The sequence below is a fragment of the Pseudorasbora parva genome, chromosome 12 (assembly GCF_024679245.1).
Source record: "Pseudorasbora parva isolate DD20220531a chromosome 12, ASM2467924v1, whole genome shotgun sequence".
Classification (NCBI taxonomy): Eukaryota; Metazoa; Chordata; class Actinopteri; order Cypriniformes; family Gobionidae; genus Pseudorasbora; species Pseudorasbora parva.
In genome coordinates, this window is record NC_090183.1 from 35,782,870 (window position 1) to 35,921,193 (window position 138,324).

General features: G+C 38.3%; 3 protein-coding genes and 1 non-coding gene across 4 annotated transcripts; all 4 read right to left on the reverse strand.

Moving 5' to 3' along the window:
• Positions 1-32,803: 32,803 nt before the first annotated feature.
• On the reverse strand, positions 32,804-32,876 carry trnaf-gaa (transfer RNA phenylalanine (anticodon GAA)). The gene has a single exon. It is a non-coding gene; the product is annotated as a tRNA-Phe (tRNA).
• A 5,757-nt stretch (positions 32,877-38,633) lies between these two features.
• Positions 38,634-47,110, reverse strand: LOC137093647 (G-protein coupled receptor 22). The gene is made up of 2 exons (XM_067458477.1): positions 46,796-47,110; positions 38,634-40,525 (listed from the first exon to the last, which is right to left on the reverse strand). The coding sequence occupies exon 2, from the start codon at positions 40,424-40,426 to the stop codon at positions 38,837-38,839; it is 1,590 nt and encodes a 529-aa protein (XP_067314578.1). The 5' UTR covers positions 40,427-40,525; positions 46,796-47,110; the 3' UTR covers positions 38,634-38,836.
• Positions 47,111-47,414: 304 nt separating this feature from the next.
• si:dkey-117n7.5 (uncharacterized protein LOC559444 homolog) lies at positions 47,415-53,657 on the reverse strand. Its single transcript, XM_067460060.1, has 5 exons — positions 53,443-53,657; positions 52,199-52,330; positions 52,057-52,119; positions 49,167-49,340; positions 47,415-49,016 (listed from the first exon to the last, which is right to left on the reverse strand). The coding sequence occupies exons 2-4, from the start codon at positions 52,308-52,310 to the stop codon at positions 49,171-49,173; spliced, it is 345 nt and encodes a 114-aa protein (XP_067316161.1). The 5' UTR covers positions 52,311-52,330; positions 53,443-53,657; the 3' UTR covers positions 47,415-49,016; positions 49,167-49,170.
• Positions 53,033-121,009, reverse strand: col7a1 (collagen, type VII, alpha 1). Its single transcript, XM_067458184.1, has 117 exons — positions 120,699-121,009; positions 114,055-114,136; positions 112,253-112,433; positions 111,503-111,659; positions 110,833-110,926; positions 110,516-110,674; positions 110,200-110,357; positions 109,478-109,607; positions 109,255-109,374; positions 107,741-107,893; positions 106,554-106,673; positions 106,207-106,356; positions 105,485-105,601; positions 105,072-105,218; positions 104,241-104,366; positions 103,949-104,095; positions 102,643-102,762; positions 102,259-102,525; positions 102,033-102,176; positions 99,502-99,627; positions 96,214-96,360; positions 95,837-95,962; positions 95,614-95,760; positions 95,378-95,506; positions 95,149-95,298; positions 92,518-92,654; positions 92,240-92,366; positions 91,858-92,001; positions 91,119-91,294; positions 90,126-90,155; positions 89,954-89,980; positions 89,799-89,843; positions 89,557-89,658; positions 89,387-89,449; positions 89,116-89,151; positions 88,974-89,027; positions 88,824-88,895; positions 88,591-88,704; positions 87,549-87,575; positions 86,882-86,935; positions 86,652-86,723; positions 86,485-86,544; positions 86,365-86,400; positions 86,208-86,252; positions 85,963-85,998; positions 85,826-85,870; positions 85,699-85,734; positions 85,485-85,520; positions 85,350-85,385; positions 85,123-85,194; positions 84,706-84,765; positions 83,781-83,816; positions 83,583-83,663; positions 83,043-83,078; positions 82,904-82,948; positions 82,752-82,823; positions 82,126-82,170; positions 81,989-82,024; positions 81,845-81,886; positions 81,680-81,760; positions 81,564-81,599; positions 81,306-81,341; positions 77,102-77,182; positions 76,977-77,012; positions 76,762-76,833; positions 76,618-76,662; positions 75,117-75,152; positions 74,999-75,034; positions 74,184-74,288; positions 73,993-74,058; positions 73,773-73,808; positions 73,477-73,512; positions 73,342-73,380; positions 73,223-73,258; positions 73,006-73,128; positions 72,534-72,743; positions 72,374-72,409; positions 71,724-71,768; positions 71,460-71,573; positions 71,299-71,370; positions 71,142-71,186; positions 70,160-70,195; positions 69,358-69,393; positions 69,236-69,280; positions 69,060-69,092; positions 68,864-68,926; positions 68,486-68,521; positions 66,728-66,808; positions 66,496-66,564; positions 66,336-66,371; positions 65,116-65,175; positions 64,872-64,916; positions 64,756-64,791; positions 64,567-64,662; positions 64,237-64,362; positions 63,979-64,050; positions 63,861-63,896; positions 61,771-61,830; positions 61,638-61,682; positions 61,229-61,264; positions 61,028-61,063; positions 60,713-60,769; positions 60,367-60,438; positions 59,890-59,961; positions 59,727-59,762; positions 59,532-59,612; positions 58,860-58,913; positions 58,724-58,777; positions 58,581-58,643; positions 57,115-57,177; positions 56,883-56,999; positions 55,688-55,765; positions 55,545-55,598; positions 55,354-55,402; positions 53,839-53,847; positions 53,443-53,538; positions 53,033-53,049 (listed from the first exon to the last, which is right to left on the reverse strand). Exons 2-117 carry the CDS (start codon positions 114,125-114,127, stop codon positions 53,033-53,035), a joined length of 9,000 nt encoding a protein of 2,999 aa, XP_067314285.1. The 5' UTR covers positions 114,128-114,136; positions 120,699-121,009.
• Between the last annotated feature and the right edge of the window lie 17,315 nt (positions 121,010-138,324).

Genomic DNA, 138,324 nt, shown 5'->3' on the forward strand with positions numbered 1-138,324 from the left:
GAACTGAACCGTGAGTTTTGTGAACCGTGCCATCCCTAATACTCACCTAAAACACAATCATCCATTGCAGTTTTCCTCCATTTTATGTTTTGTTCATTTATTGTGGATATTTAAAATGCTTTCCGTTTTCAGTGTTAAATAGTCTTTAGAAATAAAAGTTTATCATTATTTCAGATGAATATGGTCTCAGAACAACAATATAATCGTTTATTGCAATCATTTCTTGACCAATTTATCATCCAGCAAAATGTGTCATCGTGACAAGCCATAAAAGATTTAAAAATAATTATCACATGGCAAAAGTCTGTTCCAGATAGTTGAGGTGTACTGTCCCACACAAAACTGCAGATTAAAATCTAAATATTAAATGGCACCATATGCATCATTAAATAAAAAACACTACATACACTTAAATCCATTTCAAAATAGGAATTAACGACACCACTTTGCCTTCACTTTGTGTCTGCATGTCTATGAGTTGACTCTTTGTACATGCACTCTGTCTTAAAGTTCAAGTTCTCAAACTGTTTTCTGGCATTTACCCTGTAACATTTTCAAGCTTACGCGAACTGTCCATTTAATTCCCCTCAGACTCAAAATCTCAGCTTCTGGCCATCCCACTTTCCCACTCTCTCTGTCGAACTGTACTTTGATTGAATCCATACAGCCTGAAGGTACCAAAGCAAAACAAGCACGTGGATCAGATAGGCTCACGTGGACCCTCTACAGAGGATCTAGCCAGCCAAAAACATGATCACATTCACAGACACTAGCACACACACTACACAGTCACACTCCCAATAATAACAGATGGAGATATATAAAAATAACATGCAAAAGAATATGAGGTAGCACTTTACTTAAAACCTATATATATAATGCATTATAACGGCATTCATAAATGTACATTATAATGCATCATACATTTTCATAAATAATTGTAACCAAAATTAAACTGCATTATAATATATGTAGACTCCTTGTTACATCTGAAATACTATATTATAATCATCTATTTTTTTAATATTATACCATCCATACAATGCATTTGAGTGCATTAAAAGACAATTAAATGCATTAAAAATAGTATTTATATGCATTATATACACAGTAAATGCTTTAAGTTAAGTGTTCCTGAATATGATTTTACCTTTAGTAAATTACCTTATCCTAAACATCATTTAAAAAAAAAAAAAAAAATTGACATCAATTCATTTTTTTAATCTTGGTTAATTTTCCCCCCTGTATTTGAGAACTCTAATAGGTTTGCTTAGTGCACATGCACGTACCATAAGGTGCCACATGGACTACAAAATACAAAATACAAATGTTTAAAAAACCCAAATCGAAAAATTCGAAGCAGCACACAATGAATTCAAATACATATTGAAACCAAGCAAGATTTTCTTATAAACAAAGTGAAAAGGGAAAAATAAACTCTGTCAAACACAATATATCAATTCTAGAGAACATTAAGAGGTGAGCCAAAGTTTACAACGCACACTCACACAGACACCCTTTGATTGGCTGCAAGTTCAGCGAGTACATTTTCAGCAGATGTTTAAAGTTCTCAATGTTCCTGGACTTCTAGGAGTTCCCAAAGATAAAGGCATGTCTACACTTGTGGCTTTGTGTGTACATGTTAGTGCTATCTTGCAGCTGTAAAATGCCAAAATGTGAGTGTTCCCATGCTCTGCAAGTTTGCGTGAAAAAAAAAGAAAAAATAAAGATGTTGTTCACATTCAACCACAAGAGTTCAGGGAGTACAAAACATTTGGGGCAAAGGTCAGTGACCACATTCAAAACAGCAAAGAAGATAAATGCAGGACAAATACAGTTCATCTTAAAGTCTAGTAGCCAACTAGGTGAACCTGAAAATGTTGAGTACCTCATAGTTTTATCGCAGAAAAATTTGAGGGTTCCCGGTAGTATTGGTACCCAGCAAACAGAAACTGCTGGATCCTAATTTGCATATGTTGATAAATGTGCATAATTAGCATTATAAGCTCATCGTAATAATTTTCGTTCATTTTGACCACATATTTTGCACTGTATTGGCCGATTTCTAAAATACGAGTGGTTTTAGAGGAAACTGATTTCATTTCTGGCACTTTCAGACTTGGATCAATTTAGATTTTTTTTAATTAATTTCGGTTTTGGACAAAATCTTCAGATAAGCTCTTTGATGTTAATGTTGATAACCTAAATTTGTCTGGTCTGGTCATGTTTTTATGCAAAAGTTGTAGTTGAAATAAGTATGTTTTAAAGTAAGGGAGCTAAAGATAGTCTAGTTAAAAGTAAAAAATGTTTTAATTCTTTTAAAGTCGAAATTTACCTTGCAAATATTTTATGGTTTATTGGTGTTGGAAGGCGGGTATCCCAACAACAAAAAAAAATGGCATGGCACTGTTCTCAGCATAAATGCAACTGCAGGTGACCAATGCGGTTCCATTCTGGCCATTCATGCTCTTTGGGGAAGTGATCCCAACTCATATCCTGTCTGAAAGAGGAAGGTATTCAGGTTTGAAGACGGAAAAAATGGTTGGCACGCCCGGCACATGGTATAAAAGGATTGTCGTCCCTATTCTCTTGATGTATAATGGTTGTGTTTTGGCCGTAACATGCAATAAACCAAATCAGTCTCATCTCCCTTTCCCTTTAAAAGCCAATTGCGGGTGCACTATTTACATGGCAGAATTTGCGAGCGGAAAGACTGAACGCTTCTCCAGAGATGACTCCTTTTATTTTTAATATTTAAAAATGTTTGTGTGCTGCTGTGCGTCCCTGTGTGTAATAGGCAAAGTGTACAAGTGTTGTGGACCCACCTATAGGTGCATATTACTAACAAGATCTTAGTTGGTCAATGGCACAGTCGTTTTCAATTTTTTGCCCCGGGTGTGTGATAGGCCCTGTTATCTTCAACATTTTAATCAAAATGTACAAATTTTAAACAATTTAATTGGGAAGAACTTTTAACTTTCATTTAATTTCATAATCAAAATAATTCAATAATTATATTTATCATTGTAATGATTATTATTTTAATTATTTAGATGCAGACATAGCTTAGGTATTTTTGTTTGCAGTACATTTGAGATAACCAATAAAAATAACAAATGCCGAATGTATAGAGAGCATTTTGAAAAATAGAATACATTAAACATGGTCATAATAACCACATGAGCCAAACTTCTGCTGAGTCATTTAGCAGCACTGACAGTTTTGGCATTTCAGATCACAGAATATATGTAATGACCTGCAGCTATAGGCCTTTATTATTACTCATAGTGACATATACGAGTTGTAAACTATATAGAGTACATTTTGAACCAGAAGCCATTTACATAAGAAAGCAGTCATGACCATATTTGGAGAGTCCGGTTTGAGCCCACTGGAGCAAAGATAGCCTGACTGACTGGGGCTTTGGATTACAGTACAAAGCAAGAGAGTTCAAATCAGGAAAGTCTCCAACTAACAACTCCAGCTGCTCTATATGTAATCAAAGCAGACAAAAACACAAAAGTCCCAAATCTCAAAAGAGTTTAAAAAAAATGCGGCAACCTCAATGTAAGAGGAAGCCATGTGTGATAGCATCTCATGAGCCAAATAAACAGTTGCTATACATAGTACCTTATGAATGAGGATCAAGTACAGCAAAGCTCTGTGACAATGCACATCTACCGTAGAATGAGGAACCAGCTTAGGAAAACAGGAGACAACTCTCTAAACAGATTTGGTGATTGTGGGCTTTCTTGATTGTATTTAATAGAAAGGAGCACTACAAGTCATTATATCATTAATCCTTTTTCATAAATGTGTCTTACCCTGATTTACTATGGTAAGCCAATTATACATGTTTATATTTTAGACCTATTGGAATGTATGTTTTTATTGCATACATCCATCACTCATCTATGCCACTCTTGTAATTTCTTACTGCTTAGATGCCTGCATGGTGCACAAGTTTACAATGAGCCAGAAAGGTTCACATGGAGCAAAAAGGCACAGAAACCCCCAGACAGAACTCGTAATAAAACAAGAATAAACATTGGCATGACTTTTTGGAGACAGCGAGAACTGGGGGATTTAAATGTTGTAAAATTGACATGGAGATGGTGTTTTTATTACTAAATGATTAAGTGAGTTAGGTATTTATTGAACAGATAAATTGCTATATGTCTCTCTAACAGAGTTCATTGTAAAACATTATGTGTCATATAAGGTAATGTTTATTTCGCACAGTTACAGAGTCGAAGCACAGGGGCGCATCATGAAATAGAAGTGCTGGGAGGGTTCACAGGATCATAAATAAAACACAAATGTTTGTTAATTTACTTTAAATAGTTTTTAGCATTTAGTCATAATAAAGACTTTAAGTGGGCTATTTTTAAAAAAAAGTGTTACTTATATGTTGCATTGTGTGTAGAAAGAATGTCCGCTCTACTCCAAAGCACAAGTCCACATTCGGTATCGTGTAGGCAAGTTCATTTTTATTTCCTGTTTCTGAACAGGCCCTTTCATTGTATATGACCGTGTAAACAGCTCAATAACCCTTTAATTTATTTATGCCCTATATATTTATTTATGTCCTGTAGACCGGTTCATTGTATTATATTGGATTACAATTGCAAACAATGCCGTTTAAACGAGTGTTCTCACGATACGCTTGCCATGCTTTGTGTTGATGCGTTTTATACTTGATATTGTTTCTTCTTTAAATTAAGTGAATATGAACACCCCCCAACAAACAAGCACACAGGATAAAAGCTGTCTGAAACAGCATAGACTACCATTTAAAAGTTTGGGGTCGGAAAGGTTTGAATGTTTTTGGGGAAAGAAAACCCATGGGATAAAAAAAGAAAGTAAAATTGCTAGTAACACTACAATAGAGTCACGTAAGTTAACGCATTAAGTAACCTTATGAGAAATACATTTGTTACAGTATATTTATTGTTACATTAGTTATGAGTTTTTAAATTCAACTGTTTATTGTTACACTGTAAAAAAAAAAAAAAAAAATCAGGTCTCCAATTGAACATTTTCAAGTGACACCTAAATTTTTCAGTTGGCCGAATTGAATCTGTTAATTAAATTGCATCAATTCACAGAAATTCAATTCGGCCAACTGAAAAATTTATTAATTCACATAACTTCAAAACGGCAAACTGAAAAATGTAGATGTCATCAGTCACTAGAACATTTTCAATTGGAGCCATTTTTTTTTTACAGTGTAGTTCATGTTAGATTATTACATAATATTAACAGATACAATTTTTGATTTTAAAAATGTATTTGTAAACATAGAAATGACCATGAATTGAAGTTAATATGCGCGTTTTAAATACTATTTTTAAATATATGTATTAGTGTACTAGTGTTAACAAATGGAACCTTATTTTTAATTGTTGCCAAATTTAGAAACAAAGGTCTGGCAATCCGAACTGAATAGGACATTAAAGACTGGGTGGAGTTTCATCAGAGTTTATCATTAACATATTATAGTTGACCATTATCAAAGAGCCGTTGAAATTAAGGTGTTGTTTAAACCACATAGCAATGCTTTTAAGGAACAGTATTTTAAAGATAGACTATAAGGAAAGCTGAGAGCCTCTGAAACCCAACATAAGTTTTCAGACCATCTGAGCCAGAAGTTCTTTGCACACACCATTTCCATTCTCCTGATTCCACCACTCAGAACCACCCAATCACAACAGTAATGTCAAGGAGAAAGCAGTGATGATGACTAAGCAAACACATGCTCAGACAAGTGCACACACACCCTTCAAACGGGTGCACAGAGGGTAAATGGGAACCCAAAAACAACTTCCGTAAACTTTAGTCACCCCATAGCTTTACCGCGCTCACCCAGTATCTCTCAAGCCTTCCTGGTTTTTGGATTTTTCCATCTTCACTATCTCTTACAATCAAACTATCAGACACCTGGAAAAATTAACAACTAGTTTACAAAGGGACTAATGCCAGAAAAGTAAACAATCAATGAGTATATGCTCAAAGAATACAAAATAATGATCCACTGAGAAATATGCAGTGAGCAGCAGTTCTGTGAGCGAAACAGTTCTGTGCTTTGTTGATGCCAGAGGTCAGAGGAGAATGTCAGGGTTGTTTGAGATGATAGAAAGGCAACAGTAACTCAAATAACCACTCATTACAACTGAGGTCTGCAGAAAATCCTCTCTGAACACACAACACGTCGAATCTTGAAGCAGATGGGCTAAAACAGCAGAAGACCACATCGATGCCACTCATGTCAGCTGAGAACAGGAAACTGATGTTACAATTTAAACAGGCACCTACAAGGGTCTAGTGGAGTCCGCGCCTCGACGGATCAGGGCTGTTTTGGCAGCAAAATGGGGACCAACACAATATTCATAATGTTATGCCTGATCGGTATATTGGACGTGACATCACATTTTCTTGATAAAAATATGGTAGGCCTAACAGGTTTAATATTTTTCCAACAAAAAGAACTCTGAACATTTAAATACAATAAAACAATTTACAAAAATATATAAAGCAAACAAATGTTTCAAACAGATTAAAGTGCAAAATTACTATAAAGAACAATTGGTAACACTTTACAATAAGGTCCCATTAGTTAACGTTAGTTCATTCATCCCAAAAATGAAAATGATCCCATGATTTGCTCACTGTAAAGTCTTCCTATGTGTATATGACATTCTTTTTTCAGACAAATAAAATCAGAGTTAAATTAAAATTGTCCTGGCTCTTCCAAGCTTTATAATGGAAGTGACTGTTTTTGCAGTCCATAAAAGTGCATCTGTCCATCATAAAAGTGCTCCACACGCCTCCAGGGGGTTAATAATAGTGTGAATGATGTGTTTGTGTTAGGAAAATATCCATATTTAAAACTTAAAGTAAATTATCTAGCTTACGGCAAATCGCCTTCTGTATTCAATTTACAGAAAAAGTGTAGCGCCTCTCGCAGATCAAAATGCTTACACCAGGTCTGACGTAACTGGTGCGTAACTGGTGTTCAGTGTTGTCTGTTGTAGCGCAAGCATTTTATGAACTTCAAAAATGACCCAACAGTCGCTGCCATTATAAAGCTTGGAAGAGCCTGGACATTTTTAATATAACTGATTGTTTTCCTCTGAATGAAGAATGTCATATACCGAGGATGGCTTGAGGATGACTAAATAATGGGCTGATTTTCATTTTGGGGTTAACTAACCCTTTAAGTAATTAACTAACAAATTAGCAACCGCTACATTTGTTACAGTATATATTAATCTTCTTGGTTAACGCAGATTAATAAAAATACAACTTTTCATTGTTAGTTCATGTGATCTCAAGCCAGCACATGCACACTGTACAGTAAGCAAACACATAATTGGTTCTTTCATTTGAAAGGTGGGACTTTACGATTTCCATATTTCTGACAAACCTGTTAGTCAATTTGAAAGGCAATCCCAAACACTGTGTGAGACACTGTAGAGTCCCTGCAGTGGCTGGTAATAAGTGAAAGACTCAAAAACAATTGAGCAAGACTGTTAGTAACATTATCTGCTTTTCTAGAAGAGTCCTGTCTCGCAGTCTACCCTTACTTACATTCTCGTCCCTCTCATTTAATTTGAGCAACACTTTACAATAAGTCCCCATTTGTTAAGGGTAGTTAATGCATTAACTAACAATAAGCAATACATTTGTTACAGAAGGCCTACTTATTAATTTTTAAGTCAATAAAAATACAAATATTCATTCATTGTTAGTTCATGTTAGCTCATGTTGCTTAAATAATATTAACAAAGACTTTTAATTTTAATATTAGTAAATGTTGTATTGTATTAGTAAATGTTGAAATTAACATGACAAATGCTTTAAAATATATATTTTTTATTGTTAGATCATGTCTTTCTCTCACTTTATAATTCCTTAAAGCCTCTTTTGTTGTGTACAGAAAAAGAGAAGACAGCAATGATGAACTATTTTTCAGTACAGCTGCTGGCTTTGACATGTGTTTCTCATGCACATGGACACCGACATCCACCCAACCAACTGTGATGTACTGGGACAGTGTGGAAATATCCTGTGCTGTGTATAGTGCTGTGATGGGTTAATCAATTTCATTTTCTAATTAACTGCATCCTTAGAAGTGTGAGGGGGAGTACTGGGTGTGTATGAGCAAAGCACTACAGTACAGTTTTGTGTGTGCAGCTATTTTAAAGGTGTCATGAACTGTCTTTTTTCTTTTTTTATACTGTTGTCTGAGGTCAACTAATGACATTTGTGTGGTTTTTACATTCAAAAACATCATAACTAATAAGTAATAGGATTTTTCTACACTGGATTTGAGGCTGTCTTCTGAACGCTGGGTTTTGATGGGCGTGCCACACTGGAGACTTGGAAGTAAACGCCCACGGCTAGGATTGGATAAGACTTGCATATTTAATGAGCTTCAGCTCCTGTCATATCTATGCCCCTGTCAGTTCAGTTCACATGAGGGAGTTGTTGTTTTGAAAGCGGCAACTGCAAGGATTCTCTCGATCACAGTCAAGTGGTCACTGATATGGGCTTTTTAATATTAGTGTCAATATATTTGCAATTGGACTCTATATAATGTCTGAAACTAAATGCACTTATTTTAATCACTTTATATTTAAAATTTACAAAACTGAGTGATATTGTACTGGTAAATGAACTGACACGTGGGGAGGTATAATTTAATCAGCCAAGCAGACTAAAATAATCTTAATATTGACAAATTGGCACTAATCAACCAAAAGTATTCTTAAATAACTCCTTTAAATTGATTGTATACTTTCAACAACATCTGAATCAGATTTTTCCTAATGCCAACCAATGTTTGTTAATGTAATGTTGGTCACTAGATGGATATGAAGTTTCTCTCAGATACTCTGACCGGGTTGAAGCTTCAACATGCCAGACCACACTAACAAAACGAAAACTCCTTAAACCTCCTAAAATTAATTGAAAGTACATAACTCTTTATAATACACTCCATATGGGTAAATGTTACTACTGATATGAAACAAAGTCTCAGATTTCTAATTACGGCCATTTTATTATGAAATTCAAAAGCTTAATGTTTTGGCACTGTGGTGTAAGATCTCTCTGGCAAAGCTCAGTTCACATGAATTGAAGACCTTCTCTTCTGCCTTAATACCAGTTACAGCATGAAATAAACATGAATGAGCATCTGAAAGATGAATACATCTGGTAGGTTTTTTATGATAGCCACCATTGAAATGTTTATATTTCAAAAAACGAACTGGAGTAGATATATGTGTATGTATATGTAATAGTAAATTAACTTTATTATAAAAATAAAATAAAAGACATTGAGTGTAAAATATATTTGTTTGTATACAAATCAGTTAATTTTTACCTTTAATATTATAGTAGGCTAAGGTAAGGTAGCCACCTACAACAGATTCGACATTAATTGAGAGATTTGTGTTCCTTGAGAACAATTGCCATGCATTGTACCTGATATATATTCAAAATAATCAATATTGAACTGAATCAAAATCAAATCGAACTGCACGCTTGTGAATCGAAATCGAATTATGAAATGTGTCAACACCCAGCCCTACTATAGTCCTAGCAAGTCGTAGCCCAATGATTCGTGTGTCAGACTTGTAACCCAAAAGTTGCGGGTTTGATACTCAATATACTGGCAGACAAATGTAGATAGGGGAATGAATGAACAGCGCAGTTTTCCACCCTCATTACCCACGACTCAGATGACCTTGAGCAAGGCACCTAACACCCAAATCACTCCCAAGGCACCGCAGTAAAGGGCAGCCTACTGCTCCTGGAGTGTGTGTCCAAGGTTTGTGTGTGCGTGTTCACTATTCACTGCTCCTAATGTGCGTGCTAGCTTGGGTTACATGCAGAGGACAAATTATGTACGGGTTACATACTTGGCCTTCAGGTCACATCACTGTCACTTTATAAATCATTTCGTAAATTTTCTAAAATTGTTTTGTCAATGTATGATTCAATTTAATGCAAAATATATGTAAAAAATATTGTGATATTTACCTGGTAAACGGTTAACTTAAAGATACAATATGAATTGTTTTTGGTAAAATTAACAACATTCCATTATTGAGCTACGTTGTTTAAATGTATACATTTAAAAATGAGTGACGGGGATGTTGTACATTTGTTAACGACCCAGTTCTGTACTAAACCCTATAGGATATATTTTGTATTTATTCTATTTTGGGGCCGTTACAGCAGTTTACAACCAAAAATCTATATTTTTCTCCTCCACCCAAACACTTAACAATCAGACATTAGTGACTGGCAGCAAAAAAACATGAACCATGCACCTCATCCTTTATGCATGTTAATGTTGTTGATATGACAGATAACAAGTTGAAACTAGTATGAATGGAACCTCTGACTGGGGTTTCATTCATAAAGCACCAATAAACCAAAGTCACTCTCAAAATTTGTTTTAAGTCCAAAAAAACAAAGAAAACCTCTTTGCTTATAGAATGAGATAGAATGTCATTCTCTTTCAAAACTGATTTTTGTATGAGCAAAAACCAGACCGAGTGCTCCAAACGTGACTGATAACAGCATTCCCATTGGCAAAATTCTCTGGAGAAATGCTGATAAAACTGTGCAGAAAACGACAGTCCTGCAGGGACTCTATGTATCTTCAAGAATACAGTTTGAAATGGGTTGGTACCAGAGGGATGAGTGAGTCAGTATTGGTATTGGAGGGGTACTGCAGAATTTTTGCAATCACTGCTGCATGTGAGCAGAGCAGCACGTGTTTCTGCAGAGACCACACACACACACACATTTACTTCTGGTACAGAAAGTAGCAGTTCCCCTCCATCCTATTATTATGTACTCAATCTATCTGCTATTCTCACATCTGCCTCCTCCATCTCACATCTCTCCATCCAGTAACTACCTCTCGTCAGGGCTAAACACATCCATCTCCTTAACATGTTCAATCTCCTGTTCCTCTCTGCAAAAAACATCCACGGTTATACAACGTAACATCTCCAATGACCAAACTGTCAAGTGGTCACTGATATGGGCTTTTTAATATTAGTGTCAATATATTTGCAATTGGACTCTATATAATGTCCGAAACTAAATGCACTTATTTTACTCACTTTATATTTAAAATTCACAAAACTGAGTGATATTGTACTGGTATATGAACTGACACGTGGGGAGGTATAATTTAATCAGCCAAGCAGACTAAAATTATCTAAATATTGACAAATTTGCACTAATCAACCAAAAGTATTCTTAAATAACTGTCCTTTAAATTGATTGTATACTTTCAACAACATCTGAATCAGATTTTTCACAATGCCAACCATCTACTTTTTATCAGCAAAATTATCAAGAACAAAAATACACTAAAGCATATTGAGTGCAATAATCACAAATTTAATTTAAAAACTTTGCCACTTAATATTTCGTTAAACAGATTCACCTAGTAGATTTTATGAGGTAAGAAAAATTCCTGGATCTAATCTTTGGACAGTAAATCAAAGGGCAATGTGTGGTCAACCTGGCACAGATATAGATTATAACAAAAGCCAACAACTGGCCAAAACTTTTCAAAAGATTTTTAATGAGAATGCTGTAGAAACAGATGAACATATATATGGGGGACCAGAATTTCATAACTATGATCTAACACAGCATGTCTATTACTGCCTGGAGGTTTAACAAATTTTCTTTGACTGCTATGGCAAGGCAGAAGGAAAATGGCCTAAAAACGGTTAAGCAATGAGAAGAGATTCTGTGGAATTTGACACGGGCCAAGTTATGAAGATGAAGGGAAACTTGAAAATTAATTTAACTTTTTTTAGGCTACCCATTTACATTCAACCTATAATTGGATCATTTTTAACAACATACCAGAAATTCATGATTAAGAAGTAAGGATTTTCATCATCATTTTATAGAGATACAATGTACAAATCCCACAAGAATTTTGACTGTTCTATAAAGTAATAAATCAATTCTAATATTTTCAGGCTTCCACGCATGTAGGAACATTATTCTGTAAGTCTACAGCAAAGCAAAAAAAGAATGCTTTTAAAGCTAAGCTCTGCTAGAGAATGGTTTGAAGAGACACTTTCCCTGTGACATTCATTCTCTGTGTGGTTGCTCTTGTTTCCAGAGCTTTCTATTCACATTATGTGCATTAGATTAGATACTAGGGTCGATATGGTCCTCTTCACACTAAAGCATGATCTAATCTAATCTCATCTCATTACACTTCCCCTGTCCTTCTCACACTTTTTCTCGAACACTCTCTCCATCACATCTTACCTCTTCACTCACTCACTCTCTCCCTCCCTATTGCCCTCTCCTCTTCAAGGATGCAGCACGGAATTTTCCAAGCAGAAAGCAGCAATATATGTGACCGGTTATCTGATAAAAGAGCTCAGGACACAAAGAGGAGTGGAAAAATACCAGGTGACACAGACACACACACACACAAACTTCAACATTGTCAATAAAACAAGAGGCACATTTCACACAAACAACACGTAACCGTTTGCCCGCATTTACCGTCACGCCATTTCATTTCATACACAGTTCTCCTTTATATCACAACATGTTTATCCAAAGCAGACTCGCACAAGCATGACACAATAATAACAGAACATATAAAATCTGACCCCATCTGCCCCTAACATGAAATCAGATGCTTGGTGTTTTGTTGAGATGAAAGAATAGTCTCCTATGCCAGTTTAATATGCAGAGACAACTAAGCTGCTCATTTGTTATATAAAGATGCAGATGCTTAACCTTGAAATTCACTCACTTGCAAGCTTTACTGATCATTCTATTCAAAATACTATAAGTGGACCATCATGGTCTTTGCGGCTATATTTGGTGGTATAGCATCAAGGCCCTGTTTACATATTAAAGAGGTAGTTCCGTGTTTTTTTTTTCTGCTTGGTTGCATTTATGGGGCGCAGTATAACGTCTTAATACTTCTTCTTTTTTCGCAGTATTTTTCTTATATTTTACCTTTATTCCACACTGCTGTCTCCACTGTCCTTTGAACAGCTCGTTTGCTTCCTGCTTCTATGAAGCCGATCCCTCCGAAAAACGCAATGGTCTTAGATTGGTTAGATGGCCAAATGTAGTTTCATGTATTTTTATTGGCTGAAGTGCCAAGCACAGGTTGTCCGGAAACGCCACGCCCCTTACCATTACGGGCATAAGTCACATCTGTGGTGAGTAGCAAGGGTTTATGATGTCACCAACCCGGGAAGAAGCTTGTTGTAGTCCAAACCGGCTGTTTTTGTACACTGTAAAAAAATTTGGTTGGTTTTTGTTGGTTTAACTTAAAAAAGTAAGTAACCTGGTTGCCTTAAAATTGTGAGTTTATTGAAATTAAAACTTTGAGTTGATACAATGAAAGAAATTAGTTTAATATATAGAAACTCAAAATATTATTGTATCTGAACCACATAAAAAAATTGATAAATCATGAAAATAGCACTATTTGGCATGTTTCACTGCATCATCAGAAATAAAACACAATTACCCAATATACTTACAAAATCTTTTAATAATATTTTAATAAAGGTTGTCGAATCTCAAAAAATGTTCATTATATTAACTAAAAATTTTAATTTCAATGAACTCAAAATTTTAAGGCAACCAGGTAACTTTTTTTCTAAATAATTTTTTACTTTATTGTAAAAAATGTGTAGGTAATAAACTGCCATAACTTTAAAAGACAATATCTCAGTTTGCAATGAACTTTCAGCGATGTAACTTTGCAGATACTGTTTATGATCAAGAAGCAACATTACACACTAACTAAAGTAAAAATTAAAAAGTGAAATCGCATGCAACCACCCCTTTAAGATGCGTTTTGGTTGATTGGATCACAAAAGGCAGACATTCAAGTGTTTTAATGCGTCACTTTTGTCCACTTTCAACCACTTCTGTCCTGATTTCTTTAAGGGGCAAAACTAGTTGCTGGGGTCTATGCGCCGATAAATGTATGTCACAAAAGTTCAGATCTTTCGATCTAATGGACAAAATGAGCTTGCACGATTTACATATGAATGAGCCCGGAGTTGACATAAAAACATGGCGAGCATCAGCTTTCGTTTCAGCTCTGACCACGTCGAATGCTGTGAATGCTTGTTAGAAATCAGGAATGTTGAGAGAATATTATGCTTGATGTTTTTTCTTCTTCAAATCAAACGTGGATCTTCAGCAAACACAGTTTAAATCCTGTCTGTCTAATGGCTAATGTACTTGCCATAATGTTTATGCATTACATCAGTAAGCGGACAGTTCACTTCACATTCAACCACATGAGATTTTACACTATATAAGAACAATCTGGTCAAATGAGTTTTGAATACCTCTGGAAGTGGTTCAAAGTAGACAAGCTCAAAATGCTTTAGACCCTGATTATACCTGTATTTGGCGGCATCTACTTGTGCTTAGATCGACCAAAATCTTAATACCAGGTTTAAACAGAGCCTAAGAGCCACGTCTCTGACAGCAGTTAGAGTGTGAGAATGTTAAGAGGTCAAACTAGATATGAATGAGTGAATGATTTACTTACGCTGACATGGATGGATGGATGGTTGGATGTTGAAACTTTTTGGGTAACAAAGTAGCTAATACACTGGACTTAAAAATGCTTAAAATAACTGCTTATCAAGATCTTGAGTCAGCATCTTCTAAATGGCCTCAAATGGACGAGTCATATTCTGAAAAGCATTCAGCAGTCTCCTGCCAACATTATCATGAAGTATGTGTGCCAGTGTGGTCCCTCAGTGCTGACGCTGCCGTTGTCACAGTTTATTGCTCAGTGGACACAGTGTAATTGTGCGGGCGTGCCTGTGATTGGACTGTCATTGCACCTGAAGGGCGACTGGTGTTTGTGACGTCCGTGCAAATGCGAGAAGTGACGCAGTTTCAGCTGAGAGTGTGTAGGCATGATTCAGACTGCAGGCTTTCAGGAACAGCAATGAGGAGAATAGGAATTTAAGATAGAAGTGTGATAACACAGAACTGCAGTCCAACAGAAAAACTGAGCTCTCACACAGACGCCTGCTATTATATGGACTATATTTCTTAACTGGACATATATGCTTGTGTGTTGTTATAAAGACGACAGCTGGTTGAGCAAAGTGATGATATTAAAGGTATAGTTCACCCAAAAATGAAAATTAACCCATGGTTTACTCACCCTCAAATCATTCTAATTAACACAATCAGAGCAGTGACAGTTTCTATTTTAAGGTCCATTAAAGTGAATTTATCCATCATATAACTGCTCCACACGGCCTCGGGGGTGTTAATAAAGCGATGTGTGACTTTTCTCCCTGATATGATGTCAAGACGTGCAAATGTTTTTTTTCGTTATAGATATAGCTGTATGAAATCGTAAACTGTCATATGTACACCTATCAATATCGTTTTGATTGTTTTATAGTAATACAAAATTATTTCATTCAGTTAGAGAACAGACGCTACAATTAAAAACAACACAGTGGCAGGAGTCAGATTTCATTTATCACAAGTGAGAAGCTGACAATAGCAGAAGATTCCGTTTCAAAGCTAAATGTAAAAGCACCCATTTAAGCAAGCAGGTCATTGTACTATTCTTTTGTTATGTTTTTCATTAAGAATAGTATTGATATTAATATTAAAACACACCATTCAATCAGTTTGCTCCCAAATTGCTGCTCATTCTAAAGTGAAAGTAATCCATACAGCCGCACGGGAATTCAACGGTGCACATTATGAATGCAGCCTCCATTCTTCGTGAAAGAAAGATAGAAATGCGCGCAGGAAATAAAAACCTTGCAAAAATTATATACGAACCTTTTCCATTTTGGTCTAATCATGGCCAAATCAAAGATGTCGATTCATATGGACTACTATTATGATCTCGGTGTTCACCGAAATATGGTAGGTAATTGGCGGGGGAATTTTTACTTTACAAATTAGACAGGACCGTTTCGCACGGGATTAAGATCACCGATGTTCTCTGCAATTATTACAAATCACAAGAGGTCCCCAGATAATACTAGTCCAGTGTGAATAGGCTGGGCTTTTGCTTTAAAAAAATTTTTTTGCTGGGCTTTTTACTCTATCCTCTGTGCTTCCACGTTCGTCACCGGAACTTGCGTAGCAATATCGAAGCATACGCTGGAAACACCAGTCTAACGCCAGTCTGTCATGAATGCGCATACAACAGTTAGTGGAAGTTAGAGAATACAGTCTGTAAAGTTTTAAATATGGATATTTATCGACTATGGAAGACCCCCCCCGGAGCATGTGAATTACTTTTATGATGGATAGATGCACTTGTATGGACTTCAATACAAAAACAACCTTTCACTGCCATTACAAAGCTGGGAAGAGCCAGGGCTTTTTTATATATATAACTCCGATTGTATTCGTCTGAAAGAAGATTGTCATATAGGCCTACATAGGATGGCTTGAGGGTGAGTAAATCAATTTGAATTTTTGGGTGAACTATCACTCTACTCCTCTACTTTGCTATTCTTTCATGTCTAATGGCCAGGCAAATACAAAAACAAATTATGAAACAATTATTATTTTTTTATCATACACAATAAAATGACTCCAAACCCAAGGCACCACACTTTACACACACAAAACATTCAGTTCCACCCTATATAACCCTCCGGCAGTGTGTCCAGGCGTTATGTCCAGAGTGCATGCTATTGAGTGACCTTTTTGTATGGGTCACAGTCTGTTGCATAACGTTTAGCATTGACCCACTAAGACCAGAGATTAAAGAGAAAGAACAACAAAAGAAGGGCAGAAGTCACAGATAGCAAGGTTGAGAATGAAAGACAGCAAAAAATAGAATAGAAGCCGAGAGTTGCCATTACATTACAATGCTAAATAATGACACAAAATGTTTACATTTTCTGTAGAAAAAAACAAGAGTGTCACTACTAATAATAGTCAACACTACTTGCCCTCACAATGCCAGGGTGCTGTGGGTTGTTTCCTGGGTGTTGCTATGTGGTTTCTAGGGCATTTCTTTGGTGGCTAACTGGCAGAGTTCTTGGGGATTGGGATGTGAAATACAGGTCCTTCTCAAAAAATTAGCATATTGTAATAAAAGTTCCATATTTTCCATAATGTAATTATAAAAATTAAACTTTCATATATTTTAGATTCATTACACACCAACTGAAATATTCCAGGTCTTTTATTGTTTTAATACTGATGATTTTGGCATACAGCTCATGAAAACCCAAAATTCCTATCTAAAAAAAATTGCATATTTCATCCGACCAATAAAAGAAAAGTGTTTTTAATACAAAAAAAGTCAACCTTCAAATAATTATGTTCAGTTATGCACTCAATACTTGTCCAGCATGCTAAAGGTATGATCTGTTAGACATGAACACATAAGCAAAACGATCTATAACAATGCAATACTATTACATAATAAAAACACGTTTTACTCACATAAGTGTGTTGCACAATTCCTCCTGTTGGATCCAATATAGAAGAATTGCATTGTGAGATTTGTTTACAAATGCTCCCGCAGTGAAATTAAGTGAACACCTTGTCTTCCCCACGTCAGCTGTAACTTCATTAAAAATAAAGTTCAACCACACATTCCTAATATTATGATCTGAAGGAAGCTTATGCAGTTACTGTTCTTCCACTAGACTGTAGGTTCTTCCACAACCAGGAAAAGTGCAATATCTTGCTATATTCTTCAGTATGTTTATTGCTGCTGGCTAACGCGATCGGATGAGTCGGTGGGCGGGGCTACTGAATTACATGTGCTTATTATTCAGTAGAGGCGATGTTTCGTCAGATTACCCCAGTCATCACAAATACAATCGCAGTTTATGCGCAGTTACACCTCAAGTTTCTTTAATAAAGTAGATAAATTCAAAGGAAACCATTCAAATCGCTTATAAAAATATCAGCCAGAAAAAACAAAACAATGATTAGATTTGCTATTATAGCTCTGAAGGCAGATTGTGTAACTAGCAGAGTGAGTGCATCATGTTGTGTCAGACCAGGGGTTTAATAGTCCTCACTATTCTGTCTGGCATCATTCAAGTCTCCCCATAGACCGCCTGTGTGTACCAAGTGTGTATAAATGAGTGTATGTGTGTGTGGAGAAACTGGAAATGGTATCTGAAACAGGATGACGTTCCTCAAAGGTTAATGGATCTAATTCCTGCATGTGAATCAAAATTAATTGAGACGCGATAAGTCCCTCAGCCAACACTTTCCAATGCATGCAGAAAAACACATACATCAGCAATTAAGTAAGATGTATGCTTATGTGTAATGAAGCTGCTGATCTCCATCAGCATGTTTGTCATGACAGTGGAGTTGAGCTGCCTCCATTCCTGCTGCCGAGAGACAGAGGAACCTCACTTATATAACTCAAAACCACAAACTTGGGTCAGAGAAACTGTAGCTAATGGGTCTCCTCTCCCTACATGGTAGGTTCACACACAGTGTACAAAGATCAGATGACACTCTATCCATGTCCTCTGGGTCTAGATGACAACATGAGGATGACGAACATAATTAATGACAATTTTTGGGTTAACCAAGGACATTTATGAGGCTCCTTTTGAAAGGATCAAGGTCATATACCCCGATGAACACAATATAATGTAAATCAGGATTTTAATGTTGTCATGATATTTTAGTTACAGAAGGCAATCATGCGGCTGACAAAGTGAGCAGCGCATTCCCGGGTTCGTAGAATCACAAAACTAGCTCCTCCACCGCGTGAATAAATCGCCATCTGAATGCATGAGTTTAATCACTGAGGTGGCATGAAAATATATTTTTACAGAAGTCCACATGAGAAAAAATTATCGTCCATATAGGGCTTTAGACGTTTAATATTTACTTGAAGTTTAAAATTATTTACATATAGGGCTACACAACTTTTCCTAAAACATATTGCAATTATTTTGTCATGCATGACGATTTTAACAGCAATAGGGCATTGCATCTGCTGCTGAAACCAAAGACCTCTTCAAGGTCTTTATTATTATATTAGTAGTAGTAGTTTTAACTCTAATAAATATATATATATATATATATATATATATATATATATATATATATATATATATATATATATATATCACTGCTGTAATTTACAGTTGTACTGTGAAATACATTAATATTTGATCATTGTAAAAAATTTTTTTAAAAAAGTTACCAATATTTATGTATACTTTTTTTTAACTTTCAAACCCTTGAGCTTTTATCATTTCAAATGAAATGTTGGAAATTATGCAAATGTATAAATAAAGTGAAGCAAGTGAAAAATGCATGTTAAACTCAAGAGTGTTTGAGAGAAGCAGTATTTACTGTGATTTAGAATGCTGAAATAATGGAGAGCACTATAATCTAAAATTAACCAGGCAAAGATCCAATCATGCAGACGTCCCGTGGAAAGTCCACGACTCACAATCATTCTTTACACATTACGCTAAGCTAAAAGGGAAAACACCCGATACTCCATTTGCCGTATGTAACAAGTCGTGTCCATGACAACAGTTGCATTCTAGTAACATAATCTATGAAAAAGAAGACGTCAAAAACTTGCAGATGGCAGTTCTAAGTCATTTTTTCCCCTGAAAAACAAAACCTAATATTGACTTTACCAAAGACACTTAGGTTCATAACCAATGCAATTTTTGCCCTGATTGTATGTTTTGCCAAATGCCAACAGATGATCTTCTGATTTTATGACAAAATCTTATATTGTATCAAGCTAAAATAGCATTTAATACCAGGAAATGCAGGTCTAAATAGGTCAGTTGAGGAGTGTCACCTGTTTAGAATGGTGCCTAATAAGGAGCACATTTTAAAAGTCATGTGAACAACCTCTAACAGACACAGGATAGTGTCAGGTCATGGAGAACAACATGTATACAGTAGTAGGACATCTCTCTATATTCAGACTCCGGCAAAGACCAGAGTTGCGCAAACAAACTTGACTTTGTTTTGGTGACACGTGCAGTCAGATGTTCAAATACTTCTAGCAAACTCACACAATGGTCAGGTCGGACCACTGACAGTCGATCTGCATCATCTACTGTAGCTTTAAAACAATAAATCTAGCCCAGAGCATCACATTACTGAAGTAGAACTAAGAAGACCAGACAGAACCGAGCTGCAAACACATCCACAGATTGAAAGAAAGAGTAAGAGAGACCTGTTATTATTAGCTGTATTATTTTTTGTTATTCCCAATATTTTAAATAGTAGAAGTATAAAATCATATGGACACTAATCATCTCCTCACTTGTTAAATTGGAAACTATAATGAAAAAAAAAATTGACACTCATTAAAATATGTATAAATAAAGCATAATAAGCAATGGCTTCAGCCTACACCTTTTTTGTTTATTATGTAGATTTTTTTTCTTATGAAAAATTGTCTATAAGGACCTGAATAAAATAATAATAAATGAACATTGAATAATGATTAAACAAGGCTTCAGTCCAGTGTAACTAAAAGTAGCAAATACTGAATTTAATGTGGCATGCAAAATGTGCAGCATTGCTCCCAATAATAATTAAACAATCTTTATGCCCTCTCTCATGTCTATCGGATGATTCGATATAGCACATTGATGCATGCAGATGGTTAATTTCAACAAACATGTTGAAAAATAACAATGTCCCTGCATGGCATTTTATGTAAAATAAGTTTAAAAAGTCTCTTGTAGCAGTTTTTAAAGGTGTCATGAACTGGCTTTTAAAAAAAATGTACACTGTTGTCCGAGGTCAACTAATGACGTTTGTGTGGTTTTTACATTCAAAAACATCATAACTAATAAGTAATAAGCTATTTTCTACACTGGATTTGAGGCTCTCTCCAAAACGCTGGGTTTTTGATGGGCAATAACGAAAACGAAAGAACAAAAAGAACAATAATGATAACGAAAGATAACTGTATATTAGCGGATAAACTGAGCCAGGATGACCAAGATATCCCGGCTATTAAGTAGCAGGTAATACTACAAGATGCAGTATCTAGGCCCTTATCCTAGTTTTGTGCAATAGGTCCCATGTCTTCCCCACGTCAGCTTGAACTTAAGCTTTTGTAGTGACTGTGTTCTTCAACAATATCTTGCCATCTTCTTCTGTATGGGTTATCGCTGCTGGCTAGAGCAATCCGATAACCTTCATGAGTCGGTGGGCGGGGCTACTGAATTACATGTGCTTATTATTCAGTAGAGGCGATGTTTTATCAATCGATGACGTCAAGATGTGAACACGATTGTTTGCTGAGCCTGGTGTCTATAAGCTTTTCTTTGACTAAGAAGGTTGATAATATGTTTTGCGTTTCATGTTTTTAAAAAGAAGCCTTTTATGTAATTAATTATTACTGTAATGGAAAAGCTGGCATTTCATTACTCATGTAGTGTCACAGGATCCTTCAGAAATATGCTGATTTGGTGCTTAGAAAACATTATTATTATTATTATTATTATTATTATTATTATTATTATTGATCAATGTTACACTTTTTTCAGGATTTTCTGATGAATAGACAGTTGTAAAAAGCAGTATTCTAAATGTATTATAGCAATAATACTACCTAAAATAATAATATAGTTTGCAATTTTTTGTTAATAGCTTGCCATGTATAGCTAAACAACTTTAGCTTTACTAATTTAAATTTAGAGCTTGTAGCTTGAAAAGCTTCAAAAGCTTCAGATTCAAAGTAACTTCTCCAGCACCGCAACAAAACAATCAGAAAGACCAAGTTGCTGAAACACACTTGGCTTACTTCATTACTGGAACAGGGCTCGATGATCCATCAAGTATGCGTAAAACAAACCTTCAAAGAGTTCATTTTCCGTAATGTCTGTGCTTGCGTGAGCGCTGTGGCATCCATCCAAAAGCTTTTGTTTGTTTGAATTACCAAAAAACGGATCTAATTGGATAAAAGGGCTGTCATTTAGTTGAATGTTTTGCCGTAATAGCTGACTCATTCAACACTGTCAGGAAAAGGGATTAAAAGTCTTCAATACCGGAGAACTACCGGAAACCACTCTCTTTTTTGCAGTTAAAATATTTATGCCAGCTCTTATTGAGTCAACAATCATGTCTGGCATCCAGTGGTGTTCTCATTATTGCCCGAGAGCAACATTAAAAAGAGTGATGTTGAGCTTATGCCACCGCACTGTGGTTTTATGCATGCAGCTCAGTGAACAGCATTCAAATAAATTGAGTTTGGCAGCCTTCAGTGAAAGCTAAATATAGGGAAGCAGGATCCCTCTCAATGCCTGTAAAGGGTTTAAAATATATATAAAAAACAAGATTTCTTAAAAACATTCCTAAAGGTAAAGTGTAGGCTGTATATTTTTGAAGTTTAAGTCTTGCCAGTTTAATATGCAGACAAAACTCTGTAAGCCATTCACTGGTAGAGTGGGACTTTTTGGCCAAGAAAATGGAGGCAGCATTTAGGAAACCTGTTTGGAAACTATTCATTTGTTTGGTGTTGCTATAGTGACGGGATCTGCCCACTTCACCTTTAAAAGGATAGCTAATTGAAAATTATAAATAAATCGGTCTCACTCACTCACCCTCATGTTTTCTTTTCTTTCTTCCATGAAATGCAAAAAGGTTTGAGAACATTTCGTTTTCTTCTGTTTAAAGGGGGAATAATTGGGGTTGGGAATCGAAAATCAATTCTAATTCTGGAATCAGATACTTGTTATAAAAATAAGATTTGCAGACAAAAAGTATTCTTATCTGTTTATAAAATTAATGATGAACCACTGTAGTCACATGGGCTATTTTAACGATGTCTTTACTACCTTCCTGGGCCTTGAAAGTTGCAATGACTTTGCTGTATATGGGTGGTTCAGAGAGCTCTCAGATTTAATCAAAAATATCTTAATTTGGAGCAACATGAGGGTGAGTAATTAATGACAGAATTTTCATTTATTTTTGAGTGAACTAACCCTTTAAAGTGACACTAGCCTAATATTCTTGCTGCTGTCAGTTTTTTATGTTAAAAACATACAACAAAAAATCCCTCACTGCTCTTTTACATTTGTTTTCAATTTCTTAACTCTGTTCAGTGTATGTATTTATGCGACTGCTAATTGTTCTTTTTGTATAACTTACTGAAGTTTATATGAGTTAAAGGGATAGTTCACTTTGAAATTAAATTTTGATATGTTTTAGCTTACCTCATGGGCATCCGAGATGTAGGAGTATTTGTTTCCCCAGTAGTTTCAATTTTGATCATTTTAGGTCAAACTGTTCTTGTCTGTGCCTCACATAATGCAGGTCTATGGTCACCACCTCAAAGAGCATACACAGAGATGTCCAAATTAAACAATCCCCCTTCATAAGTACACATTGATGGCCTAAGACACGAAACGAGTGGTTTGTGTGAAAAAACGAACAGTATTTATATCGTTTTTACCTCTTGTACACCACTACGTCTGACTGATCCGAGGGTGCTCGTGCGTGTTTCCTGTTGTGACATTCGCGCGTTCTGGCTTTAGTCTGCGCAAGCGTGGAAAGCGCCGGAATTGGTATCACATTCTTGATTAGTGTATTGTGGTTCAAATAAATATAGTTGTGAAAAAAATTCAACGTTGTCTGTTAATATATCGAAATCTTCTTCCATTGCGATGTCCTGTACGTCTAAATATGTTTAGATCTTCACAGTGAAAGGTAACACTTCCCAAATTTCTGTGTAAACAATGAGACGTACACGCGCAAGAGATCCACTTCCGGCGCTTTCCGCGCTTGTGCAGACTAAAGCCAGAACACGCGAATGTCACAACAGGAAACACGCACGCGCGCCCTCGGATCAGTCGGACCTAGTGGTGTACAAGAGGTAAAAAATATATAAATACTGTTCGTTTTCTCACACAAACCGCTCGTTTCATGTCTTAGGCCATCGGTGTGTACTTACGATGGGGGATTGTTTAATTTTGGACTTCTCTGTGTGCTCTTTGTGGTGGTGACCATAGACCTGCATTATGTGAGGCACAGACAAGAACGGTTTGACCTAAAATGATCAAAATTGAAACTACTGGGGAAACAAATACTCCTACATCTCGGATGCCCATGAGGTAAGCAAAAACATATCAAAATTTAATTTCAAAGTGAACTATCCCTTTAGGTCTAGTTTATAAGTTAGCTGTTCTTAATGCTGTTGATTTTTACTCATGGTATTCAGCTCCAACGTTTTCCAAGTGTTTGCATTGCCAGCACTTTACACTGACAGTCTATCTTTGTATAAAAAACAACAACAATGTTTATTCTTCTATGCATTGGGGTGAGAGCAGCAGCCTGCAGAGATTTACTTTAAGTGATCTCATGTGTACAAAACTGAAAGCCCAAATCTCAGAGCACATCTCTCCCTCACAGTGCCAAACACATGCAAGCGGCATCTCAGGATCCCTTGAAAGGCAACCAGACCGAGAAAGAGCTAGAAGAAAAGAACAGGAGGAATGACAAAAACAAACACTATTCCTTCTGTAACCTGCGCTTCTTGAGGCAAAGTCTATGCAAAGAAATCAGTTAAAAGTCTGCACACAAGGGTATAGCCTTTATTAATTTGAAATAGGGCCCTCAAGCTATGGCAGTTGCTATGGTAATTTGCCAAATCCGGCTATTCTTAGGTCAGCGATCAGTGCTGAAAACATTTGTTTAGTTGTATGTAGAGCATGCTAAGACAGATGGCCCTACAGTCAATCTGGATGACTGCCAGTGAAGCCATTATTTTTCAGACAGAACACCAAATAAAAGAAGACCTGCACATGCTCACAAAACATAAAAACAGCAGGGTGACAGACGACCTTGATGTGCTTTAAATCACACTGATACACACAAGGACAGAACACTAACTTTATGTTTATATTTTTGAAGGTGGAACAACATTTGTATTTGTTTTGTGTGTGTGTACCACAGTTTTACCACAAATACCATGGTTAAACTGGTTAGAGTAGCAAAATCATGGTTAATTTGTGGTTACCATGGTTTAAATATAATAATGTTTTTTGATTTTTATTTGTAGCAATACCATGGTTAATTTTCGCAAGGTAACGCAGATATGGCGCAATTGACAGGCGACTTCCTAACACGCCCTGGTTCATTGGTTAAAATTGGGCACGCGCATTGTCAGAGACACGACACAAGCCTTTAAACACAGTCAATTGACAAACTTTGAGGAAAAAGAGAAAGTGATCTGCTGGGCTTGCACGTGCCGTGTAGGGGTACTTTAGCGCTGGGAAGATTAATCTGTATTTAAACTGGGTCATTAATGTAGTAAAAATGTGAACTTATTATTGAATTTGGTGCCTTCGAGACTGAGAAAAGAGAAAATGTATTTTTGTCTCATGGGGATGAAAGACAACAATTCCCAGAATGCTTCGCTGCCCTATGAGGCCACTCCCACAGCTGCCGCTACTAGATTACTGGATAATTTCATAGACAGTAAAAGAAATGGACAGAGCGACCCCATTGACATCAACGGCGAAATAATGAAGTCAACCTAGGGGCACTCACTTCCTGATGGCTGAGCGAACTGCGCAGGCTCAGACTGAGCTTGACGACGTAGATGTGACGTGAGCCACCTGTCGGACAGCTGTAGGTCTTCTAGTAGATGTGGAAAGTGAAATCTGAATCACGTTGTTTAAATATTTTCTCCCGTTGCTTTTGGCTCACTATGGGCTTCTCCCCATTCTTCCCCCTTGACTTTATCAGACTTTATGTCTCCACGTCCCCCCGACTGTCTCATAGACAGTAAAAGATTGCCTGCGAGCGTCTCCTCCTGTCTATACGGTAATTTCTCAACTGTGCGACAGAGTCGCGTTGGTTATGATGCAATCGTTAGCCTATTTTTACAAAAACAGCTTCTGCGGGGCGATAGTGTAAGATACAAGGTAACGGAGCCTTTTAAGCATTGTCGTGTTTCTTTAGAAATAAACAATGGACAAATGGAGTCTTTAAACGTCTCAGATGTAAAGTTATTCACTGTCAAAGTGACTCAAAAATGAATGGGAGTCAATGGGATGCTAACAGCAGGTGATGGCTTGGTTAGCAATGGCAACCTCTAGGGGTGGAACGCTTTCCGAGCGCTAGATTACCCCTTGGATAATTTGCCCACTGTGTTCATTTTCATAATCTCATTTGAATTAGAGAACAGACACTACAATTAAAAACTGAACGTGTCTCTCCAGTATAAAGAGTCGTCGCATGAGTGTCACAGCACTAACGCTGCAGGATTCAGATTACATTCATCGTGATGACTGAGCTAAATGAGCTCTCGTGTTGAGAGCTGAGGTAATCGCGACCGTGCTCACGGCACACATTCACAGCGCGTGTTCAGTCTTGCGCGTTTTCAGTTCATGCCTTTGGAAACTTAAAGGAGTACTTCAGCGCTGGGAAGATGAATCTGTATTTAAACTGGGTCCTCAATGTAGTAGAAATGTGAAATTATTTTTGTATTTGGTGCCTTCTAGACTGAGAAAAGACAAAAAAATTATTTGTCTCATGGGGATGAAAGACTACAATTCCCAGAATGCTTCGTAATTCTGGGAATAGTAATTCTGAGCATCCAGATTAAATAGACAAAGATAACTGCTCCTGAATCTTTTTGGTGTGCCTGCAAACTGCTAACCCGACGTGGTCATACTAAATTCTAGTCAGAATATGTGTCTGAAACTGCTCCATTGGGCTGTAATTATGGGCATGTTTCAACCGAACCAGGAAAGACCTCAATCGGATAGACCTACAACCAATCAGAGCAACGAAGCGACACCTTACGTTAGTTCTCAAATGTCAGAGCTCAACTACACCATGTTGCCAAGTCCGAGTTTTTTCCGCGGGTTGTTTTCCATGTCCACTTGTTGAAGCGACTATTATGTGATGTATAGACCCATGAATGCAAATTTTAGCACGCAACCTTCCAAAAATAACACACATTTTACCCCCTAAAATGTTTTTAGGCCGTTTAAAAACGGGTAGGCCGTTTTTTTCCGGAGAACCGCTCTCCGTTTAGGATTTGAACCAATGTAACTAAAGCCCCTTTGATGACGTGCATGATTACGTTACTGTTGATCATCTGTCTGTCATCGTCTAAAGCCCACCCTGATGATTTCATTGGTCCGAACAGTTTCTGTTTGGGCATAATTACTCCTCTATGGATCGAGTCCAGACCGAACCACTTGAGCTCAAATGTTGTGGGCATGGCTGAGTTCGGCAAACCTGATCGGTTTAGATCAGATCAGAGTTTTAGATCTGGGAGGTTAGATCACCCAAAAATGTTAAATCTGTCATTAATTACTTACTCTAATTTTGTTTGACACCCGTAAGACCTTTGTTCTTTTTCAGAACACAAATAAATATATTTTTGTTGAAAACCGATGGCTCAGGCCGGTCTTCATTGACACCAATGTCATTTCCTCTCTCAAGACCTATAAAAGGCATTATAGATGTCGTTACAAAGCCCATTTCACTACAGCGGTTCTACAATAATTTTATGAAGTGACAAGAATAGTTTTTGTGTGTAAAACAACTACATAACGACTTATATAGTGATGGGCCGATATCAAAAAGTTTTGAACAGTTATGAATCAGCATATTGATTCATGATTCGGATCGCGTATCAAACTGTTGAAATCACGTGACACTGGCGATCAGAATCATGAACGCTCATAACGTTCGAAAATTTTGTTTTCAAATTGGCCCATCACTAAGTCGGTATTTAGGTTTTTTTGCACACAAAAACTATTCTTGTTGTTTCATAAAATTATTGTAGAGCCACTGTAGTGAGATGGACTTTTTAACGACGTCTTTAGTGCATTTTATGGGTCTTGAGAGAGGAAATGACATTGGTGTCAATGAAGGCCTTTCTGAGCCATCGGATTTCAACAAATATATCATAATTTGTGTTCATTGAGTGTTATATTGTTTAAGTAAAAAAAAAGTATAAGTGATTTACATAGAAGTTTGTAAACACAAAGTCTACTGGATGATTTTGCCGCAGGACATGACTGTCATTAAAGGAGAGGCTTCTGCAAGACTAAAGGACAGTCTTTATCTCAGCATCCATCCTGTCAGCATCTTTCTCACGTGTTATTATCCGTGTCTATCCTGTCAGAGAGCATCTCTGTCATGCTTTCCATCCTGCAAAAAGGTAGTAGTCAACAAAAATTTTGGTTTGTAAGGACTCTCCGTTTCCTAAATGACAGCGCTGGCTACTGAAAAACAGATTAGATGTACGTTAGAGAACTTAAGCTAGTAGTAAACAGAAAAAAGGTTGCTAGCAGCTAAGGAACAGCTTCATGTTTCTTTGCATTTTCTGTAATGTGAACACGGTTCAATAATCGCAATTAATTAGAAACAGTCTGTAACCTTGTCTGAAATCAAAAATTTAACCCACAACTAGACCAAGGCCACATTTATGTGACAACACAATCATAACTCTCAACACTACTGACAACCAATACAGAGCTTACTGCGGCTATAAAGGAAAGGGGGAATAATCTCGGCCTTTAATCAATTTCCAGCTCCCTGCTGCTTCATTGAAGCCTGAATATTGTTCATTTTAAGATGGAGGAAAACAATAAACAGAAACTTCCTGGAATTCATAAACCAGGAAAACAATAACATCAAGGTAGGCCAGACAGAGCACTAAGCAGGTGGGGTGCGGTGTCAGTTACAAATAATTTATTGACTCGGTGTGATTTTTATTCTATGTATGAACAAGTAAACACTCACAGAATATACTGCTTGAGCATAATAAAGCAGATGGAAATGGCCAGCATTTCTGTTAAAGGAAGAGAAATGTTTTCCTTATTGAGTTTGATATTGTGCTTAAATTAGTCTAATAGCATATAACATTACCAGATAAGACAAGAATGATAAGAAAACTGTGGCATATCCTCATATATAAAGTAGCATAAATGAACCATGAGGTGTTTGTTTGCGTTTTAACAGTAACTGCACTGTTAATAACAAAAACAAACCAGATACTATGGGAAAAGGAGAGTCAGACGAAATATAAGGCCACAAAACACTCACTCTATTCTTCTGCTGTATTGAGAGCTTAATGGGGGGGGGGGGGGGCACTCAGTTTCAGTCAATCTCATGTCAATCTTGAGTACCTATAGAGTAGTATTGCATCCTTCATATCTCCGAAAAGTCTTTAGTTTTATTATATTTATAAAAGAAATATGGGCTATGCCGAGTCTTTCCGGAAAAAAGAGAGCGCCTGGAGGCGTATCGTGTGGGCGGAGCTAAAGAATGACGAGCGCAAAGCGATGACGTCCTCAAGCGTGGAGAAACCCTTGCTATCGATCTCAGCTAATAGATATATGATCCAGAATCATTCGGAGGCTGAAATAAATTGAATAGGAGAAACAGCAACAGCAGGACGTCCGTCTCTGTGTTATGTACTGTATTTAGTGGCCTGTCAACATTTGTGTGTCTTTACTCGCAGTTTATGAGGACATGATTCGGTTTATGGACTATTGTATGCGACTAAACCTTAGCAGTAGCAAGCAAAACGGTTTTGCACGTCAGACTAGTGTAACGTTATATAGAACAACAATGGAGTCCGTTAGCGCATTTGAATGACAAAGTGATGTTTACTCACGTGACAATAGGCAACAGCATAGACATTTAAAGCAGTTTTACTCACCGGCTGCTTCCAAAGACGGACCGAACCTTTATCGCTGGGACCGCTCCGTCAAAAACACACTTCTTGGAGTGTGGAGATCCACTTTGCGACGCGACTGAAGCGATGTTGTGAAGCATCCCGTCATTTCTGCGTTCAAATGCAGCGCTGCCTTCCCGGAATGCTGTGCTGAAGCGTCGCTTGATGTCACCCATAGGAATAAAGGGGAGCGCGGCGCGGACTATAACCGACATAAGTGTTCACCGACGACTGGATCTGCAGCTGAGCGAGTGTTTATGGGGCGTGCATTTCCTCTCTCGCTCTAGTCACACACGCGCGCGCGCGCACCCTACCGGGAGAAGAACCCGTACGGCCCATACAAGGACCTTCCGCTCTATTAACGTCAAGCCGAGCCATACTCGAAAATATCCCCCTACCCCCCCCTTAATTGTTCAAGATTAAATTCAGAACATTAAAAAGTGAACTGAAAAGGAACTAAGTAACGGGAGAGCTCCATTATCCAGTGTTGTTTTGGTAATGTACACTAAGGGTATGTTTACATGACAACAATGTAGTAAAATTGGAATGCTTTCCCCTTGCTTTTTTCAACATACAGTGTTGTTAAAATGATCCCTGTTCACACGAATATGCGAAAAACACAAAAAAGTTTTGTCAGGCCAGTATTTGGCAATATAATGCGTCTATAAACTGAAAATGTAATATGCATGAGCATGATGTCACACTATTTCATAAATTAACATGTTTGTTATTTACATGAAAAAACTTGCACTTTGAAACCCGATTTCAAAAGCTTGCGTTTTTAGGCTGCCAAAATGCTATTGTTGTGTAAATGAACAGCCAACATAAAAAGGTTTTAGTTGTTACTTGAAAATGTTGTGTAAATTGCCCCTAAAACCTAAAAAAATTATAATAATAATTTAAAAAAAATTATATATAACATAATTGGACCTAACATAAGCTGCGTCCCAATTCAGAGGCTGCATCCTTTAAAGGCCTATGCTGCACAACGATGGCTGTCCTAATCTGAAGACTCCTTCAAATGCATCCTCTAATTCTTGTGAAATAAAGGGTACACAACAGAGCCTTTGTAATGATATCTAATAAAAATGTAAAAATAAAAACGTTATAGCTGTTCAAATGTTGACTGACTTTTTACTATTATGCAATATAGTTTATACATATTATATACAGAAATGGACCATCAGGACTAGATGGAGGCAGATGATTCGCTGTGGCGACCCCTGAAGGGAACAGCCGAAAGAAGAAGAAGAGGATATACAGAAATTGACAATAGTGAAAATTTAGACAGTTTGTCTCATCAACAGCAGCTACGTGCTGTAGCTAATAGTTTGGAAGCTAGCTAGTACAGTCTTATTATTTAGTCATGTGACACAAAAATACAAGAAATTTAATGAATTAATCCCATTAGAGAAGCAAGTTAAAATAATAATTTATAGACTACTTAATTGAAATAAAACTGTTCATTCCATGATTTTTAAATAACGTGAACAATTTTTTTATTTATTTATTTATTTTTACTTAATTGATTTGTGTGGAACCGATGTACAATTTTTACATCCAACAAACTTTTTTAATGTCCCATTTAACAAAGCTCGTTCCAACCTTCGAAGAATGCAGCCTCTGAATTGGGACGCAGCTATACTCTTCCTGCATAAGGAAAATGCATATGCATTACACCAGGGATTGCTCCAGGATTGTGGTTAGAAACGCCTGACTTACACCATAAAAATGAAGCAGCTCCATGCATGTCAGAACTCTTTGCTTGGGGCACTGATTAACACAACTACATTTATGCCACTGCAAGATATCCAGGGCTCATAAAGAACCATAAAACTTTTAATGAGAAGCCAGTGAGGGACTGGACAATAAAACTGGAGACATTTTATGATGAAGGCAGTTCTCCTGGAACATAATGTCCAAAGCTAACTGAGTGATACAACCAACAATTTATTTAATTTAAATGTGACCTGCACTCTTCTAAAAAAATATATATGACATCTAATAGATGTCAATGTCCTCAATGTGTGTTTTGTACACATAACACCAAATGCTACATCTACAAGAGTAGAAACTTGGAAGTAGATATAGAAGTGTAATATTTATGGTTATGGGGTTAAGTGTCCTCTAGAGAATATGAAATAAATTAGAGCAGCTTCAATAAGCAGCCGCAAAGACATATAGAACAGAAAGTCATGAGAGTTTGTCATGAGAGCTAGATAACTGATTTAGCATGAACAGAAGACGTTTTGTGGTATTCGAGTTTGCGAGAGAATCTGTGGAGATAAAGCAGTAGTTTGGGGATTTGGTTGCGCGCCAGTCTTTAGTTATGTAATACCTGTTCCCACATGTGTTTATCTGTTTTTGTGTCTCGGTGTGTACTATGCACACGTTTGTGTCTGTGTGTGTAATATGTGAATCATTAGACTCGTTGCCCAGATGGGTCAATTCTACTGACACAAATCGTGGATCTGAACTCTTTCTTGTAAAGGTTCAAATGAATTTAAAAAACGGATACCCAGATGATTGCCAATGTATATATAAAAAAGAGGTTTCTATCTAGAAATTGGATGCCATGATAGTTTACGTAACAGGCAAAACATAGGAACCTATGAGCACAAAGAGGACTTCAGTCAGTTGAGCTGTTTATCAAACAGGTAACGTTACACTGGGTTCAAGCAGTTAAACGTAGGCCTACTGTACCGTAAAGGCATTCTGCAGTTCAGTCCAGTGACTTCCACGCTTTTCTGATCAGCAGTCAGCACAAGTTTGATTGCATGGTCTCTAATAAAGTTTTCCAAGACGTAAGACTACTGAATTGTTGACAAACATCACCCTCTGGCGCCACTAGAGAAAAATCGCAGCGGCGATTAAGAATGAACCAATACTACAGCGACATCCTCAGGCCATAACATGTACTCCACGCTGCATAACCGGAGACAACCACGACTTTAGCTTCAATGCTAATTAAATGCACTTTATCCCGCCAATCAAAACCTTCAGGCTTATTTGAAAACTGCGTGGTATGTGTGTTTGTGTGTATGCTCCTCCAGGAACACCACAAAATGATTGTTAGTGAGGCGAAAAAACTGCCGAAACCCGGGATCGAACCAGGGACCTTTAGATCTTCAGTCTAACGCTCTCCCAACTGAGCTATTTCGGCTGATGACACTACATAAGTTTTGTATTCAGTTTTTTACAAGTAAAAGAACATGGGCTATTGTATTCTGCATTATTCTGCAGAATATTAATATTAAGCATTTTACATGATTTGTTAGATAGAAATACTCGACTCGTATATACATAATGACCAAAGGAAATATGATTGTTTGGAATACTGTAGAATGTAATTTGGCTTCTTTTGTTGACAAGTATCCTACAGATGAGTAACGTTACAGTATTCGCACATTAATTAAGCATTTCCGAATAGATGAATATAATTAAAGTAAGCCATTATGAGAATGAAACCTAGAAGAAATTGGTAAATAAATTATTAAATCACACAAAACAGAGGGCATAACGTTAGCTACGTAGCCCATTCTATGAGCAACAAACACATTGGAATGTTAGTGCCTGATTCAATCAACATGGGATTCATCCCTCTGCTAGTTATTCCACCCACACGAATCTCTCTCTCTCTCTCTCTCTCTCTCTCTCTCTCTCTCTCTCTCTCTCTCCTTCAAGGTGACTTTCCCCTTGCACAGGCAGATCTTTTTTGTTCTTATGCAAGTCTGGAGAAAAGAAGAGTAAGGACAGGAAGAGAAGGGAGAGAAATCAAGGCACAGTCAGTGATATAAAAAAGAAGAAAGATGATGACAGCGAGTGGAACATATGAGATTAACAAGATGCATGTGTGAGTAAGAGAGGAAGCTAGAGACAGATTTTAATGAATACATGGCAGTATTTTCATATTGCATACAGTAGAAAAAATATTATCCACCCACCCACCCTTTCTCTTTCTCCTTCTCCTTCTCCTTTTCTGTCTTTCTCTCCTTGCTCGTGAAGGCACACAAACAGAAGGCATCCATACTAATCAGCATACTTGAGTTTTCAAAATAAAAAGAGGGAGCTTGTCAGACAGAAGGAAGGAGGGAGATGCTGATTAAACTATTAAACGTGTAATTTGTAAATTTGATTACATAGGCCTACATTACTATACCTCATCAACAAATAAATGAGCAATTCTAAATAGGTAATTTGAATGTACCCATAATAATAGCCTTCATTCAGTGTTTACATGCATGTGCATACTCATATTTGAATGAATAATAATAGATTTGCTTAATAAAATAAAATGTCTGTGGCTAACAATTTAAAATTTTCTATTATGATGTACATTAGTATGTATGGCATTGACCAAATTAAATATATACGAATAAATAATATGGTGTTTTTAAAGTACCTTGGGGTGCAATGTTCACCATTCTAAAGTTTATGGTAAGTAATTATTATTATTATTTTTAAAAATAAATAAATGAATACCTTTTATCAGCAAGGATGCATTAAACGGATCGAAAATTACAGGAAGACTTTTACATTGGTACCAAATACATTGGTGCTGCTTTTTTACTTTAATAATTAAAGAATCCTGAAAAAGTGTTACTTTGTTTGCTCAAAAATGAAAATTCTGTCATGAATTACTCAACCTCATGTCGTTCCAAACCCATAAGACCTTTGTTCAACTTTGGAACACAAATTAAGATATTTTTAATGATAGACATCATCCATATAGACAGCAATTTAATGAACACTTTCAAGACCCAGAAAGGTATTAATAATAGTTGTGTGTGTATGTGACGACAGTGGTTCAACCTTAAAGGGTTAGTTCCCTCAAAAATAAAATTGATGTCATTAATGACTCACCCTATGTAGTTCTACACCTGTACGACCTCCTTTCATCATCATCCACAGTTTAAGATATTTTATATTTAGTCTGAGAGATTCTGCCTCTCCATTTAAACATATGCATACTGTCCCTTTCCAGAATGACCAGAAAGGTATAAAACATCATCAAAGTAGTACAATGTGATTTTGTTATTTTGGGACCAAATTGTATTTTCGATGCTTCAGGAGATTCTAACTAACCCACAGATGTCACGTGTGGACTACTTTGATGATGTTTTTATTACTTTCTGGTCCTTCTGGAAAGGGACACTGCATGTGCATACATTTTAAATGGAGAGACAGATCTCGGACTAAATATAAAATATCTTAAACTGTGTTCCGAAGATGAACGGAGGTCTTATGGGTGTGGAAAAACATTAGGGTGAGTCACTAATATGATACATTTTATTTTTGGGTGAACCAACCCTTTACTTTTATGAAGCGAAGAGAATACTTTTTGTACGCAGTGCAGTGTTTTCTAAGTACTACGTTAGAACGCCAGCTTACCATTGGCCAAAGCTGTTCACGTGACAAAAGTTATTTTTGTTCGTTTTTTTTCGCAAAAAAAAAAAGTATTCTCATTGCTGCATAAAATTAAAGTTGAACCACTGTACATGGACAATTTTAACAATGTCTTCATTACCTTTTTCAACCTTGAAATTGGTAATTAAATTGCTGTCTATGGAGGGGTCAGAGAGCTCTCAGATTTCATCAAAAATATCTTAACGTGTGTTCTGGAGGTGAACCATGGAATGACATGAGGTTGAGTAATTGATGACAGAATTTTCATTTTTAAGTGAACTTACCCTTTTAATCAAAAAAATGTCAACTGTGATATGATTAAATGTTTCTTGAGCACCAACTCAGCACGATTTCTGATAGATCATGTGACACTGAAGACTGCAGTATTGGCATCACATGAACACATTCAATTTTAATTCTATTACTGTTTCAACGTGGTGTTTGATCCAATAAATGCAGCCTTGGTGAGTATGAGACTTCTACATTTTGAATGGTAGTGTAAATGACATGAATATTATCATCATTCAGAACCTTACCATGGTGAAATCACAATATTTTAAGTAAACCACATTGTAATTTTATATGTAAAGTAAATACATATAATAAAAACACATTACACTTTCATATTTGTGGTGGTGGGGTGATGCAAAATAAATGATAATTAAATTGTGAATTAGTGGAAAAGTAAAAGCCAGGTGCTCATTGACCCTCATTAACCAGTGCAGTCAGAGTTCTTTTCTCGAGGCATTCACGTCTGTGTGCAAGACCCCGTCGCCAGTATCGGCCTTCCAATTATTAGGCTCCTGGAAATGTCAGTGGGCTATGTGTCATCAAACATTAATAAGTGTTAATACGAACAGACTTCACAAGTGCAGTGCAGCTTCTATCTCCGATAATAAGGAACAAATGTCTCCCATTCACACTGCACACACATGTTGGATGAACCACAACCAAGTCTTTAAAGATTAATAACATTTAAGGTCTATTATCAGGTAGAGAAAGAGAGAGAGAGTTTGAAAGGATAGCATTTCACTGATTAAACAGGTTCTTTATTGAGTATCCCTCATATGGCATTTGATCTTGTGTGTGAAGCTGCAAACGCTGACAGAGACACAGGAGGTTCTTAATTGGCTGTTTGACTTTTATCAACTGGGATGAAGTCAGTCAACCTTCCTCAGCTTGGACTAATTGTATATATTAAAGCAGCCTGCACTTCTTAATAAAGTCAGGTAATGGGAAGATGCTACTATACAGCAATTAACTATCAGTGCAAGCAACTCAGACTGTTATTAATTATTAAGAACAGCAAACTTTTTTAATCAGGAAGAATCTAAATATACAGGTTTGGTTTTCTGCAGGAAATCCTGGAGTGGAGTAAGAACTGAGTGATTACAGAAATGCACAACTCCTTTACTGTATTCCAGATTGGCTTTTGCTTGGTGACACACTTTAGCTTGATGCTTTTATTTCAAGCCTGTCTGATGTCTGCAGATAGAACACAATCAGAGTTATATTAATAAATGTCATTGCTCTTTCATGCTTTATATTGGGAGTGAACGGGGCCCACGAGTTTGAAGCTCAAAAAAAAGTGCATCAGTCCATAATAAACGTTCTCCATGGGGCTAATAATGGCATTCCGATGCTAATCGATGGGTTTTTGTAAAAACAACAACAACATTAACAACAACAAAATGGAAGGTGGTCTGGTGGAAGTTTTACTTTACTTATTATTTAACTTTATAAAATTAAAATGATATATAAATGTTAAATATGGATATTTTTCTTGTAAAAACCCATCAATTCCAGAAGGCCTTTATGAGTCTTTATGGAAAAGCGGAAATGGCGGCGGTGACTGTGGCATAATAAAAGTCCCATTGCTCGCAAGGCGTGTTGCGTTCATCTGATTAACAATCTCTCCAGCGGCCTTGCTCAGCTCCCACGACACTCGTTCCTGCTCTGCTTCATACTACAGTAATGTTAATAATCACATCTATTAACATGATTTCTGCCCGAGTCCTATCCTGATTCTTTCTAACCGGTTGTGAGGTGAAGACCACATGTCCCAAGATTCGGCGCTCAAACTTGGCGTCATCAAACAACCCCTTTGTTTTGAATAGGCGCCCTATAAGCGGATGGAAAAGTTACATAATCTAGCTTTAATATTTACAGCAGTATATAATTTAAATGTTGTATAAAAGTAATACAACTAATTAAGCTAAGACAAAGCAAACAAGCAAAGAGGCTGAATTTTTTTATTACTGTAATTCAGACTTATTGCTCCTCTATTATAAAGTAATACAATAACCATCTCAAACTGAAATAATGTACAGCACTTACAAGATATACATATACGGGACACAAATAAAATAAATACATTTTTGTAAAAGTTTTTTTGTCAATATTTTCAGAGACTGTCGCCCTTGGTAGAGCAGAATTCAAATTGGCTGCAGTTTCAAACCACAGAAATATTAGTGACTATTTACATCCCTGATCATATACATTAATAAACACAATGATAAATCTATTGCCCTCTAAACTATCAGTGAGAAGCACACTATAAAATATGTGCACGTGTACTGGTGGATAGACGGTTACTTTTTACACCACACAATGAATGCCAATAAATTGGTATTAATTTATATGGAAATCATGCGATGCATAACCTGGATTTGGAATTTATTGCACATGGCCTCTTGCAGACTCACACCTGTAGGTTACTCTCTCTCAATCTCGCTCTTTTCCCCTAGCACCATGAGAATATTTGTGCTCAACTGGTTAATTAGACAGTGCCCTGTTGACCTCAGAGTTCAGTGTGCTTTAGAAACCCTGTGCTGATTAGTTGCCAATGATAATACACACTCGTGGACAATCGAGACCTACCAAGGTTTTTTTCATTTCCTTTATAGAGGTGAGCGAGTCACACATATCATCTAACACATCTAACACATTAATGGTTTCCAGCACAAACCTTTTACCTACAGTACAGTCATAAATAGGCCCAGACGGAATCTTCTGACTTAATTTTTTTTTCTTTGACATTCGCAGGGAAAACGAAGAATGGATTTAAACAGGCCCATAACCACCAATGAACCCCCCCAACCCCCCGTCTAAAAAAAAAATCAGAAATGGTGCCACATTTCCCCCCCAATATTTGATCTTCTTAATTCCTAATCCATTACATACAGCTCTGTTTGTTGTTAAGATGATAAAATGTTTTAAAAATAATTGTTTTAGTCTGGTTTGCTTTAGAAATCTGCCTTAGAGGCTTGTCAACTGAATTATTGAGATGGCCAATCAAAGAAGACAAGTGCGAATTCTAAATAAATGCTGTAGTTTTAAGGGTGAAAGTGCGAGGTAAGGCGTAAGTAGCGAAACATTTAATATTTGACACAAATTCAAACATTTGTTTACTGTTCTTCCTTCTCTTTCTCTGTGTCCCCTTAAATCCCTTTAAATCCTTAAATAAAATGACCCCTAACCCACACAAAAAATGGTTTGCCCCCCCCCCCCCCCCCCAATGTTCAAAACATAGTTACAGCTACTGATTTAAACATGGTGAAATATGTTAAATGGAGCTGAAAAATATCTTATTAGCAGCTAAAAGCCTAATTAAATTATCCAAAATATTTCATAAACGGATGGATGGACAGTGTACACAAGGGAATGTGCATTCAGATTCCGTGTGAGCTTAGTTATAAACCACATACACACAAACACTCACTCCCTAACAGCCTCCGCCAGGCAGCGGTCAGTAGCATCGTTGCAATCCGCCCCGTGCTTGCGACGGATCCTGGTATTAGTGCGAATACGAGTCTGTGTGTTTTGCGGCCGCAGCCTGCGCAGGCGGGTATGCAGAACTTTGCGTAGTTTTTGACGCGTGAACGCATAGAGCAGCGGATGTAGCACTACCGTCCAATAAGCAAGCACCAGAAAGCAGAGTCTCAGGCGTTCTAGCCAATCGGATGGCCCAATGGCCAACATGAGAAGGGGCATGATGGAGAGAGGTGCCCAGCATAGCAGAAACGAGAGGATGATGATGACGGACATGCGAAAGACTCGCCTTTGGCGTTCCCGTCGATCTCGGTGGCGTCGAACTGCTCGACGCAGAGCCAAAATGGCCGACACTGATGCGCCCACACCCATGCTTGGTGGAGCCTGGACGGGGGTTGGAGTTAGCTGAGTGGTTACTGTAGAAACAGTGGGCATGGGACTCAAAGGCGTGGTCACTGATGGTGTAGCAGGGGTGGGAATGTGGGTGGTAGTTATGACAGACACAGATGTAATGGGACTCAAAGGTGTGGTTGCCATGGATGCAGTGGGAGTGGGGCTTAAAGGCGAAGTTATCACAGACATGGTGGGGGTGGGGCTAAGGGGTGTGGTGAGCGAGGGAGTATTCGTCTCAGTGTTGATGGTGACCGTAGTAACTGCATCCGAGGTGATAAGTGGTGCGGTTGAAAGTGGCGGGGGGGAAGTGGGTGTGTTCCTTGTAATGTGATCCGGCGACCTCATTGATCTTTTACAGCGTAACCAGAGGCGATGTCCAGGACCAGGCCGTTTGCTGTCTCGATGGGGCCTTGCCGTGCGTCCGATGCGGTTGCGCAGTGCCTGAAGAATTCGGGAGTATGTAAACAGCATCACAGCGAGAGAGCACAGGAACACGGGAACCTGTAGTAACAGATGAGCCTGTAGAGTTCCTCCCCACTCTGAACAAAGCACAGTGCTATTGGAGTGCACAAACACCCCCTCGCCTTGCTCCGAGACAAACCCCGCCTCCAGGAATGGTAAGAGTGGCACAGCTAAAGAAACCGCCCACACTGCAACAAGCAAAACGGTTGCCCTTCGAGGCGTTAGCAGGCGATTGGCTGGCCGGACGCTGATGTCATAGCGATCTAGGCTGATGAGAAGCAGGTTAAGTGCCGTGCCTACGCTGGCGAAGCTGGCTGCCGATTCGTGTAGACAGCAGAGGAGGGCGTGGTGAGGAACCGAGGCTCCGCCCAGAATGAGGAGCGTGGCAGTGATCGGCAGGCAGAGGAGACAGAGCAGCAGGTCAAGGGTGTGCAGGCTGAGCGTGACGGCATGGCTGACGGACTCCAACAGACTGCAGTGACCACAGTATAACACCAGCACAGTCAGATTGCCGCCCACCCCCAGGAGCAGCTCCAGCAGTAGCACAGCACTCAGTGTAGCCCGGAAGCCCAGCCACGTCCCCTCCTGCTGTGTGAGTCCGGCCCCCACGCTATCTTCTGCCTGTAAGAGGGACAGACCGTGGCCCTCAGTGAAGCTGCCATCTGTCTCCATGGACACCATCGCCACGTGCCTTTAGGCATAGCAACGCCAGCCACTCCCACTGGCCATGCTCCACCTACTCAGGTGTTTTCTTGGGGCGTTGATAAAGGATTGACAGCTCTATGGTGAGAAGACAAAAACAGAACGAAACATTAATGAGCAGGCCAAAATGTACAGAATTTACTGTAATATGCATGTATATGTGATGCTAAATAAGGTTAGCTAGTACATTATTTCAGCAACATGACAAGCCAGTGAATTCGTAGGTTTCAATAGTTTCTTTTGCCCAGTGCTGATATTTTTTTCCTGTATGTTATGCGGCTAGAGTTTTGACACTAGAGTCAATGGGCTCCGACGAGGAATTCACACCCACAGTGACTTCGAGGAATAATAAATTTAAAAAATCAAGAGGGGATATTTACTTGTCAAGCAGAAATGTGGCTAACTCTGCATTGGTTTTTTAATCCTTTCAGGACAGACAAGTTAGCTCCTTCCACCTCAAAAAAGCCACTCCGGTATTTACCCTCGTTTTATTTTGGGCTCTATCTAATTCTTTTTTATCTTTTTTATCTTCGTCATCTGTCTTTTTCCGTTTATCCTTCTGTATTTTATGAGCAGGTTTGGATTGTTTGTCCGCCATAAGCAAAGCTGCGGCACACTGGGAATTTGAATGCCTGTACGCGCGCTGTGCATGAGAGGGAGTTGTGATCAGCGCCCACACAAGCATGATTGACACCGCTAAGACACCCTTTCTGGCTCTGATTGGTTGTTTATTACCAGGAGCGGTGTATTTCTGCAAATGGCAATAGGACCACTGGGAGGAGCCAGAGGAGCTTGATTTTTTCACAGATGATCCGTCATATTCTACTGTCAGGACATAATGACAGGTGTAAAAAATATGTGAAAAATACATTTTAACAAAAGTTACCTACTGCAGCTTTAAATGAATGTTCCCTGGATGATCCACTGCTGTTTTGTTGTTTTGTGAAGCTTGTTCTTGAGTCTCCTGTTTTCCTGTGCAGTTAACCTGCCCAATGTTCAAATTCTTCAGGTTTCCAGCATCTTTTGCATATTTGAACCCTTTCCAGCAGCGACTGAATGATTTTGAGATTTTAAAAAGGTAATTCACTGATGCACTGATTCTCATTAAGAAAACTTTTTGAATTCCCTTTTTGAAGATCAGGGAAAATGTTACTTTTTATTTGTCTTCCGGGAAACATGTACGTATCTTCTGTTGCTTCCAAAGGGCATATATATATATAAATTTCAACAAAATAAGAAAAATTTGGACATCTTCACCCTGTTAAAAAGTTTTAACACCCTGGTTTGCATCGGTGAATGTTTGAATCATTTTTAATAATGTTTGAGTCTATAATTTTTTCCTCAGTGTGAAAAGATGGACCTCAAAATCATAGTCACTGCTGGAAAGGGTTCAAATATGCATGCAAAAAAATGCTGAAAACTAGAATAATTTGCAGGACCTGGAGGATTTTTTTCTGAAGAACGTTGGGTAGTTTAACCGCTCAGGACAAACAAGGACCGGGGATCATCCAGGGAATGACACACGATATTAAGATTTAGTGGTTCATAAACTTTTGAACAGGATCATTTTAATAAATTCAGCTTTTTTTTGTCTTGTGCACTATATGCAAACATCTTTTATATAAAATATCTTACTCATCTATCTTACACAAATTCTGCAAATACACTCACCTAAAGGATTATTAGGAACACCATACTAATACTGTGTTTGACCCCATTTCGCCTTCAGAACTGCCTTAATTCTAGGCGCCATTGATTCAACAAGGTGCTGAAAGCATTCTTTAAAAATGTTGGCCCATATTGATAGGATAGCATCTTGCAGTTGATGGAGATTTGTGGGATGCACATCCAGGACAGGAAGCTCCCATTCCACCACATCCCAAAGATGCTCTATTGGGTTGAGATCTGGTGACTGTGATGGCCATTTTAGTACAGTCTACTCATTCTCATGTTCAATAAACCAATTTGAAATGATTAGAGCTTTGTGACATGGTGCATTATCCTGCTGGAAGTAGCCATCATCATGGGTGGTAAATGGTGGTCATAAAAGGATGGACATGGTCAGCAACAATGCTCAGGTAGGCCGTGGCTTTTAAACAATGCCCAGTTGGCACTAAGGGGCCGAAAGTGTGCCAAGAAAACATCCCCCACACCATTACACCACCACCATCAGCCTGCACAGTGGTAACAAGGCATGATGGATCCATGTTCTCATTCTGTTTACACCAAATTCTGAGGCAACCTTTTTCCAGTCTTCAGCTGTCCAATGTTGGTGAGCTCGTGCAAATTGTAGCCTCTTTTTCCTATTTGCAGTGGAGATGAGTGGTACCCGGTGGGGTCTTCTGCTGTTGTAGCCCATCCGCCTCAAGGTTGTGCATGTTGTGGCTTCACAAATGCTTTGCTGCAAACCTCGGTTGTAACGAGTGGTTATTTCAGTCAAAGTTGCTCTTCTATCAGCTTGAATCAGTCGGCCCATTCTCCTCTGACCTCTAGCATCAACAATGCATTTTCTGGATGTTTTTCCCTTTCGCGCCATTCTTTGTAAACCCTAGAAATGGTTGTGCGTGAAAATCCCAGTAACTGAGCAGATTTTGAAATACTTAGACCGGTCCGTCTGGCACCAACAACCATGCCACGCTCAAAATTGCTTAAATCACCTTTCTTTCCCATTCTGACATTCAGTTCAGGAGATTGTCTCGACCAGGACCACACCCCTAAATGCATTGAAGCAACTGCCAAGTGATTGGTTAATAAGATAATTGCATTAATGAGAAATTGAACAGGTGTTCCTAATAATCCTTTAGGTGAGTGTATGTATATATATATATATATATATATATATATATATATATATATATATATATATATATATATATAAAATATCAGTATGTGTATGTTATATATATATAATATCAGTGCATAGTATCATAGTCAGTTACACCATCAGCACTCATTCAAGTCAGTGCAAACGCAGGCAGGGACTAAGAGAGATTCACAGATGCAACCAACCGAGCACTGGCATCATTTTGGTGAAGAAGGTATCACTTGTCCTTCTGAAGTGTAATAAGGTATTGATCTAGCAAGACAGAATGATAAAGATGAGTATGATTTACACGTGATTCAGCAGTCCCGCACACAGTCAAGTTTTAACAGATGAATAACATCACCCAACGATCTCCCACACATGACCAAGGACACAAAAAACTGCTGAAACCTTGATGAATTTGGCTACTCAGTGTCCGATTGTGCAATTTAACATGTTGAAGAAACGGACATAATTCGAATAAACTCAAAGCCAATCTCAAAACAAGCAGCTCTCAAATCACAGCAGCCTGTCATTCCCAAAAAATCATAAAAGATATAAATAAATAAATTAGTTCGACTTGAGACTGATCCCATTTCTAGGATGGTTGTTACTATGGCAACTGGTCTACAGTTTAAGAGTGGTCAAAATAAAAAAAATGAGACTTTCTACATCTGTGGCTGTTCAAGTGGGGCTCAGACTTTTGCCTCTTGAGCACATCTGTGATAATGACCGCAGGAGGAAAGTTTTGATGGTTAACACAATGAGACTGCGGAGGGAGGGAGAGCAATACGGAGCACCCCATGTCATGCTGGCAATGAAAAGAGGTCACTGTAGTGGAACTTTTGAATGACAGTACAAGACTTAGATTTGAGGCTCAGATTCTGTTGTATGAATAACTGAAGCCTGACATCTTATGCGCACAGAAGTAAGACGGATGCAAAAATAAGTAAGAATGACTTTTGTCAGTCTTGAGGAAATCACAGTGTGACATGTAAAAAACTAAGGAATAAGGAAAGAGAGAGGGAGAGGGAGAAGGAGAGAATGAGAGATGAGTGGGAGGTGCAGGTGCACACTGTGTTGTGAAATCGCTGGAGGAGTTTGTTTTTACCTCCTCCATCTATCCATCACTGTGCTAAGCCTGAGATCCATCCATCTTTCTTAACACTAACCATGCTGTCTCAGCTCTTTCTGCCATTTATCAGACTCTATTTCATTATCATTGTTTTCCAAGACAATTTGGTCTGTCCACGGTGGTTTGTAGCCTGCGTGTTAAAGGAATAGTTCACCCAAAGATGAAAACTCCTTATTTATTCACCCTCACGATGTTCCAAACCAGCATGTCGTCATTTTTCTGTGGAACAGATATGTTCTTCAAACAGCTTTTTTCCTTCCAATGACAGATAGTGACCTCGTCTGCCAAAAATAGGAAAAACAACAAAATGGAAATAAAATTGTAAAAAGTATCCATGTGACTTATGCAGTAATATATACCAAGTCAGATTTGTGTGAGGAATCTAAATGAAAGCTAATTTAAATGTAAGAAAAATTAAGATTCTCTCCACTGCAGCTTTGTGTTTTACTATAATTGACATTAAAAATATAAATTTTTAGTACTAGTTTTTTTTTCTTCTTCTTTTTTTTCTGTTGTAAGTTTTAGTTGAAGTTCTATCATTTTTGTCATTTTTATTAGTAATTGTTTTTATATACGTGACCTTGGACCCCGGATGGGTATATTTGTGTCAATAGCTGACAATACATTGTAGGGGTCAAAATTATACATTTTTCTTTTATGCCAAAAATAATTAGGATATGGAGTATAGATCATATTGCATGGAGATATTTTGTTAATGTACCGTAAATATTATTATTAATAGTAATATGCCTTGCTAATGACTTCATTTGGACAACTTTAAAGGCGGTTTTCTCAATATTTCGTTGTTGTTTTTTTGCACCCACAGATTCCAGATTTTCAATATTGTCCTATCCTAACAAACCATACATCAATGGAAAGCTTTTTTGTTCAGTTTTCAAATGATGTTAAAATTAAAATGAGCCTAATGACTGGTTTTGTGGTCCAGGGTCATAGTATTTGTATTATGGTAGCCTAATCTAAATGAAAATGTAGATTTTTCAACTAGCTGAAGTAAAATAAGTTTAATTTTTTAATATTTAATTTCAGTTCATGTTTATTTATTTCAACTAATCCAAAATGTTTTCTTGTGTGCGTTTAGTTGACTACAATAGCCCTGCTGCAGCTTTCAAATGTTGTTATTCAGCATATTCAAACTGCCACTGAGGTTGGTCACATGATGAAATCAAACCTGGCAAGCTGCGTCAAGATTCTTCAGAATTTCTCCTTTGCGCTCCACGGGAAAAAATTGCGGTTTTGAAATGACATGAGGTTGAGAAAACAATCACAAAATGTCCCTTGTATAACAATAGCAGAGGCATTCAAATCACTGCATGTTATAATTTGCGTCTCCGTGGACAAATGGCTCAACGGTGCACCGAGTCAAAATTGATTTCTAATGAGCACATTAATGGTGGAATTAACATGCAAAGGCGTTACATTTGTTTACAGACTCTGTGGAAATGAAAGAGCGTGACAACACGTGCGTTCACTAGGCAGGGAGGAACAAAAATAACTCCACATCTAGAAGGAGCCAAAATAGCTGATGATCTAGATTCATCTTTCCTTTCGCATTCTCAACAGATCAGGGACACTTATACACCTGCTCTACAGTCCATTGTTCCATGCCGTTTCTTTTTTGTCCTGAAAGCAAACTGTAGTCTTTAATCTTATTATAAATTTACACACTCCATCTCCATTCTCCTTTTCCTTCTTTCAACTGGCATCTTGCAGCCTGCATCAGAAAATCCATTTGGCTGTAATCAGTGAGAATGTGTGTGCGTGTGGAAGCAAGAGCAAAAGATGATGATGATGATGATGGGTGTGATGAAAGTCAAATGATTGACGCAGGCGTATTTAACTTTTTTCCCCCTCAATAATTTGCTGAAGTCACGTGTCTGTGAGCATGTGCATGTGTCCAGTTGTGTTTGAGATCATCAATGTGAGGGGATGATGCCCTGATTCAAATTGAAATGTCATAAGGCATCCCATAACCCGAGAAGTCCATAGTGACTGATAACAATGGCTATTTAAACTAATGCAAAAACATTAATTCGCAATATTGCTATTCAAATGACATCTTGAATTTTATGCTCACTGCAGATTACAGGCAACACATGGATTTGCTCGGTAAACAAATCGTCCGTAGTGGCGACATACCCCGCATATGGCATTGCTGCCAATTTTTTTTTTTTTTTGCAGTGTAAGAAAAATATTAGGAGTCGCGTCCAGATCAAACGACACCGCTGAATGCCTCTTATTATTATTTCTATTCCAGACGCTCTGCCAAAATGTACCACTTAAACAGACAAAAACGAATGAAGAGAGGTGGTCAAATCGACTGGAATGGCAATTAAGTGGAAAGATAGCCTCATGAGTAGTGTGAAGATGCATCAAGGAGGTTTTTACTCACCTTGCCCCGCGCGCCGGGATTCCCCGCTACATTCCACTGCGGTCCGTACAGCGCGCGCTACTCTCCCTCACTCTACTAGAGCGCGAGATTCCAGTGGCTTCAGGACAGTCCGCTGTCAGTTACGTGCCCGGAATAAATGTCTCACCTTCAGTGGTGCTAAACGGTGATAGAAATCGCAACCGTGCTTCTGTGAGTACCCATGAGTGCCGCTATCATGTATACTAGACGTACTGAACCCGCTCTCTTAGCGCGAGCGCGCATACACATACACGCATCCACACACACAAACTGCAGGCTTCATCGTGGAAACGCACGAGCTACTGTCTGCAGCCCGTGCGATTCTTAAAAACAAAAGTATAAGATACGCTTTCTGTGAGAATAACATTTATTATTACATTATTTATTTATTTTTATCTGCATTAATTAAAACATGAAATCTCAACGGCAGTTGTTAGCTCTAAACATTGTGCAAATATGAGCGCAATATACATGTTCTCCAAGAACTTTAATGCTCAGCACTGTATGAAAGGGCATAGAAATTGCTTTTCAATGTCAAACTCAATGCAATTAACATACTCCTTCCTTCCCAAGGCTATTTAGTAGATGTGGAAAGGGCAATTTAGGAGGCATATGAAATTATTTGAAAGGATGAAGAATGCATCCACTTGAAAGGAAAGCTATTTTCCCCCAAATATTCAATGCACCAAGGCTCGATTAAAACATGAGACAGATTAAGGCATTGTTGACATCTGGAGCATCAAATTTGATGCAGTTATCAGTGACTGAGAAACTCATTAAAAGGCGTAATGACGGATTTATGTCTAAAGTATGAACAGAATAAAAAAATAAAGACTGGCACTCAAACGATTTGTTATTAAGCAGGCTTGAGAATATAAAACAAAATACACTAACAGATGGACTGGCTACAATGCAGTCAATGAATAAATATGAGTAGAAGTGAATATGAAAACAGCATTTGAGTGACAGCCCTGGAAGAGTAGTAATGAGTGTTCGTTGGCATCTTAACAAGATGGTCCAGAATCATTACTGAATCATCAGTAAAAAGAAAAGAAAAAGAAAGACAACATAGACTGACAGCAAATTAACAGAGAGAGGAGAGAACGAAAAGAGAGAGTAGTTCTGGTCTACGTAAACTACAGGTGGTTACTGAGCTTTTAATGAGGCTCTAGTCGCTGTATAATGTAGACCTGCACTTGTTACTATTCATAGTTAAAATGAAATCTCGAACACCATTCAATTCAGTCGTGTTCATTACAATCCAATAGACAGTTTGTCTTGTCTGATGTTTATTTTTCCCTATAAATTTCAATGTTTATTCCAACACATGAAGGAAAGACAGATCGCTTTACAATGTATGAATGTATATCTGGAAAAAACATGTGCTATGAAAACTGGCAGACAGGGTTTGCCTTGTGCAAAGAAAAATGTCCATCACTTTAAAATAATGAACCAGTCTGTAGGAGTGTAATCCATAACACAATGGATAGAACACAAATACTGAATATAACCAATGAAATACATGAAAAAATCAAATTAAATCAACAATATAAAAATATCTTTAAAAATAGCACCATTTGTCCAAGTAAACATGCAACATCTGATAATACAAGAACATTCATTCTCATTTTTAAGCAGATAAAAATACAGATCTACATTTACAGTACAATTTTGTACAGCATAGACTTATTCTAAGAACGAGTCTAAGATTAATTCTTTAAGAACTGGAACATTACAATGAGTGTTCTCGTTTCTGTTTTTAGCACCTGAGAAAATGTCAGTGGGTGTAAATATGTGGCATTAAGGATTAAGTGAGAAATGAAAGATAATGTGGTATGCTGTGACTAACTGGACTAACGTGCATGTACATTTGCATATAAACTCGTATTTACCAAAACATTTTTTTGTGGATCTGTACATGTCCAGTATGTTATGTTATAAACAATGTTAGCTTTGCCTCCAATAAAATATATGTAGATAAATCCAGACTGGGTGGCAAGATTAACAGATGTTTGGCAGCTCAACAGACACAAAATAAATAAACAAGAAAAACCTTTAAGATCTGGAAAAGGTGTTGACATCAGTCTTCAGCTTGATCTCTTGTGCATGATGGCAGTATTCAACACTGAGGTTTAGGTTTTTATATTTTTGATGAGTTTGAGATCCATTTACAGTCAGCTCTTCTTCAAGCTAAAACACAATTCTATAACAGAATAGACAGGACAGTAAGGAAAATCTCTTATAGATAGATACAGTACAAAATCTCTGCAATCTCCCATCCAATTAATAATTCATGAACAAATATGCATTAATGCAGCATTTGTCACCTTCAGCCCAAAGCGTGTTAATGTACCTTCTTACTGTTGTAGACAGAGTTTTTCACACTCTTCCTTCTGTAAATAGCGATTAGCGTTCCCTCCACAGCCGCTGTAGATAAAAGGTCTACAGTCGCCCACCTGAGAGTTAAAGTACCAGCGCAAAGTATACTTGGAACAATCACCCTCTTCCATGGGCAAGATGCAAGAGTCTAAAAACACAAATGAAGGGATAATTAAATGGTTAAATGGTTCTTGCTTTTTTTACAGAATACACTACCGTTACAACATTTGGCGTCAGGAGGATTTTTTTTTTATGTTTACATTCAAGGATACATTCAATTTATCAGAAGTGACAGTAAAGACATTTATGTTACAAAAGATTACGATTTAAAAATGTATTTAACTTTCTAATCAACGAATCCTGAAGAAACATGTATAATGGTTACCAGAAAAATACTGAGCAGGACGACAGATAATAATAAGAAATGGTAGTTGCTCCCCCAACATACATTCTACTGACTACAAGTAACTAGTCAAGTTATTGTAACTAGTCAATATTATAACTAGTCAAATCAAATTATTCTACTAACCAAAATCGTAACCCCTAACCCTAACCTAAAAGTCTACTAATACTCTAACGAGAGTAAGTTGTCGTGCAGTTGTAAAGTTCTTTGTTAGAATGTTAAAATGTCTAAAGTGGACCATCGAAATAAAGTGTAAACAAACGGTTATTTTAAAGGCACAATATATACGATTTTTGGATTAAAATATTTTAAAAAATCTCTTCATCACGGCACCTGTTAGTGGGTGGGATAGCTCTTGTGGGGTGTTCCTGGTCTGCAGTGGTCAGTATCTATCAAAAATGCTCCAAGAAAGGAACAGTGGTGAACCGGCAACAGGGTCATAGGTGGCCAAGGCTCAATGATGTACGTGGGGAGCTCAAATTACTCAAGAAGTTAATGCTGGTTCTGATAGAAAGGTGTCAGAATACACAGTTTGTTGTGTATGGGGCTCCATAGCCGCAGACCAGTTAAGGTGGTATAAAAGAAGCAATGGAAGAAGGTGGCCAGGTCTGATGAATCACGTTTTCTTTTATATCACGTGGATGGCCAGGTGCCTGTGTGTCGCTTACTGGGGAACACATGGCACCAGCATGCACTATGGGAAGAAGGCAAGCTGGCGGAGGCACTGTGATGCTTTGGGCAATGTTCTGCTGGGAAACCAACATCTGGAAAACCTGCAATCCATATGGATTTTATTTTGACACATACCACCTACCTAAGCATTGCTGCAGACCATGTACATACTTTCATGGAAATGGTATTCCCTGGCTTTGCCTTTGACCTCTTTCAGCAGGATAATGCGCAAAACCACAAAGAAAAAATGGTTCAGGAATAAATTGAGGAGCACAACAACAATTTGAGGTGTTATCTTGGCCTTCAAATTCCCCATATCTCAATCCAATCGAGCATCTGTGGGATGTGCTGAACAAACAACTCCGTTCCATGGAGGCCTCCCCCTCGTAACTTACAAGACTTAAAGGATCTGCTGCTAACATCTTGGTGCCAGAAATCACAGCACACCTTAAGGGGTCTAGTGAAGTCCATACCTCACCTCGTCAAGGATGTTTTGGCAGCAAAAGGAGGACCAACAGAATAGTAGGAAGGTTGTCATAATGTTATGCCTGATTGGTATTGCTTAACACAGTTAGTCTTATTGTTTAAATCTCGTTTTCTTTGATTTACCGTGAATACCATATTTTACCATGTCTAATATCAATCTAGTTACAGCAGTGTGAACAAGTGTCTCATAGTAGCCGCAGAGCGAACACACAGAATAGCATTTTAACATAACTTTCAACAGACTCAAATGTATCTAGTAACTGCACTGCATTACCCCACATACGCATGAGCAGAAGAAGCGGAAGCAGTAATAAGAAAAGCTCCACTGCTCTCGAACCATGTGTTTCTCTTATTAGCAATCGGTCCAGTGGCCTCGTTCCGCTCCAACACACTGCTTTATAATACAGTAGCGTTAATACATCTTCAATACATAAGCTTTATGATTTCCCCAGTCAGATTATTTTACAGTCTGTAGAGGTGAAGACAATATATCCCATGATTCCACAAAATCCAGACGTCATCAAGCTAAAATACATATTGTGCCTTTAAGTTGTAATGATATTTAAAATATTACTGTTTTCGCTGTATTGTGATCAAATAAATGCAGTATTGATGAACATAAGAGGCTTTTCAAACTTTTCAACTACATAGCCAAAAGTATGTGAACACCTACCACTAATTTACAGGTTTGGCTTTTTCAGCTACATCTAATAGTTCTGTATGCAGATACATCTCGTAATCAACACATTTATCTATCCTGAATTAATATAAACTGAACAATATGGCCAAAGACTGTCATTAAAATGCACAACCACATTCAAGGGAGATTCAACTTTTAAACTTGTCATTATGGTATCTCTATAGTTGAGAGCGCCACGGAGATCTGTAGAAATATCCAGCTCTTTTCTGTGGTGGGACAGCTGCTTGCAATCTCATACTAAGAGCTGTCATACAGATGAGTCAGCGGGTTTACAGCATGCAGCAGATACACAGAGAAACAACAGGAAGTGAGCACAGCTAAGAACAATAGTGTGCAGCAATTACAGAGTGCAGAATTATAATAATCCATCATCAGTTTTCAACAAAAGTTGAATAAATTCCCACAGATAGCATTTCTAAGTATTCTGTTGCCAACAAAAACATGGAAAAGCAGTACAAATTTGAAGAATGCATTGATAAAATATGCACCATCGACATGTTATTTCCACAGTAAAGCTAAAGCCAGGCTCTCCAACATGCTCATGCGCAAACATGATTGAATCGAGCCTTTAATCTTCATGATGAATCACGAGTGATGGCTTACCTTCACGTTTCACCTCTCTTTTTGTCCTTTCAGCTTTAAATGAATCAACAGAGTCTGTTTGACCTGCCAAAAGATCAACATATTATGCTGTGTCTGCACAGACAATTAAAACGTTTTTTCTGGTGAAGAAAAGAAGGCATACCCTGGGTTTTATTGACAGTTGTGTCATAGTCAGCCATCTCCACCGCTGGAGCGTCCTCATCGTATGTCTCTATAGAGTAAATGTGCTCGTAGTCGGGATCATTTGTGTTCATCACAACACGCAGCTTTGGACCTGCAAAAAAAGTGCATGAGTGCACAAATAAAGAAGGGTTTTGGAAATCAGAGTTTAGAATGCTGGAATATCACAGTTTGAAAGCAATCAATGTACATGTGCAACTGGATGATGTTAAATACAAGCATGTATTTAACAGATCCTACTTTTTTAAAGGCAGAAACATAGTTTCTGTTTAAATAGGTAGTTTAAAGAGAAAAATTCATTATTGTCATCATTTACTCACCCTCATGTTGTTTCAAACCTTTATGACATATACTTTCTTCCATGGAATATGATAGTAAAAAATGCTTTTTTTTTAAATGCATAGTGACCACCACTGGAGAAAAGAAGTACACTTTAGCATGCTTAAAAATATTATGCTTGTTGAAATGTAGTTAGTGTACTGAAGAATGAACTGACAAGCAATGCAAATTAAATTATACTTTAATATATGTTACTTCTATTAAACCTTGTCATGTATGTATTATTTGTAATAACACATTTGTAATTAAGGTGTGCTTTAGTAAATGTAAAATATATTTACTTTGAATGTAATATGGAATAATACTATAGTTACAATTATAAATCACTTTACATGTGCTTTAGTATGTTAGCAAACACATTAAAAGATGTGTGCTTTTTTAAAGCACAACAAAAGCCTCAGTATCATTAATTAATATTATATTATCTGCTTATACAGTTTTTAAAAATAATATACTTTTAAGAGTTGACATACACTACAAGTGCACATTCAATACAATTAAGCACTTTTCAGGTCAAACTCCAATAAGCGCCGTAAGAATAGTCCAAATGGCTAAATCAAATTCTTCTAAAACCAGATAACTTTTTGTGAAAAACATCAAGATCAGTGGAACTTGGCACAGGACTTTTTTGCCATTAGCAATGTGAACATTCTTTAAAATATCTAATTTTGTGTTCCATGGATGTGAAAGTCCTAGAATGAGAGATGGTTGAGTAAACAATGACAGATTTTTCATTTAAGAGATAACTATTTCTTTAAACTAGTATTTTCAAGAAAGTAATAAATACAGGACAGAGTGACAGAAGTTTTAGCTTAGAATAGAAGTGGATAAACAGAGATAGAAGGACGAATTGACAATAGGACTCACCCTCCTCGTCCCCTCTGGTAAATGAGCGCTCAGGGGACGTGGAGGAGCGACTTCGATAAGTCTGCACTGGTACAGGTATCTGAACTTCCTGAACACCTGAGAACAAGCCCACAACGAATTACACAAATGCAAGAAAGCAAAACCCATCAGTGAACACACTCACACAGGCATTCATGTGTGTACTCAAAGTTCATGCACTACATCAACAATTTAGCATGCACGAAACCCAAAGTTCAGCCATGTGGACACAAACCAGAAATTCTCACGAACATACTTAACAGCATGGATTATACAGACAAAACACACAAGCCTAATGTTAGTGAACTGTGGACATGAGTTGCTTATGTATTGATGGGAAAATGTGGCTATATGGTGGATATATAAGTCACAACTTACCTCCACAAGCTTGGGAAAAAAGAGAGCAAGAGAAAGAGTTTAAAGATACATAAGAGAGGAAATCAACATTAATCAGCATTTGCATCTCATTTTACTTTTATCTGAGTAAAAGAAAGAATATTAAATATACACTAAAGGCAGGGATTGATGTTTTCGCATTTATCATTTGTGACACATGCAGGCAAAATAAGTCAGAATGCACATTGGATAATTTCGAGCTACAGGCAAAACAAGTGTATTGTTTTTTTTTTAACGTTTTCTCAAAGATTTTTTCATTAAGCCCTTATTTAGCAACCCCAATGCTCCAAATAGCAATGAAACATCTACAAATATTTTAATTTGTACGTTTTCTGAGAGGATTACCGTTCCTTAGTCCATGAAAACGATCTTACTCGTTGACGGACAGATCCGATGCATGAGCACAAAGACTGCACATGATCCAGCTCACGTGCCTAAGTTTTGGCACTTTTGGCGGTGGACAGGGGTCAGCATGGACACCCTGACTGGTCTGTGGCTATGCAGCCCCATACACAACAAACTGCGTTGCACTGTTTATTCTGACACCTTTCTATCAGAACCAGCATTTACTTCTTGAGCAATTTGAGTTACAGTAGCCTTCACTCCCCATGTGCATCAATGAACCTTGGCCACCTATGACCCTGTGACCGGTTCTCCACTGTTTCTTCCTTGGACCACTTTTGATAGATACTGACCACTGCAGACCGGGAACACAACAGTGTTATTTACTTCACCTGTCAGTGGTCATAATGTTGGTCATAATGTTGGTCATAATGCTGATTATCCCTAATCAGAAATATCTGTCATGGCAAGTTTTCACGCAGACATCATCTTTTATGTCTCATTTTATGTTTGGATAACTGTTTGGGGAAAAACATATGATGTGTAACATTATTTTAGATGCGGCTATCTGTTTCATTAATGTAAAACAAACAATGGTATCATAGAAAAATAATATATTATAAATAATAATATAATATAAAATATTTTTTCCCCCAATAGATATTAGTTTTTTTTACTTGGTATTTGTTAAATTTGTGTTTGAAGGTATGATTGCTAGGTGATTTTTGTTTTGGAACCTTCAGAAAACTTTAACTCGATTTTTCTCAAAATTGTTGACTGTATCTACTTCAAACAGGTGTAGCTCAGTCTTTTTTTTAGTCCGATTCAAACAACTCATACATCATTTTGAATTTGTTTTAATACAGAATATGAAAATAACAATGACTTAATTTAGAAAATGTGCTCATTGTGACTCATTTTGGCAGCACGGGTCACATTTATCCAGCTATTTCACATTACAATGGAGCGAGAGAACAAATTGTGTTTGCCATTGATGAGGGGGACAGTACTTTAAAACAAGTGCCTGAACATGATTTTTTTGTAGAAGTTTTTGTACAAGATAGATTTCATGACTTAGAAAGTGAAACGGTCATTTATGGTGATGAAAAATTGTTATAGATGGAGATCAATGACAATTGTTAAAGATCCACTCACCACAATGCAGGTTCATCTCTGTTCGAACATAAGTCCGAATCTCATCCTCCTTTAAAGAGTAAAGAGAGATGCAACCAGCCCTCGTGTCATTCTTACTTATCTTGAGGGTTCAATTTGAAGCTCAGGTAGCAGAATAAAATATGCATAACATTACAATAAATCATGAATCGTAAAAGTTTTTTTGTTCTGACCGTCATGCCTGGTTCTCCTCTGTCTCCTTTAGTTCCATCAGAGCCTATCTCACCCTGATACAAAAACACAAAGAGACAATGAAGAGCAATAAAAGATGTATAGAGAATCGATGCAGTGGTAGATTATGTGTATAGTCAGTCACCTGTTCTCCTCTCTCTCCTGGGATCCCTGGTATTCCACGTGGACCAACCATAGCAGGGCCTGAAGGACCTCTTTCTCCCTACAATAAATATTCAATACCTCACATATGATGAACTAACCATGCTCCTTGTGCATATGAATCAGGGTTTCCTGCAGCGCTATTCAGGAGCAGCCCTGCTATGCGCTGCACTACATACACACACGTCACAGCAAAATAAAATTAAAAGCTTGAGAATTTTACTGTATGTGTTGAGAGAGAAACACTCTCTAATGAATCTGTTCGAACAAACAAATCAGGCTAAAAAACAGCATAAATGGTCTGAATCATGGTCTAAATTGGTACGACAACTTGCATCCTTACTGAATCTGCTCTGATTACTCACTTGTTCGCTAAACCACAGGTTATTTATGTCAGACACAAAATAAGCCCTGAAAGTTACAGTGGTAGGGGTATTTTTTTGAGAAGAGAAAATGCATATTCGTTAGGTAGGTACAAATTGTATTACTAACTAGTCATCCGTATGACTGCATTATTAAAAGATGTAGTTAAAGATACATATCTGCAATATAGTTTTGTTGTGATATATGTGACCCTGGAACACAAAACCAGTCATAAGGGTAACTGTTTTTTTAAATTGCGATAAAAAATAGATTAAAAAAAGAATTAAAAAAAAAAAAACCGATAAAAAAATCTTTTCATCGACTGAAAGCTGAATAAATAAGCTTTCCATTGATGTATGGTTTGTTAGGATAGGACAATACTGAAAATCTGGAATCTGAGGGTGCAAGAAAATACTAGAACGTTGTCCAAATTAAGTCCTTAGCAAGGTATGTTACAACTAATAATACATTTTTTATATATATTTACAGTAGGAAATACACAAAATATCTCCATGGAACATGATCTTTACTTAATATCCTAATTATTTTTGTCATAAAAGAAAAAATTATATTTTTGACCCATACAATGCATTGTTGGCTATTGTTACAAATATACCCGTGAGACTTATAACTGGTTTTGTGGTCCAGGGTCACATATTCTAATTTAAAGGCCTATGTTAATTAAAAAAAAGCATGTGTGGTCCAACGTCTTAGAGGTTGGGTGTTGATGACTAATGAAAAACGAAGCCATTAAAACAATGACATGACCTCCATGATTATGTAAGTGTCCCTTTGCACATATGCAAGTTTGATACCTTTTGTCCTTGCAGACCCTCTGGACCTTTACCTCCGGGAGGCCCTTGAAGCCCTGTTAGACCAGGGGCTCCATCCACACCTCTCGGACCAGGAGGGCCAGGGGTACCAGGTGGGCCCTAAAGAAAGCAAGAGGAAGATGTTTTAAATTGGAACAAATAATAAGCCTCTTCTTTACTTAGATCAGCAGTGTTAGGTTTAAACAGCAGCGAGCTAAAGGGGTTGCATACTCACACGTTCACCTTTCTCTCCCTGTGTTCCCTTTGGCCCAATCACTCCATCAATGCCTCTGTCACCCTGGGCATCAACAAATGAACGTTACGGGGTTTTTTTTATAGTTCCTTTGCACATAGAAGTACATAGAAATTAAATTTTAGAGTGGTATTTGAGCAAAAGGCGTTTAACCGGTGAGCTTGAGCAGTACATGAGAGTAGTGTTCGATTGGGCCATGAGCGATTGAGCAGAGCATACTGGCATAGAGTGGATTATTGAGCAGAGCGTCACACCTCTCCGCTCACATGCTCTGGTTGGTACCAATCAATATTAAGATAATAAAAACACAATATCAGAAGTACAGACTGGATTCAAACCATAAAAACACAGACATGCACCCATTACATTCACAATTTTTGTACACTGTAATATAACACAAATATTTGCTTACTGTATGTAATACAATGTACACTACAGTAAGATACACTAAGACATTTTTGTGTTTTAAATAAATCTCATGTCCACCAAGAATGTATTTTTTAAAAAGAAAGATACAGTACTATTTTTTTTCTATTTTAAGATTTTAAATTGGAATTTGTACCTCTGATAGCAAAGCTGAATTTTCAGTTTCCATTAATCCAGTCTTCACTGTTATATGATCCTCCAGAAATCATTCTAATATGTTTTGATGCTTAAGTAACATTTCTTATTTTTATCAAATATTAATAAATAATATTAATATAATAAATAAAAAATAATAATAATAATGCACTACATTTATAGCACTTTTTTGGGTACTCAAAGTGCTTTACATATGTTAGAGGGAATTTGAACCACAACCAATGTGGCAGCCGCCAGATCTCACACCACACACCAGCTGATTAGTGGAGAGGAGAGTGATGAAGTCAATCAGTATATGGGGATGATTAGGAGGCCATGATGGACAGAGGCCAATAGGCAAATTTGGCCAGGATGCCAGGGTTACAACCCCTACTCCTTTTTTGAAGAATATCCTTTTTCTTTTCTTTTTTTTATGACCACAGAGAGTCAGGACCTCGGTTTAACAAATCATCCGAAGGACGGTGCTTTTGACGGTATAGTGTCCTCATCACTATAATCAGGTGCTAGGACCCACACAGACCACAGGGCGAGCACCCCCTGCAGGCCTCACTTACACCTCTTCAATTAGCAACCTAGTTTTTCAAAGAGGTCTCCCTTTTAGATACTGCTAGCTGCCTGCTATATTGAAAATAATGTGCCAGGTATAGGATTCTTTGTTGAAAGTTAAAAAGAACGGTATTCATTTGCAAAATAAATATTTTTTAACATTATAAATGGTTCCCTTTACTGTGATCCTTGCTGAATAAATACTTTTAACCAAACTTGTGGTTATAAACGTTTATAACTGATATCAAGAATTGTGAAAGTTTGTATTATGACAATCCTACTTTATTATTCAATATAGTCTCAAACCTCTGATCTCTTACCTTGGCTCCAATGAGCCCCTCCTTCCCTGGACTTCCTATGGGACCTTGAGAGCCGACTTCACCCTGAAATAAAACTTGCAATCAAACAAAGAAAACAGCAGGAATCGCATGCACCCCTCACACACAAATAAATGTGTACACACCTGCTCTCCTTTCCTCCCCGGCAATCCTGGTCTGCCATTAATCCCACCATCTCCCTATGAACAGACACAATTCATGACTCCCAGCAAAACATGACGACACAACACAAACTTTCCTCAATCTCTCTTTATCACTCACCTTGTCTCCCTTTTGTCCGCTTGGTCCACATAACCCCTTGGAGCCCCGTTCTCCCTGTAAGCCATTAAAGCTCAGTCAAACTGTCAATCACTCAATGTGACAGGGAGTAATGACACTAGAGAATAGTTCCCAGGGAGGGACTATTTGTAAAGAATAAAATACTATTCATGTGTCAGTCATACACACAAGCACACAAACTCTCACACACCCTTCAATTACTGTCTGTCTCATTAGTGACAACAGATAGAGATCTATCAGGGTTTCTGAATTCAGATAAAAGTTCTTATCTGCTATGTGAGTGTGTGCGTCTATGTTGCCGCTGGCTGAAGGGCAGCTAGTACTGTCTGCAGCGGCCCATGTATCCCTGAGAAGAATGATTCATACGCAGGACTCTTTTATGTGCCTCACTGCACTCGACAAATCAATTTCTCTACACATGCACACACATACACACACATATTCACACACAAAAACTTTAATATGATGGCTCTAAGGTACATATGCAGATGAATGTCAGACACAATGGCCTGAAATCCAGACTGTGGCGGAATTATAAGCAGTGTGATCATCTGGTCTGAAGGGCTCCTCAAGGTTACCGATAAAGCTTGCACGAGTCAGTTTGAGTTTTAATCAAAGAGACAACCATTAAAATGCACACACACACACACACACCTTAAGGCCTCGCAGACCTACGTGCCCAACCTCTCCCTTCTCTCCTCTCATGCCAGGCAGGCCATCTTTACCAGGTGTTCCCTGTAGAGGACAGATAAAAAATATGAGCGGTAGTCATAGGGAAATAGCTGAGTCTGGGGACTGCATGTGTTATTCATGCACTGATGTTATAGGCATCGGAATAAGAATACGCACCGCTTCACCTGGGACACCTGGCTGCCCTGCTTCGCCCTGCAAATTATAACCAAAAACATGATCAATATGATGTTCACACAGATTTTTGTACATTTACAAATGTATGCATGTTTATGCATGTGTATTTATGTTCATTTGTAAGAGAAAAGAAGATATTTTTCACCTTCTGACCACCAGGACCACGGGCTCCTTGGAAACCAGTGGAACCTCTCTCTCCTGGCTCACCTCTTAGACCCTACAAATACGAAAGGGAAAAAAATGATCCCTTTCATATTTAAGTAATTTCTCCCAAACAACACTGAGATTAAAGAAACAAGACCCTAGCAAGCTCACATATATGTTTTCTAGAATTTCAGAAGAATTATCAAAAGTAATCTGTAATCAAATGTAATTTATTTCAACATTCTATATTTCTTACACCTAAGGAATTTTAGGAGAAACGATTAAACAAATAAATAGACATTCGTTCTGAAACCACAACCGTTAAAAGGAATTAAAAGAGAAGAACCATTTATGGAACCAGTTTTCATGTTAAGGCTGATAACCTTTAAATAACCCATATTAAAATGATATAATATGTAGATGTATGATTTTAGGCATCACAACATTATATCATAGTTAATGATATAAACATTCTTACCTGTTCTCCTGGTGGTCCTTCCTGTCCTTTTGCACCTTTTTCACCCTGTCCACCTTTTGGTCCTCGATCCCCCTGAGGAGAGCAGTGATCAATATAACTGATTGGTTTACATCGACCCAATAGATCTGCCTTTATCCTGTTGCTTACTGACTCGTTAACAATCTCTAAAATCGATCCTGAGGCAGGGACACATAAATACTTTATGACCAGTTCTCACAGGCACATGTTCTCCAAAGATAAGAGACTTTCAGAGACTTAACCTTCATTACTGGCTTTACATTTTTTATAAAGTGACCCAAAAGCGGTTTAACACCTGACACAGCTTCATTAAATAATTTTGACTCACGGTTTCTCCTTTTACTCCTTTCTCTCCTGGAGGTCCTCCCACCAGCAGAGTATCTCCCTTAAAGATACAAAATCATGTAATTCATTAAAAATTTAAAAATAAGATTCTAGTATATGTAATATACAAAATAAACCCCATGAGGGTGGTATAAGACTTGCCCACTTCACATCAAGTGTCATGATTACCCTTGTAGGGGTTTATTTTGCGACAAGTATTATTCAGAAATATTGCAATGGACCAATCAGAATCAAGTTTTCCAGGGAGCTGTGTAATAAAGCAGGATGATCAATGTATATATAAAAAATACCAAATCACCTTTTCGCCTTTAATTCCTGAAGGACCTTGCTCACCCTGTGAAGAATTGGTGTATTTAACATTATTCCATAGTTTATACGACATATGCATGTAAATTAAATCATTTTCATATAATTATTGTTTTTTATTATTTTTTTAGCAAAAAAGAAGTAAAGGACAGCTTGAGACAGATTGTAGCAGCAGACGACAAGTTCTACACACCTTATCTCCTCTGTTCCCTTTGCTGCCAAGAGGACCCTGTCAGTGGGACAGACAGATGAGTAGAGGAGAAATCTTATTTGCCTGAACATTTGTATGCATTTGTAGATAGCAGACGTGCAGCGCTGCAAGAGGCCTTGACTCATAATGGCTTTGAAATTGCAGCGAGTGGGAGACGAACATATCATAGCCCTGAATATAAAGTATGACGAATACAGTGTGTTCGTACAGCTACCTCTATCCCTGCATCAGCCTTTCCACATCTAGACGAGGGCTCAGATCAATGACACCCATCAAGAGAAACTGACTGTGTCTGTCTGACTGACATCAATATGTACACAACACAGGATATGGGGTAAAAAATAATGAGCGAATGCTGAATGTTGTGAACAGAAAGGAGGAGTATATTTACAATAAGGCCTCTCTCTCCATCTGTTCCAGCCCGACCTTCTTCTCCCTAAAAGAATTAGACAGATACACCCACCATCACAATCTGATACGCATACAAGCAAATGAACATAAGTTAGATTAGTCAGGGACATTACCCGAGGCCCGGGGTCTCCTCGCTCTCCTCTTAGACCTGGCACTCCTACTCCAATTTCACCCTGAATGTGAAGGGAAAAAAGGGTAATGTACTATTCAATACTTGCCCAACTGCACCTCTGACTGCACCGACGAAATCATTTCAGTTTTATTTTTTTAGATGACCCGCTCCTTATTTCCAAATTAAACAGCACACAAAAATGGGGCCTAAAAGTATCTTCTACTTTAACAATAAACACTTATTTAGTAATTATATTAATTATATAATCAACATAAATTTGAGTGAAAAGACATTTCAGAATGTCTTAGTTAGTCTTTTACTTTAGTGACAATATGCATTTGCACAACTCCATACGTTGTTTCCAGATTTAAATGGGGAAAACACCATTTTGAAGATTTTTTAATTATTTACTCCTATACTATAAAATAGGGATGCCTATTTTGCCTATTTTAACTGTTCGGTACGGCATTCAAGGTTCAATATGCGCTTGTGAATTGTGGTTTTTTTTCGGTTTTGCTGTATTTCTTTTTCTCTCTGTTTTAAATATTTCTCTCAGTTTATTTTGGCTCTGTTTGAGTGTGTCTGTGAGTCTACGTGCTGATAAGAGCAAATATCCAATAATATGCACTAAAGTTAGGGGGTGTTTAGCCACGCTTGAAATGCTGGTGTCAGAGAGTTATACTCACGAAACACTGTAGTTATTCACAATCACAAAACTTCATTATTTGCATGCGTTTTAAAGCCTTGCCGGTTAAACATTTAATTCACGTGATTATGCACTGATTTACCTGTCAAACAAACGCGATAACTGGACTAAGTAGTCTTACTGCGCTAATACTGTCAAATACACACAAGGTTAACATATATAAACACAGTCGTTATGTCTTAAGTGAAATTAAAATTGTGTCTGTATATGAGATGCGAGCAGGTCTTAAATTGACAGCAGCGTAGCCTAGTAAATCCTTGTCCTTAAAGGGACAGTTCACCGCTAAAATTATGTTAATAAAACAACAAAAGACAAAAATAAAAAAAACTTCAATACAGTAGCTTTTAATCAATGTATATTGAAGACTATGTTGTTCTAATTTTTGCCTACATTTATTTATTCAATTTCATGCTTAAATGCAACTGTACATCTCTGAGCTACCACTGTAAATCTTTATATATATTTATTTTATATTTTACAATACACTAGGAATGTGTACAAGGTTTTTTTTATGAAGTAAAGTTTTAAGTTTAAGTAAGGTTTTTCAAGTCTTTTAAGTAAAATAAAGAAAAGGTATTGCAATACAAATATTTTCTCCTTAACCTCTTTCTATTCCTGTCACCTAAGAATAGAATAGCAAAAAACTGAACAGAACCGAAAACCGTGGTTAAAAACGAGCTATGTATTGAACCATGGACTAACTGTATTGTTGCATCCCTACTGAAAATATAGTGATATATGATTTAACAACCCTAAACAGATACAATCCAGAGCTTCACACACACCGATGCAATTGAAACAATTGAACTCACAAATAAATTTACACCAGCCAAGAGACAAATGAGAGTAAAAATCTATGACTATGATTTAATTATGTACATTTATAGACACACTGCATGAGCTCATAATCTAGTATTTTCAGCAGCACAGAGAGGCTGTTTACAGAAAATGCTGCTCCGTGCAAACTCGAGTTTAGGTCACTCATGACGTGCATTTGAAAACACAACATGACATGCCAACAATCTTGTAGGATCATTTATAAATCTGTTGTCAGCAAGGACTTCCTTTTCTGCAAAAGATTAAAACTTAACTATTGAAAGCAAAGTAATTAAGACTAAATTAATATTTTAACAGTAAAAATACAATGCTGATATTTATGGGTATTTTATTTTAAGATTTTTTTGCAGTTCCCCCTTCAAATTAACTCAACATTTATTTTGATTTATCAGCAAGTAAACTCAGCAAGTAAATTCTGATTTCTATTATAATTGAATAGCTCCCCTTTCTCATCTCTACATATGCATGACTTCCACCAATCCAAATTTTTTGACTGTGCTTCTAAAGTTTTAAAATTAGGAGCACATTGCAAGCAAAGCCTCAGTTACCTTATCACCCTTGAGTCCTGGAAGGCCCGCAGTACCCTAATATGAAGATAAAGACATCACTAAATACCACTTAGGTACAAACACAGTTAAACACATGTATGCAGATCATTTTTCTCACAGTGGGTCCTGGTGGTCCAGCAGCTCCAGGTGTTCCTGGGTTTCCAGCTTTGCCTATATATCCTTGTAGACCCTTAAACAATAAGAGGTAACAGAGGAATTGCGATCAGTGGATGCAGTCAAATGGACAAAAAAATTCAGCAAGTGATTTTGTTTATGATAGTATTTAACACATTTCTTTATGTATAAATAGACATTCTAAACATATGTGCCATTTTTAGTCTACATATGTTTCTGTATGTGCAGTTACTCTACTAACCCTCTCTCCTTGTGGTCCAGGGGGTCCTGGCTGACCTGCTTCACCTCTCTGCCCTGCCAGCCCTGGTATCCCATCCAATCCACGTGGTCCAGGAGGGCCTGGAGGACCTGGTAAACCAGGGTCACCCTAAAACAGATTACACACTAGATTTTTATATTTTCAGGTTGACTATGTGGCTGCTTAGGCATTGCTGTGTTGTCGATTTGAGGTGTCATTCACGTTTGTCTCTGAAAAAAATGTGGAATGAGTTATGTGCTAAGTTAAAACTCAGGGATTTAGGTTTGTTATCAACAATTCTGTAACAACTTCAAAATAAAAGTTATCAATGACCTTTAAGCCGATGGGTCCAAGTTGTCCTGGAGGCCCAGCCATCCCTACACCTGCCTCTCCTTTGACTCCTTTCGGCCCCTGTGGGCCTCTAAGTCCCTGAAGAATAAATGTGAAAGAGTGTTTTAACGATTCATGTATTATAGTGGTTAAAATGGTGGTTCTGCCTTTGAAGTGAATGCAGGTACTCACACTTTCCCCAGGATCTCCAGGATCACCCGCAGCACCCTGAGAGTACACATTTCTATTAAGTTCCATTTCTACACAACTTACATTTGAGCTCTATAGTAATATCAGACATTACTCACTCTTTCTCCTTTTATCCCTGCTGGCCCCTTGTCTCCTTTTGGGCCCTAAAATACAAAATAGGCACACAAATATGAACTCAGAATTAGTTGTACAAATGATGAAGAATGGCTGATGACAGAATATGACAGAAAACTGTGGGAACAAATAATGGGTCATAAAAAAAGATAAATATGCTCATCAACACATATAAACATCAGAAACATTGAAATGTTGATAAAAACATCAGAATTAATAGAAACTCACTGGCATTCCAGGAAAGCCTCTTTCTCCAACAGTACCTGGCAATGTCTGGCCAGGAGAACCCTTTAACAATCAGCAAAAAAAATATGAGTTAATAATGTGTCTGAAATAAGTCTATGGCCCATTATCTACAATTGATGTCATGGTGCAGCGCAGATAAGCCATCCACTTCAGGAGAATTGGTATTGTACCAAATGCTTGAGTTCTGTTTATACCATTCATGATTTTTTCAGGACTTTCTGCACATTTCTAAGAAAAAGCTGTACATATTTTTCAGATATTATTAAGATTCCATGATAGTTGAAACTGTGGATGGGTCTATTTACAGATTAGTTACTCCTGGAACTGTTTGGTAGTAAAGTGAAGGCAGGTGTACACAAAAAGGCACGATTATAGAGTATTTGTGTCAGAGAGATGGCAGAATGCTGAAAAAGAGGGTCTGTTTTGTTTTTGAATATAAAGTTTACTCACTCTATTAGACTTATTTAGAGATTGAAAGTACAGCTACATACAGATAAATCTATTAATTAGACATACATTATTCTGACTTGTTGCTTAAATGGTAAAAACAAATCAAATAAGGTACTTGAAATGGAAGTCTACTTTTTTATATTAATTCTTCTGTTCAACAATGTGTTGGTGGATGGCAGATAAACTACATACTTGTTATTTTTTTACCAACATAATTTCTGCATGAATATGACTGCAGACAATTAGTAAGCAATTTTAGCACATTTGTCTCTTGTTAGCATGTATAATGTTTAAGACTAAGCTTGGCTATATTTAACATTCATATTGTTGCAATGTATTGCCCACTTTTCAATTTCTATTCTGTTTAAATTCTGTTCAAGACTAATGGTTAACTAGTTGTTAGTAAATTTGTGTTAAACACAATAAACATTCTTATGTTGGATTTGTTTTGAAGAAAACAGCAAGCATAATAATTAATGATACCGGATGGAAAGTAGTATATAGGAAATGTCAAAAAATGCCCAAACTTGGTATGCTCAATGTCTTCACTTGTCCAAGGTTTACTTTAATACTCTGTCCTACTCCTCCTTTGGCATTTGGGTTTGATAACACCGATTTATTGATCTTGAAGAGCTCACGTACATGGCGCTCTAACATTATGTTTGCTTCAAGATGAGATTATCTTTCAAGCAGGTGAGACAGGTTGATCTTCACACAGTGTTCGCTATGATGTAACCATGGCAACCACTCACCGTCTCACCCTTCATTCCAGGGGGTCCGGTGACAGACTGCAGAACACAGTGGAAAAAAGGGAAAGAGATAAATTGAACAGGTTGGAAATTAAAAGCATAGTGTCAATCAAACTACACATTACGTGCAAATCCACACATGCAGATGCACATATGGATGCACCTTTCCTGGTGGACCGCTGTCTCCTTGCTCTCCTTTAAGTCCTTGGGGGCCAATAGGCCCAGAAATACCCTGAAAAAAGTGATAGAGAGAGATAATTAGACAGCGAGAAAGCAGTTAAGAATGGATAAACAAAATGAAGCAAAGAAAACATGAAAAAAAAATCATAAATCATAAAATCAATGTACATACTCTACTGTATGTCTTTGTAATGTCAAGGGCATCTGATAATCACCTGTTTCCCAGGAAACCCTGGCAGGCCATCTTTCCCTGGAACACCATCTCTCCCTGGGACCCCAGGCTTACCCCCCTCACCCTGTTTATGACATTATGTTAACAGCACGTTAAAGATAACCTTGTAACTCAAACAAGAGAGCAAATAACGGTTTTCATTATCACTTATCCCAAACTTAAACATACTAAAAAAACTATTAATAAAATACATTTGTGTATGGTAATGTAAGTAATGGAATCGTTGTATTTATTTACTTTTTTCCTCCTACTTTTTCCCTTAATGTCTGAATCAATGTCTGGGCAGAGTTGCTGGAGTTTGGTATTTATTATCATATGTAATTATGCTCTGTTTATACAAAAAAAGGGTGGATGTGGTAAAGTTTAATTAGGTTTAACAATTTTTTAAATATCTATATTTATATACACTGCATTTTAAGAACATAAAAATCTAATTAAACAAAACAATGTTCATGTGAACACATTCTAAATAGTAAAAAAAATTAAGTAAAGTAAAAGTAAAGTTTAGAGCAACTGATTGCATCACACAAACAAAATAATTTTATTGGCACTACAATACTAACTTGTGATGCAATGACATTTGCTAGTTAATCTTCAAAAGGGCAGGAATTTTTAATTAGATTAATTCTTCAAAACAGAAACAGCCATTCGCTGCCATTATAAAGCTTGGAAGAGGCAGGACATTTTTTTATTTAACTCTGATTGTATTCACCTGGAACAAGAATGTCATATACACCTATAATGACTTGAGGGTAAGTAAATCATGGGCTAATTTAAATTCGGCTAATTTAAATTAAGTTGGGCATGCATGTCCATTAAAGGTGTCATGAACTGTCTTTTTTATATTTTTATATACTGTTGTCTGAGGTCAACTTATGACATTCATATGGTTTTTACATTCAAAAATATCATAATGAATAAGTAATAGGCTATTCTCTACCCTGGTTTTGAGGCTTTCTCTTGCACTCTCTGTTTTTATCGGTGTGCCGCACTGAAGACCTTGAAGCAAACACCAACGGCTAGAATTGGATAAGATTTGCATATTTAATGAGCTTCAGCTCCCTCGTCTGGGAATTGTTTTGAAAGCGTGTGGGAAAAAGGCAACCGGAATGAATTGCCCACAGGGCTCGCAAAATGTCTTTATCAAACAAACAAAATGATGTCTCTCTCATCTGCCTGTGATTGATTGGAATATAATTTTTTCATTACTTGGCCCGCATGGTTGGTGGATATAAGCAACAACTAGTGTCTATAAAAAAAATTGGAAGTCTATATAGAATGTCCCGTATTAAGCTTAGTAAACAAGCGTTTGTATGTGTATATGTGTTCATGTATAGTTACTTCATATAAGCTAGGTCTGGGTACTGGCAACTACATCAAAATACCATACTTATTCATGCAATACATGCATCACAATATCATAATTGGATTGTGTCTGCAACTGCACCAAACGCCTGAATGAGACCAGGCGTGTCCGTCTGAGAGAGTGAATTGCAGGTTCAGTTTCAATCTTTCTCGCACCTCATAGAACCAGTTCTGACGGCACTGTGAAACAGCTATATTATTCTTCAAATCCAAAGTCAATTGCTCTTATCATTTGTTGCTCAGACCCTCAACTATGCATTGCCTCACATTCACCATTTTGCCGACTAGTTGAAGAGGGAAACTTGAAATAGAGCATTTATCGTAATATAAAATTCTCTGTAATATATATGTTTGTCTGTGATGTTTATTTACTCACCACTTGTCCTGGAAGCCCTGGAGGCCCTTGTGGTCCCTGCAAACATTATAAAAAGCTGCATTTATGCCTAAACAGATTAATATAAATCACATTCTATAAGAGCAAGATGTCTATGTAAAACCCACAGGATTTACTAAACGTCACAGTGCACTGATATTTAAGCAGTATCTCCTGAAATAGGCCTAAGCGAGGAGGAAAATACTGTAATTTTGCTTTCTGAAATACAAGGGCAAACTGAAGTCACAAAGGGGATAAACAATGCATGTGAAGAGGCTCTAAGCTGAAGCTGCAGAGATTGTCTAATGACCTCTGTGGAGAGACAGAGGTCAAACTCCTCTGAGCTGTTGGAAATACTCCAATATTGTGTTTTTATCTTACTATGGCTCCTGGAGTGCCTGCAGGTCCAGGTAACCCTCTGTTGCCCTGAGGTCCAGGAGGGCCCTTGAAGAATGAAGAGAAAATAATGAAGAGTGAGTAAACTCTGGTGGGTTAGTTATGTAACTCCAAAAACACATTGCTTTGTATCAAATCGCCTGAAGGAAAGCATGCATCTCTACTCAGCTGGAAAACTTACTTGAACTCCAATGCCTGGTTCTCCTTGGTCACCCTAAATATGACACAAAACATGCATACACAAATGGTCAGGACACAAACAGACAACATACTAACTAACATGGGTCATGCTGTTATGTTTAATAAATTACTATATTCTAAAATGCTAGGGTTTATATAAAATAATGCAGCACTGACCTTCACACCAGGAGCCCCTGGGGGTCCATTTCCGCCTATCGGACCCTGAAATTACAAACTAAATGTTAGAAATAATATTTATAAGGATGTACATAAATGTGTGTTAAACTTAATATACGTACAGTTGGTCCTCTTATTCCTGGTTCTCCTGGATTCCCCTGTGAAAAATACACATTTGGTGTGAACAGCAAGCTGATACAAATATAGAGCACACAGACAAACACATACATGCACACATAAATGGACAGACATACTGTATACTTTTGACAAAGACTGCACAAACATTGAATACACATACACTAGTGTTCAAAAATGGCCGGCACAATTTTCTTTATGTTTTAGTGTCTTATGCTTACAAAGGCAGGTAATTTGATCAAAACAGTAAAAACAGTGATATAGTAAAATATTATTACAATTTATGATAATAAATAATAATTTATTCCTGTGATTGTGAATCAGAATTTTCAGCATCATTACCCCAGTCTTCAGTGTCAAATGATCCTTCAGAAATCATTCTAATTTGCTGATTTGGTGCTTTTATTTTCATCATTACTACAGCTGAAAAAGGTTATGCTGCATAATATTTTTTTTGTGGAAACCGTAATCAGCTTTCTTTGATTAATAGAAAGTTACAAAAGAACCATCTTTATTTGAAATAGAAATATTACATTATTGTGACAATATCAATGTCTTTACTGTCACTTTTGAACAATTTTCTTGCTGAATAAAACTTTTAAAAGGTAGCATATAAAATTAAAAACATTTTCAATACACTATATATAAGAATATATATTTCAGCTCACACAGGTATGACCATCTAACAGGCTTAAACACACAAACATACAAAAACAAAAACAAAGACAAAGACTGCCTCATTCCCATTATTAGTAAAGCAGCCTATAATCTCAGCCACAGAAAACCTACCGGTCTGCCCAGCACTCCTGGGAACCCAGGCAAGCCCTAAAAAGAGAGGGAGGATGGAATGGAGGGACAGGAAGTGTAGATAGAGAGAGAGCATAGATGTGATGGTCCAAATTTCAAGTGGAATGGAATAAGAAAATGAAGGGAGTGGGATTACAAAAAGGAGTGGAGGAAAAGAGGAGACAGATTGGTTAGAGGATAGAAGCAGTGCTGCATTTGTTACTTCTGTGTGGTTTATCTATGGAGCCTCAAGCAAAGGAAGTAAGCTAGTGATCGCAGCAAGGCCTACTACTCGCAAATCCCCAGGCTTTCCTACATGGCAAGCCCAAGAGAGGCTGCCATATTGGGAAGCTGTTACTCACGGGTATGCCTGGTGGACCGGACAGTCCCTTCAAACCCTGCTCCAGAGGAGAATAAATAAAGGTGTGAGTGAGAGCTAAAACTCTCCTCTTCCTCTCCAGTAAAGCTAAACTGTCTTCTCATCTACATTTCACAAGCATGTTTTTATACTGTATGACTACTATACTCCCATATACTTAATAGATTTATCAAAGCAAAACTGCTACAGAATTCGATAAACATTTTACCAAACCTTTAAATGAGAGCAGGAGTTTTGTGGAATTTAGTCCCAAAAAAAGCCCATCCAAAGTTTCTATGATATTCTGGTTCACAGAAAAGCCTTGGGTCCCTCCTTTACTGTCAGTCTGTGTTTGTGTTGTTGTTTTATCATCCACCAGGCACAATCTTATCACTTGTCTCATCATTTAGAAAAGTAACAGCACAATTCTCCACACGCCACACTATCTACAAATGGTGTGGGACAAGTTACATGCCAAAGTGTATTACTTAGGATTAAAGATGTGTTCAAATAACTAACCTTAATTAACCTTAAAATAATGAACATCAATATTAATTAAACAAAGCAAATGAAATCCATTTTATTAAGAAAAACTGGCAAGACAGTAAATAGTAATTTGTTTCTCACCGGCTTCCCATCTTGCCCTTGTTTTCCTGGCTCTCCTGGACTTCCCTAAGATAACAAAACCACAGTTTTATTGTAAAAATAAATAAATAGAGACAATAAATGGGCAATAAATGAAAAGTTATATTGTCAGTTAAGGCCAGTAAAAGGATATACTCACTGGGGAGCCATCTTTTCCACTCTCTCCACTGACTCCTCTGTCCCCTTTCTCCCCACGAGCACCTGTGTAGCCCTGACAGAGAAACACATCACAAATCAGATTGTCAACTCAAGTCACAAAAGCATCCACACATATAAACATTTCAGAAAATCCATCCTCACCCGCTCTCCTGGAGATCCTGGAGGTCCTACTGCACCAGGCTCACCTCTGTTACCTTGGGGGCCTGGCAGACCTCTTGGACCAGGCACACCACTCTGAGCATTGGCAGAATCGCCCTTAGAAAAAAGGAGTCATACATGCTCAATATGTTACTACACTTGTTACTACACTCAAAATTAAATTGAACTACCACTATTGAATTTGAATTGAACCACTAAGTTCACAGTACACTTCCATTAGCATGCTAAGAATTCATTTTGTTCTACCTTTGGTCCTGGAGGCCCTACTAGGCCAGGTAATCCAGCTGGACCCTAAAAAGAGAAGATTTATTCTATACGAAAACAGGAAAGTAGGGTTTGAACATACACCAAGCATCAAATGCAAGCAAAATTGCTGGATGGAAATTATACACTTAATAGCTGGTAAAATATATATAAAATATATATTATTCAAGAAAATGTGGCAGCAAAAAAAACAAAATAAAAACAGGGGTAAGCATGGGCACCCTGACTGGTTTCCGGCTATGCAGCCCCATACGCAACAAACTCCAATGCACTGTGTATTCTGACACCTTTCTATCAGAACCAGCATTAAATTCTTAAGAAATTTGAGCTACGGTAGCTCATCTGTTTGATCAGACCACACGGCCAGCCTTTGCTCCCCACATGCATCTATGTGCCGTGGCCGCCCATGTCCCTGTCGCTGGTTCTCCACTGTTCCTTCCTTGGATCACTTTTGATAGATACTGACCACTGCAGTCCAGGAATACTCCACAAGAGCTGCAGTTTTGGCGATGCTCTGACCATATATATATATATATATATATATATATATATATATATATATATATATATATATATATATATATATATATATATATATATATATATATATAAATTATAACCATGGTACTTACAGCTTGCCCTCTGTCCCCTTTCTCCCCTTTATCTCCCTGCAACAAAGACAATATTTTTAATCTCATTTATTCATTAACGTTATATAAAATACCTTATTTAATCAGCTCTTTGTAAAATGTAAAATTGCTAAAGTAACAAAATACCAATGCTCTTCTCTACCTTTTCCCCAGGTCTGCCAGCTTCTCCTAGTTCACCGGCTCGTCCTGGTACTCCTGGTATCCCTGGCTTTCCGGGTTCACCTGCCTGTCCTGGCGGGCCCTCTGGGCCTCTCTCTCCAATTGCCCTGCCTGGAGGGCCCTGTAGGCCAGGTGGCCCTTTCTCACCCTGCTCTCCTTTTATCCCTCGCTCACCTGGAAGACCTCGTGCACCCTGGAAGCAAGTAAGCAAAAATGAGAGAACAAGGTTTACAAATGAGGAGAGACTGAGAGTTCCTGGATGTTTTCTAACCAGAACCTAGTTTCAGCACCATGGACAGCACACAATGAGTTTTAGCATGATCTTCATTGCAAACGGTCCTGTAACACACTATTCCAACTGTTAAACTACCAGACACCACTCACACGTACTGTATGCACAATTATGTGTGACTGTATGCACAGTCACACATACTGTATGCACAATTTTAACTCACATCTGCTCCTGAAGGCCCTCTAGGTCCGACGTCTCCTTTTTCGCCCCTCTTTCCCGTGGCCAGTTCATTGAACTTTGATAGCAGATTGCTTCGGTCATCAACTAATAGTTTTAGTTCTCTGACCTAAAATGTAATTGTATATAAAGGACAGGAAAGATAGTGACAGATGTACATCTGCATACAAAGAAGTCAATCTTGTTGATAAATTTCTCAGTACCTCAATGCCAAATTCTGAAAACGCTCTCTTCACATCCTGTGACAAAAGAAGCGGGAAAGAACATTAGTCATCTTGCCAGCCATGCATGTGTGACTGTGCATGCGTGAGCATTTTCTTACCGCTACAGATCCTGGTTTGCCATCCTCTCCTGGATCACCCTGTCAATCAGAAGAGTTGAATTTTTATAGTCAGGTAGGCTGAGAACTCTCTTATGTCACCTCTGAGAGCAGTGACCACTAGAAAAATACACTCACCACATCTCCTTTCAAGCCTGGTAGACCTCTTTCCCCCTACAAAGGTCACATTGACAATTTGTGTCATGAAATATATAAAAAAGCAATACACTCCCTTTCACTCATTCACTCACTCACTCACTCACTCACTCACTCACTCACTCACTCACTCACTCTCTCTCTCTCTCTCTCTCTCTCTCTCTCTCAATCACACACACACACACACACACACACACACACACACACACACACACACACACACACACACACACACACACACACACACACACACACACACACACACACACACAACTTACTCTTGCTCCAGGAGCTCCTGGAACTCCAGGTACTCCCTGAATGATTCAAATTCAAACAGCAGTAAGATATATGTATCTGGGCTATAATAAATAATTAATAAACATTATATAGTATAATAAACAAATAATTTCAGAAGAAAATGTAAGCAGGGCTTCTTCAAAAAATAAAAAGTCTCAAACTCTAAAAACAACTGACGAGCCAGCAGTGCTAGATACTTACAGAGGATCCTGGAGGGCCCTGGGGCCCTGGAATAGCTGTTGCTGGCTCCCCTTTAACATAGACCACCTGGAAGAAATAGAGACAGATAGAGATATACAGCTCTTTGCATAAAATTAGCAGAATTCTTGTGGGATTAATAGAGTAGCAGAGTAGTCTATTTATATTCAAAAATATGCACAACACAAACACACAGGTCCTGGTGGTCCGACGTTTCCAGGAACTCCAGGGGGTCCAATGGGACCTTGTGGGCCAATAAGTCCAGCAATGCCCTGATCACCTTTTATCCCATCTCGACCCTGAGGAAAGAGTGATTATACAGAGAGAGAGGAGATGAGAGAAATAACCATGATACAAATTAATTCCTTAATTAATGGGCATAAATTTGCACATCAAATAAACTCATCAGTGAAGAGATTCTCCCATAAGGCTGCTGACTCATAATTACTGACTGCACTCAGCATCAAGCACAGGAAGAAGAGCATCCACACATTTAAAATGTGCGTGAGAGTGTGTTTATATGTTTGCGTGTGTGTTTCTATGATTGAAAACATCCATTTAACAACAAATCTGATTTGTGCTGATGGGAAAATTAGCTGTGCGAAAGAAAAGGTAGTAAAAAGGGCAGACATAATGACATGGACTGAATAACAGAAAACAACACAATCTGAGTACATTTAGAGACAAATGTGGCCACAGGTCACAGAAAGAAAACAGGAAATACAGGCGTGGAGATAACAGAGTACAAAATGCAAAAGGCGGCACTTATGTAAAAGAGTAGCCTTTACAAACCTGTTACACGCTTACCTTTGATGACACATAGAGAATGAGATCCGCAAATGGTAATAATAACCTTTTCTATAACATAGCTGTCGGAAAAGTCTTAAAATGTACATTTTGAAAGTGTTATGTAGTGCAGAGTATGATAAGCTGTGATGGACTTGTCTTGTGATGTGAAAGGCAGGAAGAGAGTGAGAACAGAATGATCAGAAAGATATGAGAGACTCACGTCTCTTCCAGCAGGCCCCTGCTCTCCTTTGTCTCCCTGCAAAGGAGGCATAACCAGATTTGATCAGAGGCTTATTACCAAAAATTACAATGTAGTCATACAATAGGTGTTTTATTACCTTTCGCCCATCCTCTCCTGGCTCGCCGTCCTCGCCCTGAAAAAGTTTGATAGAAAACACTAAACACACTAAACAGACATCTGGATGAGCGCGAGGCGCGTTTTCATAATTTCTGTAATCAAGACTTCCTGTAATCAGCTCTTCCTGTTTTGGTATGAGAACTCTTGTAATTTTGTGCAGTTCATTCAAGCAGTAATTTCTCTTCTAAGCGCTTCGTGTGACGCGCAGCCATGTATTACAGATATATGACGGGTGCCATCCAGCCCAATATAGCTCCTGCAATTACCACAGCTGGTTCAGGGCTGTGATCAGTAAATCAGAAGAAACTGCAGGGCGAGTGGGATTTGAGTAAGCCCAGCTCCAGCGGCGTAATCTATCCGAGTCAGGTTAACCGAACATTAGTACACGGTTGACTGAAACTCCTCACATATTTGAACTATAAAGCATTTATTAGGATGAGTTACCTCCCACTGAAAGCCCATTAGGCTGCTAAGAGGGTGATTTATAATCAGCAGGATGGTTTAATTGTCTCATTTATGGAGGACAAGGGCTGTGGTGTGGTTGCTAAACTGGAACGAGTGTTTGTGTACTGCATTCTAGACTGAGTTGACTTGATAAAAAAATAAAAATAATAGTTGTATCTGCATTTAAAGTAACAAGTGCCAGCTTGGAAATTCACACATGATACTAGCCACACTTATATGCACACTTTTTTGTCATTCCGATTAAAATAATTCCGAAGATTGAAAGATTTAGGTGACTGTTTACATGAGACGTTATCTAAACCGATCTGGGGTTTACATGTGCTGACTTTCAATCGCAATCATCACCGAGCAGTTTGTCTGCCGCATCAGAAATGTCGACTCTGTCCTCTCCAGCAGCTGGAATGTGTTCACGGATGCCATAGCAACTCTCAACGGCCTCCAGGACTTGTACGGTATTATAAAAGCTATTTATTTATTGTAAAGTGTAATCATCTCAGAAAAAATTAATTCAACTGTCAGGCGCAGTTGAAGTAAAAAGTGCCTTGGACAAACGCTGTCAAGATGAGAGGATGTAGCCGGGCTATGTCTGTGTCATTATGCCAACATTATCTTCATAACTTCTAACGAAATAAAAAGTTTACCCCTCAGAAAAATTAACTTTCCTCTCAACATTATAGCCTGCATGTGTCAGTGGTGAAGGCGCACGCTGTGTATCACGTCATCTAAGGACCTACACTGAAAAGTAATTGGGTCAGGTCGTTTCATGAAAAGGTTTATTCCACCCCTCTCGAACCGATTACAGTTTTATTCGGTTTGGGCATTTTTATTCTGATAGAGGTGTTTATATGGAGCATTTTCATTCCGATTGGACTTTTAAACCGATTACAGTGCTCCATGTAAACACACCTACTGATATTACAATGGGGTTGTAGAATATGTCAACAGTAAGTACCTTGTAAGAATATGTTACATATTGCATCTCATTGGGTTCTCATTCATATTAGAGCTTCACTTACAGCTTTTCCAGGAAGTCCTGGTTTTCCATCCTCCCCTGCTTTACCCTGAAATAAAGAAAAACATTATTTTGATGTGATAACGTGCTTATGCACTGCTGTGGGAATTTGTATGGGTAAACGATTTCCCCTACACAAATTACTCACAGGTGTGCCATCAGTTCCGGGGGTCCCAGTTGGTCCTGGAGGCCCCTGAGGCCCTCTTAGTCCCGCCAAGCCCTAGGAACAAAAAAAATAATTTATTCATTCCGCATAACAATACGTATTTGATTAAAAACTGTACTGATTTGTAGCTGCCAATAGTGGCAACATCATGATACAAAACAAACAGATTTGACATTGGGAGGAACAGAAGTACTCACATCTCTTCCAGGATCCCCTTGTTTTCCTGGGTCACCCTACAACACCAATAACATTTAGGAAATGATTCAAACTGATTGAGGATTCTTTGAATATGAAGCTGATGCAAAGATTGAAGTGATCTGACCCTTAATCCGGGAACTCCAGGTGGACCAGGTTTCCCATCCTGACCAGGTCGTCCATCCAAACCAGCCGCTCCTCTTTCTCCCTGCACACACATGCACACATGTACATGAAACAATCGATTAACTGTGTGTGTCGTCTGTTGTTAACTGTGACACAGACATATTATACATGCATACAAACACTGGCACTGTCATCATACATTTTTCAAATCAGCATTGGGTCAATGTCTACTTGAATGAATAATATTGAGAATGGGTTGACTGGTAGATCCAATGTTTGTCATTAACAACATCTGCCTGAGAGCAAAACACACATGCATGCCAAATGCAGCAATCATCAGCCTAATGCAATAATCAATGATGCCCCACCTAAAATCCTACACAATGATTAAAGAACAAAGATCAAAAGGATAAAATAGATGAGGCTCCTACACAAGTATACGTCTCTCTTACAGGAAGCAGAAAGCTGCAACATGGTTTAAAATATTCCACACAATATCAGTGAGATCTTGTTTTCTCATTTCCTCCCACTACAAAACAAAGCCTTGTTTACTTCTGTAGCGCAAATGTTAAAATAAGATTGAACAATTTTGCAGACAGCCAATAAAGAATATTTGCAGCGCTTGTGAGACCTGCTATTTAAAACCCCAAGAGGCAAAACCTGACATAATGAAGTGTGTCACAGCCACTGCAGTATAGTGAGATCCATGACTAAGCAGTTATATTTATACTTTACGCTGATTATTAGTGCAGCCAGCGTTACCATTTCAGCCATTTTTTCAGCTGTCATCCACTGTATGGCACTTGCTTTCAAAATAGTGTCATTGCAGCACTCTAAAATAGAATGATTTTGCAAAGAAGCTTACACCTGCCTTTGAAGAAATATTTAAGGAAGATTATTATTTTGTAGACACTTCATTCCAAAAGTTATTGACAGCACAAAATGAATTTACATTGAATTTATCCATCTACAGGTCCTTCTAAAAAAATAGCATATGTGATAAAAGTTCATAATTTTATTAATGTAATGATAAAAATTAAACTTTCATATACTTTAGATTCATTGCACACCAACTGAAATATTTCAGGTCTTTTATTGTTTTAATACTGATGATTTTGGCATACAGCTCATGAAAACCAAAAAATCTAAAAAAAAAAAAAAATGGCATATTTCATCCGACCAATAAAAGAAAAGTGTTTTTAATACAAAAAAGTCAACCTTCAAATAATTATGTTCAGTTATGCACTCAATACTTGGTCGGGAATCCTTTTGCAGAAATGACTGCTTCAATGCGTCGTGGCATGAAGGCGTTCAGCCTGTGGCACTGCTGAGGTGTTCTGGAGGCCCAGGATGCTTCGATAGCGGCCTTAAGCTCATCCAGAGTGTTGGGTCTTGCGTCTCTCAACTTTCTCTTCACAATATCCCACAGATTCTCACAGATGGGGTTCAGGTCAGGAGAGTTGGCAGGCCAATTGAGCACAGTAATACCATGGTCAGTAAACCATTTACCAGTGGTTTTGGCACTGTGAGCAGGTGCCAGGTCATGCTGAAAAACGAAATCATCTCCATAAAGCTTTTCAGCTGATGGGAGCATGAAGTGCTCAAAAATCTCCTGATAGCTAGCTGCATTGACCCTGCCCTTGATAAAACACAGTGGACCAACACCAGCAGCTGACATGGCACCCCAGACCATCACTGACTGTGGGTACTTGACACTGGACTTCAGGCATTTTGGCATTTCCTTCTCCCCAGTCTTCCTCCAGACTTTGGCACCTTGATTTCCGAATGACATGCAAAATTTGCTTTCATCCGAAAAAAGTACTTTGGACCACTGAGCAACAGTCCAGTGCTGCTTCTCTGTAGCCCAAAAATGGCTTGACCTGGGGAATGTGGCACCTGTAGCCCATTTCCTGCTCACGCCTGTGCACGGTGGCTCTGGATGTTTCTACTCCAGACTCAGTCCACTGCTTCCGCAGGTCCCCCAAGGTCTGGAATCGGTCCTTCTCCACAATCTTTCTCAGGGTCCGGTCACCTCTTCTCGTTGTGCAGTGTTTTTTGCCGCACTTTTTTCTTCCCACAGACTTCCCACTGAGGTGCCTTGATGCAGCACACTGGGAACAGCCTATTCATTCAGAAATTTCTTTCTGTGTCTTACCCTCTCGCTTGAGGGTGTCAATGATGCCTTCTGGACAGGGTCGGGATAGGTCGGCAGTCTTACCCATGATTGCGGTTTTGAGTAATGAACCAGGCTGGGAGTTTTTAAAAGCCTCAGGAATCTTTAGCAGGTGTTTAGAGTTAATTAGTTGATTCAGATGATTAGGTTAATAGCTCGTTTAGAAAACCTTTTCATGATATGCTAATTTTTTTAGATGTATGCCAAAATCATCAGTATTAAAACAATAAAAGACCTGAAATATTTCAGTTGGTGTGCAATGAATCTAAAATATATGAAAGTTTAACTTTTATCATTACATTATGAAAAATAATAAACTTTTATCACATATGCAAATTTTTTGAGAAGGACCTGTACAAATAAAATCCATTGAATGTTACGTGCCACTTGGTACTTGCTTTTTGTTAAAAGTGACTTTTTTCATACTTTTATTCAGAAATGATAAATAAAAGGATTGGTCACTGTTGTCTGGCAGGCAGTTTCTCTGTAGCTGGCCAAGCGCTATTTGAGTGACATTAACACAAGTAATTAATAAAGTGAAAATAAATAAATGATTGTCCTCTATAACTCAGTCCCTATTTACATCTCATACATTCTGTAAACTTGTGCATTTGTATTACATTCCAAAGAGTTCCCATATCAGCCCTACAGTGGAAAATTTAACCATATCTGTACCGTATGATTTCTGAAGGATCATGTAACACTGAAGACTGGAGTAATGATGCTGAAAATTCAGCTTTGACATCAGATAATGATCATAGTAATTAGGACTGTGGGGGAAAAAACCCAGATGCATTACAATACTTTTACTGAACAAATTATAATAATAAACAATAATTATAATTTAAATTGATTTAATTTGAATTTTTCATTGAAATAAGAAAACTGTAAAACATTACAGGCAAGGATTGTAAAATAAAAATCATATTTTATGTGTCCAGCTGGACTTAAAGAAACAACAGCCTGTTCATGTCTGTCAAATCCAAACACAGAACCCTTAAGCAACCCATAACTTCCACATGTTGAAAAGAGAAAAGTGAACCACTAGGTCTACTGCATGATTTATTTATAATGAATTGCGGCCGAAAGGCATTGTTGAAAAATTGATGCATCGAATGTTTAGTAAATCGCATCATAATTTCCTGAATAAAAATTTAACTGGACCCATGAGGTGCCTAAAGATTACCACCATGTATAAAACTGAACCTGCAGCCTTTGCATTAAGATTCAGAGATCTTAAACCACAGGCTAATAACTACTTCTTGTCAGGGATGTCAGGACCTGTCACTCATGACACACATGAGTTTAAAAAAAAAAGTTCAGATTAATGCTGTTCTTTTAACCTTTTTTATTCATCAAAGAATCCTAAAAAAATGTACACAACTGTTTTCAACATGGATTACAGTATCACCTTGACTTTCATAATCATTTGTTTGCAATATAATTTACAAATGTATAAACAGATGTTTCTGCCATGTTTAAAGGGATTTTACTCACGTACACCTAGTCTGCAGAACAAACTAAACCAACAGACTAGCTGCGTGTGGCTTGTGTGCCGCGTGTTCTCTATGAAGACGAAGAAGTTTCAGCAAAGGATAAATGGATTTCCAGCCCTTGCATTAGCTCTACTGCTAGATATATTTATGGAAAAATAAATAATCTGGAGATATAAATAATCAATAAAAAAACAGCCCTGTACAGCTATGATCAGCTGTTTGTCCATCTTGGCAGAGCTGTCAATGTTGTTACGGAAAGGCCCGAAGCTGATCAGTTGTTTCAATGTCACAAGGCCTGTGGCGCGCTTGCGCCATTCTGAAAATAATTTTTTCATGTCGCTGCCATGCAAAAGACACAACATATGTGAACGGCCATATGTGAAAAGTCAGTGGTTAGATCAGTGTAACAGTTAATAAACAGGACAAGGTAGGTCACGTAAGGGACAAATCAATTAGGCACTATATACAGGACATACTAGGTAATACGGGACAGCTGGGAACTCTACATAGTAAACAAAGAAACCTGGCTCTCTCACCTTGTCTCCTGGACTGCCCCTATCACCTGGGTCACCCTAAAAGAAACAGATATTACAGATTGCTATCAAAAGAAATGACTAGTTATTCAGTGTGGTTCAACAGATTTAATGTAAATTCAGTTTTATAATACAGTTGTCACTGCCCTAAACAACTGTACAGTTTGCATCACTGTATTTCTGTGTGCACATGGCAATAGAGACACAAACAGGTACACAAACAGTATGTAAATGGCAAAAGCACAAAAGAGCAGTATTTACTCTGGCTCCTGGTAGCCCACGTTGCCCATCAAGACCCTAAAAAACAAATAGTTTTATAGGATACAAATCCTAGTACTCTGAATAACATGTAGTGTTTGATCTCCATGCTGACTTACGCTTGGTCCTGCAGGGCCTGGAGCTCCTGCTTCACCCTTTTGACCTTTAGCCCCATGCTCCCCTGGGTCACCTGCCTCTCCCTGGTGTCAGAACCAGGATCACAATGACAAAATCAGAATATGTGTGAAAGACAGAATTTAAAGAATATGTGCATTTTACTGTACCTTTTCTCCTCTGTCACCTTTCAGCTGTTTATCTCCAATCGTCTAACAGAATAAATAAATTCAAAAGATTTCAAAAACAAATAGTTACTTATAAAAGGGGGTTGTAGGAAAAAAAGAAGAGATGATAAAGATTTAAAATTATACCACATCTCCAGGCGGCCCAGGGGGACCTTGTATTCCCTATAATTACCCATAATGAAGACAGTTAGATGACAATTTCATTGTTTGTGTGGTGGTCCAAACACGACTGCATTTGTGATAAAAGTTTTTAAATCTTTCACCTGTTCGCCTTTTAAGCCTCTTAGTCCAGTGGGGCCTGGGATACCCTGTGGAAAACATAGCTCTGATCACATGATCAGACAAAGAAACCAATAATCTAACCCAAAAGTGCTTAATATCTTGCAACAGAGATCTGTTGTTGTTTTATTTGGAGGTTGATGTTTTTAATGGCATAGTTGTAGAGAGATCTGATTAACCAATAAGAGATTAAAAAGAAAGTTCACCCAAAAATTTAAATTCTGTCAAAATGTATTCACCCTCAATTGTTCAAAGCCTGTATGAATTTCTTTCTTCTGCTGAACAAAAATTATATTTTGACGAATGTTGGTAATCAAACATTTGATTGGTCTACTGACTTCCATAGTATTTTTGTCAATATTATGGAAGTCAATGGTGTCCATTAACTGTTTGGTTACCGACATTCTTCTAAATATCTTTTTTGTTCAGCAGAAGGAAGAAATTGATACAGTTTTGGAACAACTGAATGAGTGTAATTGTTAGAGTCTTAGAGTAATTGTTTTTGAGTGCATAACTATTAGATTCTATTACAAGAAAGTTTGCAAATATTTAGTTAAGAGTGACCAAGCCTTAATTCTGATGTAATACATCTAGTAGCCATATGTCTTACATTTCGTCCATCTTCCCCCGGATCACCTGTGTCTCCTTTTGGCCCAGGTTGACCTGATTGACCTGGGATTCCCTTTAAAATTAAAAGAACACTGTTAAGATATGGCTGGAAAATAAAGTACAGTGATTTGCATAACAAATCTGCATACTCACTCTTAGACCTCTCTCCCCTGGTTTACCTGGCAACCCTGATTCTCCCTGAAATACAAGTGAAACAAAGTAACATTACATACAAGAACACTAACACACGCACACATAGAGAAATAAGTGAAATAAAAAATTTCTAACATACTGAAATACCATCTTCTCCTTTGTCTCCTTTTAGTCCCTAAAAACAACAACAAAAAACAAGAGATTATACTTCATGAAATGATAAATATTCTTTATGCACTGTTATGCCATATCTTCACCAAAAACAATTACATTTTCATGAATAACAATACAATCTTATATTTCTGAGGCCACAAATGCAAATACAGTAGCTTTAAGTGTGTGGAGTAGCATCAGAAGACACCTTTTACCTTGACTACTTGTTACTTCTCTGAGAAAGAAAGATGTTAGAAGAAAAACAAGAATAAGTTAAATGTTAAAAGCACATTAAATAAAACAAAATAATAAAAATAAAACAGAATAGTCACAGGACTAATAAAGTAAAGAGAGATAGTAAAAGTAGTAACTTTCAGAACACCTAATATGTTTAAGGTAAAGAATTAAGTATGACAGACACACTTAAACACCCAAAAATGTTAGTAAATGACTATTCTTTGCAGAGTAAGTTATTAGAAGCATCATTTAGGCCTGTGTTCATGTATAAATGTGTGTATACTCTCACATCTTTCCCTCTTGGGCCCATTGGGCCCTGTGAACCAGGATTGCCTGCCTCCCCTCTCTCCCCTGGCTCACCTTGACTGCCCTAGAGTCACACAGAAAAAAGAGGGTGAGCAGTGTATGACAACTTATTCAGGCTAATGCGAAGTCATGTGCATGAACATATGCTCTGGAGTCATTGGAGTTTAAGGGCCCACTTTACCTTCGCACCAGGTTTTCCAGACAATCCAGCGGGACCCTGTATAAATAAATAAACAGCTATTGATGAATTCAGTGTGTTTCTTTCTTATTGTTAGGATGAGGGAAATGTAGATATGCTATCTATTTCTGGTTTCTCTAAACTTTATACTGTATTTTTCAAATAAATGTATGTAATTTTGAAAATCACTGTTAGTTTGACATTCATAATATTATTATGCAATTTCTTTCATGCATTTATATGCATAATGAAATGTGACATGTGAATCTTCTCCCACTGCAAATATAGTGTCACTTTGTGGAGATTCTCATTCACAAGAGAAAAAAAAACATTTATGCATTTAGCATAAGCACAAAAGAGGAACAAAAGCAATTTGTCAAATACCCAACAATAAAAACCATTTAGTTCAGTTGGACAACGGACACTACAATTACAAACTGAAAGCATCTGCTCTGCTGCTCCATAGAGCACAAGCTGCAGAGTCGCAGCACAGTGTAGCAGGAATCAGATTTCTCTCATCACGTGAAGATAAGGAGATAAGGATGAAAAAGGAAGATGACTGACAAGACGATGTTGGAGAATTTGGTGCACAACAGATCTTGAGCATCATTGACAAATATCTTATCTTGTAAAATGTGCGGTCAGTACTGCTGCTCCTTATACACATGATCGGAAGTAAAAAGCGAGCATGCATTCCAAAGAGATTTTAAAATCCCACATACTGATAGCGGGTCCTTGATGGCCGAAAATTTTAGCCCTATATACACAGAGTGTACGCGTGATTGTAAATTTATAAGCAAATGTGAAAAGCGAGTGCGCATTTAAAATAAATCACCCCAACTCCACCACCCCAGGTGTTATAAGTAATACCATTGTTGTCACAAGTATACCGATGTGAACATCTAGTGAATCACAAAGACAAACTTACCCGATCGCCCTGGTCCCCTTTAGGTCCGGGTTGGCCGGGCTCTCCTGCTCCAGGGGTACCCTGTGGGACAGATTAGAAAGTTTCAATCATGCAGTTTCACAATTTCAGTTATACCTTGAAATGTATCTTCTGAATCCATTTCTGAATAGTAATAATAATAATAATAATAATAAGAAGAAGAAGAAGAAGAAGAAGAAGAAGAAGAAGGAGAAGGAGAAGGAGAAGAAGAAGAAGAAGAAGAAGAAGAAGAAGAAGAAGAAGAAGAAGAAGAAGAAGAAGAAGAAGAAGAAGAGCTGTGTGATCAACATAAACTCAATGTCAACATAAGTGTCATTCGATTTTATCAAAATGTCCTCACTATCTCATAAGAGCAGGCAGTTTCCCATATGAACACTTTCATTCATTCACAAAACTCACTCTTTCCCCTTTTTGTCCTCCATCTCCTTTATCACCTTTAGCGCCGTCAGGACCTGGAAAGCCCCTTTCCCCCTAAAAGAAGAAAAAGAAGAGAGTTAAAATAGTTGAATTTTGAATGAAACTTTGGCAAAAAAAAGGTTTGTATCATCTGAATGTCAGTATACAAAAGACTTAGACTTAAGAATAAAATTAAAATACTGTCTCTGTATAGTTCTCAAAAGTCATACCCGCTCTCCTTTTTTCCCAAATGAAACTGGACCCTGCTAAAAAAAGCCACAGTGAACAACGTCACCATCACGAGGACAATTACAAATGCATGAAACATACTTAGACATTTTAAAACATGAAAAGTGTGATCTTACACTGCTTCCTGGTTCCCCTTTTGCACCCTCACTGCCCTTATAGCAAACAGAGACACATAAAGAATTTATATATAAATATATGTTATTTATATATATATATATATATATATATATATATATATATATATATATATATATATATATATATATATATATATATACACACACACATACTGTATATAATGCTGTTTGTTGAGCTGACATCTTTACTTACCTTCTCTCCAGGAAGGCCATTGCTCCCTGGCAAACCCTAAGGGCATGTATAAATAATTTACAACTTGCATGTACACTCATGCATTTTCACATGGCGTGTGACTTATCATGGCTATGCAGCCACTCACCCTCAGTCCTTGAGGTCCAGTGGGGCCTACTGAACCTTTATCTCCCTAGCATACAAACAAAAACAGACATAAACAAGTCAAGTATAACCCACAGCTCTCTAATAAAAAAGTGCTATATCTACATATATATTATGTACCTTTTCTCCTGCTGGACCTGGAAGGCCTCTGTCACCCTAAAAATGTTTTTTTTTTTTTTTTTTTTTTACAAAGAATGATATCAAAATTAAATTAAACTTATTTAAATAGCAAAATTGTTGTACAATCTTTGTTAAAGGTGACTTAAATTATTTAGCACACATAACACATTCAAAATAAGCCTGAAAAACACAAAAGAGTCTATCTGGACAGATATATGCTTTAGGTCATGTGTAGACACACTCACCTTGGCTCCATCAGAACCAGGTGCTCCAGTCTGTCCTCGGTCACCCTGAAGGAACAATAGCAAAACAAAACTATATCAACTGATTCATTGATTATGTATTCAAAAAGTTTGATGACACAAGCCACAATAAAGTCATAGACTGACTTCTGTTCTTTACCTTATTTCCGATTTCACCTGGAGGTCCCCGTGGACCCTGAAACAAAAATGAATGAATTAAAAAAGAATGAGAATGAATGTCAGAGTGAGAATGAAACATATTAGTGAAAAATGTTTATACCCGATCACCAGGGTCTCCTGTGTTTCCTTGGGGGCCTGGTTTACCCTCAGCACTCTCACCCTGCCATAAAATCACACACACAGGCCAGGTTAAGAAAAAGCATTCCTAGACAAGGAAAGTACATTTTACAACAAGCTTACAAGCAATGTAAAAAAAAATGTACTTACAGTTTCACCTTTAGCTCCTTTTTGTCCAGTCACTCCCCGTGGGCCCTGCGGACCAGGCGGTCCAGGACTTCCCTAAAAACACACAAAAAACACCATTCAGTGCATGCAATAAAAACTTAAAAACACATTGTAGTACACCCAACCAATTTTACAGCAGCAGTCACACATACACACGATAACATTCATTTACACTGCCACTTTGTCATTAATAATATAAAAAAAACACTCACAGGATCACCGGCATCTCCTTTAGCAGCTACACCACTGCCCACTCCAGGAGGACCCTATTAATCAGGAAAGAAAGAACACAACATTGATGTTCAAGAGATTTGCCTGATTGTCATAATAGACTGTAGTATGCCATCAGAGAGTTTTCACAGTAATTAGATTACTTTGCGCTTGTTGAATCCTTAAACAACATAGGACGCTTTTCTGCAAGGGTGCCTTATCCAAATCGAACATTATATTATTATTATTGCTTTCAAAATCCCTAAAAATGCATTAAAATGTTCCATCTGATGATTTTTATATGGATTCTGGGTTAAAGGCATATGAAAGACCATGTTCCTGATATTTGGGACTATTAACATGCAATAAAAACAATAATATTTGTCCATGTTTATATTTACATACACTGAAAAATAGACTAAAAACATGCTTCATGTGATAACATCTCAAATAATTGATTGTCAAAAATACTATTTAATATTAACATCATGAATCTTGAATCAGCCTAAACATGGACAGCGTTACTCTACAAATATAGCGGCTTACACACCATTTGGCATCTTATTTTATAATATTTGTTTTGTATTATTGTTACACTGTCAATTGTTTTCTCATCTTTTTGAGAAGGCTTCCCTGTCGTCTTTTGAAAAAGAATTTATATCGACTCACCCTCTCTCCAGGGCTGCCTTTGTCACCCTGCAGGAAAATGAATTGAAACACAAAAACATACAGGAACATGATTGGCTGAAGGCATATCTGAAACTTCAAACAATGAATTTATTAATATTGATCTAGATAAAATGCCAATGGTACTTTCACATATTTTCATTGCGGAGTTAAAATAAGCAAACAAACACAACCTATACTGTACATGGGCAGCGAGTTAATCACTATGTATTGCCTGGATTTGTTTATTTAACTGCTTTGAGGATGTTTTATGATTTTTATTTGGAATTCTAACCTGTGCATAAATGCATAAAGGTGAGTGAGCCTACTGTGGTGAGCTTTGGTACTTACAGTAGCATCTTGGATACTGTCTGTATGAACGGAGTCAAGCAATTATACGAGCTCTCTTACGAGCAGTTATAGCAAAAGTGTCCAAATAAATCTAAAAAATGGTAATGCCCATAAAACTTTTATCATATTATCAAAAAAGTTATCATATTTGTCAAGACAAAGTCTGCAAGTTCATCAGTCAAACCTTCTGAGTGGGTGGAGAGCAAAAAATTTGAGTCACACATTCAGTGTCAAAACAGTGAGTGGATCTAAAACCTTGAAACACAGTGCATATCTCTGTTGCTGTAAGTTACCAAAACCACATGTGTAAACCTGCAACACACACTAGACATGCGTTTGTGCAGCGCAGAGCGGTTCTCTCAAACTGTATGACATTACAGACAAAAAGGCAGTTGTGAGTCCTGAAATTTTAAGGGTGTACGTTTGGTTATAAAATGCGATGCAGTTGTCAGTCCCATAAATAATCAAACTGTGTGTGAAAGTAACCTTATGAAGGACTCAAATGCAGGACTGACAACCATATTCTGCTGCGGTGTGGACATGCCAATAAATTGTGGCCTTTAGCATCTCCATTAAGACCCTCAAGATGCTCTTTTGCAAAGTCCACACTGGCAACAACTTTATAGTGAACTATCTATCAGTCTGTGCATGATTATATCACCAAACTGGGACAGGGCCATACATGGATTCTGACCTTAATAGACAGTCCTGAAGAACCTGGCAACCCAGGGCGACCATCCTGTCCAGGCAGACCTCGTGGACCTATCTCTCCTTTTGCCCCATCCACACCTGTACGCCCAGGAGTGCCCTAAAATGACAGAGACATAAAACGGATAATGTAAGAACCCTGTTGTTTACTTGATGCAATTATGTACTCATACTCATGCTGCTTTTTTGTCATTGTGCAGGGATTTTCTTGTTTCTTACAGGGATCCCTGGGATTCCTGGTTCTCCTTTACGGCCTGGTAAACCTCCTCCAACAGCAGATCCAGATTCCCCCTGTAGTAAATAGTAAAAACCTGCTAAATCAAGGGGTAGAGTAGAGCAGTGAGAGATTCATTTTAATATCACTCTTACCCTTTCACCTTTCTCTCCCTTTAATCCCTGAGGCCCTGCAAGACCTGGTTCTCCCTGTAAAAACAAAACAGATCAAACATTTTGTAAAAGTGTGTGTATATTTTTTTGCCTACATATATACAGTTTATTATACAGTACTCACAGGGTCTCCTCTAACACCTGGTATTCCCTGACTGCCCTAAAACAACAAAATATCACACAATGAACCTTTGTTAGAAATCAGTATGTGAGAATTTGTTTGGCTCTAACATTTTAAGTGGCACTGTTTAAAAGGGGATTTAAATAATCAGAAGTTTTATTATGCATCCAGGCCTGATCATTACCATTAATGCTATGCATTTAGATGAGCATATATCCACAAATACCTGTTTAAACAGCACTACTTAATAACATTATTCATGTTTCATTCTTACTGGTAGTCCAACTGCACCAGAACGACCTGGAACACCTGGACTGCCATCCAATCCTGGAAAACCCTGAAAAAGATGGACGAAAAAAAAGAGAAGGTGAAAGCATATCAACATGTGTGAGCTGTGTGTGCATGTGTGTATGCATAATTGTGTGCCAATTAAGTGCCACTTACTCTCTCGCCTTTCTCTCCTCTCACTCCCAGACCACTGCCTGGTTGACCTGGCGGCCCCTCTGGTCCTCTGGGGCCCTCACGACCCGGTAAACCATCACGACCCTATTTTAAAAAAACATACACACAGAATCAGACAGACATTCATTTAAGCATGCAGAAACAAATAGTTTCTAAGCAATAATTAATGAATCCTGTTGAGTAGATGATTGAATACAGCTAAATGTGCATGTAGATGAACTTACAGGCTCGCCTTTCCTTCCATCCACTCCATCTCTGCCTCTCTCACCCTGTATGCACACAAAAAGACATAATGTTTACAGATTTAATAATAAAACTACAGTAAATATACATGTCAACAAGACAACAACAACAAGAAAGACACCACAAAAAAGATTACCTTCTGACCGTGTTCCCCTTTTGCACCCTGCAACAAAGACATAAGTCAAACTTATTTTGTGGTAAAAGCTGCATGTAGATGTGCAAATGTAAACAAAAAAACAAACGCTCATGAGTATATGTTGTTTTTATGTCGTTGCGTGTTTGTGTATGTATTTTCAATACACACTTACCCTGGGGCATTCTACAGTACAAGGCCCCGTCTAAAAGGAGACAACAAATCAAAGTGAGTCTTTATTGTACCAGGGGGGTATTCCAGAAAGCAGGTTATGTGACATACCCGGGTATGTTTATGAGTAAAATAGTGGATAACCTCAACTTTTGGTTCCAAAAATGGACGAAACTTTCATGGTATGTAAGTAACCATGGCAACTCACTCTCTGAACATAACCTGATCTAGAGCAGGTTATGTTCCTGAGTGAGTTTGCTTAAAAGGTATTCAGATGTGTTTTATATAATTAATAGAGTTATTAATATAACCAAATGTGTTTCAGTTATAAAATATGCAGTATTATATATTAATTCTAAAGAATAAGAATAAATACATTAAAAACAAGTTTAAATGTTCATGCAATTCAAATATATTTATTATTTATTTTATTGTCATCTCACACATGGATCTGCATTCAATTAATTTGCATCAAACAAACAATATAATCCTTATTTTCAAAGATTACTTATTAAACTAAGAAATTTTTTAACGATTGTATAACCACCAAATAACTGGCGCTGTGCACTAAGTAGGTTATGTAAATCGCCATTAAACAAAAGAAGAAGAAGAAGGAAGTAAAATGGTGCGCTTCTTCTTAGCATCTGTTTCCATGGTGAATCATTAATTGAGAATGTCTTAGGTGTTAACCAGGAACATACTCTGGGTTGTTTGAACTTACTCCTGGACTTTTTGGTTTTTGGTACCAGCATACCACGAGTACACAAAGTTTGGGTTAATCAACTGCGAGTTCAAGGTATATGTGACGGTAAGTTAACCTTGCCTTCTGGAATACCCCCCAGGTCTTCTTTTCTCATCACTAGAGACCATCAAAGAGGTTTGAAACCTTCTGCTGTATCATGACTCTACCAGGCCTGACAGGCCAAGTAAGCATCATGATAATAAAAAATGATGATACGACATTTATGGCAGATTAGATGAATGGATTGTATCTGACCGTGACACCGGTCCCTCTTGCAAGTCCACAGAGGAGGTCTGCCAGGTCGGGCTGGAGACCATAGAGCTGATTTGCGTCTTGAGCATAGAGCAGATTCTGAGTGCTGCCATCAGTCACTGCCAAACGTAGCTCTCTAGGGTCTGCACGCCCAATTCCTACCGCCAACACTGTCACACCTGAGGGACAGAGTTATTACAGCGCTAACTCACTTATGTGGGACAGAGTAGCCAGGACGGTTTGCTGTGTGTGTGTGTGTGTGTGTGTGTGTGTGTGTGTGTGTGTGTGTGTGTGTGTGTGTGTGTGTGTGTGTGTGTGTGTGTGTGTGTGTGTGTGTGTGTATGTCCTTGTTTATATTATATTGTGGGGACCAAATGTCCCCATAAGGATAGTAAAACCTGAGAACACCTACATTTTCAAAAGGCTTATAAATCATACAGGATGAAAGTAAAAATGCAGCATGTTTCCTTTGATGGGTAGGTTTAGGGGCAGGGGCAGTGTAAGGGGATAGAAAATCTGGTTTGTACGATATAAAAACCATTACATCTATGAAGAGTCCCCACAAAGATAGTGAACCAGACGTGTGTGTGTGTGTGTGTGTGTGTGTGTGTGTGTGTGTGTGTGTGTGTGTGTGTGTGTGTGTGTGTGTGTGTGTGTGTGTGTGTGTGTGTGTGTGTGTGTGTGTGTGTGTGTGTTTGTGTGTGTGTAAACAATATGTTGGGTCTGATTTTGTGTGGCTTACCATCGGCTCTAACAGCGGCAGCAGGCTGGCTAAGATCATCGGTTGACTTCTCGTCAGCTATTATAACAACCACCCCAGGAACACCAGACCTCCGACCTGCTGGCGTGCTCAGCAAAAACTGACGTGCATATGTCATTGCCCGGCCTACACATAAAAAATATTTTGAGCAAATTAAATAGTTTAAACTTTGGTGTTATGTTTTGTCACAATTAATGACAAACCTTCAATGCCCTCATTACTGTGGAAACAATGTGGGGGAAAAAATATACATATACTGTATAACGTGACCTGGACATTCACATACTTGCTCATGGCATACCAACATCAAACATATCCACAAACTATAAAAATATTAATTAAAAATTAAAACACACAAACAAACCTATATTATTTCCTGGTCTGTCATTGAATGGGATGGACGAAATATCCTCAAGAAGGGTCTCACTGTTGCTATGACGATTGAGGAGGAAGCGCACTTTTGGATCTTCACTGTACATCACCACCCCCATCTGGAGCAAACAGGTATTACAAGCACTTCATTCACACTGGCCTGCTCAATTCCCCATTCACTTTGTCAGAACAGGGCAAGCTCTTTTTTTTTTTTTAATTCTGAACACCATGACCAAGTATAGTACATAGTATCAAAAGAAAGAAATGTACCTGAGAGTCTCTGGGGCCGATGGAGGTGAAGGAGACAGCAGAACTGGCCAACAGAGGCAACAGAGTTGCTTCCAGGTCAGAGCGATCACGAGACGCAGGGACAAGGAAGACCACATCCAAACGGCCTCCAACACAAACTAAAACATGGATGTATTAAACATATTAAGCCTTGAATACAGCTGAAGAACAGTACAGTCAGCTGCAATTAATGCAGTCCATAAAAAATTATCTGAACAACTACTACAACATTTATTCATATCAGCTACACAGACAATAACTCTTAGCTTGTAAAAATAAAGCTATGCTAAAAATAAAGCTATTATAAGTGCACTGCTATGGGAGTCTTACTCAATAAATGACGATCATTGCATATTGATAGTGTGTTAATGTACCACATGACATCAAGCACTATGACCATCTGTCGGTCTTTGTAACTTTCAATAAATTGCTAGAAGAAGAGCATAAAGTGAGCAAAAATCTTCCTATGACTGACTAGTATAATAGCATGTTGTTCACTGTACTCACACTGAAAGCTATAATTTGCCTCAGCTTCAAAGTCAAGAGTACTGTATGAAACAATTCACACAAATGTTTTACTAAAAGAGTCAGATTTAAAAATAATTGTTATTTATGTAAGTGAAAAAAGGTAAATAAAATAAATTGTTCATACTAATCACAAATGCATGGAAATACTAAAATAAATTCTTTCTTTTGTTAAAATAGCAAAATTATAGCATATTTAATTAAAAAAAAAAAATATATATATATAGTCTTGTTCAAAATAATAGCAGTACAATGTGACTAACCAGAATAATCAAGGTTTTTTGTATATTTTTTTATTGCTACGTGGCAAACAAGTTACCAGTAGGTTCAGTAGATTCTCAGAAAACAAATGAGACCCAGCATTCATGATATGCACGCTCTTAAGGCTGTGCAATTGGGCAATTAGTTGAATTAGTTGAAAGGGGTGTGTTCAAAAAAATAGCAGTGTGGCATTCAATCACTGAGGTCATCAATTTTGTGAAGAAACAGGTGTGAATCAGGTGGCCCCTATTTAAGGATGAAGCCAACACTTGTTGAACATGCATTTGAAAGCTGAGGAAAATGGGTCGTTCAAGACATTGTTCAGAAGAACAGCGTACTTTGATTAAAAAGTTGATTAGAGAGGGGAAAACCTATAAAGAGGTGCAAAAAATGATAGGCTGTTCAGCTAAAATGATCTCCAATGCCTTAAAATGGAGAGCAAAACCAGAGAGACGTGGAAGAAAACGGAAGACAACCATCAAAATGGATAGAAGAATAACCAGAATGGCAAAGGCTCAGCCAATGATCACCTCCAGGATGATCAAAGACAGTCTGGAGTTACCTGTAAGTACTGTGACAGTTAGAAGACGTCTGTGTGAAGCTAATCTATTTTCAAGAATCCCCCGCAAAGTCCCTCTGTTAAAAAAAAAGGCATGTGCAGAAGAGGTTACAATTTGCCAAAGAACACATCAACTGGCCTAAAGAGAAATGGAGGAACATTTTGTGGACTGATGAGAGTAAAATTGTTCTTTTTGGGTCCAAGGGCCACAGGCAGTTTGTGAGACGACCCCCAAACTCTGAATTCAAGCCACAGTACACAGTGAAGACAGTGAAGCATGGAGGTGCAAGCATCATGATATGGGCATGTTTCTCCTACTATGGTGTTGGGCCTATTTATCGCATACCAGGGATCATGGATCAGTTTGCATATGTTAAAATACTTGAAGAGGTCATGTTGCCCTATGCTGAAGAGGACATGCCCTTGAAACGGTTGTTTCAACAAGACAATGACCCAAAACACACTAGTAAACGGGCAAAGTCTTGGTTCCAAACCAACAAAATTAATGTTATGGAGTGGCCAGCCCAATCTCCAGACCTTAATCCAATTGAGAACTTGTGGGGTGATTTCAAAAATGCTGTTTCTGAAGCAAAACCAAGAAATGTGAATGAATTGTGGAATGTTGTTAAAGAATCATGGAGTGGAATAACAGCTGAGAGGTGCCACAAGTTGGTCGACTTCATGCCACACAGATGTCAAGCAGTTTTAAAAAACTGTGGTCATACAACTAAATATACTAGTTTAGTGATTCACAGGATTGCTAAAAAAATGTTTGTACAAAATAGTTTTGAGTTTGTACAGTCAAAGGTAGACACTGCTATTTTTTTGAACACACCCCTTTCAACTAATTGCCCAATTGCACAGCCTTAAGAGCATGCATATCATGAATGCTGGGTCTTGTTTGTTTTCTGACAATCTACTGAACCTACTGGTAACTTGTTTGCCACGTAGCAATAAAAAATATACTAAAAACCTTGATTATTCTGGTTAGTCACATTGTACTGCTATTATTTTGAACAAGACTGTATATATATATATATATATATATATATATATATATATATATATATATATATATATATGTGTGTGTGTGTGTGTGCACAAAGAGTCCTTACAAGTGTTTTATGCTTTTAACCATAACAATCTGTTAATTATTTTTTTATTTTAATTATCTATTTAGAAAAGAATAAACCTTTTAAAAAATTTCAATTTGTCCTTTTTTGAAACCTTTTTGTTTCAGGAGTGAAAGAGACAGAAACCCGTATAACCTGTTCGTTCCACCACGCTGGTCTCAGGTCCAACCTGGTTTTGGAAGGTGGGTTGCACAGTGAAACGGTACCGACGGCCCAGTCGTAGACCGATCACACGGTACGAGGTGGCTGTTCCGGGTAGCGTTTCAGACTGACCTGCTCCTGTGTCTAAAGAGAGAGAGTATATAATACACTAAAAAGTGAATGCAACTGTAATTGTGCTTTTGATCCTTAATAAATCACACACTATCAGAACTTTGTTCCTCTGTCCAGCGTAAAATATAGCCTGTGGCTCCAGTTACTGGTGGCCAGCCTAAAAGTACTGAATTCTCAGTACTGTCTGTCACGCTCAAACCAGTCACGGGTGGCAGGGCATCTAAAAAAAGAATCAGAAATAATGAATGAAAGTGGCTGGAAAGAGGCTGGAAAGAGGATGGAAAAAGATGGAGAGATAAAATGTGAGATGCAATCGGTCGTGTGTACCAGTGGTTCCTCTGATAGTTGTAGCTTCAGTCTCTTCACCGTCCAGCACAGCAGACAATCTTACAGTGTAGCTCAGACCAGGACGCAATCCATCGAGGGTATACGAAGTTGCATCACCGCTAATCAGACGACTTGATTCAGGCTCACCTAGTCATAAAACAGCATAAAATAAACTTGGTTGTGTCTGATATGTGTGTGGGTACATGTGTGCTTTTATAACTACCTTGTGAAGACCTCCAATAGATTCGATATGAGCTGGCTCCACTCACTGCTCTCCAGGTTATACGGAGCCCCCCTGGGGTCGAACCCAAAACACGCAAACCTTCTATTCTTGTCACTCTCTGCCCCCCTAGACAACAAACAGTAAATTCAATGCACTTTCATCGGGAAATATCTCTCTTAAACCTAATCTGATCTTAACCAAGCTAATAAAAGACAATCAAATAACACAAAAGCAATGTCTTTATTTTGTACATTGTGTGAATACTCATTCTGAAGAATAGAAAAAACATGTGAATACAGTTTTATAACTTCTTCAAAAAGTAAACATGACTTGAAATGCAGGGGTCCAAACAAACATAGCAGACAAACAGCACTCACCTGTGGTGACTCTGACAGAGACGGGTGGGCCCTCTCTGTTACGGACTAGAGCCAAAACCTTCACCTCATACTGTGCTCCTTCATCTAGCTGCCTCAGATCCACTGATGTCACATTACCACCAACCTGCTGACTCTGCTCTACGCCACCTACAAATCACACTTACAATTAAATTTTTCTATCATGGTTGGGGATTTCTTTTAACTTCTATAGTATGAGCTGTGACCCCTGTAGGTCACAAACTGTCTCTCATTTAATATCATCGCAGTCTAGGAGAAAATTGAGATGTTAAAGGGATACTTTACCGCTTATTCATATTAAACTATGTTATTCCCTTAACTAAAAAGAGTTGATACATACCTCTCGTCTGAGTGTGTGCACTTAATCGCTCTAACGAGCGGTGACAATCTGATAGCATTTAGTTTAGCCCACTAAGCCCAGTTCATTCACTTTGGTACCAAACAGAGGTCAAGTTAGAAGCGGCCAAACACCTCCACCGCTTTAATCCGCTTAGAAAAGCACCACGTTTTATTTTATGTCATCATACTTTATCGTTGAACTATTCGTAACACTGTATTTAAATACTGTAAGGCCGGTGCCAGGAGGTCTAGCTTGGGAAACAAAGAATCTCCCCAAGGATTAACATCTGAACAGTCTCCTTTGACATCATACTGATACACACACACCTCACCCTAACACTCCACATATTACCCTACGACAAATGCCAGAATGTCTGGCCTGTGGAACAAAGACACCATACCGAGACACTTACACCTCACTTTCACACTCTGCATATTACCAACTGTATTTCCCCTTTTTCCCCTCCAGGAACACAGAATGTGAAGTATGTACTATGAAAAAACTATGTGTGTTTACTATCATTTGAAATGTCTCAGTACGCCTGGTAAAATGGTCTCATTCTCCCAGCTATAATACCAACCTCCAAGAAGTTTCTGTAAGCTAAGAAAATATTGAATGCCAGTAAGAAGGTGACCTCCCATAGATATGATACAGGATGTCTCCTGTATGTAAATGAAAGCCCTCTTTCACAGATGTTGAGAAACTATTCAAACCCAAATTCTGATTGCCCATTTTGTGACCCCCTGAGGAAGGGGCCAAAATCTAATTATAATTACAGAAAGCACCATTTGGTGACCTATTGAATTATCTGGGTATTTAAGGAAAGGTGACACATAACTCGGGGAATCTGTACTCAGATCTCCCGCACAATTGACGTGTGTAGTTTTTTGACTACCAGGTAAATGCTTCTAAATCTTTGATTTCTGAATTACTGATTTTGTATATTGTTTAATGTTTGATTCATTGAGTTGAATTTTGATTGTTGTTTCTTACCTGGTTAATAAATTGTTACGTTTGAATTTATTCTGACATACTCTGTTATTATTTTCTCAAAGTAGATTAAGTGAAGGCTTATGTTACCGCAAATCTGCGTCAGGTTAAGTATCGGACCAAAAATCCGGTTGAGTGGAGCATAAGGGCACACTAACTGAGATTTTGGTATTCTGACTAAACTTTTGGCATTAATTCAAGTGTACTTAGACTGTAAAGGCTAAAAAGTAATTTCCGTTTAGGATAAACAATGATGTTGATCGACCAATCTAAATAGGGTAAGCCTTACCTCTGTTTAGGGTAATTATATTCTAATTAAATGTACGTGGGTTATTATCTACGATATGACTAAATCAAAACTACTGTTGTAAGAATAATATTGGTCAATTATATCTATGAGTAGTGGTCATTACCTTTGATTAGAATTAAAGTTATCTTTATTCAAGTGTATACAGATCTATGGGGACTAAATCAAATATTTTCTAGAGGAAGCTAACATGAGAATAGCACTCTAAAAAGTATAGTCATTTACCTCTGTTTAACGACCAAAACTGACGAGTTTGTGATCGTAAGACCCGCGTTACAGCTGGCGCGAGGATCTTTAAGCGACATAGATTCCTAATGAATGAGTAAAATATATAAAGTTAAAGAGTGAAATAGAATGTCGAACGTATAATCTAAACTTCTAATATCCTAAATATCGTAGAAGTCTTTTAATTAAATGGAGTCAGATTGATAGGAATACAATACAGGTAATAAATGTATTTCATCTAATATTGTCTTATTGTGAAAAAGGAAAGACAGTAACTCGCAAAGAAACCTTCACCCGCATCATTGGCTGCCGTCCTTGGACCAGTGAGCGGCCTTACAATACGGAAAACGTGGAGGTGTTTGGTCGCTTCCACCATTCTTGATCTCTGTTTGGTACCATAGTGAATGAACTGGGCTTAGTGGGCTAAGCTAAATGCTATCAGATCCCATTCACACCGCAAGTCTTAATGCTCAATTCTGATTTTTTGCTCAGATCTGATTCTTTGTTTGGCTGTTCACATTACCTTTTAAAATGTGGCCTATATCTGATTCCAGTGTGAACTGTTTGAGGTTTCAAACTAACCCGCATGTGCAAAAGAACAATATCAGTGACATCAGACGTAGCGCGCTGTTGCACTAAAGTTCGGAAGGGGTATAGAGGCAGTAAGCATTTTCGCTTTTATTTAAAAATGATTGTGTAATGTAAGCCATAACATTAATGAGCAGGTGCTGAAGAGGAGAAGAACGAAAAGAAAGAGCAAAATTGGTTATTTTGGCCTTTTGTCACCTTCCTTTGTCACTGAAGCCACGTTTTTCTGTGTCCCCGTTCTTCCATTTTGTGTGCTATTTTTTCAAAAACGGAGCGGTTATGGTAGGATCCTTCTAGTTTAGCTTTAATTGAAGTATCTCCCCATATACTAATTAGGTCTAACACCTCACTCTCCCTTCATTGACCCTCCATTGCTGTTCTCCATCTCTAGTCAAGTTTTAATGTTACTGTCTGTGTCTGTTGTGTCTAGGGCTAATTCACTGGTGCATAATTGTGAGACATAAAAGTCGCATCAAATCCGCCTTTGTCTGGGCCTGATTCAGGACCACATATGTATGTGGTCCTAATCTGATTTGAAAAAATCAGATCTGGGCTAGATTTGAGTGTTCACACTACCTCTGAAGAAGTATGACCTGGTCACTTGACCCCCCAAAAAATCAGATTTGGGCCACTTTTGCCTGCAGTGTGAACTAAGTGCACGCACTCAGACGAGAGAGGTCTGTATCAACTCGTTTTAGTTAAGGGAATAAGATAGTTTAATATGAAAAAGCTGTGAAGTATCCCTTTAAAGATGTCCTGTGATTTTTCCCTATAGGAAATTACTGTGAGCATTTACTTCAAAATCACTGTAAGATCTCACCATCTGTCCTTTTCCAGAGTATTCTGTATGATGTCGCATTTTGAACTCCAACCCAGCTGACTCGAACAACCTCCCTCTGGGCTTCAAGCACCTGTAAATTGGTGACACGACCAACTGTGGCCTGATCTGAAGAACAGAATGTGCATAGTTAGGCATTCAGACAAAAAATGACTGCTATAAAATCTTTCTTAGTGCTCATCTCTAAAGTCGACATGAAACGCAAACTGGGAGTGTCCTTACTTTCCTATTGTGTTGTATATCTGAGAGAAACAGCTTCTCAAATGAAAAACTATTATGAATGGTGGGACAATTTTGTCCATTGGAAATCGATTAGATTGTAGGATCGTTGTCATTTGCTAACAGCTGCTATTTCGTGTGAGTGACAGGATGCTGAAGGAGAGAGATTATTTTTCTGCCTTCATACCAATGCAAACATCAGAGAAGAGATGATGTTGTGAGGGTAAGATAATGCTTTTGATTAAAGATTATTACAAGGACACAATATTTATTACATGCATGAATAAATAATTTATAATACACTCTGTAATACTCCACAAAAAAATAAGAATTGTCCAATTAACACATTTTAAAAGTTAATTTGTATGATTGTGAAAATGTCTAGAATGCTCTCTTATGCAGGGGCGTAGCACCAAATTTTGGGCCCTGGGTACAAACCATCTTGCTGGGCCCCCGTACCATGTATGTGTATGTATAGAAAACTGACTTCTAAGGCCCCCCCCTGCCTCGGGCCCTGGTTACTCAGTACCCTTTATCCCCCCAGTCCCACGCCCCTGCTCTTATGGCTCTGTCTTAATGAAAAAACATCTTTGTAGTAGGGCTGGGATAAACGATTATTTTTTAAACGATTAATCTAGCGATTATTTTTTCGATGCATCGATTAATCTAACGATTAATTTTTCCTGTCCGATTCGGTTACGATTCGATTCGATTACCGATTATCTCCCCATTAATTGCCTAATAGCAATTTATACATGTTGATTTAATTTTCTGAATGAAAAAACGAATTCCTTAACATTGCAATATATGTTTATTGCTCTTAAAATTCCAAAGTAAGACTATACAATGCATTCAATAAAACCTTCAAAACATAAAGTACACACACACACACACACACACACACACACACACACACACACACACACAAATAAATAAGTATTAACCAACAACAAAGAAACATATTATACGATATATATTATATTTTCTATGTATGCAACTCAGCCTACAGGCTATGCCCATCGATTAAATATCAACAAGTTGGTTAATCAAATCCGGGGACACACTGCAAGCGTGAGCGTCTCGGCTGCGTGGCGTGTCCGTTTTTGTTTCGGCTCCCATGTTAATAGGTTGGAGTTTGCACACTGCCTGTGACGCGCGGAAAACGCGTGCATGCTAGAAATAGAAGAGCGCCTATTTTTCACGTGTGTTGGGAGCGTCTCCAGGCAAAATAGAATAGGAAAAGATGTTTATATATAATTTTGACACGAATACATATTATTAAATTACATTTTCATGTTTGAAAGTCTGTAGGTTTACATAAATGCAGATATAGGCCTAATTGTAATAATAAAAAACGTCAATTATCGATTTTGAAATATTGCAACTGTCAATACAGAACGAAATATTCTGTAGCCTAGTATTTGCCGTCAATACCATAGATATGTGGCTACTCCCGACGTTTTCTTTGCTGTATCAGTAGGCTATTTCTGTTTAACATTAGGAATAGGGCTTCCCTCCGCATCAATAGCAGCAGCAGCGCCGCGTCAGACACGCTAGTAGTTTGCACGCTTCTAGTGTGCAAAGGCAGAGAAAACGCCACGCAGCCCCGTGGCTGACCCGCAACAGAAACGCCACGCGCATCCGCGGCATGACAGTGAAAAAAGTTACATGTAGAGTGCATTATGGGCGCCAATATTCCGTTTAAAACCGGAATAGTCCTGGGATGAAACTGCTCACTTAGAGGATGGATACCCTCGGTCACATCAGCGCGATTAGACATTGAACATTTTAAATTTAAAACAGCTTATTATGTAGGTAACGTAGCCAATGTGTCCGATGCTTTCACTTGATGCAAACGTTTGTTTTTGTGATTAAAATACATCAAATATTACCAAAACATCTGTCTTCCTGTGTGCAGAAATTTGTTTATGTAGCCGTGACAACAAAACGCGTGCGCGCCTGGAGCAGGCGCTCTTAACACAGACGCGCATGCCTGTGATGCTCCGTGCGCAACGCGCGCCAACCCGCATAGACTGTGGCCAACCCGCAAGCCTTGCACTTCTGAAAGTCTGAGGAGCCACTCGTGTTGCTACCATAGATATACATAATAAATAATATACTTAATTACATAATATACTTTATTATGTACATCTATGGTTGCTACTACTCTCCGGCGCCGCCATCTTTATTTTGAATCTGACGAATCGACGCGCATATTTTGCGTCGACGTATTTTTTGCGTCGACGTCATCGATGACGTCGACGCGTTGTCCCAGCCCTACTTTGTAGTCTTACCTGTCCTTGCAGTCACAGTGGCAGCAGGTCCTTCACGTGAGTTAAAAAGGGCTGAGACTAGTACTTGGTAGGCTGCACCTTCCTGGAGTCTATCGATGGCATAGGAAGCCACATCAGCGGGCACATTCTCAGAGTCTTCCACTCCTACAAAGCGAAAAGAAAAAGAAAATAATTCCACTTCCATTATAGCATAAATTTAGGATGCTAAATGTAACGCTGTCCATACCATCACTACGCCGCCAGGTGATTTTATAGCCTGTTGCCCTATTCACAGGAGTCCAGGTTATTAGTATCCTTGTGGATGTTGCTTCTACGACTTGTAGCCCTGTGACTATTCCAGTAGAACCACTGGTTCTAGTAGACACAGAGACCACTTCTCCAGTCCGCCCATCAATCACTGGGGCAACACCCACAACAACAGAATCATCTGGCTGTAGCCCATCTATAGTGTAGGTAGTGATATCGCCACCTAAGACACGGAATTGCTCTGCAGCTGAGACAGAGAGAAAGAGAGAGAGAGCAGCTGGCTGATTAAAATGAACATAAATTATATATCAGTTAAAAAAAGGAAACCACAGTATTTGCAAAAACAGTAGGTATTTCCACCTACTATTGCTTTGTCTCCAGGTGAGCCGGTAGCCTGTTGCTCCAGGAACACCAGTCCATGCAATTCTGACTCGTCGACTGTTGCTGCCAACTACCCGCAAATTGGTCACCCTCTGTGGTGGTTCTTGAAAAATAGAATTACCACCAGTTATTTTCATACGAAATGATTGCACATTAATAATGCATCCACTGTATCTTCAGTAGTATCTACTGTACATTTTTCATAGCCCAGATTTACAAAACTGATATATGCTCTATATTGCCAAAAGTTTTGGGACTTTTTTTGCCTTTACATGACCCCATTTTTATCCATAGGGTTTAATACAGAGTTGGCTCACTCTTTGCAGATACAACAGCTTCAACTCTTCTGGGAAGGCTTTCAACAAGGTTAAGGAGTATTTATGGGAATTTTTGTGAGGTCAGGCACTGATGTTGGACGAGAAGGATGGGCTCACAGTCTCTGCTTTAATTAATCCCAAAGGTCTTCTATCAGGTTGAGTTCAATAGTCCTTTCACTGGAACTAAGGGGCCAAGCCCCTGAAAAACAACCCCACACCATAATCCCCCTGTCACTAAACATTATACTTGGCACAATGTATTCAGGCAAGTACCAATCTCCTGACAACCACCAAACCCAGACTCGTCCATTGGATTGCCAGACAGAGAAGCATGATTAATCACTCCAGAGAACACGTCTCCACTGCTCTAGAGTCGAGGGGCAGTGTGCTTTACACCACAGTATCCAACGCATTACATAGCATTTGGTGACGTAAGGCTTGGTGCAGCTACTCGGCCATGGAAACCCATTCTATGAAGCTCTCTACACACTGTTCTTGAGCTAATCTGAAAGCCACACAAAGTTTGGAGGTCTGTAGCTACTAATTCTGCAGAAAGTTGGTGACTTCTGCGCACTCTACGCCTCAGCATGTGCTGACCCTGGTCTGATATTTTACGTGGCCTACCATTTCATGGCTAAGTTGCTGTTCTTACCAATTGCTTCCACTTTGTTATAATACTACTAACAGCTGACTGTGGAATATTTAGTGAAATATACTGTGAGGAAATTTCATGAATGGACTTAATGCACAGGTGGAAACCTATCACAGTATCACACTTGAATATACTGAGCTCCTGAGAGTGACATATTGTTTCACAATTTTTGGTATAAGCAGTCTGCATGTCTATGTGCTACAGTCTCAATACTTTTGGCAATATATTGTGTATACACACCAAACATTTTCTCTTTTGTGAAATCATCAGAGTAAAATCAACCTCACTAGCACACTGTAAAAAAGTATGCACGGTCAAACCTGTTTTAATGTAAACTGTTGCTGGTTCCCCTTCATTGGATCCAACTAGTGCCGTCACACTGACAGCGTAGCGCACACCGTCTGCAAGGTCCTGTAGATCTAAGGTGGTCTGATTCCCAGGAATTCTTCTGTTCACCTCTGTATTTGCTGCAAAATATAGGTAAACCAATTGAAATAGGCATTGTAGTGGCAGATCTAATGAATGGAAACCTCATGAATGATTATTACAAAGTAACATTTTAATGCTATACTGATATACTGTATTTTTGTCAAAAGGAAATAATATTCTCACATTCTGTATTAAGTATGACAATGTTGTATTGCGTTGCCCCAGAGACTCCTGTCCATCCTATTCGTATAATGTTTCCAAGTGAATCCAACACCTTCAGGTTTGTGACACGACCGACTGACTGTTCTACTAAACACAACCCGTGAATCAGCATATTACATGAAAGACAAGGAAGACAGAAACAAAAACAAATAATCCTGGACAAATAAACACCAAACGGTTTTATAAACTCCAAATTAAATTTTAAACTAAGAACCTTTACAATGCAAAACAAAGAAGAAACATTTAACTAGTCTGTACTATTTATTTGGATCATTTCCGAACTATGCTGGATAACGATCAGGTTACACACTTGAATTCAGCTTTGAGACAATAAAAAAATATTATAAAAATATATAATTTTTAATATTGTGCTAATATTAGATTACATTTTAAAGTTTTAAATTAGAAAAAAATATTTTTCATTAGTGGTCTCAGACTCACCACTATGGCCCTTTCCCAAATGGCACACTGCATGTGCACTTTTCGGTCTTGTGGACTTACAATGGCCATTCGTCCACGTGTCCGTTAAGTCCACAAGACTGTAGGATGTCCCATTCATCATCTAAACTTGCTATGCACCCTCGATGCTGAGCCCGCAAGTTTGCGAGCTATGCAGAGGACTTCTACCCAGCAGTCAAATCGGCATTACATCGTGAAAGTGCAGACTCAGAGGAAGAGCGCAAGGGTTTAGGGTGCCATTTGGAACAGGGCCATAGTCTATGTTTAACTGCAAAAGTGAACTTTAACACTTTAACAATATCATATTGATTTCTATCAAATATTTTTTCTGACCTGTTGATTTGGTTGAAAAGAAAGTAGCTTCCTCTCGCCCATCGTACAGTGTGAATAGAGTTATGATGTACTCGGTGCTCGGCTGCAGACTTCTGAGCTCATAGTTGGTGGTGCTTTGTGGGAAATCTTGCTTCTGAACTCTGCCCCCTGTGGTCAGCAGGATTACAAAAACATAATTCAGGAAAATACTACACAATTTTTCTACAGTCATAGTTTGCTGGTTTATTTTGTTGTTTCTGTAGTCACTTGTTTTTTAATGTTTAAATTGTATTTTTCAATTTTATTTGTGTAAAATTATGTTTTATATGCAGACTGCTCATTGTCAGATACAAGAGCATTGCAAACTGTTAAATTTAGTAAAATCATGGCAATTTTTACAGTGTGTTTCTGCGTTTTACTAAGGAGTTTCTTACGCTCTCCAGCTTTCCATTCCAGTCGGTAGCCTCTGGCGGTCTGTATGGGGTTCCAGCTTAATCTGATGCTGGTGGGTCCAGTAGTCGTGGCTCTCAGGACCTGTTGCTCTGAGCGCTCTGAAAGCCAGATGCATTAAACATCTTTTAGCTTTATCTCCCCTCCTGCCCCATAAAATATTAAAACAATGGCTTCCATCTTTCTGAAGTTTATGTCCTGTTATATTTATAGACAGTTACTCACTTTTTCCTCTTTGTCTCTCACTATAATATGCACATGCATATACAAACACCCTCACGCATTCAATTGCTGTAGTCTGTGAGTCATAAGAAAAAAAAACGATTCTAATGTTCTGATCTAGCAGACAGTGAGTCAATGGCAAGATTAAAAGCAAACTGTCTGTGTCTATACATGTGTGTGAGACGGAAAAAGAGCCACACATCTCCTGCACATTGCCTGATGTCTTCAATTTTCCAACTGCGCTATTCTTAACTCAAGACCATTTGTAAATTGTCTACTACTACACACTGGACAAAAGAGAAAAACAACTAAATTAAATAAATGTATATAATGTTTATTTAGAATCGGCTGAGAAACTACCTTTTACAGTAATAATTTCCAAACCTGTGAATCCCCTTCAAAAATGTTAATCGACCCTCATTTTCCTCCGCTCTGATGTACAACTAAATGTGTTGTTGATTTGTCCGGAAGTGTATTCGTATACCTATTTTAAAACGTGCAGTGGCTGGAGGTCCTTCAGCTTCCCCGTTGTACAGGGCGATGACTGTAACAATGTACTCTGTGTCTGGTCTCAGATTTCCCAGAGTGTGAGATTCACTATCACCTCTCAGCTCCACAGTCTCCACATCACTTCCTGAAAGATACAGGCAAAAAGACTCTTAGCAGACAACAGGAATCTGAAAAAGTAAATGAGCTTCTAAAGCAATATGAAGTTACATCCATAACACTCATAGACATCCTCACTGGGTGATGTATTGCTTTATCACCTCGCAGAAATATTTTCTTTAAAAATAGCCCCTTTAAAAAATCAGCTGAAATTTGGATGCTGACCTGTTAAAGGACCCCAAATGACTCTATATCCTCTGGCCCCTGTCACTCCTGTCCAGCGGACTCGAACACTGTTGCTTGAGATGGTCTCAACAGAGAGCTGCTGTACTCCCTCTAAACGTACTGCAAGCAGAGGCATATACACAGAAAGAGGTTTATAGATTTAATAGATTAGCATGTACACTTAATGATGCAGGAGAAGACAACGTATTGTAGAACACACAACAGCGCCTTATTTTGCAGCAGTTAGATCACACATTACAATGCAAATGTGCACATCTATACAAAGGACATCAGTATTGACTGGATCTCTTCCCTAATCGTCCCTCCTTAACATTTTCATCTCGTTTTTGTTTGTTGACAAAAATGACAGCAGATTTTCGTCATAGTTCTTTTTCATTCAACACTAGTTTTTATTTAATTATCATCTCCTCAGTGAAAAAAGGTACACTATCCTGTATACTACCAATCAAATGTTTGGGGTTTTTGAAAGAAGTATCTTGCTCAGCAAGGTTACATTTATTCGATCAATAACATAGTAAAACAGTTAATGCATATGTTGATTTTATGCACAAGAATCCTTTCTTTCATTTTCACAGTTAAAAAAGCTTTATATTTTGTGAAAACTTTTTTTAGGATTCTTTGATAAATAGAAAGTCAAAAAAATTGCACTTAATAGAAATATTTTTTTAAATTATAAATGTCTTTACTATCAAAATCTTTTCATTATATTGCCTAATTTAAAGGGATAGTTCACCCAAAAATGATAATGTGATGTATCCAAAATGTCGTTTCTTCTGTGTGTTCCCATCCGTCATTACCTCAGTCTGGTAAGGTCAAACTGTGCACGATCGAACTGTGCCTCATTCGGCCGATCCGCGCAGGCACTAATGAGGAATATATATATATAATTTTTTTTTTTGTTTTGTTTTTTTTTGCATGTTGTCTAAGCATGTTTTTTTTACTCTCATAGAGTTGTTACCTATTCACATGCATTATGACTGGCAGACTGCAACAGTTTGAATTGAAAAATCTTCATTTGTGTTCTACTGAAGAAACTACATTTTGGATGCACTGGGGGTAAGCAGATAAACATCACATTTTCATTTTTGGGTGAACTATACCTTTAATGCATCTTTACCGAAAGAATCGTACTCCAAAATTTTGAACAGTAGCATATGAGGACTCACATGTACGGGCAGTCAGGGTAGCTGGTGAGGCACTGTTGCGGGGAAATAGAGGATACAAGTTGATCACGTATTCTGTGTCTGGCTTGAGACCAACCAAAGTCTGAGAAGTAGACTCCGCCCCCAGTGATTGTTCCTTCAGCTGTGCAGTCTGACCTGTTAGCAATCAATCATGAGCAAATCGTGAATTACACCATGCACAACAAAACGACAAACAACAATTTTAACTGTGGGTCACGGGCATGGAAATAAATTTGTCATGCAAAGTATGAGAATGTTGGTGCATTCATGTTATATCAGAAATATAAAATATAGGTGTCGAAATTCAAATCGGGAGTTCTCGATTTAAATCAGTCTGATGTTCATTAAATGAACTCACTGAACTTATCTATGAGTGTGGAGAATGATGAATCAACACATGACTCACTTACTGAGCTGCGAGCTCAACGTCAATGCATTAGGCTGCATTAGAGTCATTAGGCTGCTCTAACATGCTGAGCCAAGAAAGCAAAAATGCATCTCCTTATCTGTATACATCACAGTTAGATCTTTGTTAATTGTTATCCTCATTTTTATAGCTTTTCATAAGCTACAAATACATTTTTCTCATATTTCACTAATTTTATTCTCTGGACTGATACCACCTCCTTAGGTGGGTCCTAGCATGGAAAAGTTTAGTTCCCAGTGGTAGCAGCTCAAAGCAACTCATACCAGCCGGCCAACCAAACACAGCATATCATCAATATATGAGTCAGTTAATGACACAGTATAATTTTAAGTTTCAGCATCTATTCATCTGCAAGCAACATTAATAGGCCAAGACAGGCAGGTTGAAACAACTTCCTCTAGCTTCAAAAACTAACCTGATTAAACATAGGGCCACGCCTAATCTAACAAGATCTGTTCTCTGCCAGCTCACACCTGGATACCAACCAGGTAAAGCAAACTAACACTCCTGCAATTGACAAAAATGCCTTTAGGAAACATAAATAAATTTTTCCACCTCCCCATCTCTTTTTTTAAACTGCTAAAATCATTAGTTAGTGGCGCTTGCTAAAGAGATAATCACTATTGCTCACACTTAAAAACAGGGGTTTGTTTAAACTACTAACCTGAAGTATTACATTTGGTATGTAACCTGCACTCTTTGTGCAACAAACAAGAATGTCTAATTGTCAGGCTTTTTGAGGAAATACGTGTATGTTCTATTACGTCTATGAATGATCAGAAGGCAATTCATGGCAAATACATAGCAACACCCTTGAAAACCACAGAAAAGCATCATTTGCATTTTCTTTAGACAATAACAATCACACCAATAAAAAATAGTTTATATTACACTGCTGCTTGTCCCAGGTATTCTTTTCATCTCTATCTCTTTCTATATTTATCCACAATAATCTCTTCCACTGAATCACACTACAATTACAGTATTCACTATTCAAAGAGTAAAAAAATAACTGACAAATGTAACAGAATTGTGGATTAATATGCATGTAGATGTGTGTCTCTCTCACCTATAGGACCATAAGTGATTCTGTAGCCCTGTACTTGGTCAGCTGGAGCATCCCAACCCAAAGCCAGACTAAAAAACCCAGCCTGGACCAGTCGCAGTGTAGTCACACCCAGGAGAGGCTCTAAATGGAAGTTTGGGTAAGACAGAATGAGAGTTGTGAATTAAATGAGAATAAGAGTTGTGCTGAATTAAATATCCATATTTCTGTCATATGTAGTTCTCACTTGTTCGGGCCTTGGCAGACACTGACTCTCCCAAGCTGTTGGGGTACTGAGCAATAACGGTGATCAGGTAGTCTGTGCCCGAACGCAGCTCTCGTGCAATGTAGCTCTGCTGGTTGCTTGGTATTGTTTCCTGCAGATCAAAAGATAAAGGATGCGGAGTTCACTGGAGACCATTATGCTATACTTTGTGTAAACCAGTGCTGTTAATGGTAACTAAAACAAAAATGAAAACTATTAAAATAGTTTTCAGTAATTGAAAAGCTGAAATAAATTATAGATATTAAATGAAAACATAAAAAAAGTACTAAATAATTGAAGTAATAAAATTACTAAAACTGAAATAAGAATACATTAAAGCTACATAGAAATATTTAAGCAAAAATACTCAAAAAGACAAAAGCACATGACAATTTTTTTTAAACATACAAAAAAAACTGAAAATATAATTTAATATATCTAAAATATAATGTTTATCTGTCTGAACTTCTGCCAATATTTGCAATGAACTCAAGCAGAATATTACATTTACATTCATTTAGCAGACAATTTTATCCAAAGTAACTTTCTAATCAGAAACATAATAAACAATAACAACAAAAAATATACCTGATTTTGAAGTGATTTTGAAATGCAGAATTTTTTTTTTTATTATATATAAATTATATGCGGTCATATTATATATTATATATATTTGGGTCATTTAGGATGAACATTCTTCTCACCTGTCGGAGCTCTGCTGTGATTGGCTGACCTAGGCCAGATAAGGGCCTGTACTGAACAACGTAGCCATTTACAGGCCCTCCAGCAGATGTCCATCGAAATCTCAGTGAATTGGTGGTCTCACCTAAAAACTGCAAGTCTGATGGACCGCTGTATGCCTCTGATGGAGAAACAATAATACAAATGAATGATTTTCAATTAGTAGGATCAATTAAATCATTTTCCAAGTGTCACTATTCTAAATGAATAACAAAACTCCAAATATAATCATATGCATGGATTTAATTGTATTGTCCGTCTAATTCACATCAGGCTTACCATCACTTGAGTAAGAGCCTCCACTTGTTGTACACACACGTCGAGACACTAGGGGAAGCAAAGAGCTCAAAGCTTTGAAGTTCCCAATCTGAGAGGTGAAGTCACTTTGAGGAGGAGACGCAATGAGATTCAGCTCAGTTGGATCTGCACTCTTTATACCTGAGAAATGCAGAAAGAGAGAGTGATACAACCATAATATCAATACAAACTAAATGTATGTTTTAACACTGAATCCACAACCCACAAATCCAGGGAAGTTTAAAGAAAAAAAAACTATACAGTGGTGGCTAAATAATCTATATCCGCATAGTTCTTACCCACTGCAAATATTTTGACTCCTAGGTTACGTAGTTTTTGTGAAGTTTCCTGCACATTGTCCTGAGATTTACCATCAGTAATGAGAATAGTGATCTGAAAAAAAATTAAGACACAATAAAGTCAATAAAATAAAACACAAATATTATGAAATATTACAATTTAAAATAACCCTTTTCTATTTTTATACATTTTTAAATTGAATTTATTCATGTAATGGAAAAGAAGAATTTCAGCAACCATTTCTCCAGAAATTATTCTGATTTGTTAAACCAGCAAACTTTTGTTGTTATTGTACATTTTGAAACTTTTCAATTTTCTGTGGCTTAAATCGTTTGTTGAAATTTATATTTATTTTCCCAGGATTCTTTGATAAAATAGAGAGCAAAAAAACGTAAAAAAAAAACATAAACGTAAACGTTAATTCAATGCAATCTTGTTTAATAAAAGTATTTCTTCTTTATATATATATATATATATATATATATATATATATATATATATATATATATATATATATATATATATATATATATATATAATTCAATATAATTCAAACAAACATAATTCACAACATAATTCAAACAAACAAAGTATTGTACACATTTACAATCCATGTCAAAATACTACAGATATGGCAAGTCAAAAAATCTATTATAATATCCAGCTCACCTTGGGTACATCTCTGATAGATGCAGGGTTAAAAAAGTTGTCTGCGATGTATTTGAGACCAGCTCCAGTGCGTGTATTTCCACCTTTATAGTTAATATTCTCTATGGCAGTTAAGAGCTCGGTTCCATTCAGGTATGTAGCAAATGTAAACTCCACCCTGATTGTCATAAAATATAAAAGTATAATCAACAAAAGTCCCAACAATCTTAAAAACACATACATAAACCTTTACTGTATTTGGCACATATTAAATGAGGTTACCTCAACAAAAACTGTTTACAATAATATGCTTAATTTACTCAAAGATCTTGGTATCTCGCTATCTCTACTGAAAATCCTGATCTATTATATCATATTATATTACATGATTTAAACGTATTATCATATCTGGGTTTTTTTTTTGTGTAAAGTAGTAAAAATAAAAATACAATAAAAATAAAATAAAAAAACGGTCAATAATATCTCCGGTAAATATGACTTAAAGGGATAGTTCACCCGAAAAATCATATTAATTTAAAACAAAATTTTTCTTAAACAAACCCATTGATTCGATTCAAAAGACCTTTATTGACCCCCCATTAACTGCCATTACAAACCTGGAAAAGTCAGGATATTTGTAATATAACTCCGATTATAATCGTCTGAAAGAAGAATTTCATATACACCATGACTTGGGGGTGAGTAAATCATGGGGTACTTTTCATTTTTGGGTGAACTATCCCTTTAAGTATAGAAGCAAATTTCAAAGACCTGGCAGTATCGCTGTACTGTACAACTCCAAAACGGATGCCATTGGGTCCTACTGCTCTGGCAAAGGGTTGTACGATCCCTGCCATGAAATTCTTGACCAACACAAAATTAGCCCTGCCAATACTGGACGATCCATCCACCAAGAACACAATGTCTGCTGCAACAACATCATTGCACTGGCCTGTCAACAGAAAGAAAATCAAAGATTACTAACACAACCAAGATATACAATTATTTATAAAAGAAGTCAGGATATGTGGGCTTTTATTCATACAAATACAGAATGTTTTCATTAGTGCAGCCAAAATGAGACTGTTGTTACCAAAAATGCTACAGCACAATCACCAAAAGTTATGAATATGCAATTAGAAAAAAATATACGTATACAGTGCTAATACTGTTCTACAGTTGCTTTTTTGCCTATACTTTAACTCTTATTTATTTTGTATATATAGGCCTATATACAACATACATGCCTATAGGCTAATGTATTTTTTCTTTATATCTAAAATGCAGTCATGGAGGGGCAGACAAAACATTTGACTGGGTGTGTACCATTGTGTATGTGACAAATACAACTGTGAACTTGAGCTTCAGTATTTCCATAAACATTCACATCTGTGCCTATTCAATTCATGTATTCAGTGAAGGATTAGGGAAGGATCATGGTGAGAAGACACACAGGAAAAGACTATCAGCACCCAGTCTGCAAAACCATTTAAAGAAAGCATTTATTCAGCGACTGGTGCACCAGTCCTTTGCACAGTTCAGTATACTACCAGTCATTAGTTACATGCCTGTGTGTGACTCAATGGCTGCTTGAATGAATGCCCCTTAAGGTAGCAAAAAGTAATTAACCTGCTGTGTTTGATTTGAGTCACTGCACTCTTGATAGGGCAAGATGAGAAATGTACTATGTACGTGCAGCATTTAAAATTAGGGATGCACAATACTGAGACCATACTGGTTATTGACAGATATTAGTAATGTTTTATTTATTTATCTGTGTTGATTAATATTAGATATATATCAGTTAATATTTGGGGTCTTGATGCATGCAGGTAACCTTGTATGTCGATATATGTATGTTAATGCATAAAAATAATAATATATTGTATTGTATTGTTACTTTGAATGCTACTTTATATTTCATTCAAGCATACTTTTACTGTATATCAATATTTAATATCTAATATTTACTAATATAATAATAATAAAAGAATTAGTGCTTGGCAACTGATTAATTGTCATTAATCACATCCAAAATAAAAATGTTTGTGTTTGCATAAATATGTTTGTGTGCTGTGTATAATTATGTATACACATGTATTTACATGTATTTACTGTATATATATATATATATATATATATATATATATATATATATATATATATATATATATATATATATATATATATATTTATATAATTTATCTTGTATATAAATGTAAAATTTTCTTAAATAAATACATGTGTGTGTATTTATATATACATATTAGTAATTATAAACAGTGCACACACATATATTATGTAAACAAACTTTTATTTTGGAAGTGATTAATCGCAATTAATCGATTGCACATCACTAAAAATAATATTTATTAACTTTGGATTAACTTTAGCCTGGTGACATGCCTCAAATTTGTTTTCAAATAACTTTAGTGTCATTGCAGAGGAAAAATGTATATTACTATATTAAATATGCTAAAAGAGCCCTGCACATGCTGCAGATAAAGTTAATTGTGGTCAACTATACACATTCATTTGAATGACACTTCCTGAAAGAGTACATAAATCTTTACCTTGAGCTGTAGAGCACGATGGGAGACACAGCAGAACAGCAAAAAGCACAGTCCATTGCAGCAAACACCCCATTTTCAAATCCTACACATAATGACACACACAAAAAGAGAAAAATGTGGCTGGGAAAAAAGATAATTTAAACCATCAATTGGTTTGTTCAGTTAGCAATATGCACTGTTTTCAGCTTCAGCAGCAGTAACATAATGTTCCTTCTTCAGGTGAAATGAATGCCCCGATACCATGAACATCTGGCAGAAGCTCAAAGACAAGAAACTGAGAGAGGCAAGGTGGAGCTTCCACCATCACCACCATGCAAATAAAGAGAAGACACTCAGAGGAAGATGAGCTTGTGCATGTTTTTAAAGCAGCTCTAGAATGGGAAATGAGAGAACATTTGTTTATTAGAACATTCCTAATGCCATTATTATTAAAGAGGTCACAGACAGCTATTGCTCAAACTAATATGCCATTGAATGATTCAGAACCATAACAGAGCATGTGCCCACATTTAAGCACACGCTCCTGCTTGCACTGGTGCTGATACTAGAGCACAATCTCATCCAACTGCTCACACGCTTACAGATCCTCTATTGTCTGACACAAACACTTTTTTTTTAAACTTTTTTCTTTATTACTTTTCACGAAATAAAATATGTGGGATCATTCTGTTCCTTTTCAACGGAAGTGGTCTAAAACACTTTGTGCCTTCAAAGATGCTATTTAAAAAAAAAAAAAAAAAAAAGTTCAGCAGATGGGTCTGTTTTTGATTTATAATAAGAGGAAATCGTGGTCCATTTTGAGTCACGATGGTTTGCACTCAAGAGTGACTGCTCTGGAAAATGGCCTGCCTAAAAACAAGGTTAAAAACTTGCAGACAAACAGAGACGCACATAAAACACACACATGGACATTATTAAAGCTTCAAAGATCTAAGTCAGAAAAGCATTACTGAGTATGTATTGGTTTGTTTTTCTGGTGTCGCTTACTGTCTAGGGGAAACAGTAAGTAAGTAACAGAAACATTTCTTTGACCTGTATTTTATTCATTGTGATGGTGACTTTTAGTTGGCTATTGAAGTCTCATTTTGAAATCTAAAAGAGCCAATACATGAAAATTTCAAACCACTTTTAAAATAACCAGATCTGTATCACAAAAACCTTATAATGCATTACAAAACGCACGCCTTTCCGGAACACAAAATACACAAATACACAGACGAACAGACTAAACACTCATCTAAACAATTAAACCTCCCACATACACATATGCAAGACATTTTGTGTCCTTTATTTTCAGCTGTGTGAACTTGTCCATTGACAATGTATTTTTTTATTGTGCCATTAACTAAATTCTATGATGGGGTCCCTTTAAAGGTTTTTTTTACAACAGTTGCTTAATTCCTTAAGGTAATAAAAACACAAAATATGGTAAACAAATATACAGAATATAGTCACATTGCTGATTATTGTAAATATTAATAGAAACTGTGGAACAATTTAATTTAGTCTCTGAGTCCAAATGAAAATGTTTTTGATTTCTGATTTTAAGTGTAAATACTGTTCTCTCTGTCTCCAATTCAACTTCTCTTTCAGTCAATCTGTCTCTGTTTCTCTCAGTGTTGTTTGCATTAATTAAAAGACTACCGTCATCATTATGTGGCTCATGAAATGGTAATTATAGCATTTATAAGTATCCTGACTGAACCGCATTTGATTTTGAACTGCCAGATTGTCTCCTGAAGCCTCTCCCTTACTTCATCTACACGTTGTACATTCCGTTGCTCTCGCTCTGACACCTGTGGTTCCACAGAATTCATGCAACCCGGGGTCAAGAGAGCATTGCTATGGAGCAATGCCATCACTCAATGCAAAATATGACATGCAGCATTTAATTTTTTTATATGTGAAATGTGAAACCAGTAAAAATCCAAAGCAATAAAAAAGTCTATTTAATGTGTGGCTTAACATAAAAGACTCAGGAATTACAGAGACAGTCCTAAGCTCTATAAAGTGAATGCTGGGAGAAGAAACAACAGTTCTAACTTGCATGCCAGTTTATAGTTACACTACAAATACCAAAAACACCAATTAAAACGTCCATTTAGAATCACTTGCAATCAAACAAGACAAATACTTTTCTGACTTTTGTTTCTTACTCTATCCAACCATTTAAAATAGTCATTTCTTTCCTATCCTTTGGCAGAGATTGCAGACAAACTATCATTTGCATTAAGCCTTCAAAAACCTCGCTATTGAAAATGGTAAACATGTGGTATATATGCATGGTAGCAGACATCCTTATTGGGTTTACTCACCGTCATTAAACATTTATTCATGTCTTCCTTATGTGGAACAATAACCGCATAGCACCACCTAGCATCTAACCAGTGGCACTACCGGATACCAAATTATAAAAGAATGTTCATTTTTTACACAATATCATGTGACCATGGTATAGAGCTGATTTTTATATATCTAAACAGCAGGTGCTATTTTGACACATCACAAGTTTAATGGAAAGTTTATTACAGATTTCATTGTATTTTCAGAAAATTCTGGACAAAATGTCACATAGAAAGTTTTTATACATGGTATACATTGTGACATTGTCATATTGGTGAATTGTGCACACAATTTGTTTTAATGAGTGATTTATTGTGTGTGATTCTACTTTCTCCCTCCAAAATAATGTCATATCTTAAACAGAGTTTTAAAACTATGAAAAACTCATGGCCAGGAGATGTCCTAAAAGGGACAGGAATTAATTTAGAAACATTCCTTGCCCTGACAATGTCAGTAGAGTTTATCCTCAAAATGTTAAAGAATGAGAGGTCACACTTTCAGAACAAAAAAGAAAGGTTGGTGTCAAAGTTGTCTGCTGTTCACACAGCTAACTATTTTATTACAGTCTGTCTCCCACACAGCAGTACCAAAAACAGAAATAGAGAGGGCAAAGTACTTGGAAAAGGATAGATGTCATAGGGAAATAAACACAATAAAAATGCATAGTTGGGTAGTCTAGAAATCTAGACACACCCTAGCGGCAGCAAATTTAATCTGCCCGCGAGTGTCGTCTAGCAACTCTCAATACCCTTCTGAGCTGTATTCGCCTAACTCTTGCCGGGCCAATCACATCATGTATAGAGTCGGTGGGCGGGGCCATAATGACGACGGCCGAGTTGCGTTTGCGTGCTGCCTTTTAGTAAACACAGATACGGTAACCGAATGTTTAATCTATCAACAAGCTCTGCTTCACCTTCGTTGCTCTGGATGGTTTTAGCACCATCCTATCGCGTGCAGAGGGAGTTTGAAAGACAACCGTTTATCCCGCCCCTCGGATTGAGCCCTGTCTATGGTGAATTTCCAGACCAAACATCTTGATGTGGGTCTGGCTTGTCAGGCTAATAATTGGGTGGATTCAAAAGAAATCAAAAAAATAACAAGCAGACTGATCGACTGGAATACAGACAAAATATGTATTGGATTCATTTGGAAAGTGAGTAATTGAGTCATAAATGAGTAATTACAAAAAATAATATTCACAAATTAGCCAAAATAGTTCAAATGAATCAGGCCTTGTCATTAATTATTTTCATTAATTCATTTTTAAAAATGTTTTTAGACACCAATTAACGTATAAACTTCATTCCACATATTTAAATGTATTAAATGTTCCCCTATACTGTAAGCCCTAAGAGATCCATTGTTGTATACATGTATTGTTGTACTCATTCAGCAAATGCTAATGCTATCAAAGCATTGTGTAATCAATTAGCAAGGTAGCATTTATTGAATAAGTGAAAGTTGCCCAAACGCACTATACACTGTAAAAAAAATTCAGGTCTCGAATTGAAAATTTCTAGTGACTGATCAAATCTAAATTTTTCAGGTGGCAGAATTGAATTGCTGTGAATTAAATTGCATCAATTCACAGAATTTCAATTTGGCCAACTGAAAAATTTAGATGTGATCAGTCACTAGAAAATTTTCAATTTGAGACTTTTTTTTTTTTTACAGTGTACTAATATTTTTTTAAGTTAAATGTTGAGATTACTCACATATTTTAATTTAAGAGCAATTAAATTTTATAAAATAAAGTACAAAATACCTAATAAGAATCTGCCAGTTCTGCTTACTTAAAGTTTACATTTCTTAACTTAAAAACTTTAACTGATTACCTCATATTTTTGACTTTTGCCAACTTATCTGGGTTTGCAATGTATGATAAGTGCAGAAAAATGTGAAAACAGTTCACGGATTCTGTGTGTGCAAACTAAGAGATGAAAATGCATAATCAGCCTCCCAGGAGAAACAAAGGACAAACCCTCTAAATATGAGTATCCAGACATACACAAGGCATTTCTAGTCACATGCCTCACTATGTATGTGTTGCTGTCTAATCAGGAATCAGAGAAGCTATGGAGACTGATGCACAGATGTTATTAGTTATGTGCCCCAAATGTTGTTCACACACATGTGACTAAGTTACTGTATACTGAGGCAGTGTACTTACATTAAAAAAAAAATCTGAGGAAGTAACCAGAAAATCAGGGACCCTGAAACACTTTAAAGTGCCGATTTTTAATTGTTCTTGAAATGATTATTTAGTTCTTGGCTCAGTCTTGAGAAAATCTTGAGCGAAAGACTACTGAGCATTCCAGCTGTTCTCAATAATGAAATGCATTCTCTTTTATACAGGAAAAAAAGCCCACACACTAACATTCACAGACTGTCACTATAGTCACTCAACACAAGCAGCTAAGTGTTGCCAATTTAGCAACTTTTTCACTAGATTAGTGACTTTTCAGACGCAAAGTCACAAAAAAAACTGGAGACTTTTTGGATTGCTAACATGTCACTATATCATACTCGCTCCATTGTCTGAAAGAAAATATGTAAATGAGAACAGCTTCATTAGACACTCAGATATATATTATATTAAAATTACAGTATGTAAACAGATTAGGAGAGAAAAGATGTAACATGCCGACATGCACAGTACGTCATCAAGTGGCATTCAGCGACGTTTTGAGAAAATAGTTGGCAACACTAAAGCGGCACCTTGGCCATGCATGCATGCTTAGCAGGTGTCCATGGTAACCTAGACACTCCAGCCCTGCCCACTGAGTGTGAGATATCCAAAGTGACGAATCACGCAAGTTCAACTGAGGTCATGCCCCGCCTCTTCTGCCTGAATAAGCGATTTGGAATTATTGTGATGCTGATGTGTAAATCTATCTTTTTCAATTTCATCATAGCATCAGCTCATCATTTTCTAATTTCCCCCACAGCAGTTCTCTATATAAATGGCAACACGTGCACATGTGGTCTAATCATAAACCATATTTGTGCTGTGATTTCTTTCATCTTGTTTCTGATCTGAGCTCTCTTCTACACTTTTTAGTTCCTTGTGATTTAAATAACATAAAAATGTGAATTAGCCTAAATGATAATGAAGTTGTAACATGAGCCAAGGACACCTCAAGCAGTATCATACAAATAAAATATCTAATTATGCAGTGATGATGTGTTTTAACACATCTAATGAGAACTATGAATAAATCGGAGGTGTCTGAAGCACATCTGTTCTGTCAAATAATAAGAATTGAGCTCTATGACAAGCTTGAAACATGCCAGTAATCAGTCATGTTAATTAGATCTGCATCATTGTGCATAGTTCTTCAAATTTTGCACCTTCAAGCTGTTTTCGCCTTACAATTGTAAAACAAGGTAGGATGACATTCCACAGCTCTCAGAATTACTTCCATAAATCATTATTCCTTCAAACTCAAGAGTCACTCTATCCTGACGCTTCTCTCTTCCCAAGCCTAAAGCGTTTATCGCTGACCCCAGAGAACTCTGTCACTGACCTCAGGGTGTTACAGCACACTATAACTGATCTCAGAGTGTTTGCTGACCCTACAGAGTTCTATTACTGATTTGACCGTAGAATCACTGACCCATAGTTTTCCAATTCCAAGCCCCCCATTTTCCTCAACAATAATCACAGCTAAGCCCCACAACTTTCCAGATGTGCTAAATAAAGATTAAGGAATGGGATTTTTACACAAAATAGCTGATAAAATATTTTAGAGCTTGGTAAATAATTCATTATAAAAATGCTCATAGAGATAAAATATTGTATTATTTACTTAGGCTATTAAACAAGCTTATTCCCGTGCTTGTTTTGCCTTACTTTAAGAAAATATAAGTCGTCTTGACTCACTTTTCTGTTAATAAAAAGGACAACAGCTTGAGCATAACACCAGAGAAAATCTTTCCAAATCTCTTTCAATATGGTCTTGAACAATAGGGGACCATGAAGGTCAGAAGGTTGAGAATGACTTCCCTAGAGCGCCTAACAGTGTGCTGTATTTATGACAGGGCGAAATAACTTACCCTGAAGCATTTAATGGAGGTCAAAAGGTTGAGAATTGCTGCCCTGGGGCGTCTATAACTGATCTTTACGCTGTCCAACTGACAGCGAGAAATTATTTATCCAGGAGCATCCATCCTCTGACTGATCCTGAATCAGCACCCTACTCAGTGACCGTACATCGTGATATTACTGTCAACTGGATCATTCCATCACTGGCCTCCTCATGGAGAGCTCCACAATTCAAAGGAAACAGACGTCAACTTACCGCGCCAAACGGGTCACCGAGACGAAGCGGTCAACGACGTTGCCCTAACACATGATCTGACAATTTCCCTTCAATTAGCCTGTATGTGCCCGGTGAATGACTCGAAAAGAGTTTTGTTTTATCAAATTGCTCCTGCGCGCTCTGAGCATCTGCCAACCTCCCAGCGGACTTTCCCTCCTCAAAACGGTGCAGCCTGCAAAAATCCTCTCATTGACTACGAGCAGAGAAATAAAGTCATATTTCCTTCGTTGTGCTGTTTGCTGCGGTGAAAGTACTGTAGTCCAGACTTGTTCAGGCGCCTGCAGCTAACTAAGTCCATCCCAGACATTCACTCTTTTCTCAGGATCGTCTTTCAGAACTCTGCGCGAGCTTCACGCCTTCTCACATTACAGCCAATCAAATCATAAGGCAGCGGCGCTCGTGCGCTCTATGCTCGTGCCTGTACCTGCACAGGTAAATTGTACGTTCATAATTAAATGTTATTTTTTTCCCGAAACATCACAGATAACAAAAGAATAGACAGGATATTTTTTCACCATATTGAAATGGTTCCTGTTTTTTCCACTCTTTAAAGGAGAAACTGGGCAAATAGGATTGTACAGTGTTTGCATGAATCATTCTAATGTTTTCTACATGAAGCAGAGATTGGTGAACTGAGCAGGGTTTTAAATTAAGATGGCAGGTCCAGGGTCAAAAGTTTACAGGATCAGGAGGAGGCAATAGCAAAGAGATTGTCAAATTTAGATGAAAAAAACAGAAATGATCTGTTACATTTAGGCAAAAAAATCAGTGTCATGTAATCTCATTCTCTCTCTCTCTCTCTCTCTTCTCTCTCTCTCTCTCTCTCTCTCTCTCTCTCTCTCTCTCTCTCTCTCTCTCTCTCTCTCTCTCTCACACACACACACACACACACACACACACACACACACACACACACACACACACTTGTGGCACACCCATGCATCTGTCCACACTTATCTGGAATCCAAGCCTAGGGGGCATCCATCCTTTTAAGACATAATCTTGAACTGCACTAGTTTTCTCTCTCTTTATCAACATTAATAAAAACATTTGGAGGTGTCCATACTGTTTGGGTTTATTTTGGAAATCTTTGTGCTAAACAAAAGCAAAGAACATTGGCATGACAGATTTTACGGGCAGGCTTAGACTTGCACTGGAAACAAAGTTGTGGACAATAGGTGACAATGTGGTGGTATTCAGAACAATTATGTACTTTAAATTAAGCAGCTGCTTTTGTTAGACATTTTTTTAGCTTAAAAGGGGGTGGTAGCATAATGTTGTTCGATCTTAAATGAACAATATACAAAACTGATGAATGTTTGCATTAATAAGTGATGTAGGAAATTGAAATACAGACAATTTGGCTACAATACAGAAATTCAGATATTACAGAAATGCATGAACTTTGTATAAAAAGATTCATACACATTAAAGATAAATGTATTCAAATTTTTGGCCAGAGTCCAGAGTACTCCCCACCCTACCCTGTATCTCTGATTAGGATAGTTAACCAAGCAAGTGTGAGGGACGGATGGTGGTGGGATGCTGGAAATTGTCAAGGAACACAGATGAGTTGGCTATGAATTTATATAGTGCTTATCTTGATGGGATAGGCAATTTGCATTCTTCCCCAACTTTGTCTATAAAACGTCATTAAAAAACAGCCATGTACATGAATATCAGTCAAGTCGTTCATGGACTCTTTACCTGAAATGAAAAGTGGATGCAGGATGTTCACACACATTCCTTACTAAAGATTTCATTGTCAGCTCAGATGTTGAAAGATTGAGTCAATAGTGTCTGCAGCATCCCCCTGTACAGCAGTTTAGCAGGTAGATTATGTGAGCACAGCATGCCTTCAACATGTTTTACCTGCTTAAACAGCACACTTACGAGTACATATAGCTTCCATTCACCTGGTAGTGCATTAAGGTCAATATTTTCTCATGGCATGCTTGGTCAATTCCATTGGGCTGAGCATTTGAGGTTTAATGTCTGTCTGTTACATTGATAGCTGTAATGAGATCAAACATTGTAGGAGAGCAGGATTGGACAAGATGCACAAGGATCCACCAAGTTTAACATGAGTTTTGAACAGTTTTGAATACTCCTTCTCAGTTGTCAACTAAAATCCAAGTAAGCTTAAGGTCTTGTCATCTGTTCATTATATGTACAGACAGACCATATTTATGTCTCTGATGTAATGCAAGACTCCTTTCTCTCCTCATAGGACCTCACAACACAATCACAACAAAGATCCTCAAGGATTGGTGTAGATCTTGTATTTTATACCATTAGTGTTCTACAATCCAGATTCCAAAAAAGTTGGGACACTGTAAAAAGTGTGAATAAAAACAGAAAGCAATGATGTGGATGTTTCAAATTTTAATATTTTATAAAGAATGCAATATTGATGACAAGCAAGATGGCGCCTTTGTTTGGCATGGCCGCTGCTGTGTCACATTTATGTAGTTTTTATTTGTTTGTTTTCGTCTCTCTTATGGTTACATTAACCATGCCTTTACACCACTGTGCCACTGCTGTTCGGACATACGATCGTTTCACCCTGATGAACATTGGAGTGTACATGGAAGGACTTTGTAACAACTGGGAAAGTTATAGTCAAACTTTTCCGCCCCTGTTGGTGTGTGTGCCCAGCCTATATGAATTCCGATTTTTGTTTCGGTGCCGTGGCAATTCCAAGAGGAGACGAAGGAGAAGGGGCTGCAGAGCTGGCACTCAGGTCAGAATGAGACTGTCTTCGGGAATGGGGGTGCCCAAGCCTTTTTGTGGGTGGCGGCCACGGTGGCTGCTGCCTGTTTTTCCCCAGGATGCAGGTGCTCGTTGGACAAGATCCCCTTCGGTCAATTTGGGCCGATGGAGAAAACGCTGTCTGGATTTGCAGTTTGTGGCGGACCTGCCTGACCAGCGACTGACCACTTGGCACCGCTGGAAACCGCGTGATTGTATCAGGTGTTTGCGGCCACTACACCTTGCCATTAAGGAGACCAGCTTGCCATCATCACTCCGTTTAGCACTGCTAAATGTTCGCTCCATCACTAGTAAGGCGCATGCCATCAACGATCTTTTTACCAAGGAAAAGATGGATTTCATGTTTCTTACAGAAACGTGGCAAAAGGATAAGGAAGCTGTACATTTAAATGAACTCTGCCCTGCAGGTTGCTCTGTGATTGGGACACCTCGAATGTCACGTCGAGGTGGTGGCCTTGCTGCTGTTTATTGTGACAAATTCTTATGCAGAGTAATTAACTCCGAAACCTTCTCCTCATTTGAGTCACAGATGATTAAGGTCGGTTCTGTTAATATGTTTTATTGTGTGGTAATTTACCGCCCCCCTGGTCCTACAGGCGTCTTCCTTACTGATTTTACTGATTTCCTATCCTCTATAATCAAGCTGGAGAAAGTTTTAATTATTGGAGATTTTAATCTTCATATTGATGATATCTCATGTATTGCAGCTACAGACCTCTTATCCATTACTGACTCTTTTAACTTTACGCAACATGTCTCAGGACCTACACATTTAAAGGGGCACACTCTGGACCTTGTTTTCTCATTAGGTCTAGAGATAGTAAATGTGTGTGTGGAGGATGTACATATGAATGATCATAGTTGTGTTTTCTTTAACCTAAATTTACCTCGGGACCCTTCACCCCCGAGAATTAAGGCTCAAAGGAGAGTTATTAACCAGGATGTCGCTGAGAAGTTTTCTATTTTGTTTGATCCATGCCGACTAAAGGGTTGCAGTGATGCAAATGTGTATGCTGAGTCTTTTAACAGTCAATGTTTAGAAATTTTAGATGAAGTGGCACCTATGAAATCAAACATTGTCTCTCTTAAAAAGCCCTGCCCCTGGATAAATAAATCTATCCAGAGTTGTAGAAGTAAACGTCGGAAAATAGAGCGCTTATGGAAAACAACTAAACTCGAAGTTCACAGGCTCTATCTTAGGGAATTAACTGCTTCTCTAAATGAACTTCTGAAAAGTGCTAGAACGAAATACTTCTCTCAGCTAATATCCTCTAATAAGAAAAACCCCAAATTCTTGTTTGATACCATTAACTCTATTGTTTCGCCATCTGTCCCTCCAATTGCAGTTTTCTCTCCATCAGACAGTAATGTATTCCTTAACTTCTTTATTGAGAAGATTAGGGATATTAGAGTTAGTATCTTACCTCGACCTGCCCGTATAAAGGCATGTATCTTGGCTCCTTCACATCCGTGTTTCTCCTTTAAACTAGTGACATTGCATGAGGTCACCACTCTGCTAGATAATCTGAAACCTACTTCCTGTCACAGTGATGTTCTCCCGATTATGCTGTTTAAGCAGGCTTTTGATAGCATTGGCCCCTGTGTTGTAGAAATTATCAATACTTCTCTTTTAACTGGTGTGGTTCCAAACTTTTTTAAGCATGCTATTGTTGAACCTGTTCTTAAAAAGCCAAGCCTTGACCCATTGAAACCAATGAATTATAGGCCTATATCCAAACTCCCCTTTATGGCTAAGATTCTAGAGAAAGTGGTAGCAGAGCAGCTTACGACTTTCTTAAAGATAAATGATATTTTTGATAAATATCAGTCAGGTTTCCGTAAAAACCATTCTACTGAAACCGCATTGATTAAAGTCTCGAGTGATATTTTGATGTCAGCTGATTCTGGGAAGCATACAGTATTAGTTTTACTGGACCTTACATCTGCCTTTGACACTATTGATCATAATATTTTGATTAATAGACTTCAGGATCTAGTAGGGATATCTGAATCGGCTATAAAATGGTTTACCTCTTACCTTTCTGGTAGAAGTTTTAGTGTCTTTATTAATCAGATCATGTCAGATACTGCAGGTTTATTGAGTGGTGTACCTCAGGGTTCTGTCCTGGGACCGATTCTTTTCCTGCTGTACATACTACCGCTAGGACAGATAATTGGCCAGTTTACTGATGTTTCCTATCATCTGTATGCCGACGACATTCAGTTGTACTGCTCTTTTAATCCTACTGAGTTACATAAACTGTCTTCTTTAATCAGCTGTCTGAGCAATATCAAGCAGTGGCTAAATGATAACTTTTTAGTTCTGAATTCAGCTAAGACTGAAACACTGATCATTGCCCCTGAGCAAAGCATCTCTCAGATTAAACAACATATCGGTGCCCTAAGCTCGTCTGTCCAGCCGAATCTTAGGAGCCTAGGTGTTGTTTTTGATTCGGCCATGTCCTTGGAGAAACACTCAAATCTACTTATTAAAAACTGTTTCTTTCAATTAAGGAACATTTCGAAAATAAGAGCCTTGGTGTCAAAGGCCGAATTGGAGATGATCATTCATGCTTTTATTTCATCCCGTTTAGACTATTGTAACAGTCTTTTTATTTGTCTAAATAAGAAAGATTTGTGTCACCTCCAGACTGTCCAGAATTCTGCTGCAAGGCTTTTAACCCACACCAGTAAAAGAGTACACATCACACCGATCTTAGCTTCCCTTCATTGGTTACCAGTGAAATTTAGAATGCATTTTAAAATTTTGGTTCTTACTTTTAGAGCCCTACAAGGACAGGTGCCTTGTTACATCTCTGACCTGTTACAGCTGCGTACGTCTTCACGTAGTCTAAGATCAACAGGTCAAAGATTTTTAGTTGCCCCCCACACACATTTTAAAACAAGAGGGGACCGTTCATTTCAAGCTGTGGCACCTAAACTGTGGAATGCATTGCCTTCTTCCTTACGCTGCCTGGACTCAGTGGAAAATTTTAAAACACAGTTGAAAACTCTTCTATTTAAAGAGGCTTTTATCTAGAGTGTAGGATTTGGCTGGTCTTTTGTGTATTTCTGTTTATTTTCATTTATACTTATTGTTTTTGTTACTTATTTTGACTAAGAACTGTAATGTTGTGTATTTCCTCTTTTTGTTGTGAAGCACTTTGTGATTTTTATCTACGAAAAGTGCTATACAAATAAATTTTACTTACTTACTATCAAATGTGTAAACTGAGAAAATGTATAATTTTAAGGGGAAATAAGTTGGTTTTAAATGTCATGGCATCAACACAACTCAAAAAATGTGTGACAAGGCCATGTTCACCACTGTGTGGCATCCTCCTCTCTTTAGTTTTTTTTTTATAACAGTCTGCATGTCTGGGGACTGAGGGGACAAGTTGCTCAAGTTTAGGAATAGGAATGTTGTCCCATTCTTGTCTAATACAGGCTTCTAGTTGCTCAAATGTCTTAGGTCTTCTTTGTCGCATCTTCCTCTTTATGATGCGCTACATTATTTCTATGGGGGAAAGATCTGGACTGCAGGCTGGCCAGTATGGTTTTCCGGCCTTGACCCTTGCGCACAGAGATTGTTCCAGATTCTCTGAATCTTTGGAGGATATTATGCACTGTAGATGATGATAACTACAGACTGTTTGCAGTTTTTCTCTGAGAAACTCCTTTCTGATATTGCTCCACAATATTTTTGCTGCAGCATTGGGGGAATTGGTGATCCTCTGCCCATCTTGACTTCTGAGAGACACTGCCACTCTGAGAGGCTCTTTTTATACTCAATCATGTTGCCAATACCTAATAAGTTGCAAATTGGTCCTCCAGCTGTTCCTTATGTGCACATTTAACTTTACCAGCCTTTTATTGCCACCTGCCCAAACTTTTTTTGGAATGTGTAGCTCTCATGAAATCCAAAATGAGACAATATTTGGCATGACATTTCAAAATGTCTCACTTTCAACATTTAATGTTATCTTCTGTTGTGATTTTTTTTCACAATTTGTACAGTGTCCCAACAATTTTGGAATCGGGTTTGTAATTAAACTCAGGAATGAGTCAGTGACAGTATAATTTTATGCAAACTAAATGATAACCAAAGACTAACCGAATCATACAGTATAGATAAATATAAAATGTTTATATATGTGATGATGAGGTCCAATTCTTTTACTGAAAAAACAATCACACTCACACACTTAGCATGCAGATACACACGCAACTCACACATGCAACACATATTGTACATACAGACATGTGCCTTCATATTTTGTGATGAGGTTACATGCAGGGCAGATGGTGAAATGACGGAGTGCTGATAAATCACTGAGCGTTCCTATGTCACTCTAAATAGATGATGCCCCAGAACTGCTGCCTTTAAATGACTTTTCACTGACAAGGTTACTGTAAATGTTTTTTAATGTTTTAATAGAGTTAGTTAACTGAAGTTCGGGAGCAGGGCCACGCCTCAACCAATCACCTGACTTCTCAAAACCTTCTTATATCTCAATGACCCTTACATTACTGTTTGTCTCGTTCTCTCGAACCTTCCCTTCCCCTCCCTCTCTCATTCATTCAACCATCTTACCTATCCCGATCCCGCTCTCTACCCTTCCAGGTTGTATCGGTGGGGTCCTAATCACTCACTCTGCCTACATTTAACTGAGATGATGCCCCACTCTCAGTCTCCTGGCTGCCAACACCAGGCCCAGATCAGCCATACCATCCCTTTCTCCTTTGCTCTTCATCCTCTCCTCTCCCTATTCATCTCCCTTACTACTTCAATAAATAATTCTCCAACATTTTTGGCATGGTCCTTGCTTGGGAATTGCCATAAATGGACTGCATTTATATAGCGCTTTCAACACTATGCACACTATGAAATACAGGAAAAAGAACCAGCCTTGACCCAAACGTTCCTAAACTCCATCTCTCCCTATTTATCACATTTTTCATACTAATATAAAATATATTTTTTTTAAATGTACGATGCTAATGAACTATACCAGTAATGTTAAAAATGAACACTTCTGCTCTGCTAATATCCTGTTCATTTATACTTGTCAAGTTGTCGTTTTCCCTCTGGGCATGTGGAGTGTGTAAGATGTTATTTTAAGTCTTATGCTTACTTACACACACTGCTCCCATCTAGCTATCTGTCTCTCTCTCTCTCTCTTGGTGTCATCACATTTAGTTACAGCTCAATGGGTCACCGACCTGGAATTTCAGCATTTTTATACTTGCCATGCAATACTTCGAATGAACTTCTGTTAAATCAACATGGAAGACAGTCAAGAATCTTTGAGGAAAAGCCAATGCAAATAGATGACATTTCCTGATTGCTTGGATTATCAATCAATCACCACAGTGCTGATGGTCTTAGCTCCATTTAGAAAAGAAAGACAACATTCTAGAAGTGTTAAAAATGTGTACGTACATGCCTCCTTTTTTTTGGCTCTGTAATTACTTGTCAAGATTGGCTTGTATGAGATATTTAAATGTACGTAGGCCTAGGCTTACTGAAACATCAGTCATAACTTTCTTATCTGTATTCACAATTAAAATGTATTTTTATAACAATTTAACTGAAATACTTCAGGCAAATAAAATATGTAGCACGGTTAGCACTTAAACATGTGGGCCTGAATGTAGAACATATGCATGACGCAAGTATCATTACGGTTTATTATGGTCATGGTTGGTGGTGCATATTAGTTGTGCCTCTGTAGGTTACACAGAGTCCACAGATGCCCAACATGTGTGTGACAGTGTGTGGTGTGCATGAGTGTGAGGGGGAGAGAGATGTGTTTGCTTGATTTTGCTACCGCATTGTATTTTTTTTCTTTTGAGGTTTGATGAATGTCCTTGACTACATGTGCCAATCTGTCTGACATCTATACACTGTATTTAAGTAGCATTCCATGTTTAATATGGTAGGCAAATGTATTATAACCATAATTGTGGTATATTGTAGTATAGATATAATAAAGTTATAAAATGAAAACTGGTCCAAATCAGACATGCACCGCTTTGAAGATCTGAAAATAGACAATAACTTGAGAGCTGCTGGAAGGTAAAAGGTAGTAAAAAACTGCAATACCTGGCAACAATAATTTTGGCCCCACTTTATATTAGGTGGCCTTAATAATAAATAATAAAAATAAAATGCAATGTACTTACTGTATTTAAATTGTATTGCAAAACAGCTTTTAAATGTAAGTACAATGTAAAAACATGTATGTACACAATAAGTGCATTGTATCAAACACTTAATAAAAAAGTTAGTACATAGTAATTAAGGCCACCTAATATTGTAACGGTTTCACAGAGGCAGGATTCAATTGCAAGTAACTCAGTTTATTGACAGAATAGTGTCACAGAAGTCAAAACTCAGAACACTGAAGAAGTCCGGATAAGACGGAGCAGTGAGAGAGGCTCTGTTTGGCGACACGGGCAGGCTGTGAGCAGCTGTGACTCGGGAGGTCGGTACAGGTATTCCGGGAAGGGATCCAGCGTTTCACGGAAGGGGGAAACGACAACCAACACGGAGACACAAGGGGAAACATCCAACAACGCTCTGACAAAGACAAGAGAGAAACAGAGAGACTAAATAGTGTGAAGGTGATGAGTTGCAGCTGGTGCAGGTGATCAGCCACAGGTGCGTGATGAGCCAATCCCAGGCTCCGCCCTCACCTACATTCAACACGCACCCAAGAGTGAGACAGGGAATCCATGAACCGTGACAGTACCCCTCCCCCTAGGAGCGTCCCCTGACGCTCCCAGCCGACCTTACCTGTTGATTGTAATCATCAATAAGGGAGTGATCCAGAATGTCCCTAGCAGGAACCCAACTTCTCTCCTCCGGACCGTAACCTTCCCAGTCCACCAAGTACTGGAAACCGCGTCCCCTCCGTCTAGAATCCAGAATGCGATTAACCGAATAAGTTGGTTCCCCATCTACGAGTCGCGGCGGTGGGGGAACAGGGACTGGCGGATTAAGGTGGGAGTGAAAAACAGGTTTGATTTTGGATACATGGAAGGCGGGATGAATCCTCCTGTACGCCGGAGGGAGTTTGAGGCGGACTGTCACCGGACTAATGATCTTGGTGACAGTGAACGGGCCGATAAATTTGGGAGCAAGTTTATTAGATACGGAGCGGAGAGGAATGTTCTTGGTAGAAAGCCACACTTTTTGACCGACGACGTAAACGGGAGGCTTAGACCGGTGGCGATCGGCTTTAGCCTTGGTGCGCGCTCCCACCTGGAGCAGAGTCTCACGGGCTCTGGTCCATGTGCGATGACACCTCTGGATAAAGGCGTGAACAGAGGGGACCGCGACCTCGGAATCCAGACTAGGAAAAATAGGTGGCTGGTAACCTACACTACACTCAAATGGCGAAAGGCCCGTAGATGACACTGGTAACGAGTTATGAGCGTACTCAACCATAGAGAGTTGCTGGCTCCAGGATGAAGGATTCTTGGATACCAAACATCGCAACACTCTCTCCAGATCCTGATTGGCTCTCTCGGTCTGACCGTTGCTTTGGGGGTGATAACCCGAAGACAGACTAACCGTGGCTCCTAGTAATTTACAAAACTCCTGCCAAAATTTGGACACAAATTGGGAACCTCTGTCGGAGACCACGTCCATCGGGAGGCCATGTAACCGAAAGACGTGGTCTACTACAGATACCGCTGTCTCCTTGGCTGAGGGTAATTTGGGCAAGGGAATGAAATGTGCTGCCTTCGAGAATCGGTCCACGACGGTCAAAACGACCGTCTTGCCCTGGGAGGGCGGGAGGGCGGTAACAAAATCTAGAGCGATGTGGGACCAGGGTCTCGAAGGAACAGACAACGGCTGAAGTAACCCATGGGGAGGTTGGTTAGATGTCTTACCAACCGCACAGACCGAGCAAGCCAAAACAAAACTGCGAATGTCGCGAGCCATAAGTGGCCACCAAAATCGTTGCTTTATTAAACTGCAAGTGCGGTTTACCCCTGGATGACAAGCAATGTTGGAGCAGTGACCCCATTTGAGGACCTCGGATCTTAACCCCTCCGGAACGAACAAACAACTCGGTGGGCCGCCGGGCGGGGGCGTTACCCCTTCTAAGGCCACTTTGACCTTCGATCCGATCTCCCATGTGAGTGTAGAGATAACTATCTTCTCTGGCAAAATACACTCGGGAGTAACCGGGCGTTCGGAAGCATCAAAAATACGAGATAAAGAGTCAGGTTTGATGTTTTTAGACCCGGGGCGGTACGAGAGAACAAAGTCAAAACGTCCGAAAAAAAGTGCCCACCGAGCCTGCCTGGAGTTGAGTCTTTTAGCAGATCTAATATATTCAAGGTTCTTATGATCCGTCCAAACAATAAAAGGTACCCCCGACCCTTCAAGCCAATGACGCCACTCCTCCAACGCTAACTTGACGGCCAACAACTCTCTGTTACCAATGTCATAATTGCGTTCGGCAGGAGAAAGACGATGGGAGAAAAACGCGCACGGGTGCATCTTGTCATCTGAGGGAGAGCGCTGTGAAAGAACCGCTCCTACCCCCACCTCTGACGCGTCGACCTCTACCACGAACTGACGTGTGGAATCAGGGGCGACTAAGATGGGAGCCGAAACAAAGCGGCTTTTGAGTTTGGCGAATACAGCCTCGGCTGTATCGGACCACCTGAACGTCGTTCGGGGAGAGGTCAAGGCAGTCAGAGGTGCGGCTAGTTGGCTGAAATTGCGAATAAAACGCCGATAGAAATTGGCGAACCCCAGAAACCTCTGTAGGGCCTTACGGGAATCTGGACTTGGCCAATCCATCACAGCCTTAACCTTGTCGGGATCCATGCGCATTCCCTCCGATGACACGATGTACCCTAAAAAAGGAACAGACTGTGCATGAAAAGCGCATTTCTCCGCCTTGACAAAAAGCCCATTCTCTAGCAACCTCTGAAGCACTCGTCTGACGTGTCGAACATGTTCCTGGAGAGACGAAGAAAAAATCAAAATGTCATCCAGGTAGACATATATGAATTGGTCGACCATGTCTCTCAACACATCATTGACGAGTGCCTGGAAAACCGCTGGGGAGTTGGAAAGGCCGAAAGGCATGACCAAATATTCAAAATGCCCCCTGGGGGTGTTAAATGCGGTTTTCCATTCATCCCCCTCCCTGATGCGAACCAAATGATAAGCGTTACGTAAGTCCAACTTCGTGAAGACGGATGCTCCCTGTAACCTCTCGAAAGCTGAAGACATCAACGGCAAAGGATAGGTATTCTTTACCGTGATGTTATTCAGCCCTCGGTAATCAATGCAAGGTCGCAGAGAACCATCCTTCTTCCCCACGAAGAAGAACCCCGCCCCCGCTGGAGAAGAGGAAGGGCGGATGAATTTGGAGGCTAGAGAATCAGAAATATATTTCTCCATGGCCTCCCTCTCTGGAATAGAAAGAGAGTATAGTTTGCCCTTAGGCGGAGACTTACCTGGGAGTAAATCTATAGCACAGTCATAGGGACGATGCGGAGGAAGAGAAGCAGCTCGGGACTTACTGAACACTTCCTTCAGGTCGAGGTACTCCGGAGGCACGTTAGACAGATTCACCGTCTCACTCTGAAAAACAGAACGAGAAACAGACGAACAAGCAGACACCAAACAAGACTCATAACATTTATCACTCCACGCAGACACAGAGTTTTGTCCCCAGTCAACCCTTGGATTGTGTAACTCCAGCCAAGGGTGACCGAGGACAACGGGAGCCAAAGGGGAGTCCAGGATGAAAAATGAAATGCGTTCAGTGTGGTTGCCGGAAGTGATCAGTGTAAGTGGTTCAGTGGTGAATGAAATGTCAGGGAGAACTTGTCCGTTGAGTGCGTTGACAGAAATGGTGTTTTTGAGTGCAATGGTGGGTATGTTGAGTTTATGAGCGAGGGCAGAGTCAATGAAGTTACCTTCCGCTCCCGAGTCGAGGAGGGCGAGGCTGGAATAATCCTGAGCTGCCCACAGCAATCTCACCGGGAGGAGAGTGGAGGATGAGGTCTTTTCCACGGAGATCCCGCCCGACAGTAGCCTTCCTCTTACCGCCGGGCGTGGTCTTTTACCGGGCAGGAGTCTAGCAGGTGTCCGTTCCCGCCGCAGTACAGGCAAAGACCACGGGATCTCCGTCTTGCCTTCTCCTCCCGGGAGAGCCGAGCTCGACCCACCTGCATGGGCTCCGGGTCGAAGGTGTAGCTGACCGCATCCGTAGCGCTGGCCTGAGGGCATTCGACACTCCCATGCTGAGGCTCCATCCTGGACCTCAGCCGACTCAGACGAGCGTCCACCCTCAACGCAAGGTCAATGAGACCGTCAATCTTCTCCGGAAGGTCGATGGTGAATATCTCCTTCTGGATGCGGTCAGCCAGCCCATGCAGGAACATGTCCCACTGTGCCTCCTCGTTCCACTTGCACTCGGCGGCCAGGGTGCGGAACTCGATGGAATAGTCCGAGACCGAGCGGTTACCTTGACGGAGCTCTGCGAGTTGACGTGCCGCTTCTCTTCCGGTCACCGCTCGGTCAAACACCCTTCTCATCTCTGCCGCCAGCGTCTGGAACGAGGAGCAGCAAGGATGTTGATTCTCCCACACCGCCGTTCCCCAAAGTGCGGCTCGTCCGGAGAGCAGGGTGAGGATGAATGCCACCTTGGATCTTTCTGTGTTGAAAGTCTGTGGTTGAAGAGCGAAAAACAAGGAACACTTGGTAAGGAAGGCTCTGCAATAATTGCTCTCACCGGCATAACTCTCAGGGGTAGGCAGACGTGGTTCCGGTTGCCGCGATGTAGATGGTGTGTGGGGAATCGGCGGTGGGTCGGGCACAGTGGGACCGACGAGTTGTTGCATCTGTTGGGTCAGCTCGGCCACCCGTGCCACCAAGGTGTGTACTGCCTGTCCTGTGGCAGTTAAGTTCGCCTCCTGCTGGTCCAGTCTCTCGTTGCTGCTGGTCAGTAGGGCGTTGATACTTGCTGAATCCATGGTGGGTCAGAGCGTTCTGTAACGGTTTCACAGAGGCAGGATTCAATTGCAAGTAACTCAGTTTATTGACAGAATAGTGTCACAGAAGTCAAAACTCAGAACACTGAAGAAGTCCGGATAAGACGGAGCAGTGAGAGAGGCTCTGTTTGGCGACACGGGCAGGCTGTGAGCAGCTGTGACTCGGGAGGTCGGTACAGGTATTCCGGGAAGGGATCCAGCGTTTCACGGAAGGGGGAAACGACAACCAACACGGAGACACAAGGGGAAACATCCAACAACGCTCTGACAAAGACAAGAGAGAAACAGAGAGACTAAATAGTGTGAAGGTGATGAGTTGCAGCTGGTGCAGGTGATCAGCCACAGGTGCGTGATGAGCCAATCCCAGGCTCCGCCCTCACCTACATTCAACACGCACCCAAGAGTGAGACAGGGAATCCATGAACCGTGACAAATATAAAGTGGGTCCATCATTTTTTACAGTCTGCTAATGGGTGTGCTTATAAAGTGTGTGTTTGTTGATAGCAAACTGATCAGAACGTTTCGATTTGCTTGTTAGTACATGTGACTGAGCGTAATGTCTCTGAATTACAGTCAAAGGCAAACATTCAGAAAATGTCTTGATATGATTGTATGTGATTGGGTAAAAACAATAAAATATAATAAATAAATAAATGTATTTAGACATTCTAATAATGGTTAAAAAATATATATATATACAGTCTTGTTCAAAATAATAGCAGTACAATGTGACTAACCAGAATAATCAAGGTTTTTCGTATATTTTTTTATTGCTACGTGGCAAACAAGTTACCAGTAGGTTCAGTAGATTCTCAGAAAACAAATGAGACCCAGCATTCATGATATGCACGCTCTTAAGGCTGTGCAATTGGGCAATTAGTTGAATTAGTTGAAAGGGGTGTGTTCAAAAAAATAGCAGTGTGGCATTCAATCACTGAGGTCATCAATTTTGTGAAGAAACAGGTGTGAATCAGGTGGCCCCTATTTAAGGATGAGGCCAACACTTGTTGAACATGCATTTGAAAGCTGAGGAAAATGGGTCGTTCAAGACATTGTTCAGAAGAACAGCGTACTTTGATTAAAAAGTTGATTAGAGAGGGGAAAACCTATAAAGAGGTGCAAAAAATGATAGGCTGTTCAGCTAAAATGATCTCCAATGCCTTAAAATGGAGAGCAAAACCAGAGAGACGTGGAAGAAAACGGAAGACAACCATCAAAATGGATAGAAGAATAACCAGAATGGCAAAGGCTCAGCCAATGATTACCTCCAGGATGATCAAAGACAGTCTGGAGTTACCTGTAAGTACTGTGACAGTTAAGCCCCGTTTCCACCACAGGAACTTTACCCAGGAACTAGGAACTTTGGGTGGTACTTCGTGTGTTTAGACCGCAGGAACCAGGGTAAAATTGAAGTTCCGGGTAAATATTTCCCCCTCCAAACGGCCCTGCTCGCGAGGTAGTACTTTTTCAAAGTTCAGGAACTTTCGAGGGCGGGACTTGGGCGCTGAACATGCTGATTGGTTGAGCTCACGCATTTCAACCGGCATTTTTAAAAGTCTTTTGCGAGGTTCGTTCTGCGTTCAGTAAATATCAGTCTTTGCTCTCTGTCTGGTGGCGCGCGGTCGTCTCAGCCATCTCTCGTTCAATGTCCGTAATTGCTGATAATAATATACATTGTCATTTTAAATCTAGCTTTACAAGCTTTCTGAATATGCTGCAGCTGCATGCTGCTGAATCTGCATATTAGTGCTCTTTTCTGTCGTTGTTAATTACCTCTTTAGTAAACCTATACATAACCAGCAAAAGCAGCAAAGCTTGAATCTCTTTCATACTCGTTATTAATTTTTTTTCACCATGTAAACGACCTGACCGATTACTTTTAAGTGTGTGTCCTTACATGACGTGACGGCGCGCGCCGCGCTCATGTTGACAAGAGAAGAAAGCTAATTTTTCTGAGGGGTAAACTTTTTATTTCGTAAGTTATGAAGATAATGTTGGAGTAATGACACAGCGTATATTGCCCCAGGCAGTTTTTACTTTAACTGCGCCTGACAGAAGATTTTTTTTTCTGAGATGATTATTACACTTTACAACAAATAGCTATAAATAATACTGTAGGCCTATTAGTCCTGGTGGCCGTTAAGAGTTGCTATGGCTACAGTTAACACATTCCAGCTGCTGGAGAAAACAGCGTTGACATTTTTGGTGCGGCAGACAAACTGCATGTGACAAAATGATTGCGATTGAAAGTCATCACATGTAAACACCAGATCGGTTTAGATAACGTCTCATGTAAACAGTTCACTAAATCTTTCAATCGGTACACACACAAATGATTACTGTCCTTCACTGATTTTGGAGGAGCAGTCGCGCGCAGTCCTACATCACCGGACTAATTTGCCTAATCTTCTCGGAACTTTATCGCGGTCGAAACGCAGACAGCTGCAGGTCTGGGGGGGGGGGGGGGGGGGGGGGAGAAAAGTTCCTGTAAAAAAGTTCCTGGTACAAATTGTTCCGGGTAATTTTGGTGGAAACGGGGCTTTAGAAGACGTCTGTGTGAAGCTAATCTATTTTCAAGAATCCCCCGCAAAGTCCCTCTGTTAAAAAAAAGGCATGTGCAGAAGAGGTTACAATTTGCCAAAGAACACATCAACTGGCCTAAAGAGAAATGGAGGAACATTTTGTGGACTGATGAGAGTAAAATTGTTCTTTTTGGGTCCAAGGGCCACAGGCAGTTTGTGAGACGACCCCCAAACTCTGAATTCAAGCCACAGTACACAGTGAAGACAGTGAAGCATGGAGGTGCAAGCATCATGATATGGGCATGTTTCTCCTACTATGGTGTTGGGCCTATTTATCGCATACCAGGGATCATGGATCAGTTTGCATATGCTAAAATACTTGAAGAGGTCATGTTGCCCTATGCTGAAGAGGACATGCCCTTGAAATGGTTGTTTCAACAACACAATGACCCAAAACACACTAGTAAACGGGCAAAGTCTTGGTTCCAAACCAACAAAATTAATGTTATGGAGTGGCCAGCCCAATCTCCAGACCTTAATCCAATTGAGAACTTGTTGGGTGATATCAAAAATGCTGTTTCTGAAGCAAAACCAAGAAATGTGAATGAATTGTGGAATGTTGTTAAAGAATCATGGAGTGGAATAACAGCTGAGAGGTGCCACAAGTTGGTTGACTCCATGCCACACAGATGTCAAGCAGTTTTAAAAAACTGTGGTCATACAACTAAATATTAGTTTAGTGATTCACAGGATTGCTAAATCCCAGAAGAAAAAAAATGTTTGTACAAAATAGTTTTGAGTTTGTACAGTCAAAGGTAGACACTGCTATTTTTTTGAACACACCCCTTTCAACTAATTGCCCAATTGCACAGCCTTAAGAGCGTGCATATCATGAATGCTGGGTCTCATTTGTTTTCTGACAATCTACTGAACCTACTGGTAACTTGTTTGCCACGTAGCAATAAAAAATATACTAAAAACCTTGATTATTCTGGTTAGTCACATTGTACTGCTATTATTTTGAACAAGACTGTATATATAGGTCCTTCTCAAAAAATTAGCATATTGTGATAAAGTTTATTATTTTCCATAATGTAATGATAAAAATTAAACTTTCATATATTTTAGATTCATTGCACACCAACTGAAATATTTCAGGTCTTTTATTGTTTTAATACTGATGATGTTGGCATACAGCTCATGAAAACCCAAAATCTCAAAAAAATGGCATATTTCATCGACCAATAAAAGAAAAGTGTTTTTAATACAAAAAAAGTCAA

Coding starts and splice junctions, on each gene's coding strand:
- col7a1 (XM_067458184.1), bottom strand. CDS start 114,127: ATGGGGTGTTTGCTGCAATGGACTGTGCTTTTTGCTGTTCTGCTGTGT. Junction 83,817..84,705: donor AAGGGGACCAGGGCGATCGG/GTAAGTTTGTCT, acceptor TTATTTATACAG/GGTCCCGCTGGATTGTCTGG. Junction 73,513..73,772: donor CAGGAGCTCCTGGAGCAAGA/GTAAGTTGTGTG, acceptor TGACCTTTGTAG/GGGGAAAGAGGTCTACCAGG.
- si:dkey-117n7.5 (XM_067460060.1), bottom strand. CDS start 52,310: ATGAACACAAATGATCCCGACTACGAGCACATTTACTCTATAGAGACA. Junction 52,120..52,198: donor AACTGTCAATAAAACCCAGG/GTATGCCTTCTT, acceptor ATCTTTTGGCAG/GTCAAACAGACTCTGTTGAT. Junction 49,341..52,056: donor AAGAGAGGTGAAACGTGAAG/GTAAGCCATCAC, acceptor TTGTGTTTTTAG/ACTCTTGCATCTTGCCCATG.
- LOC137093647 (XM_067458477.1), bottom strand. CDS start 40,426: ATGGTGTCCATGGAGACAGATGGCAGCTTCACTGAGGGCCACGGTCTG.